Below are 144,179 nucleotides of genomic sequence, written 5' to 3' on the forward strand. Positions count from 1 at the left end.
CCACACTGAATGTGAAAGGCTTTGGAAAGACTCCAGGAATTCTGTTTTGAGTCGGAAAGCTGGTGTGGCCTGAGTTCTGTTTAACCTCACCTGGTAGTACATGTTACTTTCTAACTTTAAATATGATGGGGGAGGGGTGGGGAGAGACAACTGCCCTGAAGCCACCTACACCTGCTAAGTCATACTCTGAGATGTCTCCACTGAACAATACTCGGTAACTTCGGTCACAGTGAATACAGCCTTGCAGCCATCTGGGTGTGTGACACTTAACTCTTCCCTCGCTCAACAGAAGCACTCCATTTGCAGACTAGTCACTTCACTGTGTAGTGTGTCATGCACGTCAGGATTCTTTCTACAGGTTCTGGAAGCTTGGACATAACCGGCATGCCTGCAGTTGGGATTTGGGAATGGAGTCTGCTCAGTCAGGTGCATCACTGACTTTACTGACCTTTACTGTGAATTCTGAATAAAAGGCAGAAACAATCTAAATTATTATGTAGAAAAATAAAATTTCTGGAAAGTAAAAACTGTATGGAAGTTAATTTGTATACCAGTATTTTCTGTATGCACTTCGCAGTGAATAATAATAATAGGTAACACATTCATAAGAAGTCAGTTCCATGGTTTAAAAAAAAGTTTAAGAAATTTACAGTACATATTGAAAGCATGATACAAATGGAAATTGAAATCTTTGCATTCATTAGGAAGCCCAGTTTTTGCTGAAAGTAGCATTAATATCATTCACATCAGCTTTTAATTTGTTATACATCTTTGAAGTTCAGCAAATGCCAATAAAATGAAAAACAAGAAGTGTTATTTACTTAGAATGAAAATAATTGTGAAGGGGGAAGAAAACCCAGAAGATTTTTCTATGATTATTTAATTCAGGTACATAGAATTTGAATGAATTTGAAAGAAATGAAGATATTTAAACACTAATAGAAAATCCTTAGTCTTAAATTTGTGTAACTTTTCAATCCATCTGGTAGTATAAAACTGGGATTTTTCATACAAACAGCAAAAGTTCATATTACCTTTTATATGTTCCTATGTATCAAACTGTGTTGATTTACTATGAATTTGAAGAACATCAGATTTAAAAAGTAGTGCCTGATTCTTTTAACTTCACAAAGACCTAACATCCCCCGGGTGACATGTAAACACGCCTCTAATCTGATCAATGAATTCTTTCTAATCTCTTCAAACCAACTAAACGGTGTTGGAGCTAATGTGACTTATATAAGTATGGCTGCCATTCACATTTTCACTGTTTACTAATGTAGCAAATAGGGAAAAATTTTCAACTATTTATTTGAAACAAATTGACAGGTTCAAGCACCTGTCTTCAGAAAAGCCAGCAGCATTTTTTTTTTTTTTTAAATATACTCAAAGTAAGATTTGGCTTAAGCCCTTAATACCTTCCTGAACAGCCATGCAGCTGAATGCCCTCGGGAGCTGTTTCGTGAGCATAGAGCATTTTTGCATTTTTTCCCCTGGATAATAAAGGGAAAGCAAATCCAGATCTTTTTGAAGGACAGCTGTCATGTTTAATACACTTAGAGCTCTATAAAACTAGAGCCACTATCATATATGCTTATAGATATATACCTCTTAGTTTTTAATAAAGTCTCTTGCTTCAAAATTTAAGGATGATCTTTTTCCTGGTCAGTCATTTCAAGGGAACAATAAATAAAGTAGAAAAAGATGAATGATTTTGCATATTTCTGTGGAAGAACGGAAAACATTTATACGTTTGAGAGGTTCAGAAAACTGTACAGAATGAACAGCTTATATATACTATCTGTGCAAGTCTTCTTGGGTGCGGCACGTCAATGCAAGAGCTCCTCCAAGCAGCCACATTCATTCTTGTCCAAATCCCTCTGTTTCTTCTATTGCAAAAAGTAGCTTTTCCTTTAGTTGTTCGTAACTCTTATATGGTGGGAGATCCAGGCGATTAAAACTGAGCAAAAACAAAATCAGAGGTTTTCAATAATTTTGAAAGGATTTCGAATCGTTTTTAAAGCATGCAATTGCTGCATATTAACATTTTCAAATTTCTTAGAGCAAGCTGTTTTACATCTATACATAAATAAGATTTTAACATTTCTCACAGAAACTGAATTGCTAACAGGAATGGAAGTGATAACTAAAAAGACAAGCTTTTCTATAGTACTCCTGTTATCTTGTTTCATGAGTGCCCTGCTAATTTTGTTTGGCCAAGAAAGCATTTCTGGCACATTCCTCTGTTTACCAGTTAGTTCTTAAGGATCATTTACATGGTAGACACTGTGCCAGGAGCTGATGATATGCTGACAAAGAACTCCAAGTCCTTTTCCTGGTAGAACTCAGGTTTGGGGGAGCAGGTCTTCCCTGGACCCGTTTATCATAAATAGAGTCTCTTCTAAACCAACTTCTGGGACTAATGAAAAAAACTAAAATATGGCAAATGGTTAAAGTGATGAGTGCTTTTCAACCTGCACAGGGTCCCACTTAATGACGAGCCGTGTGACTGGATGCCCGCGGCTTTGGTTCCCACCCTCTCTGTGACCGTGAAACTGCCTCTCAAGACAGAACCTTCCCGAATCCATCTGCTGATGGGGGGCATTGCTGTGGATTTCCAGGTGGCCCTGTGCCATGTCCACTTCTCATCTGGCCTTGTAAGAGTCAAGACATATGAAACTAAAAGCTTTTTGAACAAAACAGGCAATTAAAACAGTGTTCTCAGAAGACATTACCTTCTTTGTATTTTAAAGGATGGCGAAGGTACTAGGACCAATGAACACAGCGCTTACTGCCCTGCCTCTCAACTCCAAATAAAATCACTTCCAGTTATCTTAAATCTTTCATGTATAGCCTCTGTGAATTTTGTCTTTCTACCGACTTTTCTTCATTTTTTTCCCCTTTTGATCATTTTGGTGGCCAACACATCCTTGTATCCTCTGTCTCATCAGATTTTGTTATTTTCATCTTTTTTTTTATTATTATTTTTGCTACAGTTTATCTAGTCTTGCATCACTGCTAGGGGTACTCTGCCGAAAAAGAGATACAGCATTTTACTTTGGGCCATTCGTGATGAACGCGGAGCAGGGGAGTCCCTGGCGTGAAAGGTGCCTGTGCTCTCTCCTGTCTCCATCATCGAGATGCTCCTTCACACCTGCTCTCCTCCATGAACAAGCTCTCTGTGGCCCCTGGTCCCGAATGCCCTTTTATGCCGAAATCTGCTATTCATCAAAATCAGTGCAAATACTCCCAATTTCCTCCAAGCTCTCTTTGGGTGTCTTTGACATTAATTCACTTGATCACAAGCTTTTTTTCTTTTTTCTTTTTTTCTATTTTAGCATTCACTGTAATCTAGATCATTGAAGTCATACTATTTTTCTGGGCTGCTGCTCAATAGGACTTTCCTTCTATGAAACACAAGCCAAGTTTTTCTGATACTTATCAGCTCTTCCATTTTTTTCTCTTTAAAAGGTTTTTTGAGACTGATTTCCCTTTATGTGAAGGTTCTTCCCAAAGTTTAAGGAAATATGGAATTCACAGCTAAGTTTATCTTTTGGGAAAAACTCTGGAATGCATGCATCCTCTGAGAACTTTGGACAATCCCTTCAGTACCACGATACATCTCTAATTCCGTTTAACTTCTCCTGTCTCAGTAACCTCTCTCAGGTAAGGCCAGAGGCTTTCCAATGTTTCTGGTCACAGGACACTCTTTGTTCTTAAATGTATTGAGAACCCCAAGGAGATTTTATTGCATGAATTTCATTAAATTTATATGTTATAATATAAAATTATTTAAAATATGTTGAAATAAGTATAACTTCTCTGAAAAGAAAATGGCTACAAAATAGTGTATAGCGTGACTTTATTTTATCGCTTAGCAAGTCTATCTATTTGGGTTCTGAAATTAATCTATTTGTACTATACTGTTTTGGATTTAGTATATGAAATCCTAGCACCATACAGATATAAAAATGGAGATGTTTAGATTATGCACAAAGAGGGGTTTGAAGTCATATAAAAGAATATTTTGCATTTCACTATAAAATTTATTGGTCTCTCTTGCACTTTAAATGAGCTTTTTACTTATGTGCAATCGTTTAATACCATGCACTTCTTAGTCATTTAAGCATACTATTTAAACAACTTACAACGTTTTTCTAAATAAAATAGGGGAAAATTTTACTTCAATCTGCAACACCAGCACTATGAATCTCATCAAAAAGTCTTAGGACTTATAGTGGTATATATACATTTTTGAAAATTCCAAATTTTTGTTTGAAAATTTAACTATGGTCAACAAATGTCCATTTTCTTTTTCTTAGAGTAGAAGTGTTGCTTTAAAAGAAGAAGAAGAAGAAAAAAAAAAGCTAGTTCAGCTCTCCAGTCCAACTACCCAAGACTTTTCCTCCAAGTAAACAACCGTTCTCTGGTGAGCAGGAGTGCTCCGACCTGCTGTCCCAGCGCACAGAACACACACAGATGCACACTCACTCACACTTATGCATATTAACGACAAAGAACCATGGTGAGTGAGCGCAGCTTGCTTGCTTTCTTTTCTTTCTTTCTTTCTTTCTTTCTTTCTTTCTTTCTTTCTTTCTTTCTTTCTTTCTTTCTTTCTTTCTTTCCTTCCTTCCTTCCTTCCTTCCTTCTTTCTCTCTTTTTCTTCCTTTTTTAAACTTTTGTTCTTTCTCAAGGGTATAGTGTTGAAAATGAGGAACACAGAGAAAGGGGCTTGGTGCCATTTCCTTGGTTTGTGTTAAAGCATGACAAGCAAAGCTGCACTAGAAGTACAATGTCGAAACAGCACAAAGGTACATAACGGCTTTGGAATGAAAATACCCTTGACCTCTGCATAGAACCACTTATCTCTAAGCTATCACCTTTCCAATGGGTGTGCAATAATTCAGCCATGAACTTCCCTGCATTCATCCTTTCTCTACACTGTTGCCTCAGTGCTTTTCTTCCCTTGAATTCTATTTAAAGTCCTCCAAATCTCCTTAGAGTGAGATCCCAAATTCTTCTCAACTCCCTTGACTCATGCAGCTGTCGTTCATTTCCTGGAATGACAATCTTTTTCTTTTTGATTGGAATGACAAGCTGTTACTTCAGGATCTTTGCTTTAGCTCAACCTTCATGTTCAAAGGCAGCTTTTACTCTCTCTCCCCAGCAGCATGCCCTGCATCATCTTACTATTATCTCCTCCAGGAAATCTAGGCTTATGTTCTCTGTGACAGCACTCTTGTTTCTACCTAGTTTTCACTTCATATCCATCCCACAGGAAGCATAAAGTTCGTACAGCGCAGGGGCCTGAAGTCCAAGGGGTGCTCTGAATGTTTAGTCGGTGGATGTATTTCTTGAGCATTTCTCCTAAGCAACAAGAAGCCATTCTGAAGTGTTCGTAGAATGTTGTGTTAGTCTGTTCTCCAAACAACATCCTCATCACTTTAATAAACAAGCAGTCATACTGAATCTCGCATTTATACTTAAAAAAATGCAATATTCTTTCTGGCTTTGGAATTCCTATTCAGGGTTCTTAAACTTACCATGTATGGCTTCTTGGTAACCAGGTGTCTTTGCCCACTTTTTCAATGCAAAATTTTTGAGGCCCGTTACTTCCTAAATCAGAAAACAAGACAAAGTTTAGCTGGTCCTTTGAACTTGAATAAATGATACAGAAAAAAAAAAAAAGAAACAATTACAATTGAGAATAGATGTTGTTTGAGCTTGTCGAGGCCTCCTGCTGCAGACACCCCGCAGCAGGAATCCCAGGAGAGGAACAGCAGCTGTTCCCACATCCCCATCCGCTCACCATCACCCCAGGCAGGAAAGCACCGCTCTACGGCACAACTTCTAAATTTGTCCTACAAATGACTTTGATGTTAATTATTCATTTTTTTTTCACTCTGGTAGAAGCCCTTGATACAACAGAGAGTGCTAATCCTTCTATTCCAGTCTGTTGGCTGCCTAACGGTCACTCCATACAGTGAAACTCGCATTTACCCATGAGCTCAGCAAATCCTCCCAGAGGTAAGCGGCAGGTTCCAGTGACAAACTGCAGTAGTCGCATTCTTACTTCATTGTCTGTCTCTTTCACAAACTGTGTGACAAAATCAAAGCAAGACTTCAGTTGGTTCCAAAGGTATATGATACGAAATAGTTGTGATAATTCTCATTTATTAAGGCTAGACACTGATAAACCTGTTATGAATCCTACTTCAGCTAATTCTCACGGTAACACTGCAGGTGGGCCAGGAAATAAACAAGAGCTTTTGAAAGTTTCAGTTACCAGAATGACATCATACCCTGAAACATGTGAAGAAGATTGATGTGTTTTTGGGTTATGATATAGAGCAATGGCTGACAAGGACCCTGGCAAACACTTACCATAAGTGCTTTCCATGCATTTTGTTGTCACAACTCTTTGAGACAGAAATCAATTTTTTAAAAAATTTTTATTGGAAAGGCAGATTTACAGAGAGGAGAGACATAGGAGGAAGATCTTCTGTTTGCTGGTTCACTCCCCAAGTAGACACAATGACTAGAGCTCAGCTGACCCAAAGCCAGGAGCCAGGAGCTTCTTCTGGGTCTCCTATGCAGGTGGTGTCCCAAGGCTTTGGGCCATCCCCTACTGCTTTCCTACACCACAAGCAGGGAACTGAATGGGAAGTGGAGCAGTGGGGATATGAACTTGTGCCCATATGGGATCCTGGCATGAGCAAGGAACGGACTTTAGCCACTGAGCTATTGCACCAGGTCCGAGATGGGTATCATTTTTAAAAAAGATTTATTTTTTATTGGAAAGTCAGATTTATAGAGAGGAGAGACCAAGGGGAAGATTTTTTATCCATTAATTCACTCCCCAAGCAGCCACAATGGCTGGAGCTGAGCCAATCTGAAGCCAGGAGCTTCTTCCAGGTCTCCCACTTGGGTGCAGAGTCCCTAGGCTTTGGGCCATCCTCAGTTGCTTTCCCAGGCTACAAGCAGGGATCCAGATGGGAACTGGTGCCCATATGGAATTCTGGCACATGCAAGGCAAGGACTTTAGCCACTAGGCTACAGTGCTGGGCCCAATGGGTATCATTTGTAACATCCCTGCTCTGCATACAATAAAGTGGAGTCCTAGATGGACTACATAATTTGTCCTTCTGAAACTGTAAAATAAATGGCAGAACCAACATGTGAACTTGAGTGTGACTGAATTCTAAACCATTGCTATTTTTCCTTAGCTCAGTTGCTGTTCTCCATTTTAAGTCATAGAAAACAAATGAACAACGCCCTATTGGCACTCTCCATAAGCTGTGGTATCTTCTCCCAATGAACACTTTTCCCAGTACTTTGTGTTTTCTGGTACCCCATAAAACCAACTGTACATTCCTTGGAAAATTAGCTAATACATGAGATATATTTTTGAAAGAAGAACAATACATTGTAAAGTGATATAACACTGATTTGATTGATTTGAGTATTCTATAAAGCATACTTAGAAAGTATACTATAAAGTATGCTTAGAAAGCAGAAATAACATTAAAACAGGACAGGTTTTAATTATGACAAAGAACTGTGCCAAGCATGACAAACATTTCACATGAGAACTATGCTCAGGCACATATCAGCAGTCAGGGAACAGAGTCCATTACCAGTTTTGGCATAAATGTCATCATTTCTCTTAAGACAAATCCAATTTAGGAAATAGGTGTATCTGGGGCCAGCACCATGGTGTAGCACATTAAGCCTCAGCCGGTGGTGCCAGCATCCCACATGCATGCAGGTTTGGGTCCTGGATGCTCCACTTCCGATCCAGCTCCCTGCCAAAGTGCCTGACAAAGCAACAGGATGGTCCAACTACTCGGCCACTACATCCATGTGGGAGACTTGGAAGAAGCTCCCGCCTTCAGACTGGCCCCGCTCTCGCTCAGACTGTAACCATCTGGGCAGTGAGCCAGCAGACAGGAGGACTCTCTGTCTCACCTCTGTAATTCTGCCTTTCAAAAAAAAATCTTGTTTAAAACAAAAGTCCCATTTAAAAAAATATAAGAATCATATTTACATGACTCTAAGCTTAAGCTGTTTATCTATGCAGATAGAAATGTCCAAACGGATAAAGACCCCAAGAATATTGCAAACACCTAGATATATACAGTATATAACACAGATCAGACTTTAGGTCTAAATGGATTTATTTCTACCATGTGAATTTATTTATAATAGATAATCAACTCAAAACAACTACAGGGTTGGGGCATGGAAAGCGGCTTTTCCTGCTTGGCCTCCCAGGCTGAAACGTGCCCTCCGGGAACACTGCTACTGTTTTCTTGCTTGTTCAGAAGTGCTGTGTGTGTGTGTAATAGCATACACTTCACTATACGGAATGCACACTTCTGCTCAACCAAACAGCAACATGTTCACACGATTTAGTGCCTGTGGTTTTCTTCCTGTAATGAAACATATTCTCCAACATTCTCAATTTGCATTTTAAAAAGAATAATTAGTATAATGTACAGAAATATGAAATGGATATATGACTGTTGCTTATTTACTCAGTGCCTTCCTGATGGACATTCAGATCGATTCTAATCTCTGTTAATACATGAATACCACTGCGTTAAACGCTCTGGGATGCGCCGTCTGCATGTTTAAAGTGTACTTCAGCCAAACCTCTAAAATTGTCTACAGTACTTTAAATATTAAGCCATAAACTCATGATATGTATCCTTATGAAAGATGCATTTTTTTGGAAAATGTACAGTAGTACAAAACTCAGGTCCACTTTCCACCTTTGTACGTGTCAACCAAAGCTGAGGCATTCAGTTATTCAAATGAACCTGTATTATTAGAATATTTATGTAAAGGATATCCTTAAATAACAGATTATAAATTCTCAAACATAGAAAATCAGCAAAAAGTTGATTAAAATGAGCTAGATTGTCCCAGTATGGCACACTTGGGTTGTTCAAAGACCAGCCACCCTGTTACAATTCTAGACAAAATACACTAAAAATAAGGCAGTCATTCTTTCATATTATCCATTCCGTTTTCTAATTCTGTAGTGCACACCTTCTAAAGAATCAGATTAAAAAACGTGTTTCTGTGTGGGGAACCCCAGTGCCTATAAAACTGTGTCATATAATGCAATGTAATTAATTTAAAAAAATGTATTTCCCCATTTTACTTCAGGATTAAATGAAATATATAGAATGCTTTTGATACCTTTAAAAAATAATGCTCCACTAATATAGCCGCCAGCTCTAACGCATTCTCACATAAGATTCTACCACTGATTGCTTCATTCAGAAAGACACGTGTTCTTTTAATGAGCGCTCACACTATTCATTTCAGACTTAGAACTGGAAAGCTAAAAATTAAAACTCAGAGGGAGTCTCAACTGAAAAAGACTTTTCAATCATTGTATTAGACATGGTTTTCTTTGATACTTCCGTCTAAAAGATAAAAACCAAATACCTGCCAAAACCAAATGATTTGCTTGCTGTTTCTTGTATAATGTCGATAAACAGTATTTCTCTGCCAGTCTGCCAAGTCAACCTCTTGCATGCCACACAACATGACCTAGGAAATGAGCAAGGCATTGGGACACAGTCAAGCTTTCACAGAGATGACAGCTGGACGACCGTCATTCTACGGCGCAGCATCGGGCTGCGCGCACGGCCCACGGGCAGTCAGCGAGTCTCACCGGCAGTAACAACCGAGCGGGAAGGGGTCTCGGCTTCTCGTCCACGTTTACAGAGCTCAAGCTGAAACAACAGAGTGCTCATATCTCCTTTGTTTTATACACACACACAAACACACATATATATATACACAATGCATTATATAAATATGAAACCCCCTTGGGTACACAGATTGTTTGGTTGCAAACATCAATTTAGGCGTTTAAAAACGGATGCGATGTTACACACTTAAGAATCAGAAGCTTGTTGAGCTCATACCTATCACCTGTTTGGTCATAAAATATTACACGGAGGTGAAAGTTTGAAATGAACTTTGCTTATTATATATGGGATGAAAAAAACTATTTCAGGAAGAGTAACCTGAAATGCTTTCCTCTTAATCTTTTCATAAATGAACTATGTAGTTATAATTTGCATTCATAAATGCTTGGCTCTAGATCAGATCCAAGGGGCTGGGTGGCCTCCTTGAAAACGAAGCACCAGCACATCGGTCCCGCCTCCCTGCCCAGCCCAGGCCATCGCCCGGCTTGGCTCTGGCTGGTAAATGGTTTCTCCTTACACCGCACGTGCCTTTTCGGAAATCCACGTGAAGACACATCTTTGTCACACACACACACACACACACACACACACACACACACACCCGTACCTGCTGTTCAGTCTCCTGTCCAGCACAACGGTTTGGAGACTCAACCATGTTATTGTGTACTAGTATTTCATTCTGTTGTATTACTAAATAACAGTTCATGATGTGAGAATACAACAATGGAATGAGTAGCGTTCTGGTGAACATTATGTATCAGTCTCTTATATGGATATATGTTTCATCTCAGATCAACAGATAATAGAGCAACTGCGACTCCACAGGGCCGAGTTACATTCAGCATTTTAGGAAGGTTTTTGACACGTCAGGTAGGATTCACTTCGTTTTAATTTGCGTTTCTCCAACCTGCAGCAGGCATCTTTCCACGGGCTATCTTGTCTTCTATAATCTCTCCCCTGTGATATGGGTCTGTGTGCTTCAGAATGTTTTTTGTTTTTCTAGTATACAGGCCATCCTCAATGGTTTCTTTTTAAAGAAACTAATTTTTTGGTTTTAATAAAGTCAAATTTTTTAAAAGATTTATTTTATTTTTGTTGGAAAGTCAGATATACAGAGAGGAGGAGAGACAGAGAGGTAGATTTTCTGTCCACTGATTGACTCCCCAAGTGTCTGTAATGGCCAGTGCTGTGCTGATGCAAAGCCAGGAGCCAGGAGCCTCTTCCAAGTCTCCCACACGGGTGCAGGTCCCAAGGCTTTGGAACATCTTCAACTGCTTTCCCAGGCCACAAGCAGGGAGCTGGGTGGGAGATGGAGCTGCCGGGATTAGAACCGGCGCCTAGGGCCCAGCGCAGTGGCCTAGCGGCTAAAGTTCTCGCCTTAATGCGCCAGGACCCCATATGGGCGCTGGTTCTAATCCCAGGGGCCCCGCTTTGGATCAGTGCAGCACTGGTCATTGCAGTCACGTGGGGAGTGAATCATCGCATGGAAGATCTTCCTCTCTGTCTCTTCTTCTGTCTGTATATCTGACTTTGCAATAAAAATAAATAAATCTTTAAAAATAAGAATTGGCACCCATATGGAATCCTGGTGCATATAAGGTGAGAACTTTAGCTGCTAGGCTACTGCACTGGGCCCAAAGGTCAATTTTTAAATATTTTTCTTTTATGGTTTTTTTGGTCTTTTGTATTCAAAGGAATTTTTGTATATCTTTTTAACTGCTGTACTTAACTTTGTGACTGTCTTTAAATTAAATCTTTTGCAAAAGGAAATATTTATTTGTTTTTATTGTAAAGGTCAGACTTTACAGAGAGAAGGAGAGACAGAAAGATCTAATCCACTTCCCAAGTGGCTGCAAAGTCCTGAGCTGTGCTCGATCCGAAGCCAGGATCCCAGAGTCTCTTCTGGGTCTCCCATGTGGGTGCAGGGTCCCAAGGCTTTGGGCCGTCCTCAACTGCTGTCCCAGGCCACAAGCAGGGAGCTGGATGGGGAGTGGGGCTGCCGGGATTAGAACCGGCGCCCATATGGGATCCTGGTGCATGGATTACTTTAGCTACTATGTTATCATGCTGGGCCCAAAATTTCAACTTTCAAGTGTTTGTCACTAACGCACAGATAAAAAACTGACTTTTTATTATCAAATTGCATCTATGCCCGTGTAAGTTCAATATTTCTACTATTTGTTTTGTAGGTTCACTGGGATTTCCTGAGTTGACAATTATGTTGCCATTAGTGAATAAAACATTTTACTTCTAAGTCTGGCCTCTGTTTTAACCTGAACTGACTAGCTCCTTTGGTACAAGTTTACAATGAGTAGCAGCTTTCTCTCTGTTCCCAATGGCAGAAAGCTTTAACATGCATCTACTTAGAAGAGTAGAGTTTTTATCGTTTTGCTATTGGTTATTGATGAAGCCCTTCATACTCTAAATGAAACCTGTGACTTAAAAAAGACCTAATAGGGCCCGGTGCGGTGGCCTAGCAGCTGAAAGTCCTCGCCCTGAACGTGCCGGGATCCCATATAGGCGCCGGTCTAATCTCGGTGGCTCCACTTCCCATCCAGCTCCCTGCTTGTGGCCTGAGACGGCAGTCGAGGATGGCCCAAAGCCTTGGGACCCTGCACCTGTGTGGGAGACCCGGAAGAGGCTCCTGGATCCTGGCTTCGGATCGGCGCAGCACCGGCCGTTGAGCTCACTTGGGGAGTGAATCATCGGATGGAAGATCTTCTCTGTCTCTCCTCCTCTCTGTATATCTGACTTTGCAATAAAAATAAAATAAACCTTAAAGAAAGATCTAACAAACGTTACTCTAAAATATGCTTTCCATGACATTCTCGCCGCATGCTTCCACTATTCTGTGTAAATTGTGAGGAAAGAGGTGGTAACAGCGATAGTGAGGATCTAGCCGTCACAGTCTTCATTTGCATATATTTCCTAGGTAAGTCAACGTTGCCAGAACACAGGAATATTGCCATAAAAAATTTGAAGTGTTATTTATGCTGGATTCATGCATGAACTTCATCTAAGGAGGGCCCAGGGGGTCTACTGTTAAAAATCTACGCCCACGCACGCAAGCCAAGAGGAAACAGCAAGCACTGTCCTTCAAGGCTCCGCCTGTGGCTTCATCTCTCCGGGAACAAAGATTTCCAGGCTTCTTGATCACTAATCATTAGAGAAATGCAAAGCAGTGCCACATGGGATATGACCTGACACCATTAGGATGGTTACTTATAAAAAAAAAATAACAAGCGTTGTTAAGATGGGGAGAAACTGGAACCCTTGTATACCAGTGGTGGATATGTAAAATGGTGCAGTTGCTAAGGAGAATTGTATAATATATTCCTTAATAAGTATAGGATGGCAACTCTGGGTTTATATCCAAAAGAATTGAAAGCAGGTTCTCAAAGAAATATTCCTATACCATGTTTTATTAGTATTAGTCACAAGAGCCCAAAGTAGGAAGTAACACAAATATCTACTAAAGGATAGGTGGATAAAAAAAGGATATAAATCTACAGTGGAATAGTATTCAGCCTTCAAAAGAAGGAAATTCTGATTTGTACCACAGCACACATAAACCTTGAGGACATAATACCAAGTGAAAGAAGCCAATCACGAAAGGACTAATACAGTGTCAGTTCATTTGTAGGGGACGTTAAAAGTAGTCAGTGTCACAGAAACCGAAAGTGGCATGCTGCCGCCAGGGGCTCAGGCGTAGCGGAGATAAACTTCAGTAGGAAAAAGTTTCAACAACCGGATGAATAATGTGAATACAGTTAACATTACTGAACTATACGCTTAAAAACTATCAAGACAGTGAAATGTATGGGTATTTTAGCATGCACACGTAAAGTTCAAATTAACACCACTAAAAACTCATGGCTTAAAATCTGATCTTTGGGGTTCCGTAAGACACCAGTTAAGGGTGCCGAGGCCCCTCTGCAGAGGGCGTGCGTGCAACAAGCGGGTCTGGCTCTTGACTTCAGCTTTCTGCTAATGCAGAATTTGGAAGGCAACAGTGAAGGCACAAGTGACTGTGTTCGCACCGCCTGCGTGGGAGACCTGGGCTGGATTTTGAATCCTGGCTATGCTCCTCCACTCCCCTCTGGGCAGCGGCCACTGCGCGCATTTGGAAATGAATCACTGGTGGGAGAGCACTGGCCTGTGTGCGTACTCCATTTCTCTCCTCCCACATCAAAAAAAAGAAATCTCATCTTTAAGTAACTCACCACCAAACTGGGATTTCAGGAGGTTTTAAGAAGTATCATTATATACATTTTGTTACAAGCAATATATTTTTTCAATCGCAATTTATGACCCCTTACAGCTGGCACCAAATGATGATTCTTTGTTTCAACATCATTATGGCCCACAGAATGTTATCAAGTCTCATCTAATGTTAGTATTAAAGCCATCTAAACATTCAGAAAAACAAAGTGATCCAAGATTATATTTCGTGATTTAAAAATATGTAGCTAATAGTCTAACAAAAGCATAACCCACTTCCCCTAATTAGCATTACCTATAATACCACAATTAAAGGTCCTAACCTCCAATTCCTTTTCATCAAAGTACTGTAGCCACTGAAGGGGAACAACTTCATTAAAACCATCCAGGAAGGCTTTGGTCTGTTCTTGTACTCCTCGAGAAAATCGCCATTCCGTCATTAAACTGAAAACAAAAACAGATTTAAAAGCAGGTGTTTGGTATTTGATACAAGATGTAAAAACACATTTTAAAGATCCTTCTGTTTTTCTAAATACACCACACACAGAGGCATCTAACACAAGCATGGGTTTGTGTGGAAAGGTCCTAGAAGTATGCACACACGTAACTTCAGAGTTAGCACAAGATTTCACGAGGATACAGTTCTACTGGCACCCAGCAGTAGCTACCAAAAGGAATTTTTTTTTTTTTCAAAGTAAGTTCTTGCCAAAAAGATACAGAAAATCCTAGCACTAATTATTTCCTATTTACATCCAGATAGGTAATTCCAAATAGAAATGTGTGGATACGGGAAAGCAGTGGCTGGTCATTTAACAGTATCCCTTTCCACCACACATGAGCCAAAGATCCCAGGACTTCAATTCAAAGCCTTCCTCCCAGGGACGCAAGAGGCTGTCCCAACAGCAAGCAGTGATAACCTGTCATCAGGCCATGTGCTTGCAGAGCTCGTGGCTCGGGGAGGCTTAAACGTGGAGAACAGCTTGTTAACAGGCCGGTTTATTGAGGACTATGAAGATATCCTAACCAGAGAGAAGAAATAAAGGTAAAAAGGAAACATTCTGAGACATAAAGCAGCTGTAGGGAAGTTTTCTGGGATGAAATAGGAAAATCAGTTAGTGACAGAAATTTTGCCCAAGTGTCTGAAAGGAGATGGAGATGACCCCACGGAGCAGCTCACGCAGCCTGAGGAGGAGAGACCAAGAACACCACAGCTGAAAAGAATGCAAATGACCCATGCTTCCCCAGGGCTAACTCTTTTTTGTCTTCTACAGCCAGTTTATCCTACACTATTCTGAGACAAGCCTTCCGTACTTGCTGCCTTCAAAACTTTCGTTCCTGCTCAGCACAATACTGTAGCGGATAAGGTCCTCACCTTGAATGCCCGGGATCCCATATGGGTACAGGTTCCCATCCAGCTCCCTGCCTGTGGCCTGGGAAAGCAGTCAAGGACAGCCCAAGGCTTTGGGACCCTGCAACCGCGTGGGAGACTTGCAAGAGCTTCCTGGCTCCTGGCTTTGGATTGGCTCAGCTCCAGCCACTGCGGCTGCTTGGGGAATGAACCATCAGACGGAAGATCTTCCTCTCTGTCTCTCCTCTCTGTATATCCACCTTTCTAATTAAAAGTAAATAAATCTTCAAAAAAAACAAAAAACCTTTCCTTCATCAGACACTGACTATTTTTGTCTCATATTTCTTTCTTTTTTTTTTTTTAAAAAAGATTTATCTATTTTTATTGCAAGGTCAGATGTACAGAGAGGAGGAGAGACAGAGAGGAAGCTCTTCCACTGGATGATTCATTCCCCAAGTGACTGTAAGGGTCAGTGCTGCGCCAAACTGAAGCCAGGAGCCAGGGACTTCTGCCAGGTCTCCCATGTGGGTGCAAGGTGCCCCATGCTTTGGTGCCAGGGAGCTGGATGGGAAGCGGGGCTTCCGGGATTAGAACCGGCGCCCATATATTGGATCCCAGCATGTGCAAGGCAAGGATTTAGACACCGAGCCATCGTACTGGGCCCTTGATCCAGTCACTCTTACACTACTATTCTCGGTTCTCTCCTTGCCACCACACAGACCAGCTCCAGCTTCTCATCTACTCATCCAACCTATAAACCTTGGTAGTTTGGTTTCAGTATCGGTCCCCAAAGAATAAAAATCTTTACAGGTGTCACCAGAAACTTGTGCTTCTGGAGTCCAGCACCCCTCCCCGTTCATGCTACAGGAACCTCCTGCAGCACTGGCCGTCGGCCCTCCAAATTCTCTCGCACTTCTCAGGTATGGGAATGCCACCATTCCTGATTTGGCTTTGGTGACTCCTCTTCCCCTACATTGGTCTCACTCTGCCAAAAATGTTGGTGTTACCTCTGTCTGTCCTTCTTCGTTGCTCTTCTAGCTACTGGCTCTCTAAAGATGGTATTTGCAACTACCAAAGTTTGAACTATCACTGAAAAGCCAGGAAGTCCTGAATTCCCAAATCCTGTTTCCCTCTTGAGAGTAAGAGGGAGATAGGATGTCATTCCTTGGTATCCTGCCACAAAATCAACTGGCAACACATCCCCCACTACATGCAATCAATCCAATCACCTAAGTTGAACCATCCTATTCTTGTAACATCTTTAAGAGTCCATTCCCTCATTTTTACCTCTACAGTAACTGTCCTATTATGGATCTACATTGCCTCAGCACCACAGTACTGACCGACCAGCCTTCTAGTCTCACATCACTTCCCTTTACAATTGTCACTCGCAAATCACCCTGCACCTACGATGTCAAGGTTATCTTTCTAAAAGCAATTCAGATCAGTCCATGTTTGTCTGTGTGATGTTGGGAGAGGATACGCTGGTTTCCTAGATGTCCACATTTCATCAAAGCTCCAGGTTTTGAGTGCTGCGCTGCTTCCAATTCCAGTACTCCTACAGAGGCAGCAGGTGTTGGACCCGTAACTGGGTCCAGCCACCCACAACTGTGGGGCCATCCGGGCAGTAAATTAACACATGGGAGATCTCTTTCTAATAAATTAGACAAAAACTTATAAAAAGGAATATGGTGTTTTTACAATAAGGCAACATATGACTACCACTTCTAAACTCCTACTTAGTCAGTATTCCTGCCACCTGTGACCATTCTGACAAAAATAATAGTTGTAAATTCCCAGGATAAACGAATTCCTTCAACAGTTCAATGTCTCTGTACTTGAGGTTTTTCTTTCCCAAAAGCCATGCCTCCATCAGGCAAGCGCTCATGTATCTTTTGACATTTACTTTATTCTTAGCATCGTATGGAGAATTCTGTCTCTTCCAGAATCAAGCACTCCTTCCCCAAATTGCATTTCAACAGTACTTCATACATATTTATAAGGTATCTTAACTGAAAAAACGTATGACAAAATTTCCAACAGTTAGTCTTTTCAAGATTCAAAAATAAGCAGTTTGTTACTCCTTGATACTGAAACTAAACTTTGCATAAACTTTATGCAGGATTAGATAATAATTCTTAGATAGTAGGTACTACATGGATAAGATGATTTAAAAATAATAGTAAACTTAGCATACAGTAAAAAGCTCAAAGTAGCAAAGTAAATTTAAACTTTAGGATGATGTAACTTAAGTTGTTTTTTGTATTTGGGAACACAGCATATATGCTTCAGTTTGCCATCTGATTATTATTGCTGGACTTTGTGCAAAGACACTTTAAGCTTAACAAACATAAAAAGCCTATGTGAATGATGCCAAGGAACAGAAACGGCTAATCTGGGACCGATTCACCATGACTTATCTGGAAAAAGAGTTAGACCTATCACTACTGATCTTGAATGATACAGAAAGCAAACTACAGAATAATGTATAAGATGTATGTTTGTCTGTTGATGACATGTGTGCATATGCCTGTATATAGAATATGTAAAGTGAACTTGTATGTGTGTGTGTGAGACAGAGAGAAAAAAAATGAGAAAAATGATAGCTAAAATCCAAGTATAAAAGAGAATGAAGGGCCTGGTGTGGTAGCCTAGTGCCTAAAGTCCTCATCTTGTATGTGCCACAGGATCCCTTATCGGCACCAGTTTGTATCCTGGCTGCTCCACTTCCCATCCAGCTCCCTGCTTGTTACCTGGGAAAGCAGTTGACATGGCACAAAGCCTTGGGAACCTGCACCCATGTGGGAGACCAGGAATAAGAGCCTGGCTCCTGGCTTCACATAGGCTCAGCTCTGACCATTAAGGCCACTTGCAGAGAGAACAGGCAGAATATCTCTCTCTATATATCTAATTCTTTCTGTAAATCTGACTTTCCGATAAAAATAAATATATCTTGGGCCCGGTGCGGTGGCGCAAGTGGTTAAAGGTCCTCGCCTTGCACGCCCGGGATCCCATATGGGCGCCGGTTCTAATCCCGGCAGCCCCGCTTCCCTTCCAGCTCCCTGCCCGTGGCCCGGGAAGGCAGTCGAGGACGGCCCAAGGCTTTGGGACCCTGCACCCGCGTGGGAGACCCGGAAGAGGCTCCTGGCTTCGGATCGGCATAGTATCGGCCCATTGCGCTCACTTGGGGAGTGAATCATCGGACGGAAGATCTTCCTCTCTGTCTCTCCTCTCTGTATATCCGCCTTTCCAATAAAAAAAAAATAATAATAAAAATAAATCTTTAAAAAAAAAAATATATCTTAAAAAAAAAACAGGCCAAAATTTCAAGGGGAAAAGACCTGAAGAGGAAGTGAGAATAAACCCGATACAAACAGCTGGGATGCAGGCCAGTGCTGCTGCACACAACGCCCCGGCCCTCACACCCAGAACAGACTGCACAGTGCTGCACACAGCGCCCCGGCCCTCACACCTAGAACAGATTGCACAGTGCTGCTGCTGCACACAGTGCCTCGGCCCTCACACCTAGAACAGACTGCAGAGACCTTGGCAAGTTCTAGGCAGCATGCAAACAGCAAGTGGCAGTGAAAAAGTGAAGGTTATCATGCTCATATAGTCTTCTATTTGAAGAAAACTGGTAATGTGTAGAACTTCCTCAAGAAGTGAAAAAAAAAGGTTAAGGAGACATTCAGTATTTCAGTTATTTAATTTATTCCATAAGTTCTAAAATTAACCTTACGACCGTGTTTCATCTTACCCAATGTATTCATCTTTGTTCTCCTCAGTCACTAGAATATTGGAGCCTCCCAACTTGAGGTCGTGTGAAGTAACTTTTCCCAAAATTTCCATGTCAACAGAAAAATACATTTCTAAACCACATTCTTCAATATTGTTGTCTCTAAGAGAAATAAATACACATACTAATTAACAAGATGTGTAAATGGGTTTCAAGAAAATACCATATTGAAAAAATAAATCTCCAAACCTTATCCAGATAAGGGAGTTATAAAATTCAGTATCAATAGATTCCAAATCCTTAATAGTCAATTTTTTACTTAACATACGCTTGTAGAATGGTAAAGAAAAGCCAGTATCAATAAATTTTCCATGAAATAATGCCTGCCAAGACAAACAAAATATCTTATTTAAAATTCACAAAACAGTAATTCCTCATTTAAATTTAAAGCATAACGGCAACAGAATTGTCAGGCTTTACAAATAAAAAAGAATAGCTTCAGGCCCGGAGCGGTGGCGCAAGTGGTTAAAGGTCCTCGCCTTGCACGCCCGGGATCCCATATGGGCGCCGGTTCTAATCCTGGCAGCCCCGCTTCCCTTCCAGCTCCCTGCCTGTGGCCTGGGAAAGCAGTTGAGGACGGCCCAAAGCTTTGGGACCCTGCACCCGCGTGTGGGAGACCCGGAAGAGGCTCCTGGCTTCGGACCGGCATAGTATCGGCCCGTTGCGCTCACTTGGGGAGTGAATCATCGGACGGAAGATCTTCCTCTCTGTCTCTCCTCTCTGTATATCCGCCTTTCCAATAAAAAAATAATAAAAATAAATCTTTAAAAAAAAAAAAAAAAAGAATAGCTTCAATCATGAAAATCTGTAAAATCCTGAGCTTGAAAAACAAATGATAGCGTTAATAATTATTTTTTATATATCAAATATCTATATAATATGCCTACAAATTATAAATAGGATAGCAAATGATCTTTATTAATATCCTTGACTCTAGGGTTTTATGTATAACCAAATCAGATGCAAAAAGGAAGGGCTCTGTACACTACTGCCTGTTTACCACCACCAGCACAGGACAGCCCAAGCCCTCAGCAATGTCTGACTCCAACACACCTATTACAAAAATGCACTAAGAACAGGCCATTTTGTCTCTCAAGTCTGATGATGAAGTTATGCTACCATTACTCAGCTTAAATTCCATCACAAATCATTGAAAAGTTACTTCCCTGTGGGACCAGCACAACAGCCTAGTGGCTAAAGTTCTTGTCTTGCATGCCAGGATCCCACATGGGTGCCAGTTCTAATCCCGGTGGCCCCACTTCCCATCCAGCTCCCTGCTGGTGGCCTGGGAAAGCAGTCGAGGACGGCCCAAAGCCTTGGGACCCTGTACCCGCATGGGAGACCAGGAACAACCTCCAGGTTCCTGGCTTTGGATCGGCGCAGCTGTGGCTGTTGTGGTTACTTGGGGAGTGAACCAGCAGATGGAAGATTTCCTCTCTGTCTCTCTTCCTCTCTGTATATCTGACTTTTCAATAAATACATAAAATAAATCTAAAAAAAAAGTTACTCCCTTGTACAAAGGAACTTGGAAAAATTATAGAAAATGCATATGATGGAAAAAAATAACTGCATTGGCTTCAATTTTTTTTAACATGAAAATAAATCTGTTGTTAGTTCCTTTTTTACACAAACATTCTAAAGCACTACTGTTTACCTTCAAACTTTGCCTCACTGTTGTATTTTCAGCTTACTCAACACCTACACCCAGGCAGCTGACCGTGCTGGGAATGCATACACCAAGCTAACCGCTTCAGGACATCAAGTAGATGCTTCATGCACCTATCAGTCATTGATGCAGTCACTCTCCTGGTTTCCTGGACGACTGCTTCATCCCTACTCCTCTTCCCGCAGACACCATCTTCCCCATCACACACATGGACCTGATGATCTTTCACCAGAAACAGAAGTAACCAGAAGACAACTGGGTGTTGCCCCAGGACTACACAGTAACATCCTCCAAATCCACAGACTCTCAACAGGGACAAGCCTGCTCTTGCTCCTAGGAACACTAAATAAATCTCTCTCTTCCTGCTCAAGGCCATTGCTCCCACATCCCTTTCTTGTTGACCTCACAATATTCACAATGTTCTCTTACTCTCTAAGTGATCATCACCATCACCAATATAAACGTCTTATTCTTGACAATTCATTTGTAATTACTGTCCACGTCTCCATTATGCTTTAAAGCAAGCTTCTTTAATATTTTTCACATTTGCTGCTTCCAGTTTTCCTTCCATTCTCTACTGATTTCACACACATCAGCTTTTCCTTTCTGCCACCCAAGAATCTCAACTTGCCAGATCAAATGGTCAATTCCCAGGCCTTATCTTGCTCATCCTGTAAGTCACATGACAGAGTTAAACATATCTTCCTGTCTAAAACATACTTTCTTTCACCTTTGTGTCTGGGAACCACTCTTGTTGGATCTCTCATCTTTTTTGCTTATTCCTTCTCCAATTTACAAATGATCTTTAACTTCTTTATCCATGCATATTCCCAATCATAAAGTTTTTTTTAATACTCTCTATATGTCAAGCACTTCTAAATGCCTCTCTCTAATCTGAATCCCACTGCCAGACTCATATATCCAACTATCTATACTACATGTCAGTGTGAATGTGCACAACTATCAATCACTACAAGCCAAATCCCAAGTCCTGATTTTGCCCAACCTCCAAATTTTTCTTTGCTGTTTCCCTGCCCATATTCGGAAACAGCGATTGAAATAAGGCAAGCAAGCCATAAAATTTGGGGCCCTATTTGATTCTCTCATGCATCCTATATCTAATCTGTAAGAAAACCTTGTTCTGACTTGAGATTATATTCAGAATCCAAGCTGCTTCATGTTTCCTTCATAGCCATCTGGATTCTTGCAAGCTATCTTCCTCCTCTCAACTTGCTTTCCTCTCTCCCAGTTACAGATTGTTCTCCTCACAGCAGCAAAGCAATTTTTAAAATGTTAAGTCAGATTATGTAACCTAAATCATGCCACTCACTTTCCTACCAAAACCCTTGTGTACAGCCCAACCGTTCAACACCGGAGCTCTCAGTCTCATTTCCTCTCACATTTTCTCCCACACAACCAGTTCCAGCCATACGGCGCTCGGTCAATCAAGACGTGGGTTCAACTTTGAGCTTTGTCTTGTTCTTCCCTTACGATGTTCTCTAGGATATTTCTGTGATCAACCTCTAGCTTTATGTTTATATTCAGATATCATCCTTGAAAGACGACTCTCCCAACTTTACCATACGACAGAGCCACATCTTCTTCCTTCAGCAGATACGTGCTCATTACTTGTCTCCCTTGAACAGAACTCAGATCCCTGTGAGCAGGAAGTGTGGGATCTCTCCCTTCTCAGCGATTAGAATAACGCTTAGCATTAGAGCAAGCCCAGGATAAACACTTGTTGAATTAATTAACAGATTAATAATGTATAAATACAAACACTTCTCAAAAGATAGTAGTTCCACAAGTGCTTCTTGAAACACCTAAAAATTCCAAACATATCAATCCAATACAATTATTAGAAAACTCCGATTTTCCTGTCACAGAAAAAAAGTTATATTATAGTTAGGCTTTAATTTATGAAATGAACAACTTTAACAAACTAAGTAGCAAATAAGTGATCCATATTGTCATAATATTGATTTCATACAGGCAATATAAAAATTAAGCAAAATATGATGCTGTTTTTTTTGAGGCAAATGTTCTTGGTGACAAAATATGCAAATACCAAAAATCATGCTTATTTTTCTAAGGCCTCTCTAAGGTGATCTGGCATTAGCACAGTATTAAATAGATTTAAAAGGCAAAAACTCACCATTGCAATAAAGCGACCAATGAAACAGAAGTACGAAAGATGATCGGGATTAATGGTTGATGCTGGATTTATCTGCAAGCAGTAGTTGTTCTTGCCCGCATACTCAAACAGGCAATACATTGGATTCAAAACTTCATGTGAAAGCAAGAAAAACCACTCTCTATAAGAAAATGATGTTATTTTTTAAGCATTCATACATATTTGAATTGAAAATGAAATGTACCCATGTATCTATACATTGTATCTGTTTTCAACCTTTAACAGTTCCGATTCTTCTGTACTCCATTCAGGTTTTTTCCTATGTCCTGGCTCTACATTCAAAGTTGCCTGCTGGCACCTATGTTGGAAAACTATAAATTCAGTGTTCCTCAAATAAAAAATATACTTATTTCTACACCATACTTTGTTTTGGTAAAACTCCTCAAATTCAGTTCAGCAAAAACAGAACCTACTTTTCCTTAGTCTAAATGCAATCTCAGTCATTTTCTGAAGCCATTTTCAGTATCCTACCTGTACTGGCTATTGCATACTTCATGGTAACAGCCTCAAGTTGGTTCCTTTTATGTATAGGACCTGGCCCATCCTTGGATAGATTCTAAGCTTCTCAGACATGTGGGAATGGGTTTGGGACTTTGGTGTTAAAGTGCCGTTCATAATGCCAGCTTCGCACATGAGTGCAAGTTTGAATCGCAGTTGTTCTACTTCCAGTCCATTGCTAATGCTCCTGGGAAAGCAGCAGAAGTCAGCCCCCGCACTTGGGTCCCTGTCACTCAAGTAGGAGACCTGATGGGACTCTAGGCTCCCGATTTTAGCCTGGCTAGACATTGCAGCTGTGGCAGAGAGGATTAGTGGATGGAAGATCTCTCTCTTCCTGTGAATTTGCCTTTCAAACAAGAAAATAAAAATAAACACATACACAAATAAATGTATATTTTTCAAAAGCCATATTATTATGTCTTTTTTGTATGCTTAACTCTTAGAAGCAATTCTGGGATCTTTACATAGTAAATTTTTATATATATTAGTTAATAATGTAGAGACACACGGCTACTGTGTAAGTTTTAAATTTATTGTCAACTTAAAAAGGAACTAAAGCAAAAAGGTGAAATCTTCAAATATGATGAGCAATTTTTATCATTTATTTTGCCTCATTTAAAAAAAGTTCAATAGATAAAACCTAACTAGAGATTAATAATTTATATTACAAAACAAATTAATTTGAAAAAGGTTCTTTATAACGGCAATCTCCTCTAAAGCAGAGTTCCAAATTCAGATGCTTACAATAACTAACGAGTACAGGGGTTCTTCCTCTGTTTCCTGTCTGGGGTCTATGATCTCTGCTTAGCCATCATCCCCTATTTCTCATTCTAAACCTGCCACATTATTGTGTCCAAGAGGAAGAACTTCTAAGCACAGTGTCGGGCTGTGGGTTCCTGGGCAGTGGTAGGTGTAGTAAAACACAACGTTACTTCCCTAAAACACAAAGAGCTACTCTTTCAGCCAACTGGTGCCAAAGAGAAGGGAGCAATCTTCACAGAAAAGACAGAAATCTTAATCATCAGGGAACTGAATGTTACAACTTAAAAAATTTTTAAATAATAATAGAAGTCACCTCTTTGCAAATCTGGTGTGACAGTCTATTTACAATCATTTTGGTATAACTTTTAACACAATCCCTAGAACTGCCTGAAGGTAAAGAAAGGAGTCCCTAAAGAAAATCAACTAAGAAATGTTGAACACAAATTCATGAAACTGGAGCCAGTCCTAATACTACTGCTTACGCAATGACTTCACCCAATGCCCAGGCTACAGAACTGAGCGCATCTAGTGACTGTAAGTTTAGACACAGACACACAAATAAGGAATAAAATCTCCAGTTGCCTGAGATCCTCTGCAAACAGAGTCTGGAGAAAAATTAGTCCTGTTCAAAAGAATTCAAAAGAAGAATGGCTATAACATGGCACTAACCTTAATCTTTGTAATAGCAGAAAAAAGAAAAAAATTTCTAGCAAGGATTAACCTTTAATATAGCCTTCTCTATACTTTCAAATAAACTGAAGAGACACAAGAGGCTAAGAAATTAGTAGACAACAGATGAGCTAGCAGAGCCTAGAGAAGAAAATGAAGAAAACAGTAAAACCACTAATGAAGAAAAAAATCACATTAGAAGCAGCAAAACGTAGGGCAGTACTGCAAACAGTGACATGAGGACAGGCTGGAGAAAAATCAGAACAAAATGAAAAGGCACCAAGATAATAATGACCAGAGAAAAGATGACAGACATGTAAGACTGACAAAGGAGATTCCACATACCCATGATTGATGTTCCTGAAGAAAAATGGAACAAATGGAACAGAAAAAATATTCAAAGATATAATAGAAGAAAACTTCCCTGAAATTAAGGAAGATCTTAATATGTTCCTAAAAAAAAGATAGAACAATCAACAGCCAAATTAACAAACTTCAAGACAAGGAGTGTGCAGGCACCCAGAGGGAAAAAAAAATTTCCTGAGGGGGTGGCCCTGTATTTCTAAGCACTAACATTCAACTTGAGAAAACAGTGAAGCAATATCTACAGGAGAAACAACTGTTGAAAGAAATGCATATCTACTGAAGCTGCTGTTTATATGTATATATATAAAAAAAACCAGAAAACATTCTCAGACACGTTGAATGTTGCAAAGACTATAGGGATATATCGTGATGTCTTGAATAAACCCTTTGATCATGAATCTAGCCCATTATCATATGAACTAGATAGAGAATTCAGAAACAAAACAATTACCATAGGAGAAACTGGCTTTAATGCATTAAAACACAAAAGTATAAGACTAGAACTAAATAGCTGAGGTAAATAAAAAATCAGATAGAAAATGAGGCTGTTATAAAGTCAGACATTAGCATATTTCCTCATTTCTAAGATGTACTTTCACTTTTAATGTCTACAAATATTTCTAAAATCGAGATAAACTCGCAATAGATGCAACACCTCTATTGTGAGAGCTGATATTTCTTTTCTGAAAAAGCATGATGATGTCCTGGATGAGGAAATATGTTAATATAAAAGCAACTGATAGTTCTGCAAGCATTGTCTTTATCCTATCAGGTAGACTTAGTGCTGCTTCTCTATTTGTCAGTTACAGGATAATTGTGAATCTGTAATTCTGTACTTATATCTGTGAAATATGAGTGCACAAAGAGGGTTGTTTCTATGAAAAGCAATTTGAATTCTTTGGAAAGATTTAATGAAAGTTTTCTGCTAGAAAAATAAATTGGTGCCAAGTTTGAAAGTTAGAGGATTCTCCATTCATATTGCTTCACAAGTCTACTTTTGTTAGCAAAATTATGAATAGATTTGGAACACTCTATTCTTAAGTGAGAGACTGCATTAAAAATAGACATAAAGCTAACACAATGTTAAAAGAGCAAAAGAAGTGACCTTATACACGCTGACTCATTAATTAAGACATCTTCACATGAGTTATTACTCAGCCATTTTAGAAAGAGAATATTAGCCCTTGATATATACCAATACAGAAAGATGACCACTGCATTTAAAAAATAAAATCAAGTTCTTTCATATATTTTACAACAATTCTATTTTAAAAACAGCAACTGTGTACTATATTACTTATATATATGCAAAACTACTTATATATGCAGAGAACATGCAGAGAAGGCTAATTAAAGAATAATAATAACTATGTCCAGAGTTATAAAAATGTAAATGTTTTTTAAAATGATTCTGGATTGTTACTGAACATGCATAATATATTATCTCTTCATAAATATATTCATTTTATATTTTGTGATAAGTTATATGGAAGCATTTAAAAATTTTTTTTAAATTTTTTAAAAAAGTTTTTTTGTTTTACCTTGCGAGGCCACCATAATCTAGTCCTTCTTCTCCTCTAAATATTACATACAATCGCCTCCTCAGGTCATAGGGCTTTAATGCCATGATCTAATCAAAAACAAAAACACAAACATTCAAACACTTTAGACATCATAAGTTTCTCCCCCCCAAAATGCTACTCTTTATTTTCAAAATAAACATTTCCCTATACAATAATGCTTTAGTTTAAGAAATCAAGTGCTTGTTCTACAAACTAAATAATGACTTATACACCTCTAGAGAACTTTCTGTGCCACTTTCCCTTATTCTTACCCCCTTTCCAGCATTCAGCTGATCTGAGTGAGTGGCAGCAGAGCAAGAATCTGACACCTAAGTCTTTACAATTAAGAACAATCCATTCTCCAGTACTAACTGTACCAGAATCTTCTAACACATACAATATTTTCTCATTTGCCAAACTTACAGGTAGAGGTTGTTTTCTGCTTATACTATACACTCCATTTCTTAGTAGGCAAAGCATTTAGGCATAATTATTCAAAAAGATAATGAAAAACAATACTTACACCGATTTTCATCCTTCTTAAATTAAGGTTACTAGTAAGTAGAATTCACTTTTGGATAACACTAAATACTTGACAGCACTCATACGCCAGTGCCAGTATGGCGAGTCTGGGTCAGGGCAGATCACCCACAGTTTGCTGTTTGACTTAGCCTAACACTAAACACACCATGATTCTCCAGTCAGTGAAAAGCAAATAGTCTACTAACAACTTAAACTAAGAACTCAAGCAGCCTGGATTGAGTTGATCAATTTGCATTTACTTCCTTTAATGTAATTACTTTTTAAAATATATGTTTTATTTTGAATTTTAATACAATTTTGTCTAGGCTGGGATTATCCCCCAAACTACCACCCCCATTAGATTTTTCCCGTTTTGTTACAATAGCACAGTCTTTCATAAGGAATCATAATTGTATCAGTCTCTTATTTAAGTGTATCCCGACATTGTTGGTACAATGTCAGACAGCCCAGCAGCCCACTGTCTACACATGTCCAACAGTTTCATTGGGATTCCATCTTTCGTCTGGATGCAATGTGCAACCCTCCATTCTAGGTACTAGATAAAATATTGTCTTTTCACAGAACTTACATTGCAGCTAGGGAGAGAAGAAAATACAATATGGTAAGAAGTGATATGAAAAAGGATAAATGACAGGATGTGAGGAGGAAGGGGGTGAGCAAGATTATCATTTTTTTAAAAAAAGGATTATTTATTAATTGGAAGAGTTGAGAGAGAGCGAGCCAGTCAGCCAGCCGGAGAGGAGAGAGCTGGGGAGAGAAAGAGACAGAGAGATATGTTCCATCCACTGGTTCACTCCCCAAAAGGCCACAGCACTAAGGTTGGGCCAGGTCAAAGCCAGGAGCTTCATCTAGGTCTGCCACATGGTGACAGGTGCCTAAGAATGTGTGGCATCTTCTGCTGCCTTTCCAGGCCATCAGCAGAGAGTTGGACAGGAAGTGGAGCAGCTAGGACATGAGCTGGTGTCCGTATGAGAACCTGGCATCACCAGTGGCAGCTGTCCCTGCTGTGCACACTAGCCCTGTTACCATCTTAAACACCATGCTTAGACAAGGTCATTCTGAGAGTATGGCATTTAAATAGAAAACTCATTATGAGAATAAATGATTATCACACTATTCAAGTGAAATACAGTATCCTCTACTTGTTTATTTATCTCACTTCTGATGGCTACCACAGTAACTGGAGAAGGGCGGAGTTTGCCTCCAACAAAACCCTGAACGGATGGCAGAATTCTGGCGGGCCCCTCAGGCAGTGAGACCACCGTTGCACCAATGAGGGACACAGTCCGATATCCCCCTACCAATAAGGGCTGAGGTGACCCCATTTGGCATCCGTGTCAGGGAGAGTTTAAAAGGGCCTCTTCCCCGTCTCTTCCGTGCTCTTCTTCCTCTACAGCCCATTCCTTCGCATCTTTCTGCTGCACAGGGAAGGGAAGCCCGTGGTTCCCTGAAATAAAGGCCATCTAAACTCTTTTCATATATTTGGCTGAGTTATTCTTTCCCTGGTTGTCAGCAAATCTAACATTTGGGCAAATGGTGAATCTGACAACTCCCATTTATGAAGTCCTCCAGGAACAGAGGACCATTTTGCCCATCAGGATCCCAGCCACTGAAGGCAGACGGGATTCTTGCCAGTGATAGAGGATCTGGGCTCCTGGGCAGCCCATCAGGCACAGAACCCTCACTCCTGCTGGGCCAGGACTCAGCAAGGCCTGCTGACTACAGCACACAGCTCCAGAGCCAGCAGGAGAAAAGGGCACAGCTGCAGGCACCGAAGGCGCATGTGCCCAGCGCTAAGACAGCTGTGGCGATTGCACAAAGCATCAAGCCTGTCCTCCGGTCAGAAGCCACCTGGCTGCTTCCTGCACTACCCAACCTGGAAGATGTCTCTCCCCTCCGAGGAAGGCTGGGCCGCTCCAGCTCTGCCCGTCTCTTCTCGGCCGGGACTGTGTCAACAGTAGGCCATTGCTCGGGATAACTATGCAGTTATTTCCATTCGCATGCATCACCTGGTGGCTGCTGGACCCTGTGTCCACATAACGTGGTGCTCGGGCCCAGCAGGCACAGATGGGCCGAGAACCTCAGGGAACACCTGGCCTTGCACTCAAGACTCCTCCAGAACTCCAGAGGGTGCTAGTCTTAGATTCCCACTGTTATCACATCCTTTCAAGATGACCTTGAGAACTTAAAGCTCATCCAGCTTGAGAGAGGGTCCAGCCTAAAGCTGTTCAATTATGTACTGGCGCCTTTAAGAGGTGGCCGACCTTCTCTTTAAGTTGTTTCTCCAATTTCTCTGTTTCTTTATCCACATTATCCTCTTTTTCAATCACTTCCCTGGCCTGAGGGTGCAATGGCTGGATAAACATGCACCCCAAGTAAGGCATCCCCTCTTCAGAGAGGCTGAGATCCTTCCAGAGAATTGAAAGCCTGCCTCTTGTCTGCCAGCTCCTGACTTCCACCAGCTACCGCAGAACAGAATGGCACCAGAAGCTGAAGATAACGCCGCCCCAGTAGCTGCCAATTTCATTTTAACTCAGAAGATTTATCAAAAATGGTTTTTGTCCTAGCCAAGATGATATATGTCAAAATGAACCAACTGGTACTAAAAGCTGCTCAAGTTTTTAAGTTTACAGCGAAATCTAAGAACGTTTCTCTCAGTCTCAGAACATTTATGTGTGAAATATACTGATACAATAGATAAAGTATGAAGGGATGGAATGAAATGATAACCACAAGATGGTATCTATTCAACAAAATGAGGCTTATCATAACTATTATTTAAATGTCTGTTCAGCAGGTGGTGGCAATGATTGTAGCTGTGTTCTGGAAGGGTTAAAATGTCCAGAACCTTTGACTCTCCTCAGAGACACAGAATAAAAGGAGAAAATATTATTATTTTAGCTTGATAACCTGTTCCTTACCTGTTGGAAGGAATCTTCAAACAATGTCTGCCGGGACACATTGATCTTAACATGACTAGGTAGTGCATTAGACTAAAGAAAAACAGAAACAACATCACATCACATAAGCTACAGTGCATGTACTGTGTGAAGATAAGACTAAGTGATTATGAACATAAGATTTATTTACCACTGTAGTACCTGGCACAAGTAACGGAAGTGAGCAAGTTTCCACCGAAAGCTGCGTTCATAAGCTATCTGTGGACCGCCTTTAGTTCTACAGAAAAACAGAAAGAAGCTAAGTATTAATTGAGAATAAAATCGACTATTTAACATTCAAGAAGAAATGACAGTGCAGCAGTATCCTACAAACAGCTCTGTGGAGGTTATTTGCACAGAGACAAGCTGATGTATATGTTATGGGTAGTAAACTCTTGAGCAATGAAGGCAGTTTTAGCAACAGGACACACACAGGCAGGGGGGCTGTGCATTACGGAGTTAGTTCAATGCAAGCCTTTGATAATCCTTAAGTCCTAGTTAGGACAGACTCTGGGTGGAACGCTTACAAGGGAAATCCTACCTGTCCTTAAACCTAACCTGAAACCAAAGCAGATACTGCTGGAGAGATGCAAAGCACAATCTAACTTTCCAGTCTAACTAGTAACATTCAGGCCTCATGTGCAGACAGTCAGAGAGAGATGTGAGAAGGCGGCATCAGGAATGCCGGGTGTACAGTGTGTCTGACTCCCAGAGGACCCGGGTCTCTTGCCTGTAAGTGAGGGCCTAAGAGATAAGCACAAAACTTTCACAACTGTAGGGAATATTCTGGAACAAATGGAAAATGGTCTCTTGTTAAATGAGGTTCAAGAATTTTCTAATGCATTTATTCAAATGTTTACTGAACGCATAGCCTGTACTGGCATTCCTTTAGATCTGGGATAGGGATCCTTTTATCTGCCAGGGACCACGTGGACATTTATGACATCACTCATGGACCATACAAAATTATCACCTTAGGAATTAGCCTGTTATAGGCTTACTGAAAATGTGGCTGCCTTGGCAGGCCACACTAACACTCCCCACTTATTCCAGACAACAACATTTAATAAAACGTAGCAAAAATTTGCCCAAACAAACCAGAGACAGAAAGATGCAAGCTCCTGTAGTGACTGAGGTCATGAATAAAGAAGAGATAACATACCACGCTGCCTTGTACAGATTGTCACTGAGAGAGAAACCCGTCACAGGCTTCTGTGTAAATAAGTGACTTTTATTTAGTCTAGCCTCTTTACTGCATGAGGACAGCAAAGTGTCACATGAGGTGAGTGTAGATGGAAGCTAAGAAATGAAGGATGCTGAGAGCGCAGCACGTGGGAAGGCAACGGTAGGTTGGACCAAGCTGATCGCAGTGTAGGTACTGAGTTGTAGCTAGACTCAGTATGCTGTTTGAGGTAATGAGAATTCATGATGCACTGTGTGTCCGTGTGTGTGTGTGTGTGTGTGTGTGTGTGTGTGTTGGGGGTGGTGGTGGAGAATGGTGCAGGACAATTCCAAGGTTTTTGGCCTGAGCGTGAGTTAAACTGGAGTTACAATGAACTGAATGAGTTGGGGGAATACCCCAAGCAGCACAGGTTTTAAGGGTGCTACCAGGAAAGAGTTACAAGTAGTGACATCAAGTCAGCAGCCGACTATGTGAAGCGAAGTTTGAAGGAACAAATCTGAGTACGTATATATGTGCACATCTGTATACGCATCATCAACATGAAGATCCTTGTGAAAGCATGAGGACAAAAGGAAGGCTCGACAACAAAGAGAAGAAATCGGACCAGAGAGGCCGTGGGAAATCAAGAGTGTGCTCCTTGTGTTGTGTGTATTACATGTCCAGTGAGGCAGAGTGCAAGCCAGTTCCTGCATTGACAAGGTGGACTTCACGATGCCCTTATCAGAGGAACTTCCTTGGAGCCGTAAAGACCAAAATTAGCAACAGAAATACAGGGCCACTCAGATGTAGTTTTTCTATGAAGGGCAGCAATAGGAACAAACTGTTATCAAATGGATCAATAAGGTAAGTGTCATGGTAATTTAGCTTTTTAATTTTTAATCTAAGAGAAATAACAGTGAATCAGAATTTAGTGAAGAAAAACTTATGGCATAAAATAGATCATTGCTACTGCAATTAAGTGTGGTTATAGGTTGGGAGATGGAAATAATGAGCCAGCAGAGGCACTGGCCTTCACCAGGAAAAACGACACTGCATGTAGAGGCAGAGGAGGAGGACAGACACCTGTAGGGAAGGAGAGAGTGGGAATTTCCAAAAGACCTTTCATGACTGCTTTTCTCAGCGATACAAAGACATTACATCTGGAGTAGGGAGGAAAGCGAGATCTGTCAACTGCTTCATTAAGGGATCCTTATGCAGAAAAGTGAGCTCCACGGTACAGCTCATTTACTGACACTGCAGCAGGATGCTGTGGCAGATAGAAAAAACACAGACTCCAGTGACACACTGCCTTTGTCTGCAATCAGCTTCAGTTCTTTCCTTACGACTCTCCTACCCACTGCGCCTCTGCTGTCTCACTGAAGTGGACAGGAGTACCTACATCAAGGGGTTGTTGGGAGATAAGATGGCTTAATACATTTAAAGTATTAAGAAAATCCTTGCCAAGGAATAATCAGTAAATAAATACCTGCCATTGTGAATAAGAAATTATGTGCTACAAATTCATTTTGAGATGAGAGCAAAGAGAGGTACACTAGGATATTACTTACACAGGCTTAGAGAACAAATAAGGAAGATCTGTTGCTGAACCTGAGGCTAATTATAGATCAATTATCATGTTCTGCCTGGGCAATGTTTAAGGAAAAACTTCAGGTGTTCTACTTACACAGAGGACTTCCCATTGCGAGGATCTTTGAAAGTTGTTGTTCTTGTGTTATGATCAACAAAGTACCTAACACCTTCCCGAGTATACCTAATTTCCCAGCCTTCAGGCAATGGTTCTTCATTCTGCAAGCTAAAAGACAAAGCAGTCATCATAAGATGAGTTTAGTCTTCGCACTGGAATCATCTGACACAGGTTTACTGACTCCCCTGCAGAGAAACCTTCAAAAAGTTCATTTAGAGTAGAAAGAAAAGCTGCTGACTGCGACTTGCCATGGATTTCTCAGAAGACCCCTATTTCTGCAAGCTGACATAGGCAAAGCTAGGTGGTCCATGCATACCCTTGAGTTCTCGGATCTTCCCACTGGGTTGTTTTCGTGTTATGGTTCACAAAGTAGACCCGGTCTGTTGAATCCACTCTTTTTTCTAAAACACAGAGTGAACATAACATTTAATAATTATTTTACATATGCATATATATGTGTATATATATATATATACCTCATAGATATTTCTACCAACAACAGTTATTAGCTTACCCCAGCCTGGTGGCAAGGGTCCATATGGGTCATTTTCTGCAGTTAACATGGAAGCCTAATAGGACAAAGGAGGGGAGACAGGGATAAAAAGCATTTTCATATGAAAGTAGAAATAAACTAAGTATTAGATCACATCTTATAATCTTTAAAAACATAAACACACTAAGAATACTGCAATATAAAGTTCCCAAAATACTGTAAGGTAAGAGCTCATGTCAATCACTTGCTAAAATTTACTAAAATGATCAAGAATAATATGTTGAGAGCAATATTTTAATCTGCCAGCCCTTCCATAATAATCTACAGTGGTTACATGAGATGGACAAAAAGCATGTAGAAAATTATTTTTAAATGGACAATACTGTTTGGTCAAAGATAGAGCAAACATCAAAATACTCTTTAGAAGAAGTCGTCCTAGCAAAACCAGTAACAAACTTTTATCATCTTTACAGAAATAAACTTTTTCTAATTAGTATCCTTGTATATTCACACATATAAACAATTTTTGCACATGCTTATATATTTTATTATAAACTACAGATATATTCTGAGGAGCTGGAATTGTGACACAGTGGGTAAAAGCCATCGACCCAGCCAATGCCTAGTCATTTGGAAAGCGAACCAGTAGACGGAGATTTCTCTTGCCATCACTTCCCCTTTCTCTGTAACTCTACCTTTCAAATAAATTAAATAAATGTTTTCAAGAAAATATATTTTTGAGGAACATATATATACTCTATCATAAATTCTAAAAGAATATAAAAATTACCTAAAAATTTCTAACTGATAAAGCATATGATTCTTATAGTTTATAGTCTTATCACGGACAATTCCTTACTCTTTATTGATGATCAATATTGATTCTGAAATTGCAAGGCCCATAAAGAATACTTTCTCCCCTGGCCTCCTGGGCAGCTGAGTTAGTAGTCGGTTCCTACATAAGGCTATAGTTAGAGCAAGCAAGCGTCAAGTTGAAACACAACTAGAAGAAAAGTTTTCCCCTTCAAATTTCTCTTTCCCTGCACTGAGCAAGTGAGGTCATTCGGTCAACGTAACAAACATAAAGCACATGAAGACAGGAGAGCAATGAGGGTGTGAAGGACCTGGGTACTTGGTGCTGCTGAGCCAATAATGGTGCTCATTCTAGACTCACCCCAGACGTCAGTACTGAGGTGACCAAGCCTCTGTCAGTCTAAGGAGACTGTATTATTTAAAGGAGAACAGACTTCTGAAACATCTAATATGTAATTCTACTTATTTTCTCAGAGTATTCATGTGAGCAGCTAAGTATCACATAGGAACTAGACACAGAGCACCTGATTTCCTGTTTACTACGTAAAGAGCAGAAGGCTGAGCATCCTTAATCTGAGCTCTCAACCGCAAATGCTCCCAAATCTGGGACTTTTTTGGTGAAGATACACACTTTCCTTCCATTTTTACCCAGAAATATAGAAAGTATGAGTATGTGTTGTGTTGTGCTGACGGCTAGTCCACACCAGCACACGGAAATCCAGAGCTCCTGTCATCCATAGAGAAAGGCAGGCCCAGAATACCAGGGCCCTAAGGAGAACAAGACCATGTCTCTCCCAGCACAAGCCCAAGTCCTTCCCATCTGAATTCTCCTATTCAGTGGAGGACAAACACTGTAAATTCTTAAAACTTACCCAGCAGCACAGTGCGTGGCGCATACACCAGGCAGCTAGCCCCTGCTTCTTTCTTAAGAAGAATGTGGTAAAACTTAAGTCTCTTCCCCTTCTATACTCTCCTCTTTTTTTTTATAAACATTACTGTTTATTGTAATAATCTGGTAGTTTCCAGAGAGCCATGTAGGCCTGAGTCCAACAACAGACAAGAGCTTAAGATGGCTAGAAGTGAAAGTTATGCAGACTGAACATGAGCTGGTAAAACAAAAAAAAAGCTGGCCACAGTGATTGTAACCTGGGGCTCATGTTCTGGGTCACAACTTCCACGACATTACAGAATCCAGACTTTGGAGCATTTCAGATTTCAGATTTGGGATGCTACACGGGTAAAACCCACACAAACATTCTAAGTCTGAAAACTGAAATACCTCTGGTTCCAAAACCCCCAAGTACTGGTTGCTCAGTCCGCACTGCTGGATGGAGCATAGAACCTCGTGGAGATTTCTGTACAGTCCACCATGCAACTGGCAGCTGATGGTAGACTCCCTCCCCACTGGCTACAGAGAACCGTCAACCCAGGAACGAAAACTCACTATTTAATCTCGGAAAGAAACAACACTGAAAGAGACAGCCTGAAGTAGGATTCTGAAGTTAAGTTTTTCGTTTTTTTTTTTTACATTTTTTAAAATATGCTTTTTCCTATTTCTATGAATCTGGCAGGCTCTACGTTTTGGGTTTCTCCAGAGCTGCTTCAAAAGGCTATCAAGAATTGCCTAAAACATAAAAATTTATCCATCTGATCAAACAGTTGTCAAAAGCATTCTTTTTGCTTTGCTTTCTCCATTTCTCTTATGGACGTCTGATTAAAATAAATGAATCAATGACTAGTAACATTTACAAACAGGAGGTTTTCTGGATTAAGCTATTTCACATCCCAGGAATGACTTTGGTTGAACAAAACAGATCAGCATTGTCTTTTAGAATCTAGGATGGAAATAGGAATAGCTGGAATGCTGGAAAACTGGCCCTAAGTAAAATTACGAGGTAGCTGGTTCCATTTAAAACAAACATTGTAATTAAGTGTAGAGGACTGACAATTGGTAGATATTATTATATCAAGACATCACATTTACAGAGCTAACGCTTCAATAAGAATATCAAACTGAATTAATTAGGCAAATAAATCAGAATAATTTAAAAATAGAATGGTTATGAACGTGAAGAATAGTAATTGTTATCGAGAAGACAGACATTGTATGTGCCCTCTAAGCTTCTACGCCAAGTACACTGTATGCACTGTGGAAAAATGGGGAGGAAAGGGAAGAATGAAGCCTTCTGCCTGGAAAACTGTATGACGGAAAACAACAAATACATAACTAAAAATAGTAATTATTTTTTAAAGATCAAACACGGTGTAATGCAATTCATAATAGTTTAAAAAAATTCACCAGCGTAGTAATGAGCAAAAGCCTCGAGAGGAAATATACAGCAGCATTTGAAAATGTGCCGGTTACCGAGTAGAGGTACCGCTGGTTGAACTGCTGCATGGCTCCCTGCAGCTGGTTCCGCTGGGACTGCCACTGCTCAAAATTCCGCACCGACTCCATGGTCGGCCGCTGCCACGTGGTGGTCCTGGTGTTGTGGTCCACGTAATAAACTCTCCCACGGTCATCAACTCTTCTTTCCCAACTACGGTAGATAAAATTTGAAAATAACAATATTAAAATGATCTCTCAATATAAAAAAAAAACTGAAAAGAAGTTACTACTTCAGAGAATTAAAAAAACCAAGCTCCAGATGTAATAACCTTAAAAGGACATAATTATTTTCATACTTTAGGAAAATCTGGGAAACCATGAACGGTTTGTTTCAAATAAGTTACCTTCCTGTTCTAATACTCACACAATTTCCAAAGACCTGTATCAGTCTGCCAACCTTTTCCCATTTCTTTAACATTCCGGCTACTGAGAGTACTTACTGCATATGAAGCAATGTGTCCTACCAACACTGCCCACATTTCACATTTACTTAACTCCTCCACCTTTTTTTTTTTAACTCACCTTCCTGTAGTTAAGTTCGGCCAGCCCCTGAAGTGAAGGTGGAATCACGTTATTCCACCAGTCACAGCCTCTGGCTTGCACAGGCATGAACTCCTGCCCCTGCCTCATCTTTGCGCTCCTTCAGCAGAGCCAGAGTGACCCCCTGCTGATTCCCAGGGGATCATGCATTCTATCCCGGCATGCTTTGCTTCTAACAGTCTCACAGAATCCACTGTCCTTCTCCTGTTTTCCTATCAACCAAAATTCTACTCACCTTCCAAGGTTCAGTTAATCTCTAATTCCTTCTACATGGCCAGATCTATCAAACAAATCTTGTCAATTTACTGATTGACTATATCAGATCTTTTCATCAACCAAACCTAAAGTTTTTCTATAAATTGATTATTAAAAATACTATGGGATCAAACAAATTATATGTATGGTTCTCCTTAGAGATCTAAACTAGGTTACTTAATAAAACCTAATGATGTAAGGTTAGAGTAGATCAAAATAATGATCTACAAAGATGACAGCATGTAAACCTCTATTACATTATACCTAAAATAAGAGAAGTTTTAATTAATAAATTGAACATATTACATACTAAATAATGCTTAGCTATTAGACTGTTTTTTAGAACAACTCATAAACTTATCTTCCTTTAACTTTGCGTTAGTAACTTTTTATACTTCTTACACTGATATCTAACCGAACTATGCTATTTGCTTTCGTCCAAAGCAGCACCTAGACCTGAAATGTTTATTATCTCTGACACCCAGAGTACCTACCCTTCCAAGTCCAATGCCAATGTACCGACATATAACACAACGCTTGGAAAACTAAAAGCAGCAGATGTGTTATTCTGGTGAAATATTTCCCTTTTGTGGAATCAAGTAGCAAAGTCTCCTCAATACAGCACATGAATCAGACATTTCCATACAGCAGTCACTTCAGCTCTGGCAGGCTCACCATGTAAAACCACTCACTTAACCCCCATTTATTCTGTTTTCACAATTTAAATATACATATATATATATATATTTGCATAACACAAAGATACTGCAGAAAACGCAAGGGATCAGTTAAAACTTGGAAACACTTGTGTCACATCACAGGCAGCTAACCTCCTTACTGTACAGTCTCTCCTGGACTTTACCCGGTTCTCCCACGCGAGCATTCGGGTTGTCACGCTGTTTCCCAGCTACACTAGCACGAAGCTTGATGCAAAGTAGTGTAACGTGGGGCTCATCCCAGTACTTCACCAGTGTCACAAGCAGCAAATTTAACATAACAGTAATACAACTCCTAAAATAACTTCAAAAAATTTAAACTTTTTCACTTTTCAGACCAGCAAAGATCTAAATCATGATAACCTTTTTTCAGTCAATGCTAACAGAAAATAGGCACTGTCATATATTGCATGGGAAAAGCAAAAATTTGGAGGAAAATCTGACAGTATTCCAAATGTTTTACAGATACACAAAAGTGCTTCAAAAACATCATGGAGAAATGAAATTATTTTATCTGATACAAACCATCTGAAATTCATGCCTAGCTTTAAGCTGTCGTATTTGAGAGAAAACAGGCAGGATTGCGCTTTTCTGTCTGGCTTAATTCACTTACTGCAAAGCTGTCCATTTCCACCCACTTCACTGTAAATGTCAGCATCTGCTTCCTTTTTCTTATGGCTAAGTCATCCTCCACTGTCCCTGTATATAACACATTCGCCTTGCCCATTCTTTCACTTCTGCACATGTATGTCAGTCTACATCTCGGCTATTGTGAATAATGGTACAACAAGCGTGGGAGTACACTTACCCCTCTCATGCGCTCATTTCATTAAACAGATAGTATACAATATTAGAGAATGTAATATACACATGCCTACAGTATGTGCAATATATACACGTATAATATATATTACACACATACATCTATAGCAGTATATATTGTCTATATTATACACACACATATACATACACAGACACATGAACACACAGATGTGGGATCGGTGGACGAGACAGATACATTTTTAGTTCTTTGATGGCCCTTCAGTGTTCACAACGGCTATACTAATTTGCCTTCCCATTAACTGTGCAGTACGGTTCGTCTTCTCTATACTCTCCAAAGAATCTGTAAGGTTTTTTGTCCTTTTTGATAACAGCCATTCTAAGTGCAATAAAATTATAACACACTTCTTAAGTGACGTAATACAGAACTGATTTTGATGAAACTGCCGTCTAAAAATTATCTTAATTTTTAGAGGCCAGCATGCTTTCCATACTGTATTAAATAAATTTAAGTGGCAAAATACACCGGAAATACGTAAAGACGTCGCATTACCCTGGAGGTAAAGGCTGTGGTCTCTCCCACGTGGTAGTTCGAGTGTTATGATCCACATAATAGGTTCTCCCGTGAGGATCTTTCCTCTGCTCCCACCTAAAATCAAAATACAAAATAAATGCAAAAGAAAAAAAGTTGGAAAATTCCTTCTTCCAATCAGGATACGGAGAGGTAAGCTCTACTTTCAAAGGTCACAGATACAAACGACAAAGACACTTGTTTTCTCAATTACAAGTGATTTTTAGTCTCTTATGCCTATTGCAGCACTAGAAAAGCAAAACAAAATAATACCTACAAGTCTCAAGTTACTAATTCACAGATTGCAAACCAACACAAGGAAAACTGAATCAGCAGAAGACTATTCGCCTAAATTAAGTCCAAGACACAAAATGTCACCTGAGATCTAAAAAACGGGGCCTGGCGTGGTAGCCTAAGTCCCTGCCTTGCAAGCGCCAGGATTCCCTATGGGCGCTGATGTGTGTCTAAGTGGCCTCACTTTCCACCCAGCTCCCTGTTTGCGGCCTAGGAAAGCTGTCAAGGATGGCTCAAAGCCTTGGGACCCTGCACCTGCACAGGAGACCTGGAAGAAGCTCCTGGCTCCTGGCTTCAGGCTTCAGATCAGCTCAGCTCTGGCCGTTACCGCCACAAATCAGTGGATGGAAGATCTTCCTCTCTGTCTCTTCTGTCTTTCCAATAAAAATAAATAAATCTTTATAAATAAATAAAGAAGTAAAAATTTTGGAGGAGGTTTAAGGACGTATGCGTTCATATGGCTCAGTGAAAATTCTTTCATAAGCGTCTTCTCATAGGGTATCTCTACCCTTTCATTGGATTTTATAGGCTTCTGAATTAATACTAATCATGATTTATCTTTTGATTGCTGTACAATGGCACTACAAAAACTCTACGTAAAAATAAAAAGATAAGCTTACTTTGGTGCAAAAAAAAATCTTTTTAAATTGTTGCGATTTTTTTTAGAATACACATTTTTTTCCATGAACTTTCTGAAGACTTTTTATATTCTGAAGACTCTCAAGCTATGCATTTCCCTACTTTTTTTCTCATTTGTGACTCCATATTTTTTTCCTTTAAATTTTATCTTAACATGGTATAACAGGACAATTTAAAAAAAGTAAAAACCTGGAATTTCCCAATTTAATACTCTTGATTTCACTTATAAAGTAAAATAAATATTTCTCTTCAAAAATGCTAAATCTGTGATTAGAGGTCTTCGATTATTAAATCACCGTCCTCACTTCCACACAGAGACCACAGCAGGATGTACTAAGTTTAAATTTATTTATTTTTAAATTACTTTTATTATTTTCTATGATACACTTTTGTAGGTATAGGGATTCTGCCTTGCCATCCCCACCCACCATTTCCCCCATAGTATTACAGTGGTATAGTGGTATAGTCCTTTAGTAACAGTTATAAGTTTAATAGTCTGCTATTTAAGTGCATCATGCATTGTAGGGATAGACAAAGACAGAAAATCTAGTATTATATAGTCAAGAAAGAAGTGGTGATGAAGATGACACTAAGCAGCCAGACTGATGACCATCACGCTAAATAAGCCAATTCCAAAAGGACAAATACCATATGTTCTCTCTGATATAAGACAACCTCCATGCAAAATCCAAAACAAAAAACATATAAGTAAATTTGTATGTGTACACACACACACACTCTCACAGATGAACTGCATAATAGGGACTAGAATACCAACAAGTGAAGTACCCATCTCTACTCCCAAATCAAAGATGGACTCCCAATGAAACTGTTCAGTATATCCTGACAATAGGATGATGGATTTTATACCATTGTCTATACCTACAATGTCAGGATGCATTTAACTAGCAAAATGATGCACTTGTGACTGTTGTGGCGGGACCATACTATTTTATAATATTATAGCAATGAGTGGGGGGAAAGGGGAGAGAAGGGGAAGGGACACCCCTGAGCTAGGGTACTGTGTCACGAAAAAAAAAATCACTTAGTCTGCAAGGCTCGGAGGCTGTAAGAAAAACGATCGTGGCCGCTGTCTCACTTTGCCTTCCTAAAAGCAACATTTTCAACTGTTTGGTCAAATCATTTGGCATTATCTTCTGCTTATTTTTTACATGTTTATCATTAGCTTTACCAGAGATACTTTTCCAGTGACATAAATCTCCCCCCGAAATGCGTGAACTCTTTCAGTGATTATCACCCAGTCAAGAACAAGCACGACACTGCCCATCCCCCCCAGGACCTGCCTTTCCCACCATGCTCATATCCACTTCACTCCTGTCCTAGCCATCCCCGGTGCCCACACTCCACACATTTTATTTTCTCACCTACTTTTGAAGAAACAGGAAATCCTTCCTAAGAAAGGCACAGGAAACCAAATTTTGGAAATCTAGGATATGTGAAAATATGTTTACATATTCATCCAAGTGGTATTAGATGCAATTCCAGCCTGGGTATAATCTCCCTCAGCGTTTAAGGCATTGGCCCATCCTGTTCCTCCACCTGTCGGTTCATCACCCAGATGGCCCCAGTGGTTAGGGCTGGACCAGGCAGAAGGCAGGAGTCGAGGAGTTCCTGTGGGTCTTCCAAGCAGGTCAAGGGGACTCTTTTCTGAAATAGCAGGGACTGCTTTGGAAATGGAAGAGTGGGAACATGAACCAACATCCATATGGAATGGCAGCTACAGGTGGTGAGTTCAGAGCTAGCTTCAATGTTAGCTCTTGAAAATGTTCTTATTAAATCTTCTAATGTATTAAATGTCTAAGATTCTTCTTTAGTTTTTTTTTTGATAATTCCTTTTTCATAACACCTGCTTCTAGTTTTTGTTTTGTTGTTTAAAGATTTATCCAATGTTATCTGAAGGGCAGAGCAGAGTCAGAGAAATCTTCCACGTTCAGGTTCATTCCCCAAATGGTCTCAACTAACCAGAGCTGAGCTGACCCAGAGTCAGGAGCCAGAGGCCTCCTCCGGATCTCTCAAATGGGTTCAGTGGCCAAAGAGTTGGGCCATTGTCCACTGTTCTCCCGGGCCATAGGCAGGGAACTGATCGGAGAGGAGCAGCTGGGACACGAAGTGGTGCTCATATGGGACATCGGCACTACAGGCAGATGAGCAGTCTCTACGCCACCATGCCAGCCTAAGCTTTTTATATGTTATATTTACTTTTATTACTGACATTAGTAAAATAATGTTTTCTTCAAGCAGCATATATTATGTTGTTTTATTATCTTTTACATTATGAGGCTCTTTTTGTGTATCTAATGAGAAGGTTCCAAAAAATATATAGTAGTATTATGTGTTGGTGGGGTCTATGGGTTGTGAGGTTAACCATTATCAGCATTTGCAGCCTGCCAAGAGGGAGTCTGTAGTAAGAAGATGCTTCTAGTCTCCTGGGTAAAATCCTAGTAGTTAAAATCTTGAGATTCTGTTGGGAGAAGGGTCTGTGTGTGAAAATTAACTTTGCAATGTTTCAATTATTTAGTCTTAGAAAAGGCTCCGCTATTTAATCCAGCCTCAGGAGCCCTCCCAGGTGTCTGCACCCCCAAGCTCCCAGCACTCTTAGGAAACACAAGACGCTGCAATTCTGGCTGGGGGGATACGGAGCTCCATTTCGAAAACTGGTTTTTGGTCAGTCTGGCTGAGTTGTGTCATCTTCACCACCAGTTTCTTCTTTTCAAAGATGTATTCGTTTATTTGAAAAGAAGGTTAGACAGAAGGGGTAGGGGAGGAGAGGAGAGGCAGAGAGATCAGCCATTAGCTGGTTCGCCCCTCAGTGTTCGCCATGGGCAGGGCAGGGGAGAGCCGAAACCAGGAGCTGAGAACTGCTTCCAGATTGCCAACCTGGGCACAAGCGCCACTTGGGGCTGCTTTCTTCAGTGCACTGATCAAAAATCGGGTGAACGTGTCAATCTTCTTGTACTCACATGGAATTTTTTTTAAAGGAAGTGAAAAGCAATAATGCTCAGTGTGATCTCATTTTCTAGAAATAAGTTATGCAAAAGAATTGATAGAGCTGTTCTGTATCCTTCTTACCTATTAGAACTTGTTACTAATGCTACCTAACTTGTCTGATGCTACCAAATACAGTTTTACAAATGGCGCCATCTGCCGGCCTGCTAAGATGCAAACTCCACAGCATCAGAGACCCGGTTGTTTCTGCCCCTCTTTGAACAACATTCCGCAACACCCAACACAGAGATGGCTCACAAGTATTTACCAAAGGAATAAAATGTGGACATTGTTCAAGAAAGGGAGCTTTCTGTACGACTTAAATATTTTATTTGGTCATATCCTTTTACACACACACACACATATATATATAATTTGGAAAAATTTTAAGCTGGGGTGTGGGGAATAAACATAATGAAGATTCCATTTATCACCAGGCTGTGAAAGCCCTTTTCTAATCTAACTGAAAATATTTCTAATTTAACATGCAACAAAAATTCAGCGAGCAGTCACATCCCAAGGATACTTGTCTCCAAAACAGAAGGTCACTTTCAGATTTCAATGTCTGCCTTCAAACAGAATCTCTGTCTCTCACAATACACAGCGCAAATATTCCTGACCATTTTCTGCACTCAGTGCACTAGATCAAGTCAGACAAATTGCTGTAAAGGGCCAAAAGGTATTCTTAGTTCTGTGGGCCAAGAAGCAAATCATATGTAGATACTTACATAAAGCAAGAGGAAACTCCCCCATCATTTGGCTGATGAGGCAGCCCAGGCTGTGAGCGCTCTGTGTACCCTACTGCTGGCAACAGTGTTAGGACACAGGCCTTCCGGTTCTCCAGGGAAGGGCCAGGTAGATCTAACCCTCCCTCGGTGACTCCTGGACCCTACTGCAGTCTGCTCGTCCTCTCCCGAGCAGTGAGATCCCACTGCACAAGCCCTAGAGCTTTGAGGGCCCAGAGTGCATGCACAAAGCTGCTCTTCACACAAAGTCATGAGATCTACTCGGGAAAGCATGCAGAGGATCAGAAGACTCACGATACTGACAGCAGCCAAAATCAGACGGGCCAGTGAAAAGCACAGAGAAAAAACCAATTCGGAAAGTAAGCAAGGAGGATGACTGCAACAACAAACACAGCAAAGGAACCAGACCCTTCCAGAAGTGTGGTTGACGTTCTGACTGCCACAATCGCTAAGAAAGCACCACGGCCATAGTTTTATCATAGACCTTTTCCAGTCTGCTTCAAATTATATTTATGTATTTACAATTCTGAACCCACAAGGAAGCTATCTGAAGACAATGGTGATGAACCAGTATATCAGTAACATCGGTGCCAAGTAAAGAGTCTAAAGCTGGGGTGGAGTGGGGTCACTGGCATGGCAAGCATTGTGGCATTGCGGGTAAAGCTGCTGCTCCTAACGTCAGATCAACCATGGGTATCGGTTCAGATCCTGGCTGCTCTGCTTCAAGTTCAGCTCCCTGTAAAGGACTGGGAAAATCAGTGGGAGATGACACACTGTCTGGGCCTCTGCCAACCACGTGGGAGACTTGGAGGGAGCTCCTGGCTCCAGGCTTTAGCCTGGCCCAGCATTGGCATGTGGACATCTGGGGAGTGAACCAGTGGATGGAGGATCGCTGCCATGTGCCTAACTCTTTCAGATAAATAAAGTGATTTTTAAAAATTAAGTCAGTATAAAGTAGATGACCAAATGCAATAGACGGAAAGGAATACTCTTTAAGAATTACTGAATAGTAATGAAAAGCTAAGTCAGTTCATGGACCTAGCTGGCGGGGAGAGATGATTTTCCCAAGGATTCAGTATTACAACACTGAGGAAAATGACAGCGACTTGTCGAGCGTGAGGTCTGAGGAGCAGGCCACAATGGGACATGGAGAGCCCAGAGTATTACGTGGGGTGTCCTGGTCACTCCTAGCAAAGCAAAGCAAAGCAAAGCAAATTCAAACTGACAGTCTTGTGAATGAACACCAGATGTTCCTCCCTTCAGACCATTCATAATTCAAATGAGCAATTACACGGTTCCAAAAAGGTGCTTGTTCTGTAGCTAATGAAAAAGTCACAGAAATGATTAAAACTCAGACTTCAATTCTCAACACTGGAAACGTTTTCTATACATATTGAACATGAGCAAAGCTGCCACAGAAATGCAAGTCAAATGAGCAAAAACATCTTTAACATACCCAGATGGCAAAGTTTCTGCGCTGGCATTTCCAGACTGTTGCCGTGCAGACTCCGCGCAGCCCTCTGGCTGCCTTGATTTGTCAAAAGCAGAGCTACTTGCAGCGTCAGGATGATCAGGATCCCCCACGCTTCTAGCTTCAGTTCCCGGCTGTGCGCTGGCAGAGGCCACACAGTCACTGTTTTCCAAGGAAGGCCGTGACTCTTGCGCGGGAGGATCTTGGACAGCCGTGCCCGTGCAGTCTGCAGGCAAAGCGGCTTCCTCGGTGGCCCCAGGAGCAGCACCGGCGGGAGCAGGATCCGCTGCTGACGACGAGGAGGGCTCTCCATTCACTGAGGGGGACAGCGAGCACAACCGGTCAGCAGCGGCAAGGCAGCCGATTTTCTGATCGATAGGGGACACTGATTCAAGCCCAATTCAAACTGAACAATGTACCAGTATTCTCAGTAGAATATGAAACAAGATCAAGATGATGTTTTCATCGTGCACAGTTCAGGTGTAAATCTATATATAACACAATTTTAAGTATATGCACTATTAGCCTTAAAGTAGGAGAAACCAACATTAGAATATCAAGTGATCAACTCTAAGACAATGCGGGCCTGGGCCACACCAGAACTGTAACATGGCTCCTGTCACTCCTCCTTCTCGTGCAGCTAGCAGCTGGCAGCCACCCTCGTGTCAACAGTGAGAAACATATGACAGTACTAACCATGCCAGTACTAAAGGGAACGATACAGATTCAGGAACCCACTCGGCACCTCCTGAAGAAATAACTTTAGATTGGTGACAACAGTTTTATTTTTTTTTCTTTGAAAATGTATTTCTTTTGCTTAAAAGAGAAGGAGGGAAAGACAAAGGAGTTTTGCATCCACTTGTTCTCGCTGCAAGTGGCTGCAACAGCAGGAGTTGAACTAACCCAGAGCCAGGAGCTTCCTCTGCATCTCTCACATAGGTGCAGGACCAAGGACTTGGGCCATCCTCTGTTGCTTTCCCAGGAGGATTAGCATGGAGCTAGATAGGAAGTGGAGCAGCTAGAACTCAAACTGTTACTCATGGGATACCACTGCCACAGGCAGAGGTTTAACTGGCTGTGCCACAGGGCTTGTCTTAACAGTTTTCTTACTTTGCACTGTAATATGGTTGATTTACTTCAACTATGTGGCACTATAAAAATGAGTAAAAGGGCCCCGTGCAATAGTCCAGCAGCTAAAGTCGTCACCTTGAACAGGCTGGGATCCCATATGGGAACTGATTCTAATCCTGGCAGTCCCACTTCCTATCCAGCTCCCTGCTTGTGGCCTGGAAAAGCAGTCAAGAATGGCCCAAACTGTTGGGACCCTGCACCCGTGTGGCATACCCGGAAGAAGCTACAGTTCCTGGTTTCGAACTGGCTCAGCTCCAGCCGTTGTGGTCACTTGGGGAGTGAACCATTGGACAGAAGATCTTCCTGTCTCTCCTCCTCTCCGAATATCTGCTTTTCCAATAAAAATAAATAAATCTTTAAAAAAAAGAGTAAAAATAAAATTGCAAGGCCTAGGATGGTACTCTAGTGGCTAAAGTCCTCATCTTCCATCACTGGCATCCCATATGGGAACGGGTTCATGTCCTGGCTGCTCCACTTCCCATCCAGCTCCTTGCTGTGGCCAGGGAAAGCAGTCGAAGATGTTCCAAAGCCCTGGGACCCTGCACCCATGTGAGGACCCAGAAGAAGCTCCTGGCTCCTGGCTTTGGATCAGCTCAGCTCTGGCTATTGTGGCCACTCGGGGAGTGAATCAGCAGATGGAAAATCTCTGTATATCTGACTTTCCAATAAAAATAAATCTTTAAAAAAATCAATAACATAAAATAAAATTATAAGCAGAAGAGATTATTGAGCATAGCATTTTAGAAGACTACTATCACTCCATCACTGAATAGTAATCTATAGCCATTTTAAGGTGTAGAGAACCCAGCTGTATATAAAATAATAATTGTAATGTCAATGTAGAAGTCATAGGATGTGGTTCAGAACTTGTACTTTTTGTTGTTGTTATTGTTCTCTCTCTCTCTTTGAACATGCTAGTTACACAATACCATGTCAACTAATTCCATTAAGTTATAAATTGTTACTGATGTAATGTTGGGGCTTTCAATTTATTGGGATGATACTCTTTCGGCTGTACCTTCAGACCAGAGACTGTCTCCCCATGAAACTGTTGAACTTATCTGCACAATAAGATGCTGGACTCTATGCTCTGTAGATGCTTGCAAGGAAAAAAATCTCAACTGAATTTGACCTGTGGTAATGCAACAAGTTGGAAGAATCCACCATGGGGGGGGGGAGCAGGTTTTGGGGAGGGGAGGGAGGAATCTCAGTGCCTGTAAAACTGTGCCGCATGATGTAATGTAATAAAAAAGAAAAAAAAAGTAAATAAATCTTAAAAAAGACTACCATCAAAGTTACCAAAGTTTAAAGAAAATGACATAAGAAGATATAGAGTAATGCAAGGTTTATTTTTATTGGAAAGGCAGCTCAGATTTATGGAGAGCAGGAAAGACAGAAATGTGCTCCATATGCTGGTTCACTCTCCAAGTTCACTCTATAATGGCTAGAATGGAGCTGAGCTGATCTGAAGCTAGGAGCCACGAACTTCCAGAACAGGGAGCTGGGTGGGAAGTGGAGCAGCTGGGACACAAACCAATACCACATGGGACGCCAGTTCTTGGAGGTGAAGTATTAGCCAGTTCAGTCAAAGCGCCAGTTCCTAGAAATGTTCAAATTTAGAAAAAACCTCAAGTACTACAATTTTGAAATTTCTTTTAAAAAAAAATTATTTTATTTTTATTGCAAAGGCATACTTATAGAGAGGAGGAGACAAAGATCTTCTACCCACTGGTTCACTCCCCCATATGGCCGTAACGGACAGAACTGATTTGATCTGAAGCCAAGAGCCACGAGTGTCCTCAGGGTCTCCCATGTAGCTTCAGAACACCAAGGGCTGGGCCATGCTCTGTTTCACGCTTTCCCAGGCCACAAGCAGGGAGCTTTGTCAGAAATAGAGCAGCCAGAACACAAACTGGTGCCCATGTAGGAGGCTGGCACTTATAGGTGAAAGGTTATCCAACAGAGTCATTGCACCAACCAATTTTGAAATTCCTAACACAGAAGAACGACTGTACAATATAAGGAGCACAGGCTTAAATATTTTTTTTTCAGGCATAAATATTTACATTTGATTTTGTTTTTACTTAAATAATGTGCCAAGCAGTCTTTCTCACCAGCGTCATTGGCATGCTCAGGCATGAGTGGTTTTGGAGCTGGTATATTTTTGGGTCTGGCAGAAACCTGAGATGGAGGAGAAGGTGTGTCGTCTCCATTAACCACACACGAACAGCAAGAGTCCTGGCCTGCAGCATCCGCAGCTACGTGATTATCTATTCCAGGAGTACCTTCAGCAGCCAACCTGTGAATGTATGCAAACAAGAAAGTCTTCACTTTAATGAGTTAGGTACAATTAAACGACTTTGTCATAATTTTCTGAAGAAAGATTTACTGATTTTTTTTTAAGATTTTTTTTTTTTTTTTTTTTTTTTTTTTACTTTTATTGGAAAGTCAAATATACAGAAAGGAGGAAAGACAGAGAGGTCGATTTTCCATTTGATGATTCACTCCCCAAGCGGCCACAACAGTCAGAACTGAGCCGATCCAAAGTCAGGAGCCAGGAGCTTCTTCCAGGTCTCCCATGCGGGTGCAGGGTCCCAAGGCTTTCCCAGGCCTCGACTGCTTTCCCAGGCCACAAGCTGGGAGCTGGATGGGAAGTGGAGTTGCCAGGATTACAATCAGTGCCGATATGGGATTCCAGCGTGTGCAAGGCGAAGACTTTAGCCCCTGGGCTACTGGGCCCGATTTCCTGACTTCTTAATTTCAAGCACTAGGTATAAAGAGTAATGAACACAGACACAATACTGCTATTATTCTAAATATCTAAACTGACAAATGAAAAAATATTGGGGTATATAATCATATCCTAATTAAAAAATGAATCCATATATTAGAATATTTATCTAGGAATATGAATCTGCTCCAGGCTCTGAAAGTAGTTACAAACAGCTCATGAAATTCATATGGAATTTATAATAAAAAAAAACCCTTTAAGCTTTTAATTTTACTGAATACTAAAACATAAGCCAAAAAATTTGGCAAACATTGATCCTAAACTATGTATTAGGCAGTAAAACTAAAAGTACACAATGACAGGAAAAGCTAATCAGCCTAGAATTAGAAGAACTTACAGGATAGGGGCAGGCATGTGTCCTGGCAGCTACTGTGCCAGCTAACATGGCTTCATCCCATGGTGAAATGCCTCACCTTGGAGTCCTGAGACCTGTCACTGCCTCCAGCTTCCTGCCAACACATGACTTGAGACGCACCAGGTGACAGCCCAAGCAGATGCGTCCCTGCCACCTACACGGCAAATCAGGACTAAGCAGATGCCTGCTCCGGCCAAGGCTGATGTAGGCGTCTGGAGACTGAACCACTAAATGGTAACTGTGGCTGTTTCTGTGTGTCTCAAATACAGACACACACACATTGATAAAATAATTTTACAAGAATTTATAGTGTAAATTAAGTGCAAATAAATACATAAACAGTACAATTAAGAAAAAGATTTAACTCTTGTTAAATGATCAGAAGAGCTCTTCCAGTCACAGAGGCTAGCCTATCTGTGTTCTCCACAGAGCAGCCTGAGTGTCCTTTCGAATGCAGAAGTCAGACCAAGTTCCTCCTCTGCTTAAAGTCCATTATGCTTGAGAAAAAAATCTATACTCTTTATTTTTAAAATTACTTAATTTTTGTATTTATTTATATTAGAAAGTCAGATTTACCAAGAGGAAGGGAGACAGAGAGGAAGATATTCCACCTGCTGGCTCACTCCCCAAGTGGCTGCAATGGCCAGAACTGAGCTGATTCGAAGCCAGGAGCAAGGAGCTTCTTCCAGGTCTCCCATGTGGGTGCAGGGTCCCAAGGCTTTGGGCCATCCTCGAATGCTTTTCCAGGCCACAAGCAGGGAGCTTGGATGGGAAGTGGAGCAGTCGAGCTATGAGCCAGCGCCCATATAGTATCCCAGCGCATGCAAGATGAGAACTTTAGCTGCTAAGGCTATCATGCTGAGCTCAAAAATTTAGATTCTTAAGAAGTAAGCAAAGCTTCTGAAAATCTGTCCCATTTCTCTGACCTAATTTCTTTCCAAATTTCTCTTTATTCACCTTATAAGAGATAATCTGTTTCAATCTTAGTAATATGAAAAGCATTTAAATGTTTATTACCAATTTATGCATTAGGCAGTAAAATTACAATGAATACAAGATGTTAAGAGAAGGTTAAATACTATATTCTAGAGTCAGGAGAATCTGCAGAACATGAATTTCCTGTAAACATACATAAGGTGTTTTTATTTACGTGGCCTAGAATTCTTCTCTCTGACAGTTCTCTGCAGAGATCTGAGAACCCGGTGAGTAATGAATCCGGTCTCTTTTGGCGAGGACACCTGTGTGGGAAGTCTGGGCAGGTGTTGACTGAACATCCTCCCAAAGGATTCTGATTTGTGTGTCCCTCTCCAGGCATGTGGTGAATCCGCGATACGGAAGTGTAGGTTAAACAACCCATGTGAAGGCTGTTACTACAGTCCTCATCTTTGACTCAAGATGTGTGATTTATAGTGAATAATTTCAGGTTAGTAGTTATTCACGTCCCTTTGTCCACCTAAAACTGCATTTTAAAGATCAGAAAAGCCTGTACACATCCGTCAAAAAAACACACAGTATCCCTGAAACTGTAAAATCTTTATGTATAAAGTTAAAAAAAAATACATCATTCAAATGAGAAACCAATCACAAAGGTACATATACACATACTAATACATTTTGATCAACTCAACTGTATCCTTTCGGTCCTTACTTTTCCCAATGCTAATCATAACATGGATATTCAACATATTTATTTAAGTCAAATATACACGTTGAAGGCCAACATCTATTTAAGTGCTCTGGTGAGAATTACCACTGAGTTAGGCATGCTATAATTATTAATTTGTTTGGATTAATAAAAGTCACATTCTTGCTTACTTTTTCAAATGTAATATGCCAATTTTATAGCAGTATATGTTTGTATTTTAGGTGTTAATTTCATTACACTTAATTTCATTTACAGTTTTATACCTGCAACATGAATAGCAGAGAGCTTTTCAGAAGGCAGGGTGATTTCTCAGGGAAGACCACAATGAGTGGGTCATCTACCTTCTCTTCTACAGGATCAAAACATCTAGGGCAGCACGAAGACTTTCTCATAATTCTTAACTCTTTCTACCAACAAAATAAACCCACATAAAAAATTTTTTTAAAGTCACATTTAAGCCTTACAAAATGAGGCACTGTTTTGATAACCACTGCTCTATAGTATGTCCAGAGGTCCGGGATTGTGATTCCCCCTGCTAACTTCTTATTCTTCAGGATGGTTCTAGCTATTCGTGGTTTTTTGTGTTTCCAGATGAACTTTTGAATCATTGTATCCAGTTCTGTGAAGAATGTTTTGGGCAGTTTAATTGGAATTGCATTGAAAATGTATATTGCTTGTGGTAGTATAGACATTTTAATGATATTGATTTTGCCTATCCAGGAGCATGGGATGTTATTCCATCTTTTGAGGTCTTGTTCAATTTCCTTTTTAAATAGTTTGTAGTTTTCTTCGAATAGGTCTCCTACGCTTTTGGTTAGATTTATTCCCAAATACTTCATACTTCTCTCTGCTGTTTTGAATGGTATCCTGTTGGTTAGATCTTCCATCTTGGTGTTATTTGCGTACACTATGGCTGTTGATTTTCGTTCATTAATTTTGTACCCTGCCACTCTGCTAAACTCTCGTATAAGTTCTAGTAGTTTCTGTATTGAGTCTCCTGGTTTTTCTATGTATAGAATTATGTCATCTGCATATAGTGAAAGCTTGACTTCTTCGTTTCCTATACGTATGCCTTTGATTTCTTTTTCTTGTCGTATGGCCTCTGCAAGTACCTCTAGGACTATGTTGAATAGCAGTGGTGATAGCGGGCATCCTTGTCTTGTTCCAGATCTCAGTGGGAAGGGTTCTAGCTTTTCTCCATTCAATATGATACTGGATTTGCAGAATGACACATTTAGACAAAGGGCTTTTAAATTCTGTGGCAAATTCTGAACTAAGGTTAGAATTTAAAACTTCATAAGTGAGAAATGATGCATCGTCTGGAGACAAAGTAAAACACTCTACCTGGTAGTTGTCCTTGCTGCAGACTCTCCATTTTCATGTAAGGCATCACCATTTTGCCGTATTTCTACTAAACAACGAGAAAGAAACAGAGTAGGTTTGGATATGCTTCTTGGTTAATCTTTTTCCCCCTTTAAAACATAAAAAGGTATCAGCTTAGCTTACAAGTTGGAGATGAGCTGCAGTTTGCTAGGTTTTCCTGCTCAACCACCAATCCATCAAGCACAATTGTCAATTCACCAGTTTGCACTACGCCATTCTTGTTTTCCAAGGAAAGTTTTAATTGTTCTTTCACTCTTTCCACTACAAAAAAAAAGAATATTTTAATTTAAGGGCTTTTGCCACACACAGAAATATGAGCCACAGCAGGAAGGAATTCACTGCATTTCTATCTTCAGACCTTCCTTTCCCACACCAGGATCAATCCTTTTTCACACCTAACTAACTTCTTTCCCTCAACCTCAGGTTTTTCACAGCATTTTTAATTGCTTCTGGATATTTTATAAACTTCAGGTAACATATAAGCGCACCAAATAAACGTAGCTACTGCCTAAACTTTGATCTTCTGCTCCTGTTTTCATAGAGGACTCTTGGGGCCAAGGCAAAATTTCTGCACACGACTTAAGTGGTCCAGGTATCAAAGCCAGCTCCGCTGCTCGCTAGCACTACTTCTGATAAGTTACATGAAACTTCTTGAGCCACTGTTTTCTCATTACAAAATGAAAACTGAAGTCATATGGACCCCATGCAAAGCCAGACAGAAAGCTGGAGTACCACATCTGATACACAGTCAGTGCTCAGTAAGTGCTAAGTACTGTGATGGTTTTTAAATACAAGGCCAGGTGCTTGCCGTTTCTAGGGCATCAAGCTCCTATTTAAACTCAGAGTCACTGTGCTTCAATTCTATCACATAAAAGATACGATAATGATATTGGCAAGAATGGGAGACGACAGCAACAGGGTACAAAGACAAGAGGGAGAAGATTCTTCCTGTGTGTTTACACAGCAGAACATCATTCTGTCCCCTATAAACAAATACAAGTATAATTTGTGAGTTTATACTTTAAAAAATAAAAGCTTAAAAAAGTTATCAACGATCACTTTATTGTTTGGACTGAGTTTGATTACTTCGATCTGCCTTTCAGTGGCTTATCACAGCTTTTGGAATCATGAGGCTGTGCATTTCTGTACAGAAACACGAAACATCCAACATAAAAACCCATGAACTAATCACTTAAATGCAGAAAAAAGGACAAAGCCAGTAACTAGAGAGCAACTACGAGGAAAGACAGAATCCCTGCTCCAAACATCTGCAGCACCATAATTTCACTTCTACCCCATCTCAAAATGAAGAAACAATTAAAATAGTTAGAAATTTCAGAAAGCTATACTGACCTACACTCTATTTCAAATTTGTCATCTCCCTGCACCTGAAGTGTCCAGAGTTTAACTAATTTTTTTTCTAAAATACTTCACTTTTGAATAGATTCCCAAAGAACAGATTTCTAAAATTGCTTTTTTTTTTTAGAATTTATAAATGTTTGTTTTCTGCTGGACATGAATTTTATTTTGCCAATGATCTTCACTCAACTCTTTGAAGAAATTTTTCCCACTATCTTATTACTGCTATCCGTACAATACTTCTTTATACATCTATGTAAGTGACCTGTGTTTCTCTATGGCTGCTTTTAAAAACTATTTTTCTTGCAAGTTGATGTACGTCTAAGTACAATTATCCTCTTTGGGACAGTATGCAACTCACGTTTATCATCAGTGTGGATTTATGCTAGTGTTAAAAAAACGGCAGCCATTAAACTCTTCTTAAAAGCACAGTGAGAGCCAGGGAGAGAGAGAGTCATTCTATCCCCTGGCCCACTGCTCAAATGGCCACAATAGCTAGACTTGGAACAGGTGGAAGCCAGGATCCAGAAGTTCCAACCAGGTCTCCCATGTGGATGGCAGGAACTCAAGCAAGGGCACCTTTATCCACTGCGACCCAGGCACATTTTTTTTTTAAAGATTTTATTTTTATTGGAAAGGCGGATATACAGAGAGGAGAGACAGAGAGGAAGATCTCCCGTCCGATGATTCACTCCCCAAGTGAGCGCAACGGTCGATGCTATGCCGATCCGAAGCCAGGAGCCTCTTCCGGGTCTCCCACGCGGGGAGTCCCAAAGCTTTGGGCCGTCCTCGACTGCTCTCCCGGGCCACAGACAGGGAGCTGGATGGGAAGCGGGGCTGCTGGAATAGAACCGGTGCCCATATGGGATCCCGGGCGTGCAAGGCGAGGAGTTTAACCACTTGCGCCACCGCGCAGAGCCAGTCTGTCTTAAAGCATGTCGTTGACTCTGTCCCCTGCAGGGGTCAGCAAGCTACAATATCTAAGTCAAACATGATTCTTTACCCATTTTTGTAAATAAGGTTTTAACACAGTATCATTCATTTATAAGTGAATCAATGGTTGCTTTCATGCTAAAATAGCAAAGATGAATCGGTATAACACAGATCGTACCGGCTACGGAGCAGAAACACTCATGATCTGCCTTGTTATCATTTAGCCTCTTAGGGAGTCTTGCTTGTGTTGTTCTAATCTGTGATCTTTGATCATGGGTTCATTATGTAACAGCAGATTAAGGATAATCTCTGGATTTCCATTCAGTCAGGTTTTGTTTCTAAGTATGACAATGATTTAAAGGTTCCCCTCAAGCAGTAGTTACATTTGTTTGGTATATTTATACGTTACCTGAAGTTTATGAAATATCCAAAAGCAATTATATATATATAATATATATACATATGTGATTAAGACTATAGGTCTGTCTCCAAGAAATTTATTTTTACAAGGCAAAAGTTGATTTTTTTAGATGTTTTTTGCATTTCTCCCTCATCCTCAAGATGGCAACAGAACAGTCTGAATCCTTTCGGAGCCACATATTAAACCTGGTAATTTACCTTGTAATCATGGATTTACTAAGAAACACACACATCCTGATAAAGTTTTTCAAATTCATATTGTGTTCATTCACACTCTGGAGCAGTTTGTTAAAACTGCTTAACAATGCTTTAATAATCTATCACTAAATAATAAAGCCACATAATGCTGGCCATTTCTGTAGGCTGGGAGTCAGAGAGGCCCATGTATGCGGGCCAACGGATGCTTCTCTCCAGGGCCTCGAGAGCCCTCGCAGCTGTGGACTGTTCGCCCCACACGAGGAACCCAGAACACCAAGGTGGAGAAGCCTCTTAGGCCAAGTCACGGCAGCCAGACTCTACACCAGTCACCTCTACCACCTCTGGTCCGCTGACGAAGTGGACTGCACAAAGTTGTAAAACAAGAGGTAGGAGAGCTTGGGCCATTTTGTTGGCTGGGCAACATAAACAAAAATATGATAAAAACCGGATTTTTAGAAGTAAAGTGAGGGATTTTTAGAAGCAAAACGAGGATATAAACATCATAAAAACCAGGTTTTCCCACTCTTAAGTCTTTCCATATCAAGCCATAAACCACAAAGCCTTCACCTTCTACTACGTAAAATAATCACAGAATTCATAAGACATCACAGTAAAAATATATAGATAACTATCAAATTCAGAGATTTGGAAGTATTCTTTGTGCGTAAAAATATCAAAAGATTAAGAACATTTAATGACTAGACTTCTCTTTAAGCCCAAACTCAGAACAAACAGAGGCAAATGATTACTTGAGAGGAAAAAAGAGCTCTACCAAACTGGTGAGAAAAAATAAACAGCTCAGTAGGAAAATGTGCAAAAAGAAAAAAAATGAGACAATATCAATTAAAGTAAAAATGATCCCTAAAAATGTGACCATAGTAATTAAAAATGATTGGATAAGAAAATCACTTTATCAGTTTACATATTAATATGGAAATATTTACTAAAGATACTCATATTTTGTGACACACAAAATGGTATGCTAATCTTAGGAAAACCACTAGTCAGCTATGTATAGTTAAGTGCTTAAAATATTTCATTTTTAAAAAAGATTTATTTTATTTTATATTGGAAAGTCACATATATATATATAGAGGAGGAGAGACAGCAAGGAAGATCTTCCATCTGTTGATTCACTCCCCAAGCAGTTGCAATGGCGGGAGCTGAGCCGATCTGAAGCGGGGCTGCTGGGATTAGAACAGGTGCCCACATGCGATCCTGGTGTGTGCAAAGTGAGTGAGGACTTTAGTTGCTAGGTTATTGTGCTGGACCCAAAACATTTCATTCTTAACGGGACCCTAGCTAGCTAAGTGTCATGTTTTGGAAGTAACATTCCCCACTCTTTGTAATTCCCACCTTCCTATGTGTTAATGATACACGCTGAACCTCCCCAGCACACTCTTGCCCTGACCAGTGGGGACCTGGGGATGCTATCATCTTCCCAGGTCCAGGTGTAATCTGAGAACGTGGAGGGGTGTGCTCTCTCTCACGTTTCCACTCCCAGGCCATTCTATCACTGAACATGGCCCCTGTGTCTCTGTGATCTCCTGCTACAATAAAAAGCCTATATTTTATGTTATATATATCCTACTAGCTACTTACAAAAACACAAGAAAAATTTAGAAAAAAAGAATTGCCATGGAATTGCCTTTGGAATCAAACTATAAGTCCCTCATAAGTCACCACTTTACCTGGGGATTTTTGACCTGCTAACCTACCTACTTATATAAACCAATGCCTTAAAATAAATTTCTTCTCATTAAAAAACACACACATGCACCCACATGTAACAAAACATTTCATTCTCTATCTGCCTGCCTGTAAATCAAATGGCCCCTTCCCTGAGATCTAGATGGGACAGCAGGGACTCAGGCGTGGTACTCTGTACCCACTCCCTTTCAAGGCTCCCAGGAAGCCTGGCAACAGGGAGAGGCGCACCCTCTCCTCCCACCCACACAAGATGAAAGGAGAAGGGTCTCCCATTTTCCCCTTCCCAGCCTGCTCCAGCCCTCAATATGACCCAAGTGTGCTGGGATTTCCTAAGCTTTTAACAAACCCTACCAACAAACAAAACACAAACCAAAACACCTTTCATTCCCTTAGGCATGGTAATGTCAATTCAAACATTTTTCTTAAGTGAAATCCATTTATGTAACTAGAAATAAATACTGTGTGCTAAATACTTCAGATTTGAAATAACTGTTTATACTGATTGTCAATTCATAAAATAAAAACGGAAGTCAAACAGGTAACTAACAAATGAGCTAAGCTGTAAGTAAACTTAAAGAAAGTTTTTAACTAAAACTGCCAGATTATGTTCTGTCCTCTACAATAAATGACATATTTCTCTTCTACACTTCCTTATCATTCACCATAAAGAGAATTATTCAAAGAGCATCACTTTTGGTGTAACTAAATTTAAAATGAATTAAATGGACTTCAAAATCCTTTCTTAACAAATGCTAAATTTTTGTTCTATTAAAACCACTAAAAAAAAAAAACCACAAAAACTACCTCAGTGTCATTCCAGTGTCTTAGTGTCAGCTGTCTGGCTCCTGCTTGCAACGTGTGAATGTGGCTCTATCAGTCTCCAAAAGGAAGCGCAGATTAAAACACTATTTACACTCCAACACATGGATTAACTGCACTACTCCTCCTCTTGTACTCCCCAGCCTTGTGATTCACTCTTGGACCAAACTCAGCTTTCCCAGTCTTCTTTGTCATCAGACTGCACCCTTGACCTACAACTGCAAACTTTCAGAACAAATGAGGTCACATCCCTGAATGTGTGCGCATGCACACACACACATACCCACCCCAGAAGCACTATTATAGTTCCTGACAACTCAAAGCTGTACCCCTTGGATAACCCTGGCCTCCCTTAAAGTGTCTGAGAACACTTAAAGCAGCCAGAAGAATTCAGTTTCTTCTAGCCAACACTTCATGATATCAAACCACCCTTTCCTGGAATATTTCCTGTCTGTTCCAGTCATTCCTCTAAATGCTATAAAAAAAAAAAACAAAAAAGGTCAGGGATCCTGCCTGTCATTGTGGCAGGACAGAATCCCAGCTTTGAAACCTGCCCATCAACACATGTGGTCTTATCACATTAATATCAGCCAATCTCTTGTAATTAGGACTCTATTGAATTTCTGCTCACCCCTTACTAAATCCCTTTAAAAGTTTCAGTCACTCTCCCTCTGCCTTGCTCTAAAGTACAATACAGGTTAAAACCTGCCCTTGTATCTTTGATTTTTTTTGGGGTGGGGGGATTTATTTATTTATTTTTATTGGAAAAGTAGATTTACAGAAAGAAGGAGAGACAGAGCAAAGATTTTCCATCCATAGTTCACTCCCCCAGTAGCCACAATGACTATGCCGAGTTGATCTAAGGAGCCAGGACCCTCTTCTGGGTCTCCCACGTGAGTGAGGGTCCTAAAGCCTTGGGCTGTCCTCGATGGCTTTCCCAGGCCACAAGCAGGGAGCTGGATGGGAGGTAGAGCAGCCCAAATGGGGTCCCGGTACTTGCAAATGGAGGATTAATCTGAGTCTCATTTGACAAAAGAGTCATTTTTTCCCCTTTATAATGTAAGAAACAGTGAGGCATGGGAAGGGGAAATATCTCCCATATATCAGTACCTCATGGTGTTGAGATAAAAAATGCCAAACTTACTAGACAGCTCTGCATAGCAAACTATGAAACTTCCAGCTCTGAATGGGGACCAGCTGAACTGGATACATAACTTAAGGTTACCTGAGGTCCAAATGGGGACTTAAATCCACAGAAGTTCTAGAGCAATACCACAGAAACATTAGCAAAATCTTTGGACACTAACCAACCAAGTCGTTACACAGAAACGAAGGTTAATGGGTGAGAGCTCACTAGGACTTCCATGGAAGGAAGCGAGAGAATTCCTCTAATACACTAGCTGTAATGTGTGCATGTCTGTCATGGGGGAGAGGATGGTCGTATCAGTTCTGATGGTCAATTATGGGTTTTACTTAAGATTATGGATGACTTTAACAACTCACTATTAATATTGCATCAAGAAGGGGGATGAAATTTTAAAAATCTTCAAAAATAGGGCCCAGCATGATAGCCTAATGGCTGAAGTCTTCACCATGCATGTGCTGGGATCCTATATGGGCACAGGTTCTAATCCCAGCAGCTCCACTTCCCATCCAACTCCCTGCTTGTAGTCTGGGAAAGCAGTGGAGGATGGCCCAAAGCCTTGGGACCCCGCACCCACGTGGGGACCCAGAAAAACTTCCTGGCTTTGGATCTGCTCAGCTCCAGTCATTGCAGCCACTCAGGGAGTGAATCAACAGACAGATCTTCCTCTTTGGCTCCCCTTCTCTCTGTATATCTGACTTTCTGATTAAAAAAAAAAAAAGTCTTTAAAAAAAACCCTGCAAAAATAGAAGAAGAAAGGATAACGTATGAATTATGTCTTTCCCATTTCAAATTCACATTAACATCTGAACATCTAGGATTGCAAAATGTAACTGTTTCTGGGAACAAAATCATTTTTTTAAAAAAGATTAATTTTTTTATTGCAAAGTCAGGTATATGTATATGAGAGAGAGAAAGAGAGGAGGAGAGACAGAGAGGAAGATCTTCCATCCGATGATTCACTCCCCAAGTGACTGCAATAGCCGGAGCTGAGCTGAGCCTATCTGAAGCCAGGAGCTCTTTCCAGTCTCCCACAATGGGTGCAGGGTCCCAAGGCTTTGGGCCATTCTCCACTGCTTTCCCAGGCCACAAGCAGGGAGCTGGATGGGAAGAGGGCTGTGGGGATTAGAACATGTGCCCATATAGGATTCCAGTGTGTTCAAGGCGAGGACTTTAGCCCTCTAGGCCACTGCGCCAGGCCAGGGACAAAATCTTAAGAGAGGTAATTCAGTTATAGTAATTAGGTAAGTAAGAACTGGTATTTTTATAAGAAAAAGAAATTTGGTGGCAGGTATTTGGCCTAGTTATTAAAACATCTATTGAATTTTTTCCATCTCTCAAGCCAGGGTTTACATGTAAGTTCTACTACCAAGATTCAGTTTCTTATGCACACCCTAAGGACAGTAGGCTAAGCAGGTGGGCCCCAGTTGCCCAGGTGAGAGTCAGGGGCTGAGTTCCAAGCCTGGCTTGTCCTCAAGTTTTGTGCCATTTCAACAAGCAAATGAGTAGTAGAAGAAAATATATTCAGTTTATAAATGACTCATTCAAAGCATACTGATAATTATATAATAATAATGATCTATAGATCATTATAGTATTATCATTTTATACACAGGTTTAGTACAATCTGTTGTAACTGGAAACAATCTAAATGTCTAACAACAGAGGCATGGTTACACAATAATGCGAACCAGGTCCCGCATGCCCACAATACCTATTAATTCTGTACCGAGATGAATTACGTGACTTTCCCATACAAAGACGCCATGGCAGAGGATCAAGCTAGTACAGCTTCAGAAGAATGTATTTTTAAAAACCAGAATACATCAAACCAAGCACAGCTAATAGTAGTATAAACTATAATAATTAATACTTCAGTTTTCTGAGTCACAGTTCCTGATATCCAGAAAGGATATCAAAAACTGATTTTTAAATAAGATGTGTAATTTCAGAAAGAACTTTTTAAAAGAATCAACTTACTATTTTAAAGCATTAGCATTTTAACCCTTAACCAAGTAAACCTACCTTTGCAAATTGATGAAAAAAAAAATCTCTAAGGACAGAAAATAATTAGCAAAAAGATTTACAGATTCGAACAAGAACTTCAGTTTGAGTGAATGGCTAGAAACTGTCTAAGTGTCAGGAATGGTAGAAAATTTATACAAACCAGGCCCATGATAAAGAATAAATAATAATCAGAATATAAAACATTCAAAAAGAACTCAACAATATCAATGGAAATAAATCAAGTTTTTAAATGAGCAAAGGTTTAAGTAGTTGAATCTCTTTGCTAACACAGACCTGGATTGGGTTCCTTTAGGTCTGACTCTATCCTGGTCATGCTGCGTATCTGGGATGTGATGGGAAATTGTGTGTGTGTGTGTGTGTGTGTGTGTGTGTGTGTGTGTGTGTGTGTGTGTGTGTACACATGCATCTCTTTCTCTGTTACCATCTCTCTGCTTCTAACATTTTAAACTAATAATAATGATGATAATAAGGGCAAAAAATTGAGCAGTGGCTGGTACTGCAGCAGACCAGGATACATCCTATACAACTGCCGGTTTGGGTACTGGCTGCTCCATTTTCCATCTAATCCCTACTAATACAGTTGAGAAAGTGGTAAAACATGGCCCAAATGCTTGGTCCTTTGTCATTGATATGGCAAACAGATGAACTTACAGGGCTTCTGGCTTTGGCCTGGTCCAACCCCGGCTGCTGTGGTCATGTGGGAAGCGATTCAGTGGATGGAAGATATCTCTCTCTCCCTCTGTCTCTCCCTCTCACTCTTTTGTTGCAACTCTGCCTTTCAAATGAATATAAGCAAATCCTTAAAAAGCTTTGTGCAAAATGTTTGAATATTTCTCAAAAGCAGTAAAAATAGCCAACAAATATATGGAAAATACTCTATATAACCAGACCTCAGAGAAACACAATGAAAACCACACTGAGATCACCTCACTCTAGTTAAAATGGCTACAATCAAAAACAGCTGGCAAAGATGTGGTCAGTCTTACCTCTTATTTACTGTTGGTGGGGATGCAAGTTAGTAGCCATTATGGAGATCAGCATGGAGGTTCTCAACAAACAAAATAACGGGTTGGGACTGTGGTACCATTGTTAACTCACAGCCTGAGATGCCAGCTTCGCACATCTGAGCACCAGTTCAATTCCCGGTTATTTAATTTCTGATGTAGCTCCTTGCTAACACTCCATGAAAGGCATCAAATGATGGCCCAAATGTCTTCACTCTTGAACCCGCATGGAAGACCTGACAAGTTCTGCCCAGGCCATTATAGATATTTGAGTAAACCAGTACCTGGAAGTCACTCCCTCCCTGTACTTCCCTATCACCTGCCTTTCAAGTAAATAGTAAACAATAATAATAAACTAAAGATAGCTCCTACAACCCAGACACTCCACTCTGGGCAAATGTTCCAATGAACAGCATGTCACAGAGATTCTGCCCTCTCATTTGCACTGAAGATCTGTGCAAAACAGCCAAGAGAAGCACTCAATGTAGGTGTCCACCCATGGGTAAAAATGTGCCTTATGTGTATACAATGGGATATTATTCAGCCGCAGCTAATGATGAAATTCGTACATTTACTACAAAGTAGATAAAAGTGAAGTTCCCAGAGGCACTGTGAACTGCCTGTGATGTTGGGATCCTATATGGCCACCAGTTTGAGGCCCAGCTGCTGCACTTCCAATCTAGCTCCCTGCTTGTGTCCCGGGAAGGCAGCAGATGATGGTCCAATTGCTTGGGCCCTTGCACCCACTTGGGAGACCCAGAAGAAGCTGTTGGCTCCCAGCTTCACACCAGCCCAGCTCCGGCCATTGCAGCCATTTGTGGAGTGAACCAGGATCTCTCTGTCTCTTCCTCTCTCTGAAACTCTGTATTTCAAATAAACAAGTAAATGTCTTTAGAAAAAAAGAAACAAAGAAGAAATGACATTTTAAAAAAGGCAGGGTTCAAACAGTGATTATTACAGGTTAGGTGAAGGGTAGAAGGGAGGGAGCTAACAGAGGGGAGACAGGTAACGGGCTATACTGTGCAGCATTCATAACCCAGCGGGGCAGCCATGGGTTACAAAAATGCATCATATACTACATGAAAAAAAGTATAAGTTTTCATTGCACATGTTTCAGTATACTGAACTGTATCTCACAATAATGTGCAAGTATTATGTTTCAAAGAAAAGATACTGCCTAGATGTCAAACAATAGGAGATTAAATAAATTGTGATGTGAAATAATACTGTGTGTACACTAAAACACTAAACTGGAACTCTAGCTTTTAATCTTCAACAGATTATGCAGTTTGAGAATTTTAAAAGCTACAAATTCTCCCTCTGAAACATAAGTATATGTAAATATCCCCCCAATTTTTATATACAATGATCAGAAATTTACAAATCATTGAAATCTAAACTACCTTAAACATCCCCAAGCTAGAAACTTTTAATACCATGGACGTCCGATCACACATTATTAAATTTGAACAATGGGGGCCAGCAGGTTGAGCCACCACCTATGCTACAGGAATTGTATATTCCCAGCACTAGCCACTGTGGTCATTCCCAAAGTTAACCACCGCTTCCCTCCCTCCTTGTCACTGTGCCTTCAAAATAAATAAAACTTTAAAACAAAAAGGATGAAATAGAAGCAAAGAACAAAATACATGACTGTGAACCAGAAGAAAGATCAAATTAGCAGAAATTATTATTAAACAGAGCTGAAATTTTGAATTAACTGTAATTTTATGTATTCTCCATATTTTCTACATGTAACTATGTAATTAAAAAAAGAAAGCTCCAGAGTTACAATTCATTTTATCCAATTCAAATTGCTACTAAGTAACAAAGTAGAATATGTTTAGATAATGACCATTTTTCCAAGTATATAAGTAAACAGCATGTGACTGATAAGCCCTTCCAGCAAGGCAGAAGGTGGACTGAGACCGCTTTGTAAATTTACAGAATGAAGACAGGCCAGATAAATATCTATTTCATATAATATCACAGACTTAAATGTAATCCCAAGTGATACCGGAATACAAAACTACATTTGGTTTGATTTTGGACTTTAGGTTATGCTCAAAGTGTTTAAAATAAACTTGTATGGAAACAAAGGTCAGAAGAAAAACTTACATTTTCTATTGTGTATTAACAGAGCCTGTTTCAAATCTATCGTTGCTCTTCCTAATAAAGCATCTGCCTTTAAAGTGTGATGACTCCAAACCCGAAATTCCAATGTAGTTTGTGGGGTCACATTTCTATAAAAGCAAAATTTTAACAAAAATACAGTAGGACACAGGATTACTCTAAGTGATAACTCATATTAGACATTTACTTCCATTATGTTTTTAAAAGCATGAATTTAGTTTAAGAAATACTATGACACAGTATATTACCTGAATGATTAAAATATAAAAATACTTGCTTTCAAATATATTAGAACTTTAGAAATTAGATCATATATAGTTTAATTATATATAACTATGTAATTAAATATAACTATGTAGTTTATAATTAGCAAACCAAAATCCAGTGTTACCATGGACATAATAATAATAACAACACTGCTTATTTGTATTTGAACAATTTTTAAAGTTTTAAGAAAACTGAGGGTATTTGTTATATTTTTATTGCATATAAATTTATCCCATTATATTCTAGAAATCCTTAAATTAAGGATAATTGGTTTCTTCTGCCTTATTTATTTCTGAATAGATGGAGAAATTCCAAGAGTGCTACATGAATTTAGTTTGTGAAAACAAAAAGCAAAAATTACTATTCTACTTTCCTTTTACAGAATGAAATTAACCAAAAATTTCTCATAGTTTAAGTAATCTGTTGGGAGAGAGAGAAAGGCTCATTACTTTGAAGTCAGCCCACAAAATAAAAAACAAATTCCAAGAAGCTTCCTTTCCAAGACACTGATTTCATTCTTTACGTAAGATACTTACACATTTAGCTGTTCATCCCACTTAGGATTAGAAGAACTACTGGATTTTGCTGTTTTCTTACTTTCTCCATCTACAACTACTTCAGTGTATATTGCTGTTCCAAACCAGTTCTTTTTTCTTTTTAGTTTGGCACTAGAAACTAAGAGAAAAATTATAATCACTAATGAATAAGTGCATACCAAAAGCCGTACTCTGTACTAACCAATCAAGAACCTCCCGGGCAGGCAGGACCCTTCCCACTGACTGCATGACGCAGCTGCAGAGAAGGGGCATAATCAGAAGGCCTGAAGAATGCCTCCAAGTCATGTGAGTTTTTCTGATGTGGGTTCATTGAGCTATGATTCACAGACCACAAAATTCACCAATTCAAACTATATGAGACAATTAATCATCATCCTTCAGAAAAAGTGAATTTTAAATCTTTTTACCCAAGATGTAAAGGAACTAACTTAGGCTAAACATGACTTTAAATACCACTTATTACTACTAATCCAACAAGGACTACTGCAGAGGTTACATTTTTACAGGATAAAAGACCTTGAATATGCACTGACAAACATTTACCCAGATCCCCTCTGTAATCAGTGTCTACGAAAAGTAGAGTCTGAGATGCGAGGAGGACGGCCTTCCCCAATGTCATACACACTGCTTATAAAGAAATGAAAACAGGCCATATAAGAGCACAGTAGTCATCCCAGTCATCCACACGGTCACACAAACAGCTGAAATGCCACATGGCAAATGCTCCCACGGCAGCATAATGCTTGACCTCAACACCTGAAGAGTGATGAGAGGCTCAAAGCAGATGCTGTTTAAGTACCCGCAAAACAGGGCAACCAAAGAGTGTTCCAGGCTAAAGTGTTACTATCAGGTTCTTTGAAAAACTCAAAAATTGCACAAACAAAGCTTTCTCTCTGAATAAACATTTCTGGGTTGATGTTTTAACACTCAGTTATGAGACATCAACAAAGTCTATCAGCTTCTCTGTCCCTCAATTTTTTCATTTGCAAAACAGAACAATAACATGAGACTCTGGGGACTGGGTGAGTGAAGACGTGCAAAACACTGAGCCATGCCTGACAACCCAAATGGTTACTATTCTACTATTGTTACTGATCTTACAGCATTAACTTTCAAGTTAACTACAGATCCATTCAAAACAGATTCACTGTACACTTCCGACTGCAAAATGCCCAATAAACTTATAAGTTGGCAAGGTTAGGGGAAGAGATCGTTTATAATATTTATATTTTACTTTTCAAAAGTACTTATAACATGCTCATAAAATGCACATTATTACAACCTTAACTTTTCAAATAGGCGTTCTAATCAGAATATTTCCCCATTTAATCCACTATCTCTAGTGTTATACAGAGAATGTCCTATATTGTAAAGTCACATTTATATTGAAAAGCTAACATAAAAGGACATAAACATTGTGGGAGAGACAAGTTTAAATGAATATCTCACTTTTAATACTTAACTCTTCAAACAAACCTACTATAAATTCAGGAAATATTTAGGAGCCACAGAAAGATAACCATACAAGACTACTGATGAATACAAAAGATTTTAAGAGAAATTTTCACACTAAGAGATTTATTAACTACTATTTAATGCCTTCCTTTTTTAACAAAAACACCAACTGATTACAAGTGCTTCTGGTACACAAAGGAAAAGAGGACTCTGAAATTCAAATAAAAGGGTAGGAAAATTAGAGAATATTAAAGACAATTTAAAATGTAAAGTATTAAGAAATTCCAATTTTCATTTAAAACAAAGCAGCAAAGATATAAGAAGAGAGGTGAAGAAAATAGAAATAAGAAGATATTAGTACATAATGGTGGCACTTCAGCTCAACAGGAAAAAATATTTTTACTCCACAGATGTTGAGATATTTGAAACGAATAAAATTGAGCATATACTTCATGTCATTAAAATAAAAGTTGGATGTTTATAATTAAAATTTTTATTTAAAAACTGAAATTGGGATACCAGAATACACAATTAAAAACCTAGAAGTATGAATTGAATAGCCCATTAGGGGTTCAAATAGTATTCTTTTTATGTATCTTGCCATTCTTTCATTCCTTTGGGTTTGAAAACCTGAAATTTAAAATATTCAAGATATCTTAATATGCTATTATGTTTTATACATGGTACATTACAATATAGGTGTATAATATAGAGTATATTACAAAAATCACTAAAACACATTACAATACTACAAAATGCCATATCATAATAGACACTGTGCTGTGTGATTCATTTTTCCCATACTTACTTTCCATGATCAAAGTTGCCATTATTATCTGTTGCTGTCAACCAATATGCATAAGAACATAAGAAAAATAATCTAGCAATGAAATAGGATATACGAATTGGTTTTTGGCAGAGAACCTCAGTTAACATATAATAAACTGCTGGAATGCAACACTAGCACGATGTCAACCAGGTATCTATCTGATTATTTTAAACATGAAAGAAAAATCAATGCAGACGTCACGGTTACTCTAAGAAAAAGGCACTGTAACCTGACAGCCCTAAGCTTGTGGTTGGTTTTCCGTTAGTAAAAGAAGACATTTAATTCATGATTCTTAGTTTTCTTCTTGATAAATCAGGGCTATCAACAAGACTGTAGACTGCAATCGTTTTAATTTTAAAAACACTGGTCCCGCAAAGGCAAGGAAGGCACTAAAATGCGGTGCCGTTAGCACAAGTCCAAGTCCAATATGTCCCAGAAACATAACCGTATCTCAAAGAAAGCAGTGACTCCCAGAACGGTAAACACTGAGTGGGATTGCTTGACTGTTTAGAACCTCTTCGTCCACATCTATTTTCAATTGTTTCCCTAGATTTCACCAACTTGCTTTGTGGTTAACATTACCCTGATCGGATTTTCATTATTCCTTCTAAGAACTCTTACACATACGTCAACATACATGGAAAATTTCATCTCACATATGTTTCTCAGAGATCTTTTAGGAAAATTTGAAATCCATGAGTAGTTTTAAAAATACAGATTTCCCATGAGTTTTTTTCCCCCTGCATATGTTTAGATTCCAAAGGTGGTTAGACCCAAACAAACTTATCTTTTACAACTGTTTCCCATGAGCTTTTAAGATACCCTCAAATTTTCAAAAAGAAGCCACAGGAGGATAAACCAAAACTAAGAATATTAACCTATAAACAAGGGCGGGAGGTGGCAAGCAGGAGACCAGTAGGAGGAACTCTCTAAATGTACTTAGTTTTCATTCTGGAACTACATACTTACATGGCTCTAAAACTAAACTAGGTAAGGTAGATAAATAAGTGAAACCAACGAACCTGTTTATCAAGTTGGTGTTGTAACCCAGTAGAAAATTACTTTAAATTACTTTGAAGCATGTATTCTAACTTCATCGTAAGGGCTGGAAACTCAGAAATTTTAACAGTGGGAATTTGTTGTTTTGACTAATTTAAATATTATTTGGAAACTGTTCTTTACACATAAGGGAGAAAAATAGATAAAATGATGTTACTACAATTTTGAATCAATATTATATAGTTAAGACACAAATGTAAAATCAAATTAAAGTAACTTTTTTTCTTTTAACAGAAAATGGTATTTAGAGCTAACAGTTTTAATTCTGAATTATTTAATTCTGAATTAGAAATATTAGTATGAACTCGGGATTTCTGCTTTTCTTTCCTTTTTGTTCCCCCTCCCGCTTGGCTTACAGGATGGTAAACATGTCCCAGTTCCATTCATTGCAAACACAAACAACAACCTCACAGTATTGAGAACCACAGAAACCACAATCTATCTCTTCCTTTCTAACATCCTAATCCCAGGGATGCACACAATCCTATTATTTTTTTTAACCACCGTATTATTGCAATCTTGCTTCTTCATTTAACAATAGCACTTTAAGAGCTTCATGCTTACAAATATACAAAGTGATTCATTCCATTTCATTATCCAGAATTCCCCCGTCAGGCTTTTCTCATTTTAAACAACTAGATACTTGCAACATAAATTCCTAGAAGTAAATAAAACTGCTGGCTTTTAAGGACTACTCTATGAACCATGTATTTCAGCCAGTAATAAAAAATCAGGTAATACCCCGGACCAAGTTCCTCCATGCTTTTGCACACGCTGTCTGCTCTGCTGATGCTCCCTGTTGCAGCTGGGACCCTGAGAACCACGTTCCAAGGTGACTACCCAGACAAAATGCATTCACTTCACCCACAGTGCAGGGAGTTCTTAGAGAGCCAGATCCTGTGTTTCCATCTCAGAGATTAAACAAATACCAAACCGGAAGGGCAGGTGCCCTTTAGGGTGCTGCTCCAGCTAATTAGTCATTTAGAAACAGGTAGGTAGCATGATTCAAAAACCCAAATTCTACCACAGAGGAGATAAACCTCTTGCTTCACTCACCACAGGTCCAACAAAAATTTACTGAATCAATGAAATAATTTCCGAGGGTTATCTAACCTTTTTGGCCTGTTGCATAAAAGCAAACGTGGGTCCAAAAGAGTAGGTAGGTCCTAAAGAAATAACACTGTGGCATAAGTCTGCTGAATCAAAAGAGTTATCAGGGAAAAACCAGAGAAAACAAAATTGGTATGAAAATAACTTACCAGTTACCTGTAACTGCAACCTTCCACTGTGGTTACTAGTACTATCAGACCTTGGGGAAGCAGTGGCCATGTTCCAAAATTCAGCATAAACCTATAAAAAGTTAGGAGAGAATGTAATTATTAAGGTAAACGAAAGTTAAAAGAAACAGCTGTCCTACTTTTAAATTAAGACAAGATTAAAAATATTATCGAAATAAACACAGTAACTGAGTCTACGTAAACAATAAATGTAATATAAAGAACTGAGGGTTCCGTGCTGACTTACACATAAAACAAATTTCCAAATTAATATTTACACATATCTGTTATTATCTAATAACTATATGTTATCAATCATCTGCTGAACCTGAGTATACTTTCCATGACCCTTAAAACTTCACTGTGCATTTCCTAAGAAGGAAAAAATTCTCTTAATCATACTAAAATGATCCATTCAGGAATCTAGTAACTAACCTAATCATATTAATTATCTCAACAATGTCCTTTATGAAAAATTTTAGGGCCTGGTGCAGTAGTGTAGCGGTTGAAGTCCTTGCCTTGCACACATAGGGAACCCATATGGGGGCTGGTTTGTATCCTGGTGGCTGCACTTCCCATCTAGCTCCCTGCCTTCAGAAAAGGACAGCCCTGAGCTTTGGAACCCTGCACCTGCAAAGTAAGACCCAAAAGAGGTTCCGGGCTCCTGGCTTTGGATTGGCTCAGCTCCAACTGCTGTGGCCACTTGGGGAGTCAATCATCGGTCGGAAGATCTTCCTCTCTGTATATCTGACTTTCCAATAAAAATAAATAAATAAACAAATAAATCTTAAAAGAGTTTTAAATACATTTAATCTTTGTTTATATATAGAATTACCTGTTCTTCATAAATCTTATACTTTTTATATGATTTTATTCAAATTCTGTTCCACACACAAGTGCCACAAATCTTTTTCCTTTTTTTATATTATTATTTTATGACATAGTTCCATAAACTCTAGGGTATCCCTGTCTCCCTCCTGAAATCCCATTGCCCCACTGGTTTCCCCCATATTATTACAATAGTATAGGTCTTCTAAAAACAGTTATAAGTCAATCATTGCTGGCATGGATGAAGACAGAGTCCAACACCCTATTGTGAAGATATAGTTAACAGTTTCACTGGGAGTCCATCTTTCATCTGGAAGTACAGATGTATATTGCATTGTAACCTCACATCTAGATATGATAGTCTCCATTGCACAGTTACTATATATCCCCTGAAATGAAAAGCCACAATACAAAATCAACAACAGGAAGAAAAAAAGGAAATTTACAAAGCCATGAAGTTAAATAACATGCTATCCAATGAGCAACGTGTCACTGAAGAAATGAAAAAGAAAATCAAGAACTTTCTTGAAGAAAATGATGCTACTGTATGATCTAGCAGTCACTGAATAACTTAATATGAGGAAAAAAAACGTTTTGAAGAAATGAAAATAAAAGCAAAAATATCAAAATCCATGAGATATAGTTTCCACTAATCTTAGCTGGTGAGATCTGTCTCTTGCAGGCAACAGATAGACTGGTTTTGGTTCTTGATCCAGTCTACTAATCTATGTTTGATTGATGGGTTTAACCCACTTACATTCAGGATTAATAAGAGCAGGTGGTAATTTGGTCTTGTCATTTAAGCAATGATTTAGTCTTCTGTTGTTATTTTACTGGGATGTTCTTCACATTTGCCTTTGGTTTTGGCAGATGTTACTCCTTTTCTTTGTCAAGAGCATATCTTTAAGTATTATACGTAGGGTCTGGAAGAGGTATATTCTTTGAGGTTTTCTTTGCTGTGGAAGAATTTTATTTTATTTTCAAACCAAAGAAAAGCTTATCTGGGTATGCTGTCCTGGGTCGACATTTTTCCTCTTGGAATCTGGAATATGTTGTTGTATTCTCTTCTGGCCTGTAGTTTCCTGTGAGAGGTCAGCTGTTTGTCTGATTGCCATCCCCCTACATGTCAATTCGTTTTTTTCTCGTGAACATTTAAGGATCTTTCCTTATGTTTGACTGAAGAGAGCTTAATTATCATGTGTTGTGTTGAAGATTGCTTTTGGTCAGTTTGTTGGGAGTTCTGTGCCCCTCCTGGATATTGTTCCCCAATTCTTTCTCCATATTAGGGAAGTTTTCAAATTCAAGGGGTCTAGTGCAAAGGTTCAGTGTCTAAGTCCTCGCCTTCGAAGCACTGAGATCCCATGTAGGGGCCTGTTAGTGTCCCGGTTGTTTCACCTCCCACCCAGTTCCTTGCTTGCGGCCTGGAAAAGCACTGGAGGATGGTCTAGGGGCTTGGACTCTGCACCTCCAAGGGAGATCCGTTGGGAGTTTCTGGCTCCTGGTTTCAGATCAGTCCAGCTTTGGCCACTTCAGTCACTTGGGGAGTGAATCAGCATGAGATAGAGTTATCTGTACTCCCCTATTTATAGCAGCTTAATTCAAACTAGCTAAGATATGAAATCAACCCAGCTGTCTATCAACAGGTAACTGGATCAAGAAAATGCTGTATTTACACACCATAGAATACTTCTCAGCCACAAAAGGAATGAAATCCTATCTTTTGCAATAAAATGGTGTAATTGGAAACCATTATGCTTAGTAAAATAAGCTAGTGCCTGTTTATACTGTCAAGGAACAGTGTTTTTTGCTTGCTATTTTTTTTTAAAGATTTATTTATTTATTGGAAAGTCACATATACAGAGAGGAGGAGAAACAGAGAGGAAGGTCTTCCATCTGATGATTCACTCCCCAAGTGAGTGCAACAGCACGGGTGTAGGGTCCCAAAGCTTTGGGCCATCCTCGACTGCTTTTCCAAGCCACAAGCAGGGAGCTAGATGGGAAGTGGAGATGCCGGGATTAGAACCGGTGCCCATATGGGATCCCGGCGTGTTCAAAGCGAGGACTTTAGCTTCTAGGCTACGCCGCCGGGCCCTGCTTGCTATTTGTTAAAACCGTTACCTAAAGGAATGTAAAGTCTGTGATTATAAAGTGAACTCAAAGTATGTCATTGTAAAAATTAAAAAAAAAAAAGAGGAATGAAAAAGGGTGGATGGGAACATGAGCAGGAGGGAGAGTAGGGTAAAGTCTCACTACCCTCTGAAACTTGCATTGTGAAATACATACAATTTGTCATAAAAATAAACTTTTTTTTAAAAAAAACAAATGATAGTCACTTACTGTTTATCAGGAACTGTGGTAGACTCTGGGCATACAAAGATAAGTAAGACACGATTCCTTCTTTCAAGGAGCTCATAGTCTGATAAGGAAATAACCCTGTAAAAATAAAATACAGCTTAACGTAACAGTTATCAAAAGAGAAGCAAAAGGTAAAATGGTACAGCTGGGGCACACAAAACAGACAACCCAACCCAAAGAAATAAGGAAGGATTCGTCTAGAGAACCTGTGAGAGACTTGCAACGAAGGACATTATACATTATCTACTAGGGTATTAGACAACTTAGACAACGGAGCGTAAGGACAATGTAAGGTGACAAGGTTTAAGCAAACAGTGAAGGCTCTAATGGAACAGCTTATCTGGTATTTTAAACCATGCATGGTACTTTAATGTTTATCCTCAATAATGAGCACTGCTGTTTGACCACATTAAGACAAACATAGTGATCATGCAAAGGAAGAAACTTAGGGTTTGTACAAGGTCTTTAACTAAACGTTGACATGATGGCTGAGTGTTACAAAGAACACAGAATCTCTAAAATTACAATTGGTTTCCTGGAACCCATAAGGGGACTGAGTCCCTGGTTCGGAGCTTCTGCCCAATACAGTTCCTACAGGCATCTGGAGAGTGAAATGGCAGACATACACACACCATTTCCCAGCTGAAGATGTAAGTATGAAGACACCACTGCAAGGGCAGGCAGAAGAGGAGCAAATGTGGGGGGTTCAAGCAGCACTTTAAGAGGCCCAACTCCTAAGCCAGACTGTTTGGGTTACATTTCTAGTTTTGCATTCAAGAGCTATGCAATCTGGTTAACTTCTCCATGGCTCATTTTCTGTATTAACAGAATAGGAAACACAAAATTACTTATACCACGTTGTATGATGGATTAAATAAGGCAATGTAGAGTAAGTAAGGTAATAAACATAAAATGCTTATTAGCATTGTAAGTATATGGCACAAAATAGAGGAGGTTAGAAACAAAATTTAGACATGTTGGTTCAGAGAACAGCTGTAGGCTGTTGTTCGCTCTATGGCGCGTATGCAGATAGAAGAGCTCAGGACGCAGCCTAGTACATTTGGAGTCACAGTTTGTACAACCGACATGAAGCCTGGGGAAGATAAGGGGCTGTCTCACAGAGGACGCAAGGTGGAATAAATGCTGACAGGAATGAGAGGAGCTGCTGATCAGCTTCTGCTGACCAGTACTAATGCTGTGCTTATCACAACCCTACAGAGACAACAATCTGCAGGCTGCTAACACTTCTTTTCCAATTGTCCTTGCTCTCCAGAATATGAGAAAGGAACTGCAAGTTCAAATCAAATTCACAAATGTAGAGAGTGTGGCCAAAGGAAAAAACAAAGTCTGAGATTCAACAAACTTTAAAGCAAATTGATTGCACAGCCAGATAAAGTCATAACTTATGCTCAGAGGATATGGTCAGTTATATCTAAGTTCATATGCCCAGTCCAACATTTAAAAAGTGCCAGAGGGCTGTGTAACACATCATTATTAGTCACCAGAAATCAACAGAAGAGACCTGAATGCAAATAAGCTACACAACTAGTGATCTGAAGTTGTCTATCAAAATATCATTTAGAAGGTATGTCTTAATTGTCTACTGACTCCACGATACCATTCCTAAGTCAAAAGCAGCTTTTGAAAAGTAGTCCTCTGATTAGACTAGGTCTAATTTATTTTGCATACTATGCATAGTATTAAGGCTTTAAAAAGCCAGATAAACACTGACACATCTGGTTGGATCAATCAGTCACTATATTTACTGAGTGCATAGACTATAAAGCAGATAGGGCAGGAATACAAAATATGGTAGGAGAAAAAGTCTTAGTTTTGATACTATGTCTAGTTTTAAAGATCATGCACAGTAAACAACCAGTAACAACAAACAACAGTAGGTGCCAGCTGCTAAAAGAAAGTTAGATCAATGATTGTGAACGTCTCAAAATGCTGGACAGCTTGAATCTAGCAACACTAATCATCAGCACAACATTAAAACTCAAAAGCTGCTACAAAGATACACTGCTGAACCAAGAAGTCTCTCTCCTCCTAACATATCTTAAGAGTCAGAAACTAAGCCAAAAATCAAATATAAAAAGATGTAAAATGCCAAGCAAGGAATCTACCTCATGTAATATAGCAATGTTATATTTATATAGGGATCACATAGAAGATATTGAATTCAAATATTATAAAAAGATGTAAAGTACAAAACAAGGGATCTGCTTTAAGTAATACAGGAATATTACATCTATATAGAGATCACACAGAAGATATTTTTGTAATGAATATGTAAAATGGGGCAGTTCTCCCTGGAAGGCGATCAAGTCACCCATTTGCCCAGAACATTCAAGCTCCATTTTGCCTGTTGGGCAGCCTCTCAGTTCCGAGTGAACTGGGATACTTGACAATCTATGTAAACAATACAATGGCTCACATAGCTGGATAGCTTTATTGATGCGTCTCAAAAAATTGTTCTAGTGGAGTCTTATTATAACAAAGCATAACTATTATAGTTTTCATGTTTGTGGGACAAATTCAAATAAAAATAAATTTTAGTAATAATTTTTTTCTAAGATTTATTTTTATTTTTACCGGAATCTCAAGAGATATACAGACAGAAGGAGAGAGAGAAGGATCTTCCACCCACTGGTTTACTCCCCAAGTAGCTGCAATGGCTGGAGCTGAGCAGATGCAAAGCCAGGAGCTTCTTCTGGTTTTCCCATGCAGGTGCAGGGCTCAAAAGCTTTGGGCCATCCTTCACTGCATCAAGCATAGCTCACTGGTGCATGTGAAAGCCAGGGCTGGGGCACTGCCTGGCGGGATGAGGCCACAGTCCTGCCAGGGACTATTGGGGCAGGGAGTAAGCAATGTTAGGCTGGGTCATGACACTAACTGGCATGCAAGAGAATCAGGTCTGGGGCAGATTTTGAGGGGAATCTGTGTCAGAATTCCCTGTGGGATTTCAATACCCATTAGTTTGCACAAAAGCTGGGGGTGGTGGCGGTCAATCTAGGCATGACCAAAGAACTAACCAATACTTACGGGAACTGGGGTTCTGAGTAGGCCAGGTTGACCTAGCTGGAGTACCTGCAGGTGCACCCAAGAACTGGGTGTGGAGGCAGGCAGGATTGTAGCATCCACTGGCACCCACAAAGGATGAGGCTGGGATGTGGACTATATTGAGCAGGGCCCTAGCACCTACTGACACCTGACATCCAGGTCTGGGAGTGGGCCATTGGGGAACTTGGGGAACTCTCCTCCTAGGCTGTAATTCCTGCTGGTGAGTACTAGATTTGGGGCTGATGTGGACTAGACCAGACAGGGTTGCTCCACTTCTTGGTATGTGTGTGTGTGGGCTGACTAGGGGGTAGACTGGGCAAGGCATATAACCATGACAGGATGCTGGCCATGTTGGGCTAGGATTCTGTACCTGCCTGTTCACATGAGAGGGAGGGATGGGAACAGACTGGGCAGGACTAGGCTGCCGCACTCTCACCAGCAAGAGTTGGGACTGGGGACAGACCAGGCCAGGCTATGGCATCCAGTGGCAAAAAGCAAGATAGGGGATGAGCCATCATGCCAAGCTTGGAAGAACAACTACCAGCATGCATCAAGATCTGTGGCTGGGAACTGGTCTGGTCAGGGAGCTAACAGGAAACCTGTGCCGGGTTGTGGTTCCCACTGGTGGGTTCAAGAGCCAGAATGGGGACAGAAAACTGGGCTGGACATGGCTGCAGTATCCCTTGGCATGTGTGTGCCTGGGTCAGGGTGTGCCAAACTGGGCTTGGTTCCAGCATGCACTAGAGTTCATAAGAGCTAGAGTGGGTGGTGGAACAGGCTAGGCCAGGTTTTGGCAGCCACTGAACCACATGAGAACCAGGTCTGGGGTGGGTCAGGTGGGTGGTGGGGGCTAGGTTGCAGCAAGCACCAGTAAGAGCCGAAATGGGTGTAGATCAGTTGGGCAAGGCCTCGGAACCTGTTGGGACAGGTGCACCAAGCACCCAAAAGAGTTTGTGTGATCTCTGATTGGGAGGTGATCTGCTAAAGGAGCTTGCGGAACTCCTCTGTCAGGACACAGTCCCTGCGGGTGGTTGCAAAAGCAGACATTGGAAGCAGACCAGACCAGGGCCAGTTAAAAGTACCCACTGGCAAAAGTGAGAGCCAGGATGGGGTGCAGGGCAGGCAAGGTAGGGCTGTAACACCAGCCAGTTCCCATTAAGGTTGGGCTGGGCTAAGCTACAACACCTGCCTATAATGAATTGGAACAGGAGGCAGGTCGGGCTGAGCCAGGCTAAAACACTCAGCAGCTAATGCTGAGATGAGACAGCCCATGCCAGACTGAGCCACAGCACATACAGGAACATGCCAGATCCCAGGGTTGGGGGGGGGGGAGAACCTGGTAGGGGGATCTAGAGTGCTCTCCTATTGGGCCACTGCTCCTGCTGGTGAACATAAAAGCTGAGACTTGGGCTGGACCAAACTCGGCAGGGTTACAATACCCATTGGCTTTAATAGGACTTGGGTTTGGGCGAAAGCCAGGCTGGGCTAAGCAACCATATCCACTGGTGCAAGCATGAGCCAGAGTACGTGCAAGCTAGCCGGGCTTTGCTGCACCATCAGCCGGCATGTGCTGGGAATGGGGGCAAGTCCTGTCAAGCTATGCCAAGTGTGCCACCTCAAGAGTGCAAGATCCAGGGCTGGGAGTGACCCTTGCAGGAAAATAGTGGACACCCCTTTGATGGGCTGCAGGTCCCACTGGGAGCAACCCTCTCTTCTCACTCCTCTACCTCAGATACAGGGAAAAAATAAAAAAGCAATCATCTCATCCACTTTACCTTTCCATATCCGACCCTCCTCACCCACTAACTGTGCATCCACAAGGGTCTATACCTTTCTCAACTACGTAAACAACATAAGAAAATAAATGAATTTTGTAAAAAAGAATAAGCATTTGACATTTAAAAAGTTACAAGTATTCCACTTGGTGAAGATTTACCCCTCTGAACTGTACAATTCCAGTAAATCAAAGAATATTTATACTATCTACTACACACAGCACAAATAAAAATGAAGATCGATGGGTACTTTTATTTTTTAGTGCTTCTTTCTTTCTCTCTCTCTCTCTCTCTCTCTCACACACACACTCACACACACACACACACACACCACACACACGCTGTTTCGCTCTCCAAGTGGCAGCAACAGTCAGAGCTGAGCCGACCCAAAGCCAGAAGCCAGAAGCCTCTTCCGGGTCTCCCACATGGGTGAGGGTCCCAAGGCCTTGGGCCGTCCTCGACTGCTTTCCCAGGCCACAAGCAGGGAGCTGGATGGGAAACAGGGCCGCCGGAATTAGGACTGGTGCCCATATGGGATCCTGGTGCATGCAAAATAAGGACTTTAGCCTCTAGGCTACTGTGCCGGGGCCTGGTTTGTTCTTAAATGTCTGTGTTGGTCAGGGCCTGAGCTGGCAACCAGTAACTCTATCTTGGTCTCCAATGTGAGTTGCAAAGCCCCAACCACCTGAACCTCTACCTGCTGCTTCCTGCAAGGATCTGCACTGGCAAGAAACTGTAACTGAGAGCCAAGCGAGAAATCAACTCCATACAAGACATGAGCCTCTTAACCATGATGCCAAACACCCATCCCCATGGGTACCTTTTAACCTGTCTACAGGTGGAGTGCTTATTATTATTATTATTTTTTAAGATTTATTCATTTATTTGAAAGCAAAATTAAAGATAGAGCAAGGGAGAGAGAGAGAGAGAGAGACAGATTTTCCAGTTGCTGGTTCACTCCCCAACTGGCACAATGGCCAAAGTTAAGCCAATGCAAAGCCAGGAGCTTTTTTCAGGTCTCTCGCCTGAGTGCAGGGGTCCAGGCACTTGGGCTATCCTCCACTCCCAGACACAGCAGCACGGGGCTGGACTGGAAATGGAGCAACCAAAAAAACCCTGGCAAATAGGAGATGCCAGTATGGCCAGCTGGCTGCTTCTCCCACTACACCACAATGCTGGTCCAAGTGTTTATTTCAGTCTGTCTCATCACAGAATCTAATAACCTCATTTTCCTTTCATCCTCCTATCTGTATTTTCAGTCAATTTCCATGTTGCTTTCAGTGCACAATAAGTGAGTATGGCTCTGTCAGGAAGGATCACAGAAATTATTTTATGAGAAAAATGTTTACCTTAAAAATGCACAATTATTAATGTCCAACTTTTTCATTTTTAAATTGACACATAGTAACTGCACATAATAATGGGGTACAGTATTACATTTTAACAGATGAATATAATGTATAATGATCCAAATTTGGGTGACTGCTACAAGCTAATAGAGAAAAACACACATCATGTCTTTGTTTTTGTTTGTTGTTTTTTAATATTTTTTATTGTTTAGTTTATTTTCAAGCTCTACCCCTTCCCGGTCCTGCTCCCAGCTCAAGCCTGCAGGCGAGCGGTGAAGCAGTCGGACCCGCTTCACAGAGCTCCGTGGGTAGTCCACGGCGCTCTGGCAAGCCCAATACCGGCTCTGGACGCACGCATGGTAGCGGCCACGTGCGATCCAGGCATGGGATGCTACTTGTCCCAGGGCCTTCCAGCCACCATGCGGTAGCTGGAAGACTCACATCATGTCTTTGTGTTGGGAACATTCAAAATCTTCAAAAACTGTCTGGAGGTACTAAATTAACTGCTATCAGATACAGCTGCCCTACAGAACACTGAAAGTTATTGTTTCTGTGTAACTGCATCCCTATACTAACCATACTTTCTTCATTCTTCACTCCCTCACACCCTTCCTAGACTTTGGGAAGCAGAATTGATTCTCTATTTCTATAAAATCAACTGATTTGCACCCATGTATGTGTAGTCTTCATGTATTTATGAAGAAACTAGGCATGCATTCCTACCTTTTCTTTCTGTAGCAAATCAAATGCACCTTTCATTTTTAAAGATTTATTTCCTTGAAAGATAGAGTTACAGAGAGAGAAAATAGGACAGATAGAGAGAGAGAGAGATCTTCCATCTACTAGTTCACTCCCCAAATGGCCACCATGATCAGGGCTGGGCCAGCACGAAGCCAGAAGCCTAAAGCTTCATTCAGGTCTCCATTTGGGTATGGCCGTCCAAGCACTTGGGCCATCTCCCACTGCTTCCCCGGGCGCATTAGCAGGGAGCTGGACTGGAAGTGGGGCAGACCTGGACACAAACTAGAACCTACAATGGATGCCAGTCCCTAAAGGTGGTTTAACTCACCACACCACAATGCCAGTCCCTAAAATTATCTCATGTCACCACTTCTCTACTATTTTTTTAACTGAAATAGTCTTGTGTAAATGAAAATATGTGTTTGTTTTCCTGAGCCTGACTTACTTCACTCAGTATAATGTCCTCTACTCCTAATCACATTGTTGCAGAAGAACTGACAGAATTACTGCATCATATGGTAGTTTTACGACACATACCATACTAATTCCATGACGGCTCTTTAAATTTACCATCCCATTGACAGTATACAAGGGTTCCCCTTTATCTACATCCTTGCCAGCAAGCATTATGTTCTCTTTTCTTGAAAAAATGTGCTTGAGAGGCAGAGAGAATGAGAGTGGGAGTGACAGAGTACAAAAGCTCCCATCTGCTGCTTCTACAACCCCAAGGAGCGGCCGACCGAGAGAGCAGGAACCCAACCAACAGCTCAAGCGTCATCTACTGCCACCCAGGGGCCACACTGCCGATGAGCCTCAACAGGAGCCCAAGCTGGGAATCAAACTCACCCACTCTGATACGGCATGTGGACACCGGAACTGGTAAGACAAATGTCTACCCTACCTCTTTTTGATAATAGTCATTCTGACTGGTAAGACACGTTATCGTTATTTCTATTTCCTTAAGGCTTGCAGATGTTGACCCCAAGTTTTCATATACTTCTTGGCCATTTACAAATCTTTTGAGAACCGTCTGTTGAGACTATCTGCCCACCTTTAAATAAATTTTGTTGTAGTTGTTGGATTCCCTATAAATTCTGAAAATGCTCAGGCTCCCTAACAGTCAGGCAAAAACAAATGAAAACAACATCAATGTTCCACCTAACTCCAGTGAGCCTGGCCTACAATCAAAACTCTACTAATACGACCTGCTGGTGTGTCCCACTGTTGGTGGGAGTGTAGACTAGTACAACCACTAGGGAAGTCAGTATGAAGAGTGCTAAGATAACTGAAAATTCATCTGCCGTATGACCCAGCTATCCCAGTTCTAGGAATATATCTAAAGGAAATGAAATCTGCATATCAGAAAGGGATCTTCAGTCCTATAAAAATGTTGCTACATTTGTAATTACTATAAAAATCCTAAGCTATTAAGAATTAGAATACAAGACTGAATATTAATTATAAAGGATATTAATTTTCAAAAAAATGAAAAAAATTTTTATACTTATTTATTTATGTTGGGAAGGTAGATTTACAGAGAGAAAGAGAGACAGACAGAAAGATCTTCCATCTGCTGGTTCACTGCCCAAGTGGCCACAATGGCTGGGGCTGAGCTGATCCAAAGCCAGGAGCTTCTTCCGGGTTTCCCACGCAGGTACAGGGTCCCAAGGCTTTGGACATCCTTGACTGCTTTCCCAGGCCACAATCCGAGAGCTGGATGGGAAGTAGAGCAGCCAGGACACAAAACAGCGCATGCAAGGTAAGAATATTATGTGGGGTCCAAAAATTACATTTTTATTGAAAAAAATATATATAATCTTACTGTATTTATGTGATTTTTACCAGTGAATTTTGCAGAAAATTGAGATCATTCTTTTAAACGTAACATTTTGGCCTGTTTTAGGTCAGTTCTGATGGGAATTTTTTTTAATAAAAATCCACCATACAGAATCCTATCACAGGATTCAGTTTTTAAAGACTGAAAAATATGCATATGAAAAAAGTCAATTAACCTATAGAGGAATCCAAATCAGACTCCCAGCCAACCTCTCAGAGGAAATCCTACAGGCCAGAAGAGAACAAAATGACATATTCCAGATCCTAAAAGGAAAAAAAATATTGTCAGCCCAGAATAACATATCCAGCAAAGCTTTCCTTTGTCTTTGAAAATGAAAGACAATACTTCCAAAGCTAACAAAAACGAAGACTTCACCTCTACCAGTTCTGCCCTACAAATGTTGCTTGAAGATATGTTACAGAGAAACAAAGAAATTGTGGAACATGTACACCATGGAATACTACCCAGCCACTATTTAACAAAAAAATCTACTCAGCCACTATTTAACAAAAATCTGCCATTTGCAACAAAATGGTCTCACTGGTGACCAATATATTCAATGAAACAAGCCAATCCCAAAAGGATAAATATTAGATGTTCTCTCTGATATAAGGCAACATCCATGCAAAATATAAAACAAATAGATATGCAGATAAACATGTATATACATATCTTTTCATAGATGAACTGAACAAGAAGACTAGCTTACTGGGAAGTGAAGGCATGCTGCAGTATGCACCTCTACAGCCAAATAAGAGGACTCCCACTGAAACTGTGAACTATACTTGACAAAAGGATACTAGACTGTCTACCACTTTCTATACCTACTCTGCCTTGATACACTGAACAGCAGAATGCTGGACTTGTGACTGTTATTGAAGGACTATACTATTGTAATAATAATAAGGAGGAAAACAGTGGTGGTAGGGAGTAGTAGGGGGCTAGGGGATTTCTGTGCCTGTGGAACTGTATCACAGGGAAAAGAAAGATACAAAGAAAATACAAGCACAAAAGGGTTAGAGGAGGAGGGCCAGAATCATCTCACCGACTGACTTGTTAAAATGATTGCCCAACTTGTCACCTCCCACCTGCCCTTCTACCGTTGCAACTTCACTTCAAGATGTGCTTCCACAGCCAAATAATGGCCGACTAGCACTAAATCTTCTGTTGGACACCTTTTCACCATCCAACACCTGTTCAAACATGGATGAGGCCTCTACAGTCTTCCTAAGATGCCTGACCTCAGACTTCAGCTTCATCTTTCCGGTATAAGAAATCAATATCTCATGTGGGGAAAAAAGGAGGTGATCAATAAACTAAGGATCAGTGCTGTGGTACATTATGTTCAGCTGCTACTGCCAGTGTCGGCAGCCCCGTATCAGAGCACTGCTTCTAGTTCCAAATGTTCCACTTCCAAACTAGCTCCTTGCTAATGGGCCTGGAAAAGCAGCAGAGGAGGAAGCTCCAGGGTCCTGGTTTCGGTCTGGCCCAGTCCCAGCCATTGCAGACATCTGGGTAATGAGCCAAAGAAGATGAAAGATCCCTTTGTGTGTTCCTCTGTGTGTCACTGACGTTCAACCTTTCAAATACGTAAATCTTTTTACAAAATAGTAATTAAAAAAAAATCCTGTGAATATTGAGCATTTTTCCTTCTAACAACTTTTCTGAGTGAATTCAACATAAACTCTAGGTATTACACTAGGCACACTCTTTGCTCTCAGTGAGTTTATAACTTAGAGGACAAGTAATGGACAAGGGCACAGAGAGCAAATACAGAGGCAACAGGGAGCATCTCAATCTGATTTGGGGAAGCTAAGAGATGAGAATAGCTTAACAGCTGACACGAGTTATGGGGAACAACCATGTAGGAGTTGCAAAAATGGAAAGAAAACAGGTATTAAGAGATCCTGTGGTCAGAACAGTAAAATCAATACAAGTAAGGAACATATATCTAATTCTGTTCAAGGAAATAAAAACATGAAGGTACAAAAAAGTAATACTGTGAACAGTATGACAAAGGCCAAATAGGTGATGTGGTGGGGAAGTGGAGAGAAAGAGAGAGAAAGAAAGGGGGGGGGAGAGAGAGAAAGAGGGGAGAGAGAGAGGGAGGAGGGACACAGAGAGAGGGAGAGATAGAGAGGGAGAAAGAGAGAGGGAGAGAAAGAGAGAGAGGGAGGAAGAGAAAAAGAGGGAGAGAGAGGGAGAGAAAGGGGGGAGAGGGAGAGAGGTGTGTGAAAAGTGAAGGGAGAGGAGGGCAGGGAAGTGTTGACAAGACAGCATGGAAGCACAGAGGCCCGTGGCAAGAGCAATCGTAATGAAATATTAGGAAAAGGGTCACACTCCAACTGGTATTAAAATAGTTCTAGTCATTCCAATCCACTCGCATACACAGAATCCCTCACGCCTGCACAACACAATTCAGCTGGAGAAGTTCCAGAAGAGTTCGTTATCCAAAGCTCACTCTTCATGGATTTCTAATCCATAGTCAATTTTCAAAATGTGGCTGTAGTCACTTCACCCCAGGATGATGCTGCGGGTTTGACAATTTTGTTTTCATGCAGATTTGGGTACCGGAGAGACCACACAGTCATTTCCTCGCTCTTCTACCTAGTTTCTCTTTTCCCTTCAGCTCAGCAGTCACCTCTCCTGAATTCTGAACCAGTGCTATGTACCTGCAGAGAACTGCGACCAAGTTCCCCCCACCTCCTCTATCCCACTGTCAATTTACTGCACTCCTCATCATAATTCTAGCCCCTACTACAGTGTCTCATCCTTTCTAAATATTCAGTACACACGTGTTACTTGAAGATTTACAATTAATCTGCAGAATGGTTATGGTGCCTAAGCTAAAGACAAACAAAAAACCAAACCCATTAAAGCACCTATTAAACTGAAATATAAAGAATACTTCATACAGATAAGACTATAAACCTATTGTCTCTCTCCTACCATATCCTGCTATTTCTGAGCTCCGAGTCCATATAAAACACACCAGGCGTGATTTAATCTCTACAGCCCAGAAGAAATGCTCAATACAAAAACATCTAATACCAACATAGAGGACTGGGAACAGTATAGTGGAATAATGAGTTAGGCAGCATTGGCATCCCTTGTGGGCACTGCTTTGAGTCCGAGCTCTTCCACTTCTGATCCACCACCCACATCTGATCCAGTGTCCCGCCAATGAGCCTGGGCAAACAGTAGAAGATGGCTCAAGTCCTTGCGCCCCTGCACCCACATGGGAAATCCAGAAGAAGCTCCTGGCTTAAGCCTGGCCCAGTCCCAGGGCCAGTCCCATCCCAACTGATGCAGATATTTAAGAAATGAACCAGCAGGGTCCAGCACAGTAGCCTAGTAGTTAAGGTCCTTGCCTTTCACACACTGGGATCCCATATGGGCGTCAGTTATAATCCTGGTGGTCCCACTTCCCATCCGGCTCCTTGCTTGTGGCCTGGGAAAGCAGTTGAGGATGACCCAAAGCCTTGGGAGACCTGCACCCATGTGGGAGACCTGGAAGAAGCTCCTGGCTCCTAGCTTTGGATTGGCTCAGCTCCAACTGTGGTGGTCACTTGGGGAGTGAATCAATGGACAAGGATCTTCCTGTCTCTCCTCTCTATATATCTGCCTTTCTAACAAAAATAAATAAATCCTTTAAAAAAAATTTTTTTAAAGAAATGAACCAGCAGATGGAAGCTCTCTCGCCTAATCCTGCCACTCAAATAAAAAAAAATAATAAAGGACTCAAAAGCTAATTTGATTTATTAATACTCAAACAGGCAACAGTATGCAAACAGAAAAGCTCACTGCGTTTGGGTACTCCCAGCCCTATCTAAATATGAAAAATACGTCATAATATTGCTAATCTCCAGATTACATATCAACTGGCCTCCAAAAAAGGTTGAGGGAAAGATGGTGGGAATTTGGGGCAGTGTTTACATCCATTTGCAATGCCCACATACCATATTAGAGTACATGGTCCACATCCTAGATCCTGCCCTGGCAGTACAGCTTTCTGCTACTGCAGATCTTGGGAGGCAGCAGGTGGTAGCTCAAGCACTTACACCCATGCCGCCCACATGGGAGAACCAGATGGGGCTTCAGGTTACTGGCTCAAGACAAGCCATGCTCCACCGTCACAGCCATTTGAGAAGCGAAGCAGAGGATGGGAACATCTGACTCCCTTCCCTTTATCTCTCCTCCACTTTCCAACAATGAAAAATAAATACGTACTCTTAAGTACTGTGTATTTAGAGCACCATACAAAAATTTCCTACAGGCACAATACTACAAATAGTATTCAGGTACCAAAACCAAGCCATTAAAAGACACTGGCTCCAGAAAAGCTCACTGACTTGTACTTTACAAGGCAGACTAGCGTTCCAGAGATACTTCAAGGTTTCCTAAATGTTTATTTTTGTGCATACACCCTGCTCCCCGCAAATCAAGGCAAATCTCCAAAAGAAATGGTTAAGATGAGGGAAAACAAGAACCTTAAGGACTTTCAGGGTGTATAAGTGAATTACACGTTTTAGGAAGAACCCGATTTCTGACATTGTGATGTTGATATTTATTTTTCTGACTGCATACTACATTCTAAAAGGGCTAGAACAAAGCTTAACCATGGTGTCTACCTCTCCCCAAGATCTGGCCTACCACTAGTACTTGTACCAATCCAAGCTCAAAAACAACCCGCCACACAAATGGCCTTACTTTACCTGATTGGTAAAGGAGCCACCATGCCACATTTATTTTTTTCCCTTCAAAAGTGAGGAAAAAAAACTAAGAAAATTGGCATAGAAAATATTCCTATGAAAGTGATCAGCTTGGAAAATACTCTTTCAGACAACAATTCCACTAAAGACTTAAAATTATCTCACCAAAAATACTGCATATTTCATAAAAACACGAATAGCAAACCATCCATAATGTACCAATGTGTTTTCATTTTTATGCATTATTTCTCTCAAATATGTTTTTCACAAACTTGCAATCTCGGTATCATTTTATCTTCTACTGCGCACTCCCATTAATAGTATAAACTGCAAATTACAAACCTGGTAGAACTGTTGCTTCACACCAGAACAAAACATTAGGTTTACCTGAGTTTGGCAGTATTCTAAGAGACCACAAGGTGGTGATGTTGCACCATAAAAAGACCTTGTCATATATAAACTATACCAACTTCCTAAAAATGAAAATACCTGAACTTGCCTGCAAAAAAAAAAAAAAAAAGTAAAAGCCTTCTTATCAGAAACAGAAATCACTGAGAAAATATTCATTATTAGCATTAACAATCCCAATTTTTAATGTCAATAGCAATGGGTTTGAAAAACAAAATAAAAACAGAGGATTTCAGTAGCCTTACTGTATGTTAGCACGCTGTTTTTCCTTCTCCGGCTGTTCCACAGCCCTCACCCATCATAACAAACCTGAAATACAGTTTTACTTATCATGCAGTGGCAAACACTATTCTTAGTATCTTTTTGTTTTTTGTTTTTTGTTTTGTTTTGAGAGGCAGAGATTCAAAGCAAGACCCCACTCCCACCCTTTAGTTCACTCCCCAACGCCCCAACAGGCAGGGTCCAAAAGCAAAAGCCCACTCCCTTGGGCCACCACCGCTGCCCCCCCCCCAGCGTCTACACTGGCGGGAAGCCTCGATTCCTGGTATGGAATGCAAGCACTTACAAATCAGACACAGCCGTCTTGTCCAGTAATGCCTCCCTCTACTCTCCCATAACCACTGGGTCAAAACCCACCCTATTTGTCTGTAGTTTTAAGAAGATTCCTATTTTTCTGTCCCAAAAGAATGAATAATAAAATCTAGTTAGACCAACAAAGTACAATCATAATGCTAAGAATGGTGTAGCCTCTTTTCTTTCATTTTAACTAGCTATAAGTGCTCAATTTATTTTATAATAGGTTCTAATCTGTTTACAAGGAAGAAATAACAAAAACATTTAAACCAAAACATGTGTGCTTTGGTGCTTTGGTCATCACTCCCTTTGTCTTATGGAATATCTGCAAAAACACGTTTCCCACTGCTGTACTGCATAATGCCACTGTTCATTAATTCTAAGCACATTAACACTGGGTTCCAACACACAGAAGGAACTTCAAGTAGTGTGTATAAAGACCGATGTAAATCCGGTAGCCCTTGTATCTCCCTGAGGGACACCCCAATCCATGCCTGCTCGAGTCTCTATATAAAATGACACAGCACTTCCTCAGAACCTACGCACACCTTCCCAAGGAGTGATCCAACAGTTAACGCCCGCTGCCTAACCCAGGGCACATGGCTGTTGTACCCTTTTGTTCTGCGAATAACAACGGGTGCTTACTTAGTACAGATCAATTGTTTTTTAGTATTTTTGATCTGAGGTTGTTTGAACCTAGAGTTTCAGAACCCACGCTTATAAAGAGCCAACTGAACTTGCCGCATCTCACGAAGTACAAGAAGCACGGCCAGGGACGCCTGGAGCTGAGGCTGAGAGGAACGCCACGCGCCTCGCTGTCAGATCAACACCGGGCCTGCTGCCAGGACGGCGCTCCTGTACACGACTGGTTACAACCCCAAGGGACGCTCAGCCCCAAGCATGCGCCAACTGCTTCTAGATACATCTGTGATTCTAACCGGCCAATAGTTAAACAGCCATGGGGATTTCCTACGCTTTCAAAGTGACATGACCATTTCTAGTTTGAAAAAAAAAAAGCGGGTTAGGCAATGAAATGAAGAACTCTTGAAGACAGACCTAGTTCCAAACCTCAACTCTTCCCACTTATCTGTGTGCACATTTACCCACACATCAGCATTCTGATCTTAAATATTTATTTATTTTCATCTCCTTGAAAGCGACGCACAGGTGGATACAGAGAGAGAGAAAATACGAATCTTCCACCGGACAAGCCCGAGCTGGAGCCAGTGCCCACCTGGCAGGCTGCAGCTCCACGCGGGTCTCCCACAAGTGTGGCAGCGGCCTCTCTCAAGCACCTCGGCCATCGTCTGCTGCCTCCCAAGAGGCAGTCACAGGAAGTCGGATCGGAAGCTGAGCAACTGAGACTCGATCTGGCCCACAGATACAGGATGTATCCTCATCTGTGTGGGTATCCCAGGCAGCAGCTTAACCCACTGGACACTGCCCACCCCCGGGTCTAAGTAATCTCACCCGTAAGATGAGAATACCAACCCTAAACTAATATACTTTGAGTATGTGGGGGTGGTATTATCTCTAAAAAATAAAAAAATCTTTTCAGACTTAAGAATACAGAAGGTATCCACTGACTCTTAGCTTCCTAAACTCAGCCCCCACACACCACCAGCATTCTTACCACGCTCTGAATTACTCCGAGGCGCAGACTCCAAATGTTTTTTATCATGCTACCACAGTAATACAGAGGATAAAAGACGTGTCAGTCACACAGCAACACTGCAAAACGACACAGAAAATTCTCCATACCCACGTGAGGAGATGAACATCTCCCTTCAGCATTCCTTGGGAGGAATACAGCAACGCCACCTTTTTTCATTATAGACACAGACTTTCAAGATTTTTGAAGATAACCTAGTAACAGGCACACAACGCTGACGTACTAGATACAGGTAGTCTTCCTAAGAAGGTTAAAGCATACTGTAACGTACAAACTTTCATCAAATACTCCTCACTCTCAGAGGAAAAGAACAGAATCAAACATCCAGCAAAGCTTGGGAAAATGAGATAACCAATTAAGCCGCTAGAACTCTACCCCTGGGATAATATAATCCTGCTCAAGTTTAAAATATGGAAAAGGTAAAAGGACCATCTACCCACAAATCCAAACCACTGGGTAAAGACTGACTCATCTGGTGGCAGGACCTGACCTGACCCGATACAATCAGCAGCAAAATCTGACCTGCTTTACAGCTACTTACCGTTCCCACTGTACTGCACTCACAAACATTGGAACAAAGTACAGGCACGGCCGTGGCCTTTACTGGGGTTTTACGTAACACTCCAGAGCATGGTATCATTTAAAATTATACAGCATTCTCAGACACATCTAACATTAACGCATGATAAGGTATTAAAAAGCCACCCTTAGGACGCACACTTGCTTTTGAGTTCAGATGCCAGTTAGGACACCTTCGTCCCACTTAGGAGTCTCGGTTCCGGCTTGCTTCTCCATACACCCTGGGAAGCAGCAGCAGATGCCGAGTCCGAAGATGGTCTGTGCCACACACTTGGGAAACCAGGAGTGAGTTCCCACCTCGCGCCTTCAGCCCAGCTCAGTCCTGTCCATTGCCAGAACTGAGTGTGCCAGCAGACAGCAGTGTGTGCCCACCTGCCTGCCTCTCTTTTTCTCTCTCCTCCTTTCAAATATACAATGATAAATTAAAAATAAATAAAAACATGACCTGGTCACTACTTACTGACTACCAAGTATCAGCTTTAAATCAGATAATCTGTTAGATATTATAAGGTATTCATTGTTATTCATTCATTCAATCAATCTGTTAGGTATCCACTTAGATATGAATATTCACTTTGCATAAAATAAAACTAGGATTTAGTTTCAGGTTAACTTCACCACCATCTCTCACCCAACAACTGAGTACAGGATCTGAAATGTAAGTTTGTTCCTCTTTATTAATCCCTAAGATAGTGAGACAATACAAGAAAAAACTTCCATTACAAAGAAAGTTTCAAAGTAAGCCATCCTCATGAAAATATTTACCTTCCAAAGAAGAAATTCTGAAGTATATCTATCTTGCATTCTCAACATTTACATCTAAACATCAACAGCATATTTCACAGGTCACAGAACAAAGAGATGGTCCATTGTTTTTACCCAAAAAAGACAATGGGCTCCTCAAACAGAAACGAATCCTTGGCATTCAGATTTAGAGTCAGGCATTCAACAGCTCTCTTTCTAACCACAGAATGTACGAATATGGTAGCCAATATTTAGTGCAACTATATTCACCCTAAATTTGGTTTTTTTTGGTTTGTTTTTTAAAGATCCACTCCTCACATGACAGATGTGACAGGATTTGAGGGTCCTATTTGTCACCATAAGGGTCCCATACAGGTATCACCACCACCCTCTTAAGCATGTTAAAGATTAGTTTGAAGCGGGTTTTTTTTCCCATTTAAAATTTAAACCTTTTCTCCCGATTTTCTTCCTAAGTCAATGCCCTTACACTAAGCAATGGCTTTCCAAAAAGAAAGATCATATCCCCACCCAAGGTACTTTCTACCCAAAGACCAGATTCCAAATTTCAAATACTTTACTCAAAATCTCTTTTTGAATCACCTCTCTTAGCTAAATGAAAAGCAATCAAACTATTTGACAATCATAAGTAAAAGCTCTCTCAGTGGGCATTTAAAAAAAAAAAAAGAAAGAAAAAGAAATGACTACCTCTAAAGCAATTTTTTTTTTTTCTGAAGAATGGGTGAAGATTTTGAACCAGGAAGCCTGCTGGGTCTTATTTCCACTGTAAACACCCTGTATCAGCTTGCCTTCACTTTCCCAAGGGGATGCTATTCTTTCTTCTTTACTTTTATTTATTTGGAGAGAGAAAGAGACAGCCAGAGACTTGCCACCTTCCATCGACAGGTTTATTCCCTAAATGGCTACAAGGGACAGGGCTGAGTCAGGGCAAAACCAGGAGCCAGGAACTCCACTGAGGTCACCCATGTGGGTGACAGGAACTCAGCTACTTGGGTGGTGACCTGAGGCCGGCTAGTGTGTGCGACAGCAGCAAGTCAGACGACGTGAAGTGGAAATAGGACTGGATCTCAAGCACTTGATAGGAGGCTTGGCCGCACCGAGGGGTGGCTGTTACAACCACTACACTAACATTTCTGTCCCTCCATCAGGCTTCTGTAGCTTGGTCTAAGACCTTAGCAATTATCTTAAGCCTTTTAAAACATCTGCTAGGGTCAGATGCTAAGTCTTTTTATGTTTGCATTACATATGTGTAATTCAGGAATACCTGAGATGGAAGGTGGGTTTCTGATACAGCACACAAGGCCCAAAAGTACAGAATAGGTTCTAATAAGCACTTATTAACTTGTATAAAATCATCTCAGATATGTATTAAAAATGGAGATTGCAGAGTTTCACTCTCAGGGATCAAATCACAGATATCAAGGGATATTCAAACATGTATGTATTTGAAACATGCTCTTGTTGACTGTGATGTAAGAACTGCACTTTGACACTAGTCTATGCCTTATTTCCTCTAACAAGGCTTTAATCATTTATTCCATACAGGGCACAGAGCCAAACCATTCCCAGTCTACCCACTGCCAGCCAGTGATCTCCTTCCGCAGGTTCATTGTTAACTGCTTAGGAACTTACTTTCTATTTTGTTTTTAATCTAGGTTATTTAGAAATTAAGCAGAACAAAGAGGGAGGAACAGAAAGAGGCCATCCATCTCCTGGTTTGTTGCCACCCTGCCATACCCAGGGTGGGGCCAGACTAAACCCAAACCCTGGGATTCAGCGCCCCAGACGCCTGACCTGTGACCGTCTGCCCCCAAGCTCACGTCAGCAGGACGATGGATCCGAAGCAGAGTGGCTGAATTTGAATCAATATTCTGATACAAGACATAGATCCCAAGTGGCCATGATGCCTCCCCAACAAATTACGTGACTACTTACTTGAACTTCAACTTTATAACAACAATTAAGAGCAATAAATGACTTAAGGGTTTATTTTGTTGTAGCCACCCCAGCTTCCTGTTTTATAAACAGTATTTAAGTTAGTCCTTACAAAAACCCAGCAAGGAAGAAAGTCTTTACATTCCACAGAAGGGAGAAAAAAAAAAAAATGGAGACACACTGGTCTTAAAGGACTCCGATACAAGTCAGATGTACCAAACTTTACAATGGCTCTTTTAGTTCATATGCCAAGGGTGACTCTATCAAAAACTTTAAGAGGAAAATCGCTATAGCTTGTTTACCCCTAAGGTAAAAAAGAAAAAAAAAATCCTGGTTTATTATGATCATATCCATTTAACTATTTCTTCTTCACACCCTAACTCAACATACAACATATCCCGGCATGCTGAGGGTCATAAGGTCACAGTATCCACCAACACTGGAGTTTGCTTTCCTCCCTTCCACCTCATTTAATGGTAATTATGGGTACTCTGAATAGTATTCAAAAGAATTTGTTTCCCTCAACTAAAGAAAAAGTTATTGTACCCACATTTCTGTTGATTACAGGGCATTGTTAACTACTTAAATAATACATGGCAAGAAGAGCTGTCAAGAAACATCCTAAGATAATTCTGTGTATCCCTTCTTCGCACAGTAGCCACTTCTGCTTCTCTAAAGCATATTTCTCACTGCATTCAATAGCCACCTGCTGCTCCAGGACAGCCAAAGTACTTTCCTGAGAAATCTGCAAAGGAGGCACGGGCCTGTTTTTAAGTGTCAGCTATACACTAATGACCTAATTGCTTTTAATGGGATGTATCAATTCAATATTCTACTCAGAAGTTAACCATGACATTACTTCGTAGAAGAGTTGAATGAAAAAGACAGGAAGACTAACATACAGGGGTAATAAGATAAAAATCAGAAAGTGAGAAAACTCCAGCCAGCTACTACTTTTCGGAAGGGAAGTTTCTCTTCACGTTTCCGTGAGACAGGCCTTCGGCCCCGGAATCTAGAAGGCCAAGACAAGGAGGCCCCCCAAGAGTGGCTTGTCCCAGCTCTACCTGGCGAACAGACATCTGTGAGGCAGAGGCTGCTCCAGGCTGCTCCAGGCCAGACTAACTGGCCAAGAAAACCAGCTCCAGGTCTCAGAGCCACCAATAAGGACTGAGGAAATGGGTCTCCACCCACCTGTGGCTCATTCTCTGCCCAAACTGCTCTTTGAACCAATCCGTGAGATCAGGTCAGGCTGATTTGAAGCAGCCCAAGTTCGGGGATCTGCACTTTTACAACTCATTACCCCCAATGACGGTCGCATGCTAGGGCAAACCACAGACCTTCAGAATCTTTAACCAGAGAGCACTGTTTTCACCTGTGTAATACGCCAAATGCAGTCCAGACTCCGCTTTCCCACTGGTAAGTCCAGACCTGGGTGGGAGAGCAGGGAGCAGTCTCAGCCGCCAAGGCCGTTCTCTTCCAGGAGCCTCCAAAGCCAATGCCACAATTAAGGCTATGGGTACTTTGTTACAGCGATGGCTCCCAACGGACTCATAAACTTGGCGAGATCTGTGGTTTGTTCTAAACACCCGAAGGAGACGAAACTGCTGCTACACTTGTCCCAAGTCTAACCTTCATGAAGGCCTGGTTTAGCTAACAGGTAAAGCTAGAAACCTTTCTGCCAAGCCCTCTTTTTTTAAAATTTTTCTAAGATTTTTAATCTTTATTGCAAATTCAGATATAAAGTAGGTGGAGAGACAGAGAGGAAGATCTTCCAACGGATGATTCACTCCCCAAGTAACCACAATGGCCAGTGCTGCACCAATCCAAAGCCAGGAGCCAGGAACCTCCTCCAGGTCTCCCACACAGGTGCAGGGTCCCAAGGCTTTGGGCCATCCTCGACTGCTCTCACAGGCCACAAGCAGGGAGCTGGATGGGAAGTGGAGCTGCAGGAATTAGAACCGGCACCCATATAGGATCCCAGCATGTTCAAGGCAAGGACTTTAGCCACTAGGCCACAGCGCCGGGCCCTGCAAAGCCCTCTTGAGTTGACAAGACTACAAAAAGGGCTGAAGAGCGTTAAGGAAAAAGACAGAGCTGGCACCGCCCTGCCTCTCTCAGCTGAATACAGCTGTCAGAGCACTCACCAGCAAAACCATCAGAACCTCCCAAGCAAGTCCAGCCCACCAAAGCACAACGCAACGAAATATTTCAAATCTGTTTCAAGGATACTTATAGTAACAACTGATAACTGAAAAGGAATGCTGACCTGGTTCCTCGTGGGTTTGCATATTTTGTTCAAATCTCAGAGAAAGGAGGGGTATGATCTCTCCCAAATTCATACAATATCAGCAGATAAAAATCTCTGCTTAATAAGAGGCTCTATTAAACTCAAAGTTCCAAAGACATCTTCGTATTGGTCATCTCCAAATTGCACTTAGCACCAAGCACATCTAGCAGGCATGTGGTAAGTACACTAGTATGTGTCGTGAGAGAATAGCAGCTTTAAGAAACATCAACATCCTAGTCTGTCTTGTAATTTAGAAGAAACTGGCATATAATTTTACATAATACATCTCCTACCTCCCCCCCCCCAAACGCAAGAATTTGAAGTGTACATCAAGAGGTTTTAATGGTTTTATTTTTTTTCCAATGGTCAAACTTGTTATAAAATTGTAAAAAAAAACAACTTGAAATCAGTTTGATTTATATGCTCCAAACATACTAATTTTCAAGGATGAGACTATTATCAACATAGGAACAAACTCCATCTGTAAAAACTGTATTTTAGGGCCCGGCGCGGTGGCGCAAGTGGTTAAAGGTCCTCGCCTTGCACGCCCGGGATCCCATATGGGCGCCGGTTCTAATCCCGGCAGCCCCGCTTCCCTTCCAGCTCCCTGCCTGTGGCCTGGGAAAGCAGCAGAGGACGGCCCAAAGCTTTGGGACCCTGCGCCCGCGTGGGAGACCCAGAAGAGGCTCCTGGCTTCGGATCGGCATAGTATCGGCCCGTTGCGCTCACTTGGGGAGTGAATCATCGGACGGAAGATCTTCCTCTCTGTCTCTCCTCTCTGTATATCCGCCTTTCCAATGAAAAAAAAAATAATAAAAATAAAAATCTTTAAAAAAAAAAAAAAAAACTGTATTTTAATTAAAATCAACAAATATTCAAAAGGAAATTGATACCTACATTTCACCTCCATTATTTTAAAGACCAAAAAAGGCAATCAACTTATATATTTTATCCTTGAGAGTGGGCTTTTTTATGATAAAATGACTTATAAATTTCAAAAGCAACAGCAGCTGAAGTCAGGTTGTCACTGACGCACAAAAGGAAGAACAAGTTTGGATTTATGCAATAGAAAAGCTTTAACACATTCAGAAGAAGTAAAGGGAAATTCTTCACATGCTGCTTTAAACTAACTTTCCATCATACATAAGAATAGAAGCTTAGTGGGAAAACACTGACCTACAAATAAAAAAATATTAATCTAGTTCTAGTTCTAATTTTGGCTTCAAACTAGTCATATTCCCTGGAAATTTAAGTTTTCTAAACTTGTTTCCAGCCTCTGTGTTTTCATCTAAAAACCAATAAAAAACAAATAAAAAATCTTAAAACAAACAAACAAAAAATGATCATCTCCTGACGTACCTAATTCTCACGTTCCTTGAGGACCAAAGGATAAAGTACAGAAAGCCACTATGAAATACATATAGCCATTATGAAAATACACACAATGCTACGGTAATGAAGAAAATGCTGATAATGCCAACAAAGAATGAAGCTCGTGTGCGTGTGTTTTTGTCAGACAAAAGATCAATCTTTCCAACAACTAGAGATTCAAAGTTTCTAGAACTAAACACAACGTGCCATGGTCTCCTAGCAGAGAAACAATCTCACCGTGGCAGAAAAGCCAACTCTTCACTTATCAAACTACATTTTAGAGCCCAGCGTGGTCGCTTAGCTTTGCATGCACTGGGATCCCCTATGGGCTGGTTCTTGTTCCAGCTGCTCCACTTCCCATCCAGCTTCCTGCTTTTTTGGCCTAGGAAAGCAGTCAAGCACAGCCCAAATAAAGTCTGGGGACCCTGTCACCCCATGAGGAAGACCCAGAGGAAACTCTAAACTCTCGGTTTCAGATCAGCTCAGCACCGGCTGCTTTGATCACTCGTGGGGTGAACCAGGGGATGGAGGCTCTTCCTCTGTGTCTCTCCTTCTCTCTGTAAATTTTACTTTCCAATAAAAAAAATACACGTTGAAAAAAAATCAAAACTACATTTTAACGTTAACATACAGCTGTTGAATTCTCTTTCAACGGTCACTAAATAGGAATTCTCATTTCATTTGTTCTGTAAAATTTCCATTTTCAATTGAGTAGGGCTTCCTGAAAGAAAGCCCTAAGAAAGGCACATATGAGCAGAAAAGATTGAGAAGTTCTTAAAAGTTTCTTGTTTCTTGGGGTCCGGCAGCGTGGCCTAGCGGCTAAAGTCCTCGCCTTGAACAGGCGGGGATCCCATATGGGCACCAGTTCTAATCCCGGCAGCTCCACTTCCCATCCAGCTCCCTGCCTGTGGCCTGGGAAAGCAGTCGAGGATGGCCCAAAGCCTTGGGACCCTACACCCATATGGGAGACCTGGTGGAGGTTCCTGGCTTCAGATCGGCACAACGCCAGCTGTTGCAGTCACCTGGGGAGTGAATCATCAGATGCAAGATCTTCCTCTGTATATCTAACTTTGTAAAAAAAACAAATAAATCTTTAAAAAAAGTTTCCTGTTTCTTTTACATTATCTCCCTCTTCTCTTTCACTTTCCCAAACTGAGAAATATCAAAATAATAGTGAAAGGGCACAGCACGGTGGCTTAGTGGCTGAAGTCCTCACTTTGCATGTCTGGGCTCCCATAAGGGCACCAGGTCATGCCCTGGCTGCTCCACTTCCCTTCCAGCTCCCTGCTTGTAGTCTGGGTGAGCAGTAGAGGATGGATGTACCCACATGGGGACCCTGCACCCACGTGGGGGACCTGGAAGAAGCTCCTGGCTCCTGGGTTCAGATCAGCTCAGTTCTGGGTATTGTGGCCACCTGGGAGCGTGAATCAGTGGAGGGAAGCTCTTTCTCCCTGTCTCTCCTTCACTCTGTAAAAATCTGACTTTCCAATAAAAATAAATAAATCTTTTTAAAAAATGATCAAAATAACATGTCAATGCTACCTGCTCTCCCCCCACCCATTCATTAATGAATTCAGCTCGCAAGCACACTGAAAATTGGGCTACAGATGTTACAATGAAAACCTAAGACATAAGAACCACAAAATGCTTAGAGCTAGAATAATCTCTAACAGTCAACCAACCTTTACTGATGAGGTCTTAAGTTATAGCAATAACTATAGCCAATGAATGGCAAATTCGCCATACCAAGTCGACACAAGAAAGAAAACTTTGTGATCCAACTCCTGATTCCATTTTACTCACTTGCTAACTGCTCTTGAAGGCAAGTCATTTAAATGCCTGGTCTACGGTATAACAGGATATAGTAGAAAACCTCTGTAAACTGTCAGTCACAATGCAAGCATAACACCAGTCTCTAGGTTTATACATAGTCTTTTAGGCCTTGAAGAATCTGAAGTTTCTGTTTATCTAAAAAACCTCCCAATAATTCAGAGAGCCCCCCTCCAGCTCATCTGAATGGTTTAATCTTCAGGTGGTCCATGAATTCTCCTAAAACTATATATACAAATCACACAACAGTACTTCAAAAATAAAGTTAGTAATAATGTCAAGCAGGTGTTTGGCCTAAGGGTTAAGCCATCAATTGGGACACCCACATCCTGTATCCGGGTTCATGTCCCAGCCCCACTTGGACTTGCTTTATGATAATGCCTCAGTAGGTGATGGCTCAAGTGGCTGGGTCCCTGGCACCCACACAGGAGAACTGGACCAAGTAAGTCCCAGCTTCCAGCTTCCACCTGATCCAGCCTGCACAGTTGTCAATACTAGGGGAATGAACCAGTAGGTGGGAGCACTGTGCCTTGTCTTTGTCTCTCAAAAGAAATAAAAAAGACAATATGTATTTTCTACAGACTTCTTTGAAGAGCCCTCACAGGTGCCATCAGAAGTTTTCTAAGCCAGATTTTAATTCATTTCAGCAAGGATAGTAAACACCAAAAGAAACTCAGATAACTCAAAAATACCGAGGATCAGCCTTGCAAGAATCATGTTCAAAATGGTACCACTATTCCTCCAAGCTCCAGTCCTCTCAGCTTCTGGCTAGTCTATATTCTCTCTCCTTTCCATTCCTCACACCACACAATTTAGACCCTCATCACCTGCCTCCAGGACAAGCCACTTGCCGCCAGATGAAGCCTCTTTAAACAACATTCTAAAAGTGCCTCACTCCCAACTTCAAAATCATCTATGGGACCCTCAGTGCTCAAGAGAGTCAAGGTCATTCACCTGGCATTGAAATAACCTATATTCTGGCTCAAGCTTTTACTAATGCTTCCTCACTCTCCATCCTGGTACAAAAATTCTGTGCTGCACTCAAGCACTCACACCTAACTGCTTGCCTCCCTCCAGGGCAGGGCCTTGTGCTCTCCATGGATCCCTTTCTCTGCCTGGATTATCTTTCCTGCCTTTTAAACGTCACACTCATCCTTCAAAGCCAAGATTGTGGAAACCAGAAGCTTTACCAAGTATTCCCACCTTACAAGAGATCTCAGCTCAACCAGTTCTGAATTTGAATTCTGATTGGATTTTTGCATCGTTATGAAACTTAACTACGTATTAAATGACAAACGGGGAACTACCCTGCACAGGCTGCAAGCACAAATTGCTAATCATTCTATTCTTTGTATTCGCCAAAATACCTCGCATAGTCATGCAGCACACACTTAGTAACTGTACAAGGAAGGAAACGAAATTTCAGTCCTACTGGGGTAAACAGCAAAGATTACAATCTCTCTGAAGGCCTTGTTAGGGCATCCTCTATCATGTCAACTCTGCATTTCAAAACTACGGGACTGTGGCTCTTAACAAGCGTCTCTTCACTGGATGCAAAAAACTGAAAATGTGGGGAAGCTGGGTTCCAAAGAACTATTCCACACATCGTACACTTTAGCAACTACGTTTTCAACTTGAAAAAAAAAAATGATCATTTCTCGTAACAGCTAATATGCTTAACACAAGTCACATGAATAAAAGAATGCCTTTCATTTTTCAAAGATCAATGTTGCTTGCAAATACAGACTTGGTGAGACAGGTAAAATGGATTTCAACATAAGCATGAACTCTTGGAGATACCTGCAGACAGCGACGAACCAGGTGTTTGGGTAAGAAAATACCAAAAGGCAGAGAATAAAAACACAGTAACTTTGGACATTATCTTCTGCTACTATTACCACTAGCATTTCAAACCAAAAACAAAGCTTGTCACATAGGAGCCTATAGTAAAAGATGAAAAACTAATGAAAAAGGAAAATTAAATCCAGCCGCTACAAAACATTTTACCCACGAAGGGTAAAAAAAAAAATTGTCAGAATTATGATAGATAGATAACTGCTGAGCTTTCGCTTTTTTTTTTTTCTTGGCTAACGAGGCTTTCACGTAATTACCAGGGCAAAAGAAAGTCAATTGCACATCGATGAAGAACATGGTCCTTGTGCATACGACACTGACGATTTAAATGTTGTCAAAGCAAGGGGAAAATTATAAATTTAAATCTCACGGGCCCTTCCTCCCCCCAAAAAAAAGATTACAGAAGAGGATTCAAGTCACATTTCAGGCAAGGACTAGTAGGACCTGCAAGGTCATGGGGATCTTCCAGGTCACAAAAGGTGGAGGTGGGGGGGTTGTGTTTGGGGCAGAAAGGGGTGCTGCGGGATCAGCAGAGCCCAAGCTGATCACAAAACCCACGTCAGAAAAAAAAAAAAAGGCGTTCTGAGGCTGGACTCCACGGTTCCGGGACGGAGACCTAAGGGGGTGAAAGTCAGTGCGTGTGTCCGTGCTTCGCAGGAGGTGTTCGGCAGAAAGGTAGACGGAGCAGCCGGGAAGGCGAAGGCAGCTTGGGAACTGCGGCTGCAGAGTCACGGAAACACTTCGCCCCGCTCCAGGATCCTCTCAGCACAGGCCTGTGCCAGGGCCAACTCCGGGGGGCAAGACCCGTGACCCAACGCCCCGAAAACTCCCCGGGACCCCACCCCGCCCCCACCGCCGCGCTCCCGGAGGCGGTGGGCACCGGACTCCCCCGCGGCACAGCCCAGGCTGCGGCGGGCCCGCGCCCCTCAGCCCCTCAGCCCCGGCGTCCTTACCCGGGGCGAAGCTGCCGGCTCCGGGGGCAGCCGGGGCGGCCAAGGCAGGCAGCGCCTCCTCCCGCGGCGGGCGCCCTCAACCTTCCGCGCCCAAGATCGCCATCTCGCAGCAGGCGCGGCGGCGGCGGTGGCGGCGGCGGCGGCGGCGGCGGCGGCCACCCAGGCGTCGGCCCCGGCAGCCCAGGCCGCCTGCAGCCACTCGGAACCCGCACGCCGCGCTCGCCGACACCCGACCCTAACACAACCCAAAAAGGCAACGACCATCCCCTGCCGTCAAAAACATCCATGCGTAGGGAGTCGGGAGGAAGAGTGAAAAGAGTAGGAAGGAGACGAGCGCGAGGGAAGTCAAGAAAGGAGGAAGGAGAAGGAGAGGAATGGAGGACAGAAATATGTAGAAGTATAAGGGTGGAGGTAGAAGGAGGAAATGAGGGTGATGGAGATAATAGGATTAAAATAGAAGGAGAGGGGTAGGAATGAAGAAGGGGAGGAGTGATGAGGTGGAGGGTGGGGGGAGTGGAATTGGGTGGGGTTGGAGGGGGGGGGGGTTTAAGGGAGAGGGGGGGTGGTAAAGGAGGTGGGGGGGTGGTTGATGAGGGAGGGTAAGGAGGGAAGGTGTAGGAAGGAGGTAGGTAAGTGGAGAAATTATTAAGGGGGTTAAGATAGGGAGAAGATTATATTGTAGAATGGATTTGATTAGGGGGGGGGGGGAGGGATGGTTGGAGGGGTAAGGAGGGGTGGGGTAAGGGTTGGGATTTGGGTTTGGGGGTGTGTTGGGGGTTTGGTGGGGGGTTGGGAGAGGGGTATGGGTGGGGGGGGTGTGGTGGGGTTATGGTAGTTGGTGGGGTGGTGGGGGGGGGGTTGGGGGGGGGGGGGGTTGGGTGGGGTGTGTTGGTGTGGGTTGTGTTTTGGGTGGTTGGGTTGGGTGTGGGGGGGGGTGGGGGTTTTGGGGGGGGGGGGGGGGTGGGGTGTGGGGGATTTGTGTGAAGGATGTGTGTTTGGGGTTGGTTTTTTGTTTGGGGTGGGGGGGATGGGGGGGGTTGTTGTGGGTGTTTGTGATGAGTGGGTGTTGTTGGGGGGTGGTGTGGTTGGGGTGATTGGGGGATGTGGTGGAGGGTGGGGTTGTGTGGTGGTTGGGATTGGTTATGTGGTGGGGGTTGGTGGGTTTGGTGTGGGGGGTTGTGGGGATGGTTGGGTGATGGGGTGGGTGTTGGTGTTGTAGGGGTGATGTGAGGGAGGGGGGATTGTGTTAGGGGTGTTTTGTTGGGGGTAATGGTGGGGAGAGGTAAGATAATAGTTGTGGGGTAGGAATCGATGTTCATCGATGTTTACGTCTTACATGCACAGGGACTTCCACGCCAACGTGTTAGTGCCTGCCCTCCGACTGTACACCTCAACTTGGTTCCCTGAATCCCTGAAAGATCCTTCTCAAGGCACATATGAGCTTTCACTCCACTTCTTAGAAATCATTCTTTGGCTCTTCGTACCTTTCAGGAGGAAAATCCAAATGATATGCAAGGTTCCTTGTATGCTCACATCTTTTGTCTGTTACAAGAAAAACTCCTAGTTCCCCCAAAGCTGCTTGTCTCTGGGTCTGCCCTCACCTTTGGCTTTGCAGTCCCTTCAGATAAGTGCCACCCCAGGTTTGCAGCTCAGCCCCCTCTCTCCAGAATCCCCAGCAGGATTTCCCCTGTTAAGCCAGCTTTCTCCCACTTTCTGCACTTGTACACCTCGCTTCCAGCGCCCCTCCCCCGTGGCTCTGCTTCCCACTTCCTCTCATCTCTACACGGAAGTGCCTAGAATTCATCAAGCCCTTTCAATTGGCACTCAATGCTAAGTCATTCTTTTTATTAGTGAATATTCCTTTGGTTTCCAGCGAATGCTGTTTTTAATATGTTCTCACATGTCCTTGTTAATTGTTATAGGTTACTTCTTCAAAAGCATGAACAAGATTAGCGCTTTTGAAACTTATTGGCAAATTCACTTCCAGGCAGCGTGTGTGTCCAGATGTCACACAACTCTCCCCATCTGAGTTTCGTGGCTTTGGGCACTTTCACTTTTGTGAGTCTTGTCTTCCATAAAATACTATTTCAGACTACATTAATATTACTAATTATATTTTCACACTGCATTGACACAGAGACAAATGTATTGATATTACATATTTGCATATTTCCTTAGACATAAACATTTATTTTTTTCTCTTCTACTTTTCTTTAGACTTATTTCTTATTTTTACTTGAAAGGCAGAGTTACACAGAGACAGGACAAGAGAGAGATCTTCCATCTGCTTCGTCATTCCCCAGATGGCCACAGTGGCAGGAACGGAGCCCTTCTGAAGTCAAGAGGCAGAAGCTTTCTCCAGGTCTCCCGGGTGGGCACGGGGACCCAAAGGCCTGAGCCATCTTCCCTTGCCTTCCTGGGCCACAAGCAGCTGAATGGGGAGTATAAATCAAACCTTTTTCATAGGCTGTGAAAGTATTGTGAGCCTGTGGCACTATGCTTGCTGAGCTTAATGGACAAGGAGAGTAAGCCAAGTGACTTAGCTGATTATGCACATGATATAGTTACGAAACAAAGAAACAAAAAGTGTAAGGGGTGCGCTGTAACACATACGCATGGCACATTAATCAGTAAACTATTATTGCTATAGCTGCTAGCATGGCAGTATCTGTGCTTCTTCCTGGGCCCGAGTCACTATGGTTTGTGTTCAAATGAATAAGGAGAGTATCTTTTGTCAGGCAGCTGTTCATTTTCTAACAGGGGGATTCACGAAATGGCACATTATAAGATGCAGACATTGGCTGTAGGTGAAACTAAAAATTCTCTCCCCTTTGATACAACACATACCCTCTCCTATTGTGAGATCGCATGATTTATCTGCCTGTAATTTATCCCTACTTGTATGACAATTCCTTTTGTTCATGACCTAACTTAAATCTCCAGGATTTATTTTGGTCTGTTGCTCTAATTTTCCCTTTCTCTAAAAAGCTAGTGGTATTTTATTTCCCAGCCTATTTGTTAGACAATCTCTCTCTCTTTTTTTTAACCATAGTGGTTATAAAATATGTCCATGAATGCGTTGATATGCCTCTCCTCACAGAGTGAAGCCTAATTCTCTTCCTAGAGAGTGTGGCTATAGTCAGAGATGCCCTTCTGGTGGGACGCGGAGGATGTGGCAGAGGTGTCAGAGCGCCCCTTTCAAGCTAGGTCAAAATACGTGTTTGTGGAAACTCCTGACTCAGATCATTAGCAGCTGTGATGTGGCAAGGCCACATCAGGCAGCCCTACGGAGAAACCCACACAGCAAAGGACGGAAACATCCTACCAACAACAAGCAGGGTGTGAGGCCTACTGCCAATCACCAAATGATTGGCACACCTGACAAGATGCTTCAGCCTAAGCCAGCCCTTCCGATAACTGCAACTGCTTGCAGCCACATCAGACATCTACAACCAGAACCACCCGGCTCACTCACTCTACCACTCCTGACTCAGGGTAACTGTGAGGTGATAAATGTCTATTGTATGAAGTCACTACGTTGTAGAGATTATTTTTTTATGTAACAGAATACAAATATACTAGGGAGATTTTGCATCCTGGGTTAATTTGGCAACGTCTTGAGACATTTTTCTTGGGGGTGGGAACAGGCCTCTGCTGGCATCTATCTAGTATGCAGAGGCCAAGGACGGTGACCAACTTTCTGCAATGTGCTCATGGCCTCACTCAAGCAACAAAGAACTCTCGGGATGCAAACGACATTAGTGCTAAAATATTCTACCCCCATTTATCTAAGTTTCCTCTTCTGCATGCACTAATCAGGCTGGAGTTGGGTTTGTTTCCCATCTGTTGTAAATTTGGTTGTCCCTTCACCTGTTTCTTACCTTACACTAGTATTTCTTTCCTGCTCCCAGGCTGGTCAAAGCCTGAAACTCCCACGAAGCAACACACTTCCCGACAGTCTGCTGCTTCCTCCAGGACCCCTGTGAAGGCAGTGAAGCCCCCCGAGGCTGGCCTGACCTCCCCGACCATCCGCAAAATCCACACACAGTTATCCAGTGTGTTAGAGGAAATACATACATGGACTTCAAAATTTCCTTGCGCCCAAATAAACTTACACTTTAATTCAGCTCTTCTCATGAGTTTTGAGAAGCACTTTCACATTGAGATAATTTTCTCAAGGTAACATTTTTTTCCAAGGGAAACTTTGATACCAAATATTAAAAATATGTTTTCTTCTATTACAGAAATATTTATTTGTAGGTCATCCGTTCTGTTTCTTTTTCGTTTATGCATAGGTGTATATCACACTGTTAATGACTGTATCCGTAGTATGTTGTTCAATACCTTTAAGCAAGACTTGCATACCAAATGTTTATCACCTGACAAAGCATAAGCAGAAATGAATCTGCAGCAATGAACAGACCATCAACATAGGCTATAATCATGATCTTCTGAGTTTGGCGTTTCATATAACAAATTCCTTTCAAAAAATTCTTGATTATTTTCATAGTGCTGTTATGATTGTCTGTTATATGGGGCATTTTAAAATTATTTGCTTAGTTAGTTGAAAGATAGAGATAGACCGAAAGGCAGGAAGACAGAGTTGCCTTCCACCAGTGCACTTCTCGAATGTCCTCAGGAGCTGTGACTGGGTTAGGCCAAAGTCAGGGGCCTCCCACGTGGATGTCAAGAACCCAATCCCTGATCCATCACCTGCTTCCTCCAACAGCATATATTAGCAAGAAGCTAAAATCAGGAGCCAGAGTTGATTCATTTGGGTAGAAGTAATATCCTATAATACTTTATTCTTTCCACTCTGTCACTTTCCCTTTCCCCTCCGTTCTGATTCCGTCCCTCCCCCTGCCACCACCGAAAGGCAACTAACATATAATCAGTGACAGGACATTCAAAGAAGCCTGTAAAATGACATTTCCTTTGAGGAGATTCAGATGCCATCGTGTAGCAGTGTTCACCTTTTCCATTCCTCTGTTGTCCTTCAGCACAACATCTGTGGGGGCTTGGGTCCGAGCGGTAGGAAAAACACCCTCGCTGGGAATCGGTGTCAAGACAGAGGCCCCTAACAGCAAAATGCTACTTTGCACTCCCCTTTCACCATGTCTTCTGTGTATGTTCCTCAGGGACCCTGTCAGAAGGGGAACTGTTGCCACACACCTGGATTCAGATCATTTGGAGTCCAATCGTACTACTTTGATTTCACTATCATTTCTAACAGTTTCTTTATTGAAAATTAGAATGCAGGGATGGGTACTTACATCCACTCGTATTTATCCAGCAACAAGCTAAAGTTTTTCTTAACAGATACTCCAGAATGAGAACTTCACTTGAAAACTGTATCAACTAATAGTAAATCCGTATTGGTAGAACACGTGCTCTTTTTCAATGCATCTTTCAGAATGATCTGTCATCCTCATCTTCTGATCCATCAACAGGTTTCCTCATAGTGATTTTTCCTGCATCCTGGGATTAGTCTTTTCTCATTTGTAGTGGTTTCCATATTAAACAGACTAAGGAACACACTTGACAATCAGTAATTGCCTTTTTTAAGAGGCCTCAGTAACTGTAATAATTTTACATCCTTTTCTGCGATTGTTTGGCCCCAAAACATCCCAACACCTGACAACAGCTAGTGATAAATTCTCTATACAAGAATGTTCATTTAATAATGACCTGGGTGAAGGAACTGCCCGGTCTCTCCTATATGGTGATGTTCTGATGGTATCAGCATGCTACAGATGAAAGAATGATTAGGAAATCAGGCATTATAGACAAAAGCAATAATCCAAAGCTGTGAACTAGGGAATGGCGTTGAGTTGCAGAAGATTCAGGTAACTGCTTGGGATGCCTGTATCCCGTTCTAAAGCACCTGGTGACTATACTTCCAATCACCCATTAATGCACCTCAGAAAGGATGATGGTCCAAGAACCTGCATTCCTATCACCCATGTGGGAGAGAGTCAAATGAATTTCTTGGTTTTTGGTCTTTCCCAACCATTAGTTGTTGTGGAATTTCGGCAGTGAATCAATAGATGGAAGATTTGGAGGATCCTCTCTCTTTTTTTCTTGATACTTTGTCCTTAAAACACATGAATCTTTTTAAAAAATGAGATAAAAGTAAAAACAGTTAGATAGCAGTAACAGAAACATGGTCACCATAGAAGCAACACATCTAGCTACAAATAGGGAAGAGGAAAGTGGGGGCAACGAACGATGGGGAGAATTGCAGGATGAATAGGTCTCCCAGTGGAGTTGCTGTAGTTGTGGACCTGCCAAGGCTATGTGTATCCTGAATGGCATTTTAGTTTTCCTGGGGACCCACCCAGATGCCTGGTAAAGACTGTTTTTGCCTAAGTCCCCTGTATTATCTGAAGTTACCTACACATGATTTTTATGTTACCTGAAAGAAGTCCAACCAGTATAATTATTCTCTTTAAACACTTCTGGATTCAATTTCCCAGTATTTTTTCCTTCCCTTCTGTTCCCTTCTCTTTGTTTTCCTTTCCTTCTTTCTCTTTTAATTTAAAAAATTGGAATACAATTTTCTTGTGTGTCTGTGTGTGCATTGCTAGTCTATTATACATTACCTCTGAAGATTAAATTTTTTTTATTATACCTTATTTCTTTCTCTAGAAAACCTTCTGTATTTTCTGCCTTATCCATTTTACTTTTCTGGGTCTGAGAAATTCCTTGCAATTTACTATTTCTATTCTTGTATGGCTAAATTATACCTTTCTATTTGATGAATGTATCCCAGATGGGGGATATTTTTACATCTATAGTTTTGCAAAACTGAATGTTAACTTCCAAATAAAAGTTCATAACTTTTAAACACTGTGGTACATTTTTTAGAGAACACTACTTGGAAAAGTATCCAGAATTACTCATCATATGGGAACGCTATCCTGTTTCTCTTTAATATATTCTTTAAAATTATTTATTTTCACGTTTTAAAAAAGCATGCCCACACAGACACACACATCTTGCATCTGTTTGCTCCTCAGATGCCTTCAGCAACCAGAGCTGGGCTAGGCTGAAGCAAGGAACCAGGAACTCAGTCCAGGCCTCCCAGTGGCATGACTGAGACACAAGTACCTAAGCCATCACCTCGGGCCCCTCAGGGTGCTCATTAGCAGGAGGCTGGATAGGAAATGGAGCCAAAACTTGAACCTAGGTACTCCGAAACAAGATTCAGGAGCCGCAAGTGTTGTCTTAACCGGTGCATCAAACACCTGACTCTGAAGTTTACTGTCACTGCAGGTTTGAGAATCAAGGTATCTGACAAATTGCATGTATTAATGATTCTACTTTATGGCTTCCATGAATCTACAATGTTTGTCCTAGAACTTTATAGGCCTCCCCCTATATGACTTGGGTTTAACTGGCTTGCAATTTAGTAGTATCAGCCATCATGGACCATACAGAGGCTTGAACCATGTGCGTGCCTTTGGGCTACCCTGTTTCAGGACTGAAACTGTTCCTAATTCTCCCTGGCCAGGCTGTCAGGCATGCTTGGACTTGCCTGCAGGAAACATGTGAGCGACATGTGGAAAAGGGCAAAAGTGTCCCAAAGATTGCAGCTGAAACTGTCCTACCTCTTCCAACTGGCAGCCAGCCTCTAAATAAATGAGGAGATCCAGCGAGATTAGACAAACCTCCCAGCTAAGCACATTTGAAATCTTCAGTCTGTTGTGAGCTAGATAAATCCTAATGGTCTGAAGCACTGATTTGGGGATAATTTGTTATGAAGCGTTGTTGTAGCAATCAACAGCAGAGATGCTAAGATAGAAATTGATCAATGAGGGGAATTCACTGTGTATTTAAGGTGCCAAGTCAGAGATAACATTTGCATATGACCATCTCATATTTATATCTCTTTGGGTTTCCTTCTGTCCCAGAAAACTCAAAAAGTGGTCCCCTTTGGCATTTAAGGAGCATTTCACATGCTATATTTATCAAAAAAAAAGGAGGGGGTCTGATTTTGCATATTATTCAGTTTTTAGGTTTTTGAAATATGAAGAAAAGCACGAGTCTTATGTGGTAAATATAGGAAAGATAATGTTCTCTGAATTTCTCAGGTGAGTTTCAGCTGTGAATGAAAATAAGATTGTGTTCAGGTTCAGGCAGGCTTTCGTGTATGACCCTTCCTCATGACTCAGATGGTAGGTCTGACAAAGACATTTTGGAAATAGAGGCATATGAACTGGAAGCCTTTCTACATAGTAATGCAGCTTTCCACAGAGAAAGAAAAAATACAAGTGGGTCTTCTGGCCCAGGTCCTAGGGCCCACCTACTTAGTGGGTGTCCAGGCCTTGGACCCTGGGGTGGGGGCCTGGAAGGGCCTGGGTCTTCTAGTTTAAGTCACCAATTCAGCCTGTGTGGTAGGGACTGGATCTGTGAGCCCTGGGAGTGGGGGCTCTGGCATGACCCAGGTCGCCTGGCTCAGGTCCATGAGCCCAGCTAGGAGAGCTGTTCCTCCTCAGTGTATAGGATGGAGTGCTGGACAGAAGACCATGGTGCACATGGAAGACATGGTAGCTCATTGGATCCTGCAGAGGACATCTGGTACCATAACAGAAAATGGAGATCAGAACATATGGACAAGTACATCCACCAAACAATGACAGCAAATATCTGGGGAATTGAGACTCTAAGGTTGATGGTGTCAGCCAGTGGACATTGGGAAAGTTTCCTCATCCATAGATTGGCAAGATCGAAAGCGTTTTGAAACTATGGCATCCACCTCGGCAGAACCTTCAGAAGATGTGCCATTGTGATCCTGGGTTAATATTGGGTGGCCCTTCCCTATCCTTAGGTACTCGAATGGTTGGGAAGCTAGGTATGGCCTATGCCCCTACCCCCATCCCCCAGAACGGGGAAGAAGCAATAGAAAGCTTGGAAACAATGATCACACCCGCTTCTCTCTAACCCTGGATCCTTCCCACCTTGATTGATTATGTAAACATCATCTGAAACAAAACAGAACAAAAAACAGAAGTGGAACTGGCACAATGTCTCAATTGGCTAATCATCTGTTGGCAAGCAGAGGTATCCAATATGGCCACCAGTCCATGTCCTAGCTTCTCCACCTCTGATTCAGCTCCTTGCTTGCAGTGTAGGAAAGCACTAAAGGGTGGCTCAAAGCCTTGGAACTCTGCACCTGTAAGAGAGTCTGGGGGGCCCGGCGTGGTTGGCCAAGCGGCTAAAGTCCTCGCTTTGAATGCACTGGGATCCTATATGGATCCTGGTTCTAGTCCCGGCAGCTCCACTTCCTATCCAGCTCCCTGTTTTGGATTTTGAGATATGAAACTTGGCATCACATTTCTGCACACATATCCAAATGCCATTCGGGGTGTGTTTATTTTATGAGCTGGCATTGCACTACACTCCAGTGTGCAACACCAATCCGCCAAAACCGGAGTCTGTGGGTGCGTGAGGGGAACAGACAGATTTTGAACAAACAGCATAGAAGTATACTGGTACGACAAAGCAAAAATGAATAGTGTGTATTAGCTTCTTTTAGCCCCTTTTCAATAGGATTATCACATGTAGTATAAATGTGTTAAACACATTTATCACATTTTTATTTTATGTTCTTTGTTTTCTGTTATTACATCATGATTACTGTTTATATGTGACATCATAGATTCAATGTAAGTAGTACTTGGCTGAATGAATAATGCATATTTCCTCATAGAATTTACCATTTATAGTTTATCATTTTTATACTGTTAAACACTATACTGTTTCAAGTTAGAGGAATAAAAGGATTCTTTTCTTAATAATGAATGTTTCATTATGTTAAGTGAACTAAGAAAGCGTTACATATTTTATTTGTAGAAGTTAATATAGAGTGTAAAAACTGTGTGATGTCACATCATTTGATATATGGATATAAATATTGCTTCATTGAATCATACCATGTAAATAACAGTATATTCTTCTTCCCCAATGTTATTATCATTGGCATGAAGCTGAAACATTGGTGACAAAAGAAGAGAGCGATCATTTTTGCATGAGGGATGAAAGTAGCCCTTGTAAGAGAAGCCTTTCTTGGAAGTGTTGGTTAATTAGGTTTTGAAGAATGAGTAAGACTGCCAAGCGGTTGAGGTGAAAGGCATGCTAAGGTGAAGGAACAGAACAGGTGAGTGCAAGGAGGGCTACTCCATCTTTTGGCTCCTTATAAACTTTTTTTGTTGTTGCTCTTTACATGATTGTTCCCTACTGCTTCACAAATTCTTTTTTTTTATTATTATTATATTGCATCACGCGACACAGTTTTACAGGCACTGGGATTCCCCCCTCCCTCCCCAAAACCTGCTTCCCCGCCCCCCCACCATGGTGGATTCTTCCATCTTGTTGCATTACCACAGGTCAAATTCAGTTGAGATTTTTTCCCTTGCAAGCATCTACAAAGCATAGAGTCCAGCATCTTATTGTGCTTCACAAATTCTTACCTCACTCAAACATTGCAACAAATTGGAAGAATAAGGATCTTTATGGCCATCAAGCTATGTCCCTGTAATGGATAAAATCTGGGGTTTATTCATCTGGGGGTGGAAGCTGGAATTTAGGCTTCATGGCACTAAATGCTACTCATTGTCTGCCTTCCCACCCTGCCCAGTAGCTAAGACCACCTTAGGCTATGATACTTGTATCACAGGATCATAAGATTGTCCTACCAGAGCCTTGCTATCACTGAATGGACATATAAGCTGGGGGGAAACAACCCAAAACCCACTTGGTTTTGTAAGAATTTGAAGGAAGAGACGACAGAGTTTGATGTAATCATCATTGACAAATCCTGGAGCCATAACATCGGTTCAAGTCTGAACTGAGAATGGCTTCACAGCGAAGGGAAGGTTCAGGGGCAGCTGCAGTCATCCAGGAACTAGAAACCAAGAGCCTAGTGTGAAAGCAGCCCTGCTACAGAAAGGAGCATGCAGTTCGGATCCACAGAGGTGCAGAGAAGGAAAGACAAAACGAGAGAGGGGCCAGCGTTGTGGCATGTCACGTCAAGCTGCCACCTGCAATGCTGCTATTCCATATGGTCACCACTTCATATCCTGGCTACTCCATTTCCATCCCAGCTCTCTGCTAATGGCCTGAGAAAACAGCAGCCGATGGCCCAAGTAATTGGGTCCTTGCACAAGTGTGGGAGATGCAAGTGGAGTTCCCATCTATTGGCTTTTGGACCAGCCCCAGGTGTCCTGGCCATTTGGGAACGAACCAGCAGATGTAAGCTCTCTCGTTTGCTCTCTCTCTCCACCTCCCTTTCCCTCTCTCTGCAACTCTGCCTTTGAAATAAGTAAAAAGATGTTTAACAAGCAGTGTTTTAAAAGGGAGAGAAAGCAGTTTGTCTGAACAGTATTTCAATATTTATGAGGTCTGGCAGTATTGTTTATTGTTAGATTATGTGAGATTCCCATGTATATGTTAAATAAATTCACTTTTCACTTGGTCTATTGGATTGTTTTTCTTAGCTATCCAAACAAGTGGTTTGGGACCAAGAAACCGCAAAGCTATTTAAGGGGCTTTAAACTCTTTAAACTCTGGCCTAATCCATCTTCCCCAGGTATTCACACAGGGGTGCATGTCAATAGTATGTTCTGTCCAAGTCACAGCTAGATACGCTTAGGCCCCAGATCAGCTTAAACATCCTTGACTTGTCATAGAAAGCAGGACAGCCTAGGTATGACAGCAAAGGAAGAAGGTAAGACTCAAGGTTAAATGGAATCTGATATCAAGAACATTAGCGTAATCAAGAAGAACAAACAAATAGGCTAAAAATCAGGGTGTTCTCAGAGCAGCTATTTCAGTCAAAGAGTGTCTGCTAAAAAGAGGCTTATAATTTCAGAGCACTCAAAGGACAATATTCCTGCTTCTGGATAATACCGAGGGCTTGCACGGGTTAGGCAACTGAGCCATTGTCCCACAGGGATGAATGCACTGTCTCCTGCTTAGGCTGGGGCCATAATCCTGAGTGCTCTGATGGGTCAGACCTCCATGGACTTAGTCTAGCACCATCCGGAAGATTTGCTTTATTGAATATCAAGGTTAATCTCTATTACATCATCCTGGCTTAATTATATCATGATAATTACGTTCATCTGAAAGTCTTATTCATTTGCTTGTTATCTTCCACCAGTAAAAATCAAATTGCTTTAGAGCACAGGCTTGAGTTTGCGTCTCTTTCCTCCCCGCCACTGCTGTGTTCTTAATCTCTTGAACAATGTCTGGCTCTTGGTATGTTCGCAATAAATACTTACTGGATAAATAAACACCGGTCTGTGAACTCAATGGGCCAAGGCCTGGACAATAGTCCAAGTCCTGGTGATTCTTGATTAGAATTTAAGCATATCTCGAAAACAACCAGGACATGACCTAGCACCTTGACCCTGCTTCATTGCTGTCTTCAACCGTGACATTGCAAGTTTTCTAAGATAAAAATGGTTTCTGTGTTTGTCCTTCGCATACAGGAACCTTGCATTTGCCTCTTCCTTCCTTCCTTTCTTTCTTTCTTTCTTTCTTTCTTTCTTTCTTTCTTTCTTTCTTTCTTTCTTTCTTTCTTTCTTTCTTTCTTTCTTTCTTTCTTTCTTTTTTTCTTTCTTTCCTTCCTTCTTCCTTTCCTTTCCTTTTTTCTTTTCTTCTTCCTTCCTTCCTTCCTTCCTTCCTCTCTGTCTTTCTACATTTATTTATTTTTATTGAAAACTCATTGGAAATTATGAATTTCCAATTGGAAATTCCAATAAATTTCCAATGAAAACTTATTTTCATTGGAAACACAGTGAAAGAGAGACAAAAATCTTCCATCCACTGGTTCACTCTCCAGGTAGCCACAAGGCCTGGAGCTGAGTCGAAGTCAGGAGCCTGGAGCTTCTTCCGGGTCTCCCACGAGGGTGCAGGGTCCTAAGGCTTGGGACCATCATTGATTGCTTTCCCAGGCCACAAGCAGGGAGCTGGATGGGAAGCGGGGCCACTGGGATTAGAACCAGTTTCCATATCATATGCCTGTGCGTTCAAGGCGAGGGCTTTAGCTGCTAGGCTACCTGTGAAGGGCCCAGCTTGCTTCTTTCAGCAGTCCTCAGCCAATCGCTGAGGACTCAACTGCAGCCTGCCTCTAAGGAGACGCTCCAGCTTCCCTCAGTCACCCCATTTTACTTCTTTTATGTCAATAAACAAAATCTCAGTTCTCATAGATACTGAAACTTGCCTCTAGCAGGCAAGTGTAAGGGAGCTTATTTGCAGGAAGCAGCTGCAATTTCTCACGTGCTTTGCGTTCTTGTAAAGCAGCCACGAAGCCAATACATACACAGCACTTGTTTACTAATTAACAAACATTCTCCCACTGAGTCAGTCTCCCTTCCTCTCCCTATTTCCTTTTCATTCTTAGAAAATTGTATGAATGAGCACAGATTTGGCCCAGCAATTTTCAACATGTATTGTAAACTCATTTAAAAGCATGAAGACTGTTATTCCAAAGCACATATTTCCTTAGAGAGCATAATCAAGGTGAAAATAGCATTCTAAAAACAAAGAGAAATTTGTAAGACTTTGGGGAAAATGTTCTTTACATAATGATGATACACGTAATTTCTTTTTTTGAAAGAAAGAAATTAGAGTGTTTTTTTTTGTAATGTGGGATAAAATAATCAACTTTAAAATTCAGCAACAGTATTAGCTGTATTGATTATGTCAGTCAGATATTTATGATAAGCAATGCTCAGAAATGCGTAATCAGTGTGACAACGTTTGAGAAGTTCTCAGAAAATATAATTGAAAGGTAATTTGATGCAAAAAACTTGAATTTCATGCATACAGGGTCTGCAATAAGTTCCTGGAAAATGTACATTCTAAAAGAATTATGCACAGCTTTCAATATATATATATATATATATTTTTTTTTTTACCAAAATAAACTTTGATTCCATTTTTCCATGAGATTTTAAAATATTTTGTGAAATAAAAAATAAGTTTGTTCTAGATTTACAAGGTTGGGTAAGATAGTCTCTATGTTAATTTAAACAAAAAACTATTAAGAGTTCACAGGCATAAAAGCTTATTTTTAACTATAGTGATCACTTACAGTTTCAGAGAGGAGATAGGATTTAAGGGAGACTTTGGAAATTAACAGGAAATTATATCAGAAGTTTGTTGCGTGAAGCAATCTCTAACAAGTTCATGGGAAGTATATGTTATGTATAAACTAGGTGTGCATTAGAAAAAAAATTTACACAAAATAAGCATAGCTTTTTCTTCCATTTTCAGGAACTTTTGAAGTGCTCTCATCAGCACTGGAAGGCTCATGGAAGATACTGCTAATTTGAATGTTTTCTACAGTTAAAACTTGGAAATACTGGAGCTTGAGTCGGGATGAATACTATTCCGTTTAATATCCCTTAACAACTGTATTAAAAAGTACATCTTTGGGGCCAGAGTGAGTTAAGCCACTGCTGGTGCTGCACCAGCATCCAATAAAGGTTCTGGTTTGAGTTCTGTCTGCTCCATTTCTGATGCAGCTCCCTGTTAATAGCCTGGAAAATCAGAGGAGGCAGGCCCAAGTGCTTGGGCCACTGTATCCATGTGGGAGACTCAGAAAAGCTCCTGGAATTTGGTTTCAGCCTGACCCAGTCCCAGCTTTGCAAACTTTTGGGGGGAATGTAATAGTAGATGGACAATTTCTCTGTCTCTCCCCTGCTCTTTGCCAGTCTGTCATTTAAATAAATTCAATAATAAATAAATTTTAAGGAACAAAAGTATATCTTTTATTCCTTTCTACAAGGTATTGTTGTGTAACAAGTTGCATTAGCATTCATGTGCTATGGTTATGGATTCTGAGGAGGAATATGGCTCTTCACAAATACGGGCAGAAGCCATCTGTCTTTGCACATGTCACCTTCAAGGTTAAATAGTACCACGATTGCCTTTTCCTTTGGTTACTGGAGAGTCAGAAGCCTCACATCAGCTCCTTGCCCATGCCACTACTGAGTCCAGTTAAATTCAGATATATTTTGACACTTGTGGTAATGAAGTAAATCTTGGGCGCTTGGCTTCTTAATGAGCCATAATTTACAGTATTAACAGGATCTCCCCACATCTTACTTTTTCCTTGGTTTCCATGGATATTGGTTTTTTGGTTTGCTCTAGGTTGCTCTCTATTGTCTCCTTGATGATTATAATCCTGCTTCATGATGATGAGTCTCCTCTTTTCCTTCAAACCATACCTTCAATGTTGCTATTTTTTGGAGTGCCATGTTTTGTCTCCTCTTCCTACAAAGGCTTTCAATTTTTAATTTTTTCTTTATGTAACCTCTTTCCTAGTGATTGATTCCATAAGTGTTAATTTCTATTACCTCCTCTATTTGATAGTTTTAATATGTAAAGTACTTAGACTATATCTTGAACTATGACTTCCTGTGTTCACATCCATATTTCCAATAGTCAATTTGATATCTGCTTAAGTCTTCAACAAACCTCTCACGCCATATGTCCAAACTTGAACTCACTGGACTATGCTTATGTCTCAAATTTGCAAGTTATCTTCAGTTTCCTCTCTTAAGGATACATCCACATGCCCCATATAGTAGCCTAAAACTCAATATTAATCCTTTCCTTTCATTGTCTTCATACACCAACACATCAAGAAATTCTGATATTTTGGCTGCTTTCCTAAATCTTCCTGGAATCAACCATTTTTTAAAATGCCTAACACCCAAGTTTGGCCTCTTACTATTTATCCACAGATTTATACAAAACTTCCTTTAATTTAATATTTGCATAATTGAGAGGGATGCACATCCATTTAGGCCTCTGATTAGGGTGGGAGGGCCGATGTACAAAGGAAGGTGGGCGGGACAAATGTTTCAGTTCTTTTTTCTCTTCTTGTCTGCTGGGGTGGGGCTGAGGATGAGGGGTCCACTCTTTTATGTCGAACTACATCAGCACCCAGGGGTAGGGGACAATCATTTGATTATGTCTTAGAGTCCTTGATGTGGGAAAGAATGTTCCGAGGGCATTACTTCAGTGTTTTTGAAAGTTCTGAGATGTTATTGGCTTTGTTGCACCAAGGTTGAGAAAATCTTTCCGATGTCTTTTGGTTGACCAACTCTATCTCAGTTCCCTCAGAGAACCAGATACTTGCTGCAAAGTTTGGCCAGGGGAGTGGTCCAACCTGTTCTGCTTACCGTCCTCGGACAAGGCAGTTAACATCTGCTGACCTAGATTACGTGGCTGTCATGCTTCCCGTGTGCTTCTGGTCATGGTGTCCACTGCACAGGCATCAGTAACTGGGGCAATCCAGTCCTGATACACATACTCCAGGATCAGAGCGTCTATCTTGTGATTTTTGACTGTGCTTGGGATTTGAGTCCTGTGGTCGAGTTGGAGAATCCTCCAAGGAACCTCACGGAGGGTGACCTCAGATTTGACTCTCGTGTGGGACAGTCAGTGCAGACTCTTTTAAGAGTCACCTCCTTTATTTGAATTCCCCAAGTTTTCTACTCCTAATTTCCAGGGCCAATTTAGAAATGCAAATCTGACTAAATTTCCTCCATGCTATACAATCCTGAAATGCCTTTCCTTTTAAAGGTGAGCTCAATGATGGTTGCAGTAAAGATCAATCAAATGACTAAGGGTTTCCAAACTCCAAAGATATTCAAGCATAGTCTGTTTGTGGATGGGTTTGCAATGGTGGTAACAAGAAATGGACAGGGTCATGGCATAACTTCATTACATTTAGATATTACCAGAGATTGATTACAAAGTGGCCTTAGTTTTTCTACCCTTCCCTGTGTCCATATGCTTTACAATATGAGCCAAGGGAGTTATTTTCTTGTCTCTTCAGTCTGTGTTGGCTTGTGTTTTGCTTTTGCAAATAGACTATTACAGAAGGAACAATGTGTTAATGTCAGTCTAGATCTCAAGAAGACGCCCACCCATCCTCTACTCTGCCTCCCTTCTCCTGTCCCACCAACACATCTCTCTTGGACCTCTGCCTTCATTGAAGGCCTAGAAAACCCTGTGGACAGAGTCTAGTCTTCCCAGCTGAAGTCATCCTAAGCAACACAGCCCTAAGCCAACCTAGAAGTTGAACATGGACATTGTAACCGATCCTGCCCTGGTTAACCAAAGCCAGGCCAGGTCAACAGAACTATCAAGGTTACCCAGGGAAGTAAGAAATTCAAAAAATTATTATTGCTTTAAGCCAATCAGTTTTGGGTGACATTTGTCTTACTTCATTAAGTAATAATAGGCAACCTTCTGTGCCTGTGATACTTGATGACACCATAAATATTATCATTTTAAATACCTGACTCTTTAACCATTCTTCCAGTTTATTTGCTTCATAACTCTGAGGCCTCCTCCTCGTAACAGAGAGCATCACTTGGTTACTATCCATTTGTGAACCCTACTATAGTCATGCTAGTTTCTTAGTAGCCATGTTATTAAAGTCTCTCCATTGCAAAAAAATGTCTTCGCCTTTTTTCTCATTATCATAATTGATAAAACCCCAGCCCAAGTTAAACCCAGCTATTTTTGTCTTCTCTACTTGCAGACAAATAGCAGCATATTTGCAAAGAGAATCACAAAGCTGCACTAACTTCATCCCGGTTCCTGACTATTCATGTCAAGGGGCCCTCAATGTGAGAAATCTGGTTGCACTTCCCTCTTGCTATTACCTTCCTCCTGTGGACGGTGATTTCATATCTAGTCTGCAAACCGCTTTGTTCTCAGTTAATGACCTTACATACACTTCAATAAACAATAAGTTAGTAACTTCAAGTGTCCTCATTTTGCCCTATGAGCTCTATAATTCCTTTTGCATTTTCTTCTTTCCTGTTTCACAATGGAGAAATTAATCTCCCCTGCTAAAGGTCACAGGCTCCATGTGTCAATATAGTCTTATAGGTCTTATCTTCTCAAGGATTTTGCTTTTCCTGCTATGGCTGCTTTCTCGTGCTTTATCAATTACTCTTTCTCTGTTGTATCATTTCTGCTAGAATGATTTCTGTCAAGATGATTTCTAATATAATCTTTCTCTCTTTCGCACACACACATACGCACACACCACTGACCTGGTAATGTGTTCCTCCAACTTCCTACATATCTATTTTCCTTCCCAGCAAAACTTTCCTAGAGAGTCATCTGTACTTGCTGTTTCAACTCTCTCCTATCCCATTCTGCTAACAGATTTGTCTGCTGATTTGTCAAGGTCAGCTATGGTGGGCACTTTCCTTTCTTCTCTTCTTTCTTTAATTTTGTGTTAGTAATATAAGGGAACAGATGTTACATATCTCAGAGAAATAATTCTGAGAACTGTTCTTCCCTCCCTTCCTACCTTTCCCAGGGGATATTTTGTTAAATTCAGCAGATTTTTTTGTGTGTGTGTTTTAATCTTACTTTACTTCTCTCTTATTCTCTCTGGTTTGCATTATTTTTTCCCTTCTCATTATTGACACTCTCTGGATTTTCCTTCTGCATCACTGATGTCATTGCCTCCTCTTTGCTCGGCGTTTCTTCTCACTGTTAACTGTAGGTGCTAGAGTTTTCTAGCATTTGGGTTGAAGAAGCATGATTCCTGGGTCACTGTAAGGATACAGTTGGGGCTGTAAGAAATCATTTCCCCAAAGTGGCTGGACTATCACTTCTAGTGTATTCCCTACCTTTCTCCAGATGCAATGCTGGCACCAAGGACTAAAAGGTGTTTCACCTCAGTGCTGAGCAGATTCTTTCTGGTGCTTCTGCCTAAGAACTTAGAACTTTTTTTGACTATTGTATTTTCTCTCTAGGACTGAGTTGGAATGCTAGCCAAATGTGTGGGCTACATTTGTAATTTTCAAAGTTTAAAGCTTCCTCTTCTCTAGCTAGTACTGTATCATAAATTATTACCATGGCAACTGTTTTGCTAATCAAATAAGTTGATTGCTTTGATAAACTCTTCACTCTACTTAGAAACCATTTTTAGGAGTTAGTGGGCTTTACAATTTTTCCTCTATTTAAAAATACAAGTTCATCTCCCTTGTACTGTGAGAATATAATCAATTTGGAGAGTTAGTTTTCTTGTTTTGTTTTGTTTTTTTTTTCTGACAGAGAAGAAGATCTTCCATTCATTGATTCACTCTCCAAGCAGCCGGTACTGAGCGGATCCAAAGCTAGGAGCCAGGAGCCTCTTCCGGGTCTCCCACATGGATGCAGGGTTCCAAGGCTTTAGGCCATCCTTGACTGCTTTCCCAGGCCACAAGCAGGAAGCTGGATATGAACTGGGGCTGCCAGCATTAGAACAGGCACTCACATGGGATCCTGGCATGTGCAAGCTAAAGACTTTCGCTGCTAAGCTATCTGTGCCAGACGTGGAAAAATTATTTGCAATCTAGCTGATTGTGAAACATATATTAACAATATGACCTAGGTTTAATCTCCCAGTATTTACATATGTATTATCTATAAGGTTTTACTTAGTGAGTTATTGTCAATTCAGTATCAAATATTTTCTCCTTAGTAATTACAAGCAATTCCTGAAGCAAAGATTATTTTCAGTCTCTTAGCAAGATAATTATTTTCATTTTCATGCATTAACATTTTAAAAAATTATTAATTTTAAAAAATTATTAGTTTCTAGTGAAATAATTTTCTATAGTATTCAACAGTAAGCTTCATGTTTGACAAATTGGAGTTTAAAAGCTTATTTTTTATTTTATACAAAAGACAAAAATAAGTATGTGTTATATATATTTATATATTTGTATATTATATATTTTAGATATAATTACATTATATTTATTAATTATATTATATATATATATATAGAGAGAGAGAGAGAGTTCTCATATACTGCTACACTTCTCAAATACCTCCAATAGCTCAGATTGGACCAAATTAAAGCTACCAGCCAGGAACTGAATTCTTGTCTCCAGGGTGAGTGGCAGGGAGGCAGTTAGCTGAAGCATCACTCTTCCCTTCCTCAGGGCACAGTAGCAGGAAGCTGGAGTTGGGAGTGGAGCCAGGCATCAGAAAGTGGGATCCTAATTGCAAGGCCAAACTCCCACCTTGCAAATTTCATGTAGTAAGTGGAACAGGCACCTGCCTAGGAGATCACCTCTAGTTCCCCAGATGTAATACCCGGACGTATCATGCTTGTATTTGGTCTTCCTTCCTTTGAGACTGAAAAGTTCTTTCATTTTCAAAGCCTTGCCAGATAGGGAAAAGTTTGATAGGAAAAGAAGAGAATTAATGGATCTCTACCTAGAGAAATACACAAACGTATTTCTGTAACTGTAAAATGTATAGAATATGAAGGAAAAATGTAAAAGGAAAAATGGAGTATTTGGGGGAGTGGTTTTATATCAGATAATGCCTCAACAGTCTGTAATGGCTAATTGTTTGCTGTCCTGCAGCATTGGACTTGGTACACAAAGCCAATAACATACTCGAGGACTACTGACTGTTGGTCAATAGCCGAAGTTTATTAACAGCATCAGACTTGTTTCTCTTTTCTGAAAGTCAGATATACAGACGGAAGGAGAGAGAGAAATATCTTCTTTATGCTGATTTATTTCCCAAGTGGCCACAATGGCCAGAGCAGAGCCGATCTGAAGCCAAGAGCCCAGAGCCTCTTCCGGGTCTCCTGTGTGGACGCAGGGTCCCAAGGCTTTGGGCCGTCCTCGACTGCTTTCTCAGGCCACAAGCAGGGAGCTGGATGGGAAGTGGGGCTGCCGGGATTAAAACCGGAGCCCATATGGGATCTCGGTGCATGCAAGGCGAGGACTTCAGCTGCTAGGCTACTGCGCTGGGTCCAGCATCACACTTATTAAGGACTCAAGGTCCCACAGGCATAAAGGAGGAGGTTTGAGGAATTTACATATTGCCAGCAAGAAGGAGTTGACTACTAAACAATTGTTCGTGTAGCAGACACTTTCTCTTGGTCTGTTAGTTCCTGTTCCCCTACCTGTGACAGGAAGTATCTCTCTGATCTGTTATTTAAAACTGAGGATAAAGGAGTTTCTGGCTGTGTGTTTTCATATCAGCTGCTCCCGGTGCCTTCCCACAGGATTGCAACTAGCTGCGGTTCCACACCGGCAATGTCCTGTCTTTAATCAACTGTTTTCCTATAGATCTCATAAATGGTCCTCCTACAGCTAATATTTAGTTTCTTTTTAAATTGACTACTTTCTTTATTTTTAAACTAATTTATTTTTGATGATGTTTATGTGGTTGATCACGGTGGGAAGGATCGAGGGTTAGGGCAAAGTGGGTGAGACCAATATTTCCAAATTTCTTTTTCTTCCTCCCATTTCTGGGGGAAGAGGGGAAACAAGTGGAGAAGCCACACCCAGGCTTCCAACTACCCCCTTGCCCATGATGGGGAAGGGCTACCCAATATCAGTTCAGGGTCTCCGATGTGAAACATGTTCCGGGGGTTCTGCTTGAATGCTGTTGATCTCATCAACCCAAAGATGAGGAAATCCTTTCTATATCCACTGGCTGTCTGTATAGCTGCAATGCTTTTATCAAAAAGATTATTTATTGATTGATTGATAAACCCTTTTTTAAAAAAAATTTATTGACAAGTCAGATATATAGAGAGGATAGACAGAAAGGAAGATCTTCCATCTGCTGGTTCAATCCCCAAGTGGCTGCAATGGCTGGAGCTGACCTGATCTGAAGCCAGGAGCAAGGAGGCCTTTCCGGGTCTCCCATGCAGGTACAGGGTCCCAAGGTTTTGGGCAGTCCTCGACTGCTTTCCCAGACCACAAGCAGGGAGCTGAATAGGAAGCAAGGCTGACAGGATTAGAACTTGTGCCCATATGGGATCCTGGTGTGTTAAAGATGATGACTTTAACCACTAGGCTACCACGCCAGGCCCTATTGATTGATTCTTGAGGCAGAGCTCAAAGAGAGGCAGATGTAGAGATTTTCCACCCTTTGATTGCTCCTCTATTGGCTGCAAAGCCAGTATGAACAGTCCAAGTCAAAGCTAGAAGCAAGAACTCCACCCAGGTCTCTCACGTGGGTTGCGGAGGCCTGCTAATTGGGCCCTCACTGGCGTTCAGCAGGCAGCTGGATCAAAAGCAGAGCACTTGGAACTTGAACTAATGCTTGAAATCAGATACCTGTTTTTCCTTTTTCTTTCTTTTTTTTTTTTTAAGATTTATTTATTTATTGGAAAGTCAGATATACAGAGAGGAGGAGAGACAGAGAGGAAGATCTTATGTCCGATGATTCTCTCTCTGCCGATCCAAAGCCAGGATCCAGGAACTTCTTCCGGGTCTCCCACACAGGTGCAGGGTCCCAAAGCTTTGGGCTGTCCTCGACTGCTTTCACAGGCCACAAGCAGGGAGCTGGATGAAAAGCAAAGTCTCCTGGATTAGCACTGGCACCCATATGGGATCCTGGCGCATTCAAGGCGAGGACTTTAGCTGCTAGGCCATGCCGCCAGGCCCAGATGCCTGCTTTTGAAGCAGCAGCCTAAACTGCAGGGCAACAAGGCCAGCCAACATGGAAACTTCGCAATCCTGTCATCTCCTGGCTGGCCAAGTGGTTCTTCGGGTTATAAAATAAGAGTAACAGTGATTCATATCTATTTTGAGCCATTCAGAATCATTTATGGCTCTGCACAATTACGTGTCTCAGGTAAGAATTTCTTCTTCAGCCTTTATCCTAAAATAAATGTGACTGGATACAGAATTGAAGCTGCACTACAAAAAGCAGATGCTACTGGTAAGGAATGACACTTCATTTTGAATCTGATCATGTGCTAGAATTGCCTTGTACTGGATTATGAGAGGGGATGGGACTCTTCTTTCAAATTTTTGTTAGGTGAAGTCATATTGCTAGCTTGAAAGCGACCAAAGTGTGAAAAGTCACACTCACCATGGAAATTGACAAATACTAAAAATCAGACCTTTTATTCCTTGAGAACTCATTGTTAGTTGTTCATCAGTATTCCAATGTTTGTTCTAAAAGAGAGAGGGGTGGGAGAGAGAGAGAGAGAGAGAGAGAGTTCTTTCATTCAATAGTTCATCTCTAAATATTTGTCACAGCAGAACACTGGCCAAGCTGAAACCAAGAGTCAGGGACTGGGTCTGGGTCTCTCACATGGGGGGCAGGGAATGAAGAACCTCAGCTACCCCTTGCTGCCTCCCAGGGTGCCCAGGAGCATAGCCAGACCTTGAACCTAGGCACTCTGCTATATGTGCAGCCCAAACAATGTCTTAACCATTACACCAAATTTCCATCCTCGGTGTTTAAAGCCATTAATATTTGGAGTTGTTTCCATACCACACGCTAGCCTTGGTCAACTGATGTGCTATTCCCAGTTTACAATTTATAAATCTGTGGCAGATAGAATAGAATCGCAGAGTAGTACGTACTACTTCAAGACTAGAACTACCTATTATGGATGTCAAGAACTGTGAAGGATCTGAGATTTTACTCCACTTGCAAGGTTATAAATCATCTCACTGTAGTTTCATGGACGTCGGATCAGAAACAAAGGACTTAAGTACTCACAGAGTAACTACAGTGTGAACTTCTTGCTTGCGGAGACACAGGAAGGTCATGGGATCCAGATGAATGGGGTATTTGAAACGAGGCTCGGAATGAACAAGCATAGGAAACCAGTATCTTTTTAACACACTGCAAGCAAACATATTCCTGACCTTTGTTAGAATATGAATTTAACAAATTATTGAATCTAATACAATCTTGTGGTAGATGGTGGCTTTTTCATTCCTCTGAGTGACACTATACCAAAGCAGCAAGCAATAGAGTAAACTCTCAGATATTCCACCTGCTAACAATGTAATTATGGATGAGTTTAAGCAAAAACAAGGCAAATGTAGTGGTATGTTCCTTTTGTAGTATTAACATAGATGTTCTTTATTCCCGGTAACTCCTAGAATTTAGCTATTTACCCAGGGATTTAACCTTTAAAGTCAACATAGAGATAGGGAATTTCATCTGGATTAAAAGTTACTGCTTAATTTCAAATTTCCAAGTGAAAAGCTGAAGTGTATAATAGTGACAGTCACCTGAGAGCTGGAGGAACAGGAAAGAGAGGCTGCACTTCAGCAGTAGCATCGGAATCCTTTGGACGGTTTCAGCATTAAGCCTTAGAGAAGGGCTCTTTCCTAGCCTGGGAGACTATGAAAAGCATTTATTATCCTTCTAACTGCCATGGTCATCTTCCATGAGAGATTAAGTAGGAACTGATTAAATTGTGAATTTATTTCTTTTAAAATCAGAATTTTCTGGACTTAACTCTGAACACTTTTTTTTTTCTCCCAGTTGGTGGATCTAAGTGTTCATCAGTTGTATTCGAGTCTAGGAAAATGGAGGAAGATGTGCCTTTTGTAGTATTTGAGACTCTTCTATTTATTTCAAATAAGCTACTGACGTGAGCAGATTGGCCTATTGCCACACACAGTGTATTCAACTCACTCAGTTTACTACTGGTGGTATTACGCACGTAAATTTACAAAGCCCTAGGAATAAGAAAGTATTGTCTGAAATTTGTCTCAGGTCTAACTTGCTTAGCATTTTACTTTGTTGATGCTTCAGACCTCTTCCTTCCTCTCTCAGGAACTCACTGTTTCCGAAGTGTTCATGGATAGATTTATTTATTTATTTATTTTTTGCTGGAGCATTTTCCAGTTGCAGGAGACCCAGACACAAAAGCCCTTTAGGAAGATAGTATACACATTTAATTATGGGCTGCATAATCTGGGATGAGCTATGGAATATTTGGAGTAGAAAAGTGTTTGTTTCTTTTAAATTATATATCAGAAGTGTCTGGTTTATTTTTTCCCAACCTGCACAGTTATTGCAAGAACTTCGAAGCACTGAATGAAAGGAAAGATCAAGAATGGAGATTTACATGTCTCCTGGATGACTTTAAGAATCATTTCGGCCAAATTTCTGAATTTTCCCTGCTCTCCCCAGGCCTCTACTGGCTTTGTTCCTCTTCTGCAAGTGTGAATAACAGTGCAGTTGAATTGGCTGCTTCTCTTGGTATCTCTCGTTGGCGCTCTCCTGTCTGGAGATGTGTCAAATGAAACACACTGATGCTTTTGGGCTGTGGGAACTGTCATTGAGGATCTGTTCCACTTTAGCCCGCAGCATCCTTAGCCTCATCCGCATGGCTCCAAAAACAAGGTACATTTAAACAATACATCCCAGTAGGTGCCACGCCTACTTGGTGATCCCCAATAATCTTATTTTTGTGTGCGAATTTTTAATTTCCTTCTCAATATTGGTCACGTAATTGAGAGGGATGCATGTCCGAGTGGCCCTGACTAAGGTGCAGCAGGTCAGGTACAGAGGAAGGTGGGTAGGACAAGTGTTTCAGTTTGCTTTCTCTCCTGTGTTTCCTAGGGAAAGATGGGGAGGGGAACACACTTTGCTATCAAGTTACGCCTTCATCTGGAAAAGGAAAATGGTCATTTGATGATGCCTTGCAACCCTGATGTGGGGGAGAGCATTCTGAGGGTGTTACTTGTCTGGCTTTGATAGTTTGGAGGCGTTGTTGATTTTATTGCTTCAGTGTTAAGAAAATGTCCAAATTCAATTTAGTGCATTCACAGACCCAAAAACTTGCTGCAAAGCATGCCAGGAGAGTGGTCCTTTGTCTTCAGCAAGCCTAGATGAGCTGGCTGGCATCTCCTTCATGTGCATCTTGGCATGCTGGCCGCTGCACAGGCATCAGAAACTGAGGAGGCCCAGTCCTGACACATGAACTCCAAGGTTGGGAAACACATCCTGTGATTTTCCCTGTGCTTGGGGTCTGAGTTCAGCAGTCCAGTTGGAAAGCCCCTAAGAAACCTTGTCAAGGGTGAGCTCAAACTTGACTCTTGTGTGTGCCGGCCATGCAGGGTCATGTTCGGTCTGTCACCTGAACCAGTCAATGCACATATCAGTGGATGCAGCTGCCTGGTCAGTTCTGCTCCCAGCCCTATACCTCAAGTGAACCAATGGGTGCTGCAACACAGCCCATCTGACCCAACACAGACCTGGTCCTTATGCATACCAGTAGGTGCCACGCCTAGTTGGTGATCCCCAATAATCTCAGCAGACCTGCCCCAGCCTTAGTTTTTGCACATTCCAGCCTCTGCTATAGCCTATCCTGACCAAGCCCATGCACCACCCAGCTCTGATGCATTCACATGGGTGGTGCAGCTAAGCTCTGCCCCAAGACCTGGCCCTCCTGTTTGCCAAGAGGTCTGCCACCTTGTCCAGACTGGTCCACCCCCAACCCTGTTTTTTGTGCTCACTAGTGATAGGTACAACCTAATAGTGGTGCACCCCTGGTTCCCCTGCCAGACATGCTACCAGTCCTGGATCTTATGCCTACCAGAGTGTACTGGGGCCAAGACTTCATGGCTCGCATCCAGTCTCAGTACACTGGCTAATAGGTTCAGTAGCCTAGGCTACCCTGGTCTGCCACTAGTCCCAGCTCTCATGTTCACCAGTGGAAGCAGTAGCCCCGCAGTGGAGTCCAGAAGGTTCTACTACCAAGTTCACTCCTAGCTCCAGGTCTTGTGTGTATCAATGGATGCTGTGGCCCAGTCTGAAATGGCCCACCTCCAGACTTGGCAGTCAGCATCAGGCGCTACAGCCTGACTCAGCCTAGCCTGTCCCCATTCTGGCTCTCGCCATTGGGTGCAGCAGCCTAGCCTACCCTGCCCACTCCTGCCAGTCCTGACATGATGTTGTGGGTATTGTGGTCCAACTGTACCCAGCCTGTACCCCACTGTGGCTCTTACTCATGTTGGTATGTGATGTAGACTGTTACAGCACGACCAGCCCCAGACCTGGTTCACACATATACCAACTAGTGCTATAGCCCAGCCTGATCTGGCCTGCCTCTAACCCCGGCTCTCATGCTCACCAGTGGGAATTGCAGCCTAGCAGGGGAGTTCCCCATATTCCCCAATGAGACCCTTTCCCAGCAATGGATTTTTGAGTGCAGATGTATGCCGCAATCCAATCTAACATGGCCGGCCGCCAGTTCTGGCACTCACTGGTTGGTATTGTGACCTAGCTTAACTGGCCAACATCCGTTCTAGCTCTCAACAATTGTTGCTACAGCCTTGGTCAGCCTGGCCCATCCTCAGGCCCTGCCCACATATATGCTGAGGGTGTGGCAGTCTTGACCAACTTGATTTTTCCACAGCCCTGGCTCTCACACTCACCTATGGGAGATGGAGTCTAGCAGGGGTAGTCTCCAATGTTGTCCTACCAGGTCCATTCCTAGTCCTGCGTTTTGTGTAGGCTAGAAGATCCTTGGACCCAGCCTCGCATGGTCCATCCACAGTCTCAGCTCTTCCTGGCAGGTATTGCGATTTGGCTCAGTCTGGAATGGTCCACACTTTGTCCTGGCTCCTGTGTGTACCACTGGGTGCTGGGGTCTGCCCCCAACTGGTCTGTCTCTAGATCAGAGCCACACAAATGCTGCATGCAAATATTACAGCCTTGCCTGGCCTGGCCCAACCCCAGCTCTTGTTATCCCCAGTAGAAGCTGTGGCCTAGTAGGAAAATTCCTCAAGTTCTCCAACCAGGTTGCTCTTATCCCTGGACTGCAGATGCTCAGATGGGTTCTGCAGCCCTGTTTTGTATGGTCCGTGCTCAGTCCTGGCCTTTGCATGTGCCAATGAGTGCTGCAGCCTGGCCCCACCTGGCCTTCTCCCAGTCCCAGCTCCCATGGATGTCAGTTGGTTCTTATAAGGTGAATTCTGCAGTTCAGCCTGGTTCAGTCCATCACCACCCCAACTATTCATGTGAATGGACCAGTCCTGGAAGACCACTGATGTCATTCCTCCCCTGTCAAACATGCTGTTAGCCACTTCCATCCCAATAAGTGCCCAGACCCCTTCCTTGGGCAATCATCAATGACCCACTTATGTGCTGGGGTGATGTGTGTTCCAGCCTGGCACTCCCTGCCTTCATACACACACACACAAAGAAAAGGAAAAAGCAACTAGGCTGGTATACTGGAATAGTTAACACAAAATTGGCATTAGCCAGGCCCAGAAAGTCTCCCAGACACTGGTTGCTTTTCTCCTAGCAGTGTAACACTTGCTTGGGTATAAGGTAACCTAGGCAATTAATGTAATTCTTAAAGGATAACCTTTAGATAATGCTTGTCAGAAAATAACTGATAATGTCTTTCTGAAAATTAGTCCTAACCAAGAGGTTAGTATTAGCTCATTCCTCCCACCCCATTTCACTCACCTGCTATTTCCAGTATCTTTGAAAGGAGACATATAAAAAAATTTACCTTGATTTTTATGTATAGAACTACCAAAATATTTTTATGTTACTAACCAGTTAGCCTTACTTTCTGCTCTTAACATTGAAACCTTCATAGATATATTTTAATACATGTTTTGCTCCTTATGCCACAATAAAAGGTTTTTTTAGATAATTAACTAGAAAGTGCTTTTAACTTTATTCCATTGAGTTTGAAAACATACACTTTAATATTTAAAACCGCAATAGAATGCTTCCTGGCCTGAGGGTCGAGATGGGTTTCTCCACATTCTACCCAAAGGCAAATCCTTGGTAAAACCATCAGTGTGAAATTGCTATACAAATTGATTTTAGAAAGTGTGATACATATTTGTGGATATGTAGCATCCAGTATATGTTAATAGGCATATTTCCTAAAACTGCACAGGATTTATCTCTAAATCTATGTTATTTTGTTAGAAAATTACATATCAGCATTCATAGGGCTTCTTCTTAAAGGTGCAGGTTGGAAGAGGCTGCAGTCTAGCTGGGAGCAGCTCCCTGCCTCTGCAGCCACAAGATGGGCTGCACCTGCCTGAAGACAGTGCTCAGAACTTTCCACAATGGCAAAGACCCTCCATTTCCAATCCTGATACATCACAAACTGCCATTCTCACTAGTCCATTTTTTATGTTCACTTTCCCTTTTCTATTAAATTTAGAATACATTGCTAATAAAAGTTAAACATTTTTTCTACTTTTGAAATCCTGATTGTAAGTTAAAAGAAAAACTCCATCTGCTTCACTGCTCCACTGTAAACATACTGTATTTCATTCTGTGTACATTTTGTGACATTCTGTTTAAAATTTGTTTAATTTTGCTTATTGGAAAGACAGAATAATGGAGATAAGTCACAGAGACAGACAGAAAAAGTTCTGCTGATTCGCTTCTCAAATGCCCACAACAGTCAGACCAAAGACATGAATCAGAAGCCGAAAACTCCACTAGGAGGTCCTACATGGGTGGAAGTCCAGGTACCTGAGCCGTTATTCGCTGCCTTCCAGGATAAGTCTTGGTGGAAATGCTAAATCAGAAGCATGGTAGATGGGACCACAAACCAGGCTTTCCAGTGTGGGATGCAGACATCCAAGCAGCGACTTTAGCTGCTACTACACCACCAGCCCACCTCAGTGTCTGATGAAAGTGCTATCAGGATGCTTACACACAATCACAAGTAAGACACATCCATAGAGCTGTTTTATGGATTACTTTTTTTAAGCTCAAAATTAGTTTGTGGGGCCCGGCAGCATGGCCTAGCGGCTAAAGTCCTCGCTTTGAATGTGCCAGGATCCCATATGGGTGCCGGTTCTAATCCCGGCACCTACACTTCCCTTCCAGCTCCCTGCTTGTGGCCTGGGAAAGCAGTTGAGGATGGTCCAAAGCTTTGGGACCCTGCACCTGTGTGGGAGACCCGGAAGAAGTTCCTGGAGCCTGGCTTTGGATTTGTATAGCATCGACCGTTGAGCTCACTTGGGGAGGGAATCATCGGACGGAAGATCTTCCTCTCTGTATCTCCTCTCTGTATATCTGACTTTCCAATAAATAAATAAATCTTTAAAAAAAAAATTAGTTTGTGTTGTAGAAGTTCCAGTTACTCTTATTAACTCAGAATCAGAGTTTCAGATGCAGACATGGGATTACCTAAATACCAAACAGGAGAAGTTATTTAAAGCATCTGAGCATTACAGGAATACTTGCAGGGCCCAGAGCAGTAGCTAGTGGCTAAAGTTCTCGTTGTGAGCCCATATGGGCACTCGTTCTAATCCCAGCAGCCCCACTGTCCATCCAGCTCCCTGCTCGTGGCCTGAGAAAACAGTCGAGAATGCCCAAAGCCTTGGGACCCTGCACCCGCATGGGAGACCCAGAAGAAGCTTCAGTCTCCTGGTTTTAGATCAGCTCAGCTCCAGCTGTTGTGGCCACCTGGGGAGTGAATCATCGGATGGAAGATCTTCCTCTCTGTCTCTTCTCCTCCCTGTATATCTCTGACTTTGCAATGAAAATAAATACATCTTAAAAAAAAAAAAGAAGAATCCTTGCATGATTACAGCATGCCAAGGTCATATAGTACAAGGGATCGGGAAATGTCTACGCAGAACACCAAACTATACCAGTAGCTTTCACAAATTTGTGAAAAATGGATGAGACTTAGTAGTTCTTCCAATTAATTAGGTGAAAATAAACATTATTATACCCTCTAGTTTACATTGCTCTATGCTAAATATTCTATATTTCTTTGCAAAATATCTGGCTTTGCTCTGATTTGTCAATCTGGCCAATATTTTCTAATTAATATGCTTTCTGAGCAGGTCATGTCCGAGAATGCACAGAATTCTTTTAAGTATAGTTTCACAAAGGCAATGTAAAACAGTATTTCTATTAATTCTAGATATAAAGTAATTTGACTTTCAGATTTCATAAATCTTTTACTAAGCCTAAGGCTTGAAAAATTACAATCATCAAAGACGGTAAACAAGACTTCCCAAGGAAAGGTTCTTCCAGAAAAAGACAAAAAGAAATTATGGAGAGAAGTAAAATAAATTATATCACAAATTATATAGTGCATTTTAACATAAGACCTTACAAAAGGTTGTCCAGTAAATTTGTTGTTTCCAAATTATTTTTGTATTACATCAACATTCATTTTTACTTTGAGAGACAAGATTACATTTAATGGTATGAGATTTTGAATTTACTGGAAGGCATAAGGGAAGAAATTTAACTGTTGTACTTTCTAAATAGGCTACTTAGAGTCCCAGAAATAGTCATACTGTATGTTATATCACTGTTGAATGCACCACACTTTGAAGATAACATACAACAGACACCCTGACTCTAGGTGGAAAGTTAAGCAGACCTTAAAATGACTGGTTTGCCAACATGTAATCATCAAACGAGGTAATGTCTTATGAATTTCAGTTTGCTACTTACTGATTAAAGTGGACCAGGGAAAAACAGAACTTGATTTTCTAATTAAATTCTCCCTTTGGTTTTGTGAAACCTCTTGGATATTGCCTTCGTTAGTCAGAATTCACAGTACGGTTTCAATTATAAATGAAATATTTCAGACACACATTTTAAAAAAGCAATATTATTCAGTGTTGTCTCTATTTGCATGATTTGATTATAGTTGATAGAAATTAACTTTAGTTATCATTAATCAACGAGAATTTATTAAAAAGTTAGGAAAGTTATTCTGGAGTGTTACAGACCACAGAATAATGGGCCATGGCAGGAGCTCTCTTGTAGGGTTGGTGCTCATGGGAAAACAGTTGCACTCATTTCAGTCTTTTGCTCTACTCTTTTTATTCTTGACATGTTTATGAAAGAGAAAGGACCTTGAGGTGTAACTTCTAGGTCAGCAACTCTCAAGCTTTTTGGTCTCGAGGATTCATTACATTCTTAAAAAATATTGAGGACCCCGAAGAGCTTTGGGTAAAGTGGTTAGTATCTATCCATGTTCGCAGTGGTTTGAGTTAAACCTGAGATAGACACACAAGGAGATCCTCCATCTGTGGTTCACTCACCAAGTACCTGCAGACCTGGGGCAAGGTCAGGCCAAAGTTAGGAACAAGTAACTTCACCTGGGTCTTCCACAGAAAGGGCAGGGATGCAGCCAAGTCATCTGCTGCTGCCTTCAAGGGTGCACATGAGAAGAAAAGCTACGAAAAGAGGTGGAGCCAGGATTCTAAGCAATCCTATAGGGGAATCAGTAGTCCCTTAAGTGCCGTGCCAAATGTCTACTCTGAAAAGCTCACATTCAGGTTTTACTAACTCCTGTCAAGCATTTGCTGCAGCAGTTAAGTTCGTGTTTCAGTTCTAGTTTTAACTCCGGCTTCCATTCAAGCTGCAGAAAACTGCCTAAGTTGCCTTGTACCGCTGGCAATGCCAAATTTGTGTTAACTTTGTTGGAGTGTCAGTATAGTTGCCTTTTTTTTTTTAAAGGATGTGTGGAAGGCAGGGAACAGTGGGCCAGAACACACCATCAAGCCCCCAGACAGGGTACTTCAGGTTACCTTGGGAAGGGGTTCTGGCAATATCTTGGAGTAGGACTGGCTGATGGTGTGCTTGAGAAGTGAGGAATAATTTCTGGGTTCTTCTGGTGACTGGGCCATTGCACTCATACTTACACAGGGAGGCTGACATGGAACGGCTTAGAGGCAGTACACTGGAGGGCATGTTTGGGTCAGACCAAGGCAATTGCCCACATGGAAGACCTGGGTTGGGCTAAATAGCTTTACCATAGCCCTTTTTGGTACACAAAAAGTTGGAGTTGGGGAGCACACCTGGCTGGGATAGGCCATAGTACCCTCCCATGAGTGTCAAGGCAGGGGGTGGCCCATGTCGGGCTGGCTGTAGCACCCATAAAACATAAGAGAACCAGATCTGGATGCATACTCTATAGGGGACTTGATCCTCACCTCTGTGGGAGTGCAAAGCTTGCATGTTTGCGTGGAGGACCATAGGTGGTGATGCGCTGAGCCAAGCTGGACTACAGAACTTAGCTGGTATTGGAAGGAGCTGGGGCTAGGAAGTAGCCAGGCTGGTCCAGGGTGCAAAACCCACTGGCACATACAAAGCCAAGCACTGAGCACAGACCATCCCAAGCAGGGCTGTGGCACATGCTAGTACCTGTGAGATCCAGAACTGAGAGTGTACCTGGTAGGGGAACTTGGAGAACAAGCCACAGCTCCTACTTGGGAGTGTGAGAGCCAGCGATGGGAACAGGCTGGACTGGACTGGTCTGCAGTACCTATCAGCATATATGGGATGCTGGATCTGGGGGCAGAGTCAGTTCACAGAACATATTGGCATCAGTGAGAGCCAGGCAGTGTACAGGCTAGGCCAGTCTGGACCACAAAACCCGTCTGTTCACCTGAAGGCCATGCTAGGTTACACTGCTACACCTGCCAATGCAGCTGGAACTGGGGGTAGGCCAGCCTTAGCCAGGCTGCAGAGCTTGTGGCAAATGCTGAGACTGCTGGCTAGTCATCCCAGGCTGGCCTACTGGTTTATACAAATCCAAGGGCTGGTAGTAGGCCTTTGTTGGAACCTCAGGAACTCCCAACCTGGTCTTCTGCTTCCTTCCACTGGTGAGCATGAGAACTGGTACTAGGAGACTGGCAGATCCAGGCTGGGTGGCAGAACCTGCTGGTGTGCAAGAGAGCCAGGATGAATGTGGGCCAACCAGGCTAGGTCACAGCACCAGTTGGCAGGCAGGGAGACTGAATACAGATTATGTGAACTACACTGAAGTATCCCCTGGCAGGCTCAAGATCTGAGGCTGGAAGTGGGCCTGCTAGGGGAACTGTGGCCACTCCCCTATTGGACAGAAGCTCTCACTGGTGAGCATGAGGGCCAGGGCTCAGGGGATGAACCAGGCTGGTCAAGGCGGTAGCACCACTGGCAGAGAAGTGGGCAAGGTCTGGAATGGGATGGGCTGAACTAAGTTGCAGTACCCATGGATGTGCAGGAGAGCCAGATGGGCTACAAGACAGACTGGGCTCAGCTGTAGCACAAGCTCAATATGCAAAAATTGGGGCTGGGGTGGGGCTGGTGGGAATTATTGGGGATCATACCAAACTGGCTATGGTTCCTGCTGATGTGCATGAAGACCTGGCTTGTGGTGGATTGGGAGGTGGTTAGGCCATAGCAACTGTCTGTACGAGAGATGGGGCTGGGAGCAAAACTGACTAGGCAGTTGCATCCACCAGTATGTGCACAGGGAAATAATCACAAGATATATGGTCTGACCTCAGAATACTTGTGTCAGGACTGGGCCTCCTCAGTTGCTGATGCCTGTGCAGTGGACAGCATGCCAAGATGCACGTGGGGGACGTGACAGCCAGCTCATCTAGGCGAGCAGATGTCAACTGCCTATTCAGAGGCTGGTAAGCAGAACAGGTTGGACCACTCTCCTGGCCAAGTTGCAGCATGTTCCTGGGTCTGGATGTACACCGAGGTAGACTTGGTCAGTCAGTAGACTTTGGAAAAGATTTTCTCAACCCTAGTGCAATGAAGAAGGCAATGTCTCAGAATCATCAAAGCCACTCAAGTAATGCCCTCTTCCCCACATCAGGTCTCTAAAGTGTCATCAAATGACTGTCCCCCATTGCTGGAAACTGCTATATTTTGTCAGCAAGGTGCAGCTACCTTCACTTGCCACCCCCCAGCAGACCAGGAGAATCAAAAGAAAAGAGATGAAATATTTGTCTCACCTTCCTTCATACCTTGGCCCTCAGCATCCTAGCAAGAGAACCACATGGGTATGCTTCCTTCTCAACTATGTAAACAATATTAAAAGAAAAAAAATGAGTGAAAAAAAATCCCAGCTTCCAACTGAAATGGACCCTGAGAGGCAACAAGTAATGGCTTTGACTTGGGTTGCTGCCAGTCACATAAAAGAGCAGGGCAGATTTTCAGATCTTGGCTGCTTTTTGGGCCCAGCCCCAGCTGCTGCAGCAATTTGGGAGTGAGCTAGTACATGGAAAGTCTCTGTTTGTCTCTCTGCAATAAGCAAAAACTCACTCAAATTCAGTCATCTAAAATATTAACAATATATCCTAGGTAGCATGGTAATGAAAAATATATTTTGTTGGGGGCTTGGTGCGATAGTGTAGTGGTTAATGTTCTTGCCTTGCATGCCTGGGATGCCATATGGGCGCTGGTTCATATCCTGGCAGCCCTTTTCCCCATCCAGCTCCCTGCTTGTGGCTTGGGAAAGCAGTTGAGGATGGTCCAAAGCTTTGGGACCCTGCACCTGCGTGTGGGAGACCTGGAAGAGGCTCTTGGTCCCTGGCTTCAGATCGGCTCAGCTCCAGCTGTTGCGGCCACTTGGGGAATGAATCATCGGATGGAAGATCTTTCTCTCTGTCTCTCCTCCTCTCTGTACATCTGACTTTCTAATAAAAATAAATAAATCTTTTAAAATATATATATTTTGTTGAAACAAAGATCAAGACTGCAGAAACTGGCTTTGCTTTTGTTTTTCTGCAAATGTCTGAAGTATTGGTCTTGAAAATAGGTAGCTGAAATCTCACATCTATTTTGGCCCTCACTCTTGAGCAATGTTTTTATTTCTATCAAATTACATGAAGAAAACTTGCTATCAGAAGGACAAGTAGTAAGAAAAGAGAGGGGCTTTTTAGTAGACTTTCTGAGTTAATTACAGAGAAGTTGTGATCAACTACAATTGAAACAATAATCTGAAAACCAGACTACTAGGCTAGCAAGCTATATCTCAGTGGTGGCTATTGAAATCAGAGGAAGTTGGGCCTGGCATGATAGCGTAATGGTTAAGGGCCTCACCTTCAATGTGCCAGGATCCCACATGGGCACTGGTTCTAGTCCTCGTGGCTCCACTTCCCATCCAGCTCCTTGCTTGTGGCCTGGGAAAGCAGTTGAGGACGGCCCAAGACCTTGGGACCCTGAACCTATGTAGGAGACCCAGAAAGAAGTTCCTGGCTCCTGGCTTCAGATTGGCGCAGCTCTAGCCGTTGCAACTACTTGGGGGGTGAATCATCGGATGGAAAATCTTCCTCTCTGTCTCTCGTCCTCTCTGTATATCTGTCTTTCCAAGTAAACAAATAAATATTAAAAAAAAAAAAAAGAAAATAGAGGAAGTCATTGAGAGAAGGCACCCATCTCTAATCCCCATCGCAGTCTTCAGCACGTATCTCCCACGGGGATAAGGTGACATCAAGAGGAAGCTTCAGAGCCTTGTATTGACAGAATAAATTCTGAATTTGCCTCCTTTAAGATTGGAAATAACTGGAGCTGAACCTATCACTTTGAGGACTTCCTGGTCTTACACGGTAAACCCGTCCCAACATGCCCATCTCTCAGTCTTTTTGTTTTCTTAAAATTTTAGTTTATTATTTATTTAAGAAGCATAGAAACAAGAGAGAAGGACACACAGGTAGAGTTCCTACCCACTGGATCGTCTTGCAAAAGCTGGAGCTAAATCAGGCCAAGTCTACAAACAGAATTGAATCTTGAGTTTGCATAAGGATGGGAGAGATCCAACTTGACTCATCATTCTCTCTGTTCAGGGTGTGTATTAGCAGGCAGCTGGATTCAAATATGGAGTCAGGACGTGAACCCAGGATCTCTGAGATGGGGCAGGCATCCCAAGCTGCATCTTGTGCTCAGCCAGACACCCTCCCCTCTTAGGCATTTGGGTTCTTCCTCCATTTGTTCTAGTGCTGGTATATTATTCGTGTAATGTGGGCCATCATTTTCTCCGAGCTTCTAGGAGCTTTCATAGTAGCATGTTCAAACACACACCCAAGTCCAAGCTCTCCTTTGACAATGGTGTGTTCAGTTTTGTCCCAGGAGTCTCACTACTGCTTTCCTCCTTCTTTTAATTCCAGGTTCTTCTAAACTCTCTTCCTATGTTAGAAAATGCATGAAGAATGGAAATTACTTTGACAAGCTATGCAGTTGACCTGCTGTTTATTTTCCTTTGCCATGGTGCAATGTCTCTGAAACCACCAAAGAGGATACGCTAGGTACTTTACACTCTTTTTGATCAAGTTAGGAGCACAGCCCACCCAAGGGTGCTCAAAGAGCTGTTTGCTAGGGGATACCTGTGAAAATACATGTGCAGGGATGGAGGAACCAGAAACTTCCAGGACCCAACCAGCCCTCTCAGTTCTACAAAGCAGTTTCACTGTTTCACCTGTGTTGCTGAATTCTTCACCATCTAACACATGAATCTGATGTTTTCTCAGAATCATGGCTTCCCCTAGCATGAAGTCAGGTTCCAGAACAGAGAATAACAAGGCAACAAGTGTTATCAAGGATGTGCAAGTAAATCACCATAGGAAATACAGAAAAAAAAAAAAAGCTCAATTCTGTTAGGAGGCTTCGTGGGGAAGGTGGCCTTTCATTTGGATCCTGACAAATGACCTAAAGAGAAGATTTTATACAGTCTGTTAGAAGTAAAGCTATAGGGACATAAAAGAACAAAGCATGCAGTGCCTGGTGTGGTGGCCTAGCGGCTAAAGTCCTCACCTTGCACACACTGGGATTTCATATGAGTACTGGTTCTAATCCAGTAAGCCCTGCTTCCCATCCTGCTCCCTGCTTGTGGCCTGGGAAAGCCTTGGGACCCTGCACCCATGTGGGAGACCTGGAAGAGACTCCTGGCTTCTGGCTTTGGATCAGCTCAGCTCTGGCTATTGTGACCACTTGGGGAGTGAATCAACAGACAAATCTTCCTCTCTGTCTCTCCTCCTCTCTGTATATCTGACTTTCCAATAAAACATAAATATAAATCTTTTTTTTTTTAAAGAACGAAGCATGCACAGAAGTTGGCATTGTACCCAAGGTGGCAATGATACACATACCAATGTCAGCAATGTCATGAAGATAGCTAAGGTCACCAAAGTGTCAGTGATGTACAGGACACAGAAATTGGCTCAGGCCATGGAACACCTACTCTTAAGTGGCAGGTAAGAGAAGAGGATAGTCAAGAAGCTACAAAATTACATTTAGGTGGATTTGACAATAGAATACTGGATTTTCTACCATTGTCTATACCTACAATGTCAGGATCCACTTAGCAGAATGATGGACTTGTGACTGCTGTTGAAGGACTATAGTATTGTAACAATATAGGGGAAAGTAGAGAGAGGGAAGGGTATAGGATTAGGAGACAGGAAATCCCTGAGCCTATGGAACTGTATGGTAGAAAATAAAAAAAGAAAGAAAAAATATGTTTATGGAGAACTAGAAACGAGGGGATGAACAAATGAGTCACCTGCCATAGAGGAGTTGAAGAAGAGGACACTTTAGGCTCTGTTGAAGTTACCAGAGATCTCTGGGGAGGACAGAGAAAGAAGTGGCATTGTGTGGGCTGAATGGTGGTGAGAGAAAATTAACACTGTGACGTTAGTAATGAAAGAAAGGCACGCTAGGGTGGCAATTTGGGGGGAGAGCAGAATGAAGAAAAAAGTTCATAATGACAGTAAATCTTTCTGACTGCAATCATGGCCAATTTCTTCTAGTTCCTGTGCTAGCATGAAGCAGAATAGCAGTCAACATTATTCTTTGTAAAGATAGTTTTATAAAAGTTAATGTGCACATTTTTTTTCAATGCTTTCCCCATTCCTGGTGTTTCAGCAGGAATGGTTTGACAGAAATCTGTAGTCTGAAAAATATCAGTTTTCACTGTGGTCCTGGGTACCATTTTTTGCTTTGAAAATCTTTCTTGTGCAAGGATAATTTAAGGCACTAATTTAAATGAGTGAGAAAGATAAAAGATTTTATTCTGTTATCTTTTAGGGTCAAATTCCAAGGGCAGATGATAATGGGGCTTTATTATCTTTTATTGATATAAGGTTTACAAATTTCCTTTTCATTATAATTGAAAGAGCCAATCAGAGAAAGCAGCACAGAGATTTCTTGTCTGCTGGTTCACACCCCAACTTCCTAGAGCAGTCAGAGCTGGAACAGGCTGAAGCCAGGAGTGCAGAACGGAACCCAGGTTACCCACATGGCTGTAGGGTCTTGAGCCGGCATCTGCACAGGCTGAAGGGTGAACATTACAAGGGAGCTGGATGAGAAGGACAGTGGGCTGTACTCGAGCTAGGCACTCAGGAGGCAATGTGGGCCCCCCAAGCAGCAACTTCACTACTTCTCCTCCTTCTCATGCTCCGCCTTCTCCTTTTTCTCCTTCTCTTCCTTCTCCTTCCTCTTCCCCTCCTCCTCCTTCTTCTTTTTAAAAAGATTTATTTATTTTTATTGAAAAGTCAGATATACAGAGAGGAGGAGAGACAGAGAGGAAGATCTTCAGTCTGATCATTCACTCCCCAAGTGACAGGAATGGCCAGAGCTGAGCTGTTCAGAAGCCAGAAGCCAGGAGTCTCTTCCAGGTCTCCCACACGGGTGCAGGGTCCCAAGCCTTTGGGCCATCCTTGACTGCTTTCCCAGGCCACAAGCAGGGAGCTGGATGGGAAGTGGAGCCACCGGGATATGAACTGGTGCCCATATGGGATGCATGCAGAATAGTTACCCATGAGACTATTGCACCAAGCCCAACTTGTTTCTTAAAATTTTTCAACAAACTCATTTCTTCAACAAGCTTATTTCTTTTTACAAGGACCCATTTGCTAGGTCCTTGCATTGTTAATATTATTGATAGTAACAGTAACATTAAATACCTATTATATTTCCAAGTATATTACTTTTATTAAATCCTCATATGCAGGGTGGATATTTTAACTCTCATTTCACATTAAGGAAGTCAAGGCTTAGATACTGGTTAAATGATTCCAGCTAACACAGAAAATGTGGAGATTTTTTTTAAGAACTGTTATATTGCATTTATTTATATTTTTTTCCTCAAATTTTTTAAATTATATTTTTTGACAATCTTTACATAATTAATTAGGGTAAAAAGGTTCAAGGGCTTTAGGAAGGTGGGTAAGGATATTATTTCCATATTGTTTCCTTCATGATTAGAGGGGGGTATTAAGGGAGAAGGCCCACCCAATTTCCCGCCCTCCAAGCTCCCGGATGTAGGGTATGCTCCGAGGTTCTTGCTCAAATGGTTTTGATAGTTCACCAGTTATGAATCGCTGCCAATCTTGCCACTCCAAGCATGCTGAGGTCGTTGAAGAATCCACTGATTGACATAGTCCATCATAGAGTCTTCATTTGTCCAGTGTTTCACTGCCAACATACAGCCGAGATGGTTGATTGACCTGTTCTGACTTCTCTCTTTTCTTGGTTAGGGTTCTGAGTCTGGCATTTTGATTGGAGAGATCTCCAAAGAAACTTTTTCTGAGGTGTTCTCAGACCAGATTCTTGTATGCACTTGCAAGTACAGGTCCGGCACAGCCCATTGCCCCAATCAGCTGGTGGTTACGATCACTGGGTTGGTTCTGTTTTCAGCCTCGACTTCCACTGGAACCAATAGGTGTTGCAGTCCAGCCTGGTTTTGCCCAGCACATACTCAGCCCTCGCATAAACAAGTGGGAGCTGCAGCCTAGTTGGAGCGACCCACAATAACCCCCACCAGGCCTGCCCCCTACCCTGGTTTGCCAGTATGTGTGGCAGTAATCCAGACTGTCCCACACCCCATTCGGCTCTCATACACGTCAATGGGTATTAAAGCTTTGTTCCCTCTAACCAGTGCCACTATGCAGCCCACACAGATGCTGTTGGGTGTTTGTCTAGCTACCTCAGCCCCTGTCCTAGTTTTCATGCCCTCCCATGGAAGTGGTAACCCAAGAGGGAGGAGCCCACTATTTCCCTCCCAGGCCTCTCCCACTCCCAGATTATGCACTCTCCAGGTAGTTCTGTGGTTTGACTTGACAGAATTAGACTCCAGTGCCAGTTTCTGCCAGCTGATGCTGTGGCTAAGCCCAAACAACCCTTATCCACTCTATTTTTGTTTGCACCAGTAGGAATAATCAGCCCAGCCCGGCTTTTGCCTGATCTAGTCCACATGAGGCACACAGTTGTTGTAGCCCTACTTAGTCTGGTCTGCTGCCATCCCAGACATGCTCTCCAGCGGGAGTAGCTATAGAGCAAGGGACACCCCCTCCCCCCTCATATTCTGCCTGCTGGCTCTGCCCACTCCTTTCCTGGTCCTCACGCACACTGGTTGGGCGCTGCAGTCACTTCTGGTACAGGCAACCTCACCTTGGCATTCTGTATTGTGCACTAGTTTTTGTTGCGACCGAACCCGGCTTGACCAACATTGTTCTTGCTGGATTTGCAGGTAGATGATGTGAACTGATTCAGCCTGGTCTGTCCCCGACCCATGCCAGATGTATGCCAGTGGGAAACTTTCCATGGCCTGATCTGGGCTGTTTCCTATCATGTTTCTTGCACTTACCTGCCGGGTCTGTGTCCTGCCAGAGGAGTTGCTCAGGCTCCTCCATCAGAACCTCTCCCAATGCCAGGTTTCATGCTTACCAGGGTGTCCATGAGCCAGCCCTACTCAGTTCACCTCCTGTCCTAGCAGGGACAGTGGCTTTTCCTACTGGCCTTCTACCCACACTGGTCCTTGCTGTTGGATGTTTCAGCCCAGCCGGGGTGGATCCATACCCACATACGGCTCACACAAGTCTCAGTAGGGGTTTGAGACCTAGCCTAGTCCATCCCATCTACCCTGGTCCTCCAGGACACCAGAGGGTGTTGGGGTCTGGCCTGGCTCGGTGCATCCAATCCCAGTCCATACTTGTGCCAAGGGAGACTACAACCGTTTCCTGATCAGAACACAGGCCCATTCCAGCCCACGGGCCCATTGGTGGGAACCTCAACCCAGCTAGGGTTATCCCCTTAGCTCCCCAACTGGGCATATTCCCAGCCATAGATCACGCACATGCCAGTGGTTGCTCTGACTCAGCTTGGCTCAGCCCCTCACCTGTCCCGACCTCTGTCTTAGACACTGTGGCATAACGTTCCTGCCTCACATAGACCAGTAGGTGCAAGAGCCTAGCTCGGCATGACCTGTGCTCCGTCCTGGTCTCTATTTCACTAAGGTTTGCTCAGTTCTGTCCGGTACACCCTGTTCCATTACCAATTGACACATTGCCAGCTGTTGGAGCTACTTTTTCCAGCTTGTCCGACCTCCAGGTCTGGACCACATGTTCACCAGTGGGAGCTATGACTCACCAAGGGAGTTTCCAAAATTCCTCCACTTAATCCACTCCCAGACCCAGTTCTCATACATGCCATTGGGTTTAGGCTAGGTTCCTGCGAAGTCTGGCCTTCCATTTGGCCTTGAATGAGCTGGTGAACATTGCAGCCCGGCCTACCCCACACCCTATTCAGGATGTACATTTAGGTGTTGCTGCTTGACCAGTCCAGACTGTTGCGGGTTCCTTTACCTGTTATTGATGGCAGGCTCCTTGATCATACCTAGCTTAGTCCATCACCACCCATACACTTGAGCTAATAAGTGGGGATAGAATTTCCACAGGGTTTGGCCCACACATCCCCCACAGAATCTACCCCTGGATATGGTTCTCGAGTGCTAATTAATGTAATGGCCCTGATTAATGTGACCCTTCTCCTGATCCATCGTCATGTCAGGTAACAAGATACGATTCTTTTTTTTTTTTTTAACAGGATTTGACTCTGCTGGACAAGCCCTGAGCCATAGCATTTGCATGGACTGGTATTTGGTGGACAGCATTGTTCAGTGATTACAAGTTCTTCAAAGGAAGAGTTACTATCATTGGGAATTTTTAAGATTGATTCACATCCTAGAAGCACAGTGGGTTCAATCTGGAGCTACCTAAACAGTGATTCAAAGAACCAAACCCTAGAGCACCCCAGCCGGGCGGCCAGCAGGCGGAGCCTGGCACCATATGGTGCATTGGCCACCTGGGGACAGCTCACCATGTGCACGTGGTGACTGGCGTCTGGGATCCAGGCATGAGACACCCCGTCCTGAGACACCTTCTGGCTGCTGGAAGTTTAAACTCCCAGGCCCAAGGTCGTCCCCCTCCCCAATCCCATTCACTGCCCAATGAGGGCAGCAGATGGGCCTCAGACCTGCCCAGTCCCGGAGACCTCCCTGCTCGGTGTACTCACCCCAAAGGGAGCAGCCCCGCAGCCCCTGGAGCCCAGGCAGGCCCGGCGACAACTCACCATGTGCACGTGGTGGCTGT

General features: G+C 41.7%; 1 protein-coding gene across 4 annotated transcripts; it reads right to left on the reverse strand.

Moving 5' to 3' along the window:
• Window positions 1–435: 435 nt before the first annotated feature.
• WWP1 (WW domain containing E3 ubiquitin protein ligase 1) lies at window positions 436–101,484 on the reverse strand. 4 transcript variants are annotated; one of them, XM_040993631.1, is made up of 25 exons: window positions 101,254–101,484; window positions 73,535–73,630; window positions 70,352–70,442; window positions 65,729–65,867; window positions 64,911–65,035; window positions 53,301–53,438; window positions 53,139–53,205; window positions 49,118–49,302; window positions 45,858–46,188; window positions 39,699–39,794; window positions 36,831–37,005; window positions 33,674–33,728; window positions 33,476–33,560; window positions 33,139–33,267; window positions 30,455–30,530; window positions 30,275–30,346; window positions 26,790–26,878; window positions 22,915–23,074; window positions 19,283–19,416; window positions 19,055–19,195; window positions 14,273–14,393; window positions 9,460–9,564; window positions 6,001–6,097; window positions 5,544–5,616; window positions 436–1,960 (listed from the first exon to the last, which is right to left on the reverse strand). In XM_040993631.1, the coding sequence occupies exons 3-25, from the start codon at window positions 70,419–70,421 to the stop codon at window positions 1,861–1,863; spliced, it is 2,763 nt and encodes a 920-aa protein (XP_040849565.1). In that variant the 5' UTR covers window positions 70,422–70,442; window positions 73,535–73,630; window positions 101,254–101,484; the 3' UTR covers window positions 436–1,860. The 4 variants fall into 4 exon arrangements, with proteins under 4 accessions (XP_040849565.1, XP_040849555.1, XP_040849574.1 ...); XM_040993621.1 differs by lacking the exon at window positions 101,254–101,484 and adding an exon at window positions 89,644–94,660; XM_040993640.1 differs by lacking the exons at window positions 73,535–73,630; window positions 101,254–101,484 and adding an exon at window positions 71,388–71,496.
• Between the last annotated feature and the right edge of the window lie 42,695 nt (window positions 101,485–144,179).

Source organism: Ochotona curzoniae, unplaced genomic scaffold, assembly GCF_017591425.1.
Source record: "Ochotona curzoniae isolate NIBS_2020 unplaced genomic scaffold, NIBS_Ocur_1.0 contig_1071, whole genome shotgun sequence".
Lineage (NCBI taxonomy): Eukaryota > Metazoa > Chordata > Mammalia > Lagomorpha > Ochotonidae > Ochotona > Ochotona curzoniae.

What these genes read in the sequence shown, in the direction of transcription:
- WWP1 (XM_040993631.1), bottom strand. Translation starts at nt 70,421, where the DNA reads ATGGCCACTGCTTCCCCAAGGTCTGATAGTACTAGTAACCACAGTGGA. An exon ending in TGAGCATGCCAATGACGCTG is followed by an intron (nt 46,189 to 49,117) that starts GTGAGAAAGACT and finishes TGTCCCCCTCAG; the next exon opens with TGAATGGAGAGCCCTCCTCG. An exon ending in CGCAATGGGAAGTCCTCTGT is followed by an intron (nt 30,531 to 33,138) that starts GTAAGTAGAACA and finishes GTTTTTCTGTAG; the next exon opens with AACTAAAGGCGGTCCACAGA.